Source organism: Metopolophium dirhodum, chromosome 1 (assembly GCF_019925205.1).
Source record: "Metopolophium dirhodum isolate CAU chromosome 1, ASM1992520v1, whole genome shotgun sequence".
Taxonomy (NCBI): domain Eukaryota; kingdom Metazoa; phylum Arthropoda; class Insecta; order Hemiptera; family Aphididae; genus Metopolophium; species Metopolophium dirhodum.
Genome location: NC_083560.1, coordinates 38,558,963 through 38,703,141, shown reverse-complemented (window position 1 = coordinate 38,703,141; position 144,179 = coordinate 38,558,963). Strand labels below are relative to the sequence as shown.

Sequence of the window (144,179 nt, the reverse complement as noted above, 5' to 3'; positions counted from 1 at the left end):
GTACATTAGGGGATCAAAAGTAAAAATTGTCTAGTGGTTTTCAAAAGCGCCGTGAAAAATAAAAGAAAAATTAAAGAAAAACGGGAAATTTACGTAAAATCTGTTTTTGAGAAAATCGTTTTTTGTGCAACTCTTAAACAAATGACCGTAAGTACATTACATTTTGACTGAATGTTTATATTAGCATTTTCTAAACACTAAAACATTTTCCAAAAATTATTTTGCGCTGTTTACGGACATTTTCAGTTTCCATTTTTTTTCTATAATTATCAATAAAATTTTATTTGTAGGTTAAAAAAATTAAAAATTCATGGTCACTATTTTTTTTCATAAGCATTTAAAGTTCAAATATTGACCAAATACGTACAAATGACAAAAATATGCAAAAAATGTTAAGCTAAAAAATTCATAAAAATTTTCTTTTTATATCTAAGATTTTAAAATGTGATACAAGATTCCTCATAAGTTTGTCTACCATTATCAAAAAAAAAAAGGTGGGTAAGTGCATGTCACTCTGCTGTACATTAGGTTACAAGTGGGTCACTGTAATGGATGGTGTTAAATTTTAATTCAATGATATAATATCATTGTATAAGAAAAACGATTCTGAAGTATATTTCTTATTTTCTCGATTTCTCATGTAACGATTTTTATATATATGTTATAAATGTTACCATGTTGGATAATTCTGTAAATGAAAAAGTATTTGAACAAAAACAAGTTTTTAAAGCGCGAATATGTATAGGTATCTACTTAGAACACGTAATTAGAAATACTAAATTAAATCAACCAAAAAAACGAAATCTGTATTAAATACCCAAGGCCAACTACTAAAAAGAATATAAAAACAATTTTAAATCATGACAAGGAAATTCAAAATGTTTGTACGTACCTATGTAGATACGACTTATCACCAGATTCAGTGACATCCATAAACACGTTATGTAAACGACTAACAGATTATATGAAACTTTTATACGATCCGAGAGATTTATTAGATTATGACAGATGGTTTTAAAATATATGCAATAATATAATAATAAATAAGGTAGTTTAGTTCAGTTTAAACATAATTTTATACTTTTAGATCAGTGATGATGACGGGTTGTTTTATCAAATCTAACGAACTAAATTCATCAGAATATTATACACATACACCTTATGAACAAGACAAGGGATTATATTTTGAGAACTTGGGACCCACTGAATATAAACTAGGTATTTTTCGCTAAAAGAATATAACACAAATTATGATTTATTGAAAAAAAAAATGGAAAATATTACAAAGATATGTACCGATCAAAAACACATCGATTTATGCGGAAGTATCAGATATGATAACAAATTGATATGATGAAATAAGTAATCAAAAAAACGTATGTATATGTCATTAGAAAGTGGTATGAATCAAACCAATAATAATCAGCGGAAAAAGAGGGGATGGATAAATATAATAGGTAATGCTATGTATACATTATTTGGCGTGTGCAACGATAAATGCACTAAGAAAACACGGGAAACTATAAAGCAGACTGAATAAAATTAGAGGGCGATATATTATACAACATAAAAGCTCAAACGACAGTAGTGAAATCAATAGTAAAGAAAATAGGAAATACATTAAATCAAACTGAACATTTATATAGAAATATTTCAACTAAGGAACAACAATTATACGTAAGAATGTTACAAATACAAAATAAAACTGACTATGTTTTAGACTTATTAATGGCAGGTGAAGTGCATAATTTATATACAATAATTACCAATCAATATTTTTTACGAGACCGAAACGTTAGGACAAATAGTAACTGCCGCTAGACAGGGAATAATACATCCAAGTCTTATGACACCACAGTAAAAATTAGCATTAATATTAAAATCAGTAGAACAAACGATTAAAAAACAGTATAGTATTCCAATGGGAACAAAAGCTTCAGAACTAAGTGAATTTCAAAAAAAATTACTAATATGAGTATTTATTACGAAAACGACAAATTAGTATTTATTACAAAAAATACCGTTAGTTATTGACATTGAACTTACACTATATCATTTAATACCTATACCAATGATCCATGTTCGAAATAATACTAGACTGGTATCTTCCAACAATCACTTATACTTATATTGTATTAACCAAAGACAGAAAGAGAATTACCACATACACATTAAAACAATTAAACGACTGTACAGAAACCACAATGTATAGAATATATATAACACAAAAAAATAGATGATTACGTGAGAGCATTTGAAGAAATAGCATTCACCTCGCCACCATCACCAAGATAAAAAAATAAATAAAAAAAAAACACACCGGTGTTCGCGAAGTATCTATTAACACTGAAGGCGATAGAATTTCTAGGGAATTAAAGAATGAGTTATTGACCGGACAACCAATTTGTACGTGGGGATAGATTATGTATAGGATATTTTAAGCTTCGTGTCCGGGAGGCAAATCGTAAATGACTATGCCACTTTCGCCGCACGTTTTAAACCAAGTAATTATACCAATTACTGCATTTGTACACGCAGTAATAGATAAGCCGTAAACAACTAGTTCAGCTGTATCGCCTGTATCTAGATGTGGGTACGATTTTGGAACAAATTTTCGATCGACGTATTTTATTAATGGATCATTTATTACGAATGAGGTTCAGACGCTGTGAACTGGTAAGTTGTGCAAACAATCAAAAAAGGTATTCCGAAGTAAACCAAACTTGACCACACCGTTGTTGGAATAATTATACGTCAGGGGGAGTCGAATTTGTCAACGGTATACCTACGGAGATATTTACACATCGATAACAAGGAGCCAATAATAGTATTTTGGAATGGGACAACGAATTTTACGATTATAAAACGATTAAGGTTAAGTGGTATTTTAGCATTTTTAAATATAACAGCATATAAATAGTGTCAAGAATAATAATGAATTTAATTTAATTAAATTTGATTTTGATTAGATCAATTAATTGCTAGACGTATTTTTGCCACTGACCGTTTGAATAATTAGATTCTTGTTTACGGTGTTAAAAATATATAAATAAATAGAAATATGTAAATAGAAAATATATAACAAAAAAAAATACAATAATAAAACAATATTAAAGGAAATTTTAGCATATTTTAATGTAACCACATATATTAATAAATAAATATAATATAATAATTTTATTATGGTGAAGGCAAATTACGTAGATTCAATACAAGTTATGTTATTTTAGACTTTCTAAGGAATAAAAAAAAAATAATAAGCACCCAAGTTACATACTCGATTACCCTAAATAATTCAATAGTATATTGTAATAGAATATAATTGTTACATTGTTATTGGCGCAAGGCTGATGTCAGCTTGGCGCCAGAAAACGAAATTTCATTATTTTTATTCTTAGAGAATTTTCAACCAATTTGTTATAATTTGTAATGCAATCTTTGGCATTTTTATTTTAAAATGTCGACCTTGAATTAACAACCCAGTGTTAAGGGTGGTTGGCTGACGTGGACCAGCGATTGAAAGTAAAATTGTATAATTTTTTCTATTAGAAAAATAGTTACCATTCTGTAATAATTTGATAGGTACGCAATATTTAACATTTTTAATTTCAAGTTTCAACCTTGAACTAACGATCCAATGTGAGCGGTGATGGGTTAACGTCAGTTCAGCGTTTAAAAGTGAAATTTCTCACTTATTTTTAGAAAAATAGAAACCATTTTGTACCAATTTGTACTGAAGAATTTGGAAATTTTAACACTAAACTTCATCCTTTAATTGATGGTTCAGTGTTATTGGCGCTACTGACCGTCAATTCAACAACCGAAAACGAAATTCATTATTTTTATTCTTAGAGAATTTTTAACCGATTTGTTAAAATTTGTAATGCAATCTTTGGCACGCAATATTTGTAATTTTTAATTTAAATTTTCAACCTTGTATTAACTATAAAGAATGAGTCGTAATGGGTTAACGTCAGTTTAGTGCCCGAAAGTGAAAATGTAGAAATGCAATTTTTTTAGAAAAATAGAATCCATTTAGTAATAATTTGTCATGCAAGATTCGGAAATGTTATAGGTTTAATTTACAAGAGCTAAATAATTTTTTCTTATAACTAACTTTTATAAGCTTGAAATATGAACCATAGTTCCTTATATTGGTAGGTATCGCATGCAAAGTATGAATTTAGCAGTTGAAATTCTTTAAGAATTATTTATTAATCGTGATTTAAATAAACTATTTGCAACTTGCAAGATGTTTAGATAAATAGTCAATCTCAATATAGGTTTGTACCTAGAGCATACTTTTAATCTGAGTTAATTACATATTTCCAATATTATTATAACAAGAATCAAGTACCATTAGGTATTACCTAAGCCATCTAATAAAGAATCCAAATTAATGCTATTGTAAGAAAATTATGATAAGAATTTATGATAGGAAAAGTACGAAATAAAATGTAAATGTCCAAAATTAAGAAATATGAAGGGTTATGAATTTCAACTCCTAAATTTATACTTTGCATGCGATATCTACCAATATAAGGATTAAGGAACCTATATGGTTCAAATTTCAAGTTTATCCCACTACGAGAAGAGCACCACAAAACATTACACTTTTTCATTACACAATTTTTTATAACCCTCCCCATATATACCAAAGACACTAATGTCAACAATCGAATACAGTGGCCCCGAACCCCCTTAATAAGTGTTGTTAAAACAATAGCTTAAATGGGGTAGGTGGTCCTAGGGGCCTAGCCCCTAATGGTCATTAGAATCTTAAGGCTCCTCATATAACGTAGGTAGTATCATAAGACATAAAGTAATATAATAGTATAATAATAACATTCACATTTTTAACAACAGATTAGTTTTACAATGGAACTATAATAACCATAGGTTAGTTATAACCTATTATTTATTTATTATTACACTGACAGTTGGTGGTTATCGTAATATCGTCTTATCGATATTTCTGAAAACCAAACTGAAGTTTTGAACCGGATTGTGAGAATTTCTAATTATGATAACACTGATGGCTATAAATACATTTGTATTTACAATTTATACTAGAATAATGTTTCATGTTTTCTATTGGTTCCATTGGTATTGGTGGCATTCCATTTTTATTTCGGCAATTCGTCATCGAGTGGTAACTGGTAGTGTTGTTACTTGTTTCTGTTTATTATTTTGTGACTTAGTGTAATTCATTAGTCTTCTTTTTTATATCGGTTTTTATTAATCCATAATTATACCTACCTACATTTATTCAAAATGAATAAGTGTGTAAATTGTGGACGTATTCGCGACAAAAATTTCAATTTTACAAACTGGAAACGACATACAGATTCATGTACAGAAAAATCATCTAATGTTATTTGATTAAATATTTATTTAGTTTTATTTACTTATAGTTAACTCATATATAAATTCTAATCTGTATCAATTTATTGTTTTGTTTTGAAAATCTATTAAAAGTGAAGTCATTGTATTTGTGTTCTTAAATTTTAACCAATTTATATTGTAAATTACTATATTTTAAATAAACTACAAAGTTTTGATTGTATAGGGGTGTGGGGGCATAGCCCCCACGGGTTTGGTTGGAATAATTTTGGTGGGTGGTACCTTGTGAAAATAAATTTGACAATAGTACTTTTTTTAGAGCTCGGCGCCACTGATCGAATACCATTTACTAATTTACTATTATTACTTAAGACACCAAATAAAGAGTCTATATTTATGATATTTTAAGAAAAGTAACTGTGAAGTAATTAATTATGATTACCTATATTAACAAATTAAAATAATAATATTGATTTTGATGATTATATGTTAAAATAAAAAAACTAACTATGTTTGCCAACAATTTTGTTTATGTTTTCTTTTTTGAGAGAGTGTCATTAGATTACCGATTAAACTACTTAAGTGTATAAAAAGGTAGTTATAAGAAAAAATTATTTAGCTTTTGTAAATTAAACCTATACCAATTATTTCAATTAAAAGTATTAATGCATATTTTACTAAACTTTAGAGAACCATAGTTAATAAACTAGCGAACCAAAATTTATGATTTTACTATCAAAATGTTCAGAAAAAAAAGCTTTACCAGAATCCATTAAAAATATTGTAGTTACCATTTGAAAAAAATATGTTAATTTTGCTATTGGTATATACACCTGCTTGTTTAAAATTTTTGAAATTGTTATGAAAAAATTGCCTGTTAAAAATAAAGAAACGTATTTTTTTCGTTTTAACGAAATTCTATGTCATCGATCCATAATTGTTAAAAAAAACCCCGCGTACACATAAGATACACCCAGTATAATAATATCTGTAAATTTATGCTAGTCGTCGCTGTCTTATTACGTGTTACCTATTATTTTATTGTTCTTTTGAATTGGTCCCATTATATTATTATTGTTCGTCAGCAAACAACCGCGCGGCGTAGGTAACGAAATCATTTTTTTTTTAGCTCCAGTAGTTAATTTTATTGTTTTTATATATTGTGATCCGGCTCGAATGGCCGTATATCATCATTGTTTTTTATAATATTAAATATTGTTAGCGCCGGCTCGAATAGCCGTTGTGTATATTTATTATTTTGTTTATGTATACCACGTCGCTAATCGTCGTGTTATTTCAAATATTTATGTTATTGTAATATTGTCGTTAGTGCGATCGCCATTGAAATCATATTTTGTAAGGAAAATCTTCCTAAATCTTTAGGAATTTTCGTATGTTTGCTGCGGGCAGCTGCACTCCACAACACTGTGAGTTTTATTTATACTATTGTCATTTTACATAATATATATAGTTATAGTTATTATTATTGGTTGTGCTAAAAAGGCAATTTATCCAAAATTTAATTATTTTACATATTTTTTTTACGTGGTGGACCAAGAGGGTCGTACCTATTATTATTTCGAGTGAGTCGATAAGTTAGACGTGCTATTATTGCTCGTATCGAATTAATTTCTATTACCTATTGAATGGATCGCCTATTCTATAATCTATAATTTCATATTTGGTTAATATTACACAATTTTATCCTAATTGAGTTATAATTTATATATAAGAGTTAGGTTAGACCCATTCGTCCATATTAGCATTAAGTGCACACCAACATATTATACAGGTACACAAATACACATTATATACATATCGTAGCTCGTTGGTATTCACACGGCAACCCCGGCCTCAGATCACACCATTGCACACTTAACATAACCATAGGTACACAATTTACACGAGTCAGTCGGTGATTAGTGGTGCACGCGATGTATTATTGGTGTCCGGGTATACTTAATAATATTTTAAATATCCGGTCCGTACAGTATACGTGTTGTGTATAGAAAATAATTAACCAATCTGTAATAATTTATGACTGAATATTTGACATTTTTAATTTAAAATTTCAACCTTGAATAAACGTTCCGGTGTGAGTGGTGCTGGGATGATTTCAGTTCAGCACCTGAAAGTGAAATTTTATATTATTTATTTTAGAAAATATTTTAAAATTTAAAAATGTTATATTATTTTTATAGTAATCAATCTGTAATCATTTGTAGCGTAATATTAGGCATTTATAGTTGACAATTTAACCCATGAATTTCCGTTCCAGTGTGGGTGATGCTGGCCGCTGGACTGATGCCAGTTGATTTTTAAAATAATAATTTAGATGTGTTCAAACTTTAAACCAATGAATATTAAATTTGTTTTTCCTTGTTGCAAAAATGTTATAACTAATACTACTTATTATATACTGTTAATAATATAGTCAGTAGCGGTGCCGGGAATTTTATCTAGGAGGGCCCAGGGGGCCTTAGAAAATTTGGTAGGACCGATGTTAAGTTCAAACAGTGGTCTTTTTCCCAATCATAGGCACAATAAAGGTGGGCCAATACACTACCTATTATAAAGATTGTGTCGCATATATTAAGTTTCCACATAATAACACATATAATAATTGGTTTTAATTTTGATTGATAATAAATTTCATATATAGGTATATTATTTACACACTTAAACATTAGATATCATTTAAACAAACTTACATTAAAAACATGTACTTTAGTATTTATTATATAATTCCTACACAAATGACATTTGTTTTTGAGTTAATACATTTATATTAAAATTTAGTAAGACAATTTTGTGAATTGTGACTTGTGAGTTCATGATCATAACTCAAAGAATAATTCATATTTTATTCGGTCAAAAAAAATTGTTGTTGCCATAATATAGTTATATAGAAGTATAGAATTTCAATTTTATAATCTGTTCTTTTAAAGAAAATTTATTTATGTTTCCTTCTGTAATGAAGCAGCCATGGGGGGCCAAGGGGGGGCTACGACAAATTTAGGGAGGCCATGGTCCGCCCAGGCCCTCCCCTGGTTCTGCCACTGAATATAGTAATATATAAATATTATATTTTGGTAAATAAAGTAAAAATATTTAAATTAAGTGGTGTATAAGCCTACTATAAGGTAGGTATATGCTGTTATCCATACTTAATAGTTTTAATTTTTAATTACTTAACTACTTAAAAAGTAATAGTAGATATGATTTTATTTTTTTTTTTTTAACAAAAACAATAGATGCATCATGCATTCATACATGACTGATTTTATATTATTAATGTTATCTGTTATATATATTTAGTAACATATAATTGTATATACTTATTTATCTATTCATGTTTATCATTTATCAATAATATCGTAATTTTAAGCCAATGAAAATCATATGCAATAAAAAAATGTGTTTCTACTATAACTTAAAAATTATTTTAGTGGAGTACGTACAAATTTCATATAAAAAATGTAAAATTTATTTATTTTTCAGTGTACACAATATAGAATTATCATGTGAACTTTTAAAATCCTGTTTAAGCAATCTAGCCATTGGGTTAAAAAAGTAATGTGTGTATGAGCAAAAAGAGACATAAAAAAACATATTAACCAAAGAATAATTATAAACAAATATGATTTTAATTATTATCCTTCAAGAATTTAAAAAAAAAAATACGTTAGTAATTTTATAATTTTATTTCTATTTAGTATGCACGTATTGTGAGGCAAAAATAATAAGTTGTTTAGGATAAGATACTTATCAAAAGATATATGATACGCTACAAAACTTATAATATTATATAAATAAACATTATGATCAAGTTAATAGTGAAAAAATAGTCTTTCTACCCCATATTGTAAACATATGTATAGTTAATACTAGGAACTTTTTTGTGCATTTACTAAAATTTCATACTTAAAATAATTTAGATAGTCTCCAATCCAAGAAACTAAATCTAAAGTAAGAAATGCTGAGAACATATCAGATCTTTCTACTAGTGTAAATGTTATCTCAATAGGTACATTTTTTTTTGTGGGCTCGAAGTTGGTAGAGTAGATTAGCTGATCTAATGGATTATTTTTTCAATAATAAGTGGCCACTGATCTGTCATTTCCAGATGGAAAAAAATATAAATAGTAATTAATAGGTACCTAATCAGAAAAAATTCCCAAAGTAACTACCTACTTAGTTATTTAATCATAAGTAGGTTAGGTACCTGCATTATAATTACGAATATTTAAACAAAAATATATGAAAATAATAATAGATACCTAATAATTATGATCCAAATTATCCGGGCTCTATTAATAATAATAATATTGTCAGCCAGTATTAGACAAAGTTATTTTTTTAAAATAAATAACCACCTATATAAATAATTATAATATCTTATAGTCAGTTAGTTATAAAAAAGTTACTCGGTTTGCTTTAAGATTTTTAAAAATTTCCGAAAATTATGCAACGCACTTAACTAACATACAGAGCAGGAGGCCTGAAGTTTATTTCTTAGAGAATCCAGATGATTTGAAATAAAAAAAATTTTAAGATTCAGAAAAACTTTCTTTTCTTTGCTATTATTATAAAAAAATATTTTTAAATTATGCACGAGCAAACTGATAAATTTTTTTTGTATTACTATTATTCATTATTTTTTTTGACGGCTGTACCCTACAACTTTCACAAGCGAGCGCTAACTTTGTCTTATACTTACTGAAAATATTAGTATTATTATTATTTTAGATTCTGAGCGAAGCGATGAATGTATTGATTTTACAATGATGTGTGTTTTATTTTTTTTGTGTCTGTCATCACCTTTTAGGACATTAAAAATGCTTGGATTTTCTTCAACAGTTACTTTTCTGATAGGAAAGTGAATCTAGTTGGTACTTTGGGGGGTCAAAAGTAAACATTTCCCAGTAGTTTTTAAAAGCGGCGTGAAAAACAAAAGAAAAATTAAGGAAAACGGGAATTTTTACGCAAATTTTCGAGAAAATCGATTTTGGTTTTTGGTGTAACTCTAAAACAAATGACCGTAGGTACATGAAATTTTGACTGAATGTTTATATTAGTATTTTCTATACACCATAACATTTTCCGAATATTTTGACTTATTTTGAGCTGTTTACAGACATTGTCAGTTTTCAATTTTTTTAGTTTTATTTTCTATAAATATCAATCAAATTTTATTTGTTTGGTAGAAAAGCGTGAAAATTTTATGCAAGGCTCCTGATATGTTGTTACAATAGCAATTGAAAAATATTGAAAATATATAATATGCATTATTTTTTTTTATAAGCATTTAAAGTTCAAATTTTGACAAAATGTATCAAATTTAAAATGTAATAATTATTTTGTAGTTAAAAATTTATAAAATGTTTAACTTTTGTAGCTAAGGATTGAACATTTTGAACAAGGTTTCACGTAAATAAGTAAATATATAAATTACTTTATTCACAATAATATCATCAAATATACTTAGTAATATCATAGGCTGACTGACTGTTTTCGCTCAGAACCGTTTTTCTTATACAATGATATTATATCATTGAATTCAAATTTAACACCATCCATTACAGTGACCCACTTGTAACCTACTGTACAGCAGAGTGAAATCCGCTTACCCACCTTTCTTATATATTTGTTTATCTAAGCATTATAATATTGGTTAGGTATAGCTTTGGGGATTTTTTTTTCCTATATTCAATAAATAATAATCACTTGAAAATCAACAAATCATACTTCATACTTCAAACATATCCATAACTCAGCTAATCTTACCATTTGTTTTGAAACGTGTGAAAAAATGCGCCCTTTAAATTTTTTTTATCCTGGTTTTTGAAAACCCCTGAGACAAAACCGCCACGAAGCGCCGAGTCGTAGTTGCTATGAAACGCACTATAGCTTAAACTTTAAATTAGGTATATAGTGTATAATATTATTTATCTTTGATATTTTGTATATTTTTATTGTTAATCATTCTAAATAACTACTCCAAAACAATTATTAGTTAGATATGATTTTATAATGTCACTCGTAAAACACAACTTTAAACACTAATGTAATAAAATTGTCCAACCAACATTTTTAGACCACCCAAATTATTCTTTTTTGAAACTCAATATTTACACACAATAACAACATCAATTTTTTTTTAGTTACATGGTACTTTAAGAATTCCCTCTTTCAGATGTTACCAGTCACCACATACTACAGATTAAAAATTCATAACCTGCTGAAATTAAATAAATCGTTTTGAAACGTCCATATATACAGTGTATTCTGCTTAATGGGGTCACTCTAGGATTAAATCCATTTGCCCACATAAAGCAATAGCCCTTATAAACAAAAATAAATTCAAAAAAAGTGTGTTTAATGTTGAAGTTAAATTATTTTTAGTATACATAATATGATATGTGCATACATACTACCTATATTAATTATAAGATTATTACAATAAAAATGTTTTGAATATACTTTCCTCTTATTACTGAAATTACCTTCAATTATTTTCTCATAAAACATTTTTTATTTTATTTACTTTTATAATTCAATTTACCTACTCAAGATTTTATTTTTCATTAAAACACAAGCACTTATTTCTGCCTAAATAATTTCACAATTGCTCTTCAAATTATTTTTCTCAATATTTATCGTAAATATTTATATATATATATATATATATATAGGTATGGAACTTATTCCAGCCTATTAAAAATTATTTTATCAATTATTTTTAATTCAATTATTACCTAGAAAAAATTCTTCATAAATTTAAAAACAAAAATTATAATATATTATTCTATAAATTTTTATTTAATTTTTGGGTACAATATTAAAATATATTTACACGTCCACCAAAATATATACAGTGAGCATAAAGTACCAAAAAAATATGTATCAGAGCTTACATAAATATTACACAACAAAAAGAATTACAACTCACAATAAGATGGCTGAAGCTACTCTGGTCTCAATTTTGTTACATATTAATTGACTGATTGCCATTTGGGTGGTTTGCACATCACGTACAGATCTTTTCTCAAAATTGTTGAATTTGACATACTGTCAGATTGTTCTTTTCAACTGACAATTGCCTCCACAAATTTCCATTAAATTAAAAACATTTTAGAAAAGAAATTGAAAGAAAGTTTAAATTCGAAATGTTAAAACATAAAATATTGTTTTGGGTGATTTGAAAGTGCTTTTGCTAAGTTTGGGTTATCACGTTTGAATATATGTTCATTCGGAGTTCATTATAATATACTCATTGTTCTTCTTTGGATAGGTATTCTTTAGTGGTCATTTAGGATTTAATCAGATGCTATACTTTCTCACGCCTAAACCACAATTATATATAGCTATGTTACCTAGTTAATATTATTGTGTTGTTGTTTTGCACCAATCAAAAAAGATGACTTAATTTTTAATGTGGATACATTTCAAGCTTATTTTCTAACACTTCACATTTAAACAAAAATATTTATTAAATCAAATTTAGTTGGATAATTATTTAAGTAATAATTTTTGTTTGAACTAACCTATTGTTAGTATTAAATTTAATAAGATATCTAAAAAATGAATAATTTTCGGTGTTAACCCTCTCTAAAAAAATTTTAGTAAGAGTTTTATTCAGTTAGTTTTATCATCTTAGTTGGTGGGTTTTTTCTTTAAATAATTTTTGTCATGTAATATTTTTCAGATTAATTGGACCGGTGTATAAATAACATTTGCAATGAGTACGTGGCAACAAACACAAGATCCAAATGGAGACCTTGGCTTTAGCGATAAAACTATACGTAAAGACTTCATATGGTAGATATAATTTTTTTGTTAATAGCAAATAATGGTAGATATTATATGACATTAATATATTTTATTTTTATTTTTAATTCTTTCAGTAAAGTTTACAGTATTTTGATGTGTCAGCTAATAATCACATTAATATTTGTGGGTATGGCAACTCTTCATGATGAAACTAGAACTTATGTAAAAACACATCCTTGGCTAACTATCATCGCATTTGTCATTACTTTTGCTATTTTAATTGCGCTCGCATGCTGTGAAAATGTACGTCGCAAGAGTCCTCTCAACTATATTCTTTTGTTTGTATTCACCTTAAGTAAATCATTTTTATTAGCGGTATCTGTATCACTTTACTATCCAGAACAAGTACTGTTGGCTCTTGGCTTAACTATATTGATATGTTTTGCTCTTACAATATTTGCTTTTCAGACTAAAATAGATTTTACGGTAATGGGTGGTTTTTTATTAATAGCTGTGATAGTTTTATTTGTTGGATCTATTGTTGCTTTATTTTTCCCTGGCAAAATGACGATCCTTATAATTGCATCTGCGGGTGCAATCATATTTTCCTTATATCTTATTTATGACACCCAAATGATGGTTGGCGGTGACCATAAGTATTCGATCTCTCCAGAAGAATATATATTTGCAGCATTAACCATCTATGTAGACATAGTAAACATTTTCATATACATATTAGCCATTATTGGAGCTTCAGATGATTAAGCATTTTATGTGTAAATTATAATACATAAAAATAATAATAAAACTGTTGATTGTTTGTTTAAATAAAATATATAGATTATTGTTCCTTTTAGCTTTAATTTTTCTGATTAAATATAGTTCGGTATTCTGTTATTTTGTGTTCATTAAGTCGGTTTTAATAATATTTAGTATTAATTCACTTAATCTCACTAAATATTTATATTTGTAAAAAAATATTATATAGAAGAAAGTATTTTAAAACACTTATTTAATAATATATTATTAAATATTTTGTATTAAGGAGATTCGATACCGTGATTTTCTGTTTTTGTCTAACACACGCGCGACATAGTATTTTAGACGTGTTTTTTGCCAAACATTCCAATTGATCTATTGAAGCGATAAGAATTCTAAAAACAGATTTGAATTTGTTGTCTACTTGAAATCGAATTTCCCACATTTTTGATATTATCCCCAAAATTCCAGAAAACGTCTTATTAAAAAAGAGTATTTATACATTTTTGTATTTCAATTTTTGGAAAAGCTAAAATCAAAAAATCAAAATTGTGGGGAAGTCGATTTTAAGTATACTTAACGATGAATTCAAATCTGTTTTCAGAATTCTCGTCACTTCATTAGATCAATTGATATGTTTGGCAAAGAATCCGTCAAAAATCCTATGTCGCGCGTGTGTTAGACAAAAACAGAAAATCACGGGATGTATAAATCCCCTTAAGCAAATGTATTTCATATTTATAAATTATAAGTTATAATATCTAATATACATCATAAATTATTATATAATTTTTTTTATGATTAGTCAATAATTGTATAACAGACATTTATTATTTTTGACAAATTCCGTTATTAAAAATGTAAAGAATGCCTGTATTTGGAATATAATAAATTAAAGTAACATTTTGATAAATTCTGATATTAATTTACAACATACTATTTTTTTTTATTGAACAGTGCATTTTAATTCGTGTATAAGCAGCAAGACATCGTAGTTATAACTTGAAATTCTTATTTGTTAAATTTAATTTTTCGACTAAAAAATGGATTTTATGAGTAATGTAATCCTGTGCAATTTAATCAATAAATTAATAACATTTTTGTTTTAACCAATAAAAATTAATTTTTTAAAGTATGTATTCTTGTACAAGAGTTTTATTTAGAAATGAAAAATATTGTGTCATTGAGTAATTTTATTGAGAAGAATACAATATGGGAAATAAAATATAATTCATATGATTTATATGAATAACATTTTCATTCATTTAAATAAGCATTACTATTTTACTAAACATATATATTTTGTAGTTTAAACTTTGTACTTTGTAGTATTACGCTGTTTTATTTATAGGTTTTTTTTTAGTAAATTATACTACAACGACGACGCAGCAGTACTGTTGTTGCTATTAAAATCGCATACAACCGTCGCCTACTCACACTTACGAGTTCCAAGACGACAGCGGGACGCATATTAACAAAGTGTAAATGGTCTCGGCACTGTATATAGAATAAGCCATTTTCATACACTGTCCAAATACTTGTACCAAGTTAAACGTCAGAATACCATATTACATTCTTACGTACATTTGACAAAGTATATATAATAAAATTATATATTTATTCCCATATTTTAGTTATTCAAATCCCAGATTAAGTAAAAATGTTAAATTATGCTTTTACAATGCAATTAATTATATACCTTACTAACTGCCAACGAGGCACTTATTTCACTGTAAAAAATTAATATTTAGTTATAAGTTATAACCAAATGCTAAATCACATTAGTTTATTAATAGGTAGTTGTTGCAATGTTGCATATTATATTAATACTTTAATTATTATGTCAAGTATATTTAATAATTTAAATTTAACATATGGTTATGTGGTACACATTATGTTATTAGTTATTACTATAATATCAAAAATAAAATATAAGTAATAAAAACAAACACAGTTTCATCAACTGCTCTTCTATCCTAAATGTATGTCAATAGGACGACCAATAAATAGTTTCATTATTAACCTAAATGGTTTATTTTAAATGAAACATTGACATTAATTTTTCACAAAGTTTATTCCTTTATACCATTTTTTAAACTTTTTTCTGTTGTTAAGCTCAATATCAAACTGCATAGTTAAAAGTCAACTTATAAACATATAAAAAAATAATTTGTATTACTGAACTAATGGCTTAAATATGACTTATAATATGAAATAGTATTATAAAGTGTGAGGTCTATGTAATAATTAATTATATTTATTTATTTAAATTTTGGTGTAATCAATTGTTGTTATCAAAATATCTGCGGCAGAATTATGCGTGGTAAAATGAATCGGTTTTGAATCGGCCAATGAAAATGGGTTATTCTATATGCAGTGCCGAGACCATGTACACTTTTCCAGCGGGACTGCCTCGTGCTCGCACATGTTTAGGCGTGTTAAATGCACAAATGTAATATTATAGTGTCATCTCAGCACATTTTACCTTCACTGGAGTATTGGACTGAGTAATTATTTACTTACTCACTAAATCATACTTCTACATTAATACTATATAATATATGTATATATATTATAATTTGCATTTCTATGATTATCTGAGGTAGAATATATCTACACTTGTATCATTTGATTAGGTATTATATTATGATAGAGCATTATAATGGACATCTAGTGATGTATCCAGTGCGCCATGTTAGTTATCGTAATTACTATGTTAGTTTAGTCAATTTAATAGAATAATGTGTCCGTATATCAGTATGTTATTCATTTGATCAACATTTATTTGAAATTCAGCTACAAAACTACACCACAAATTATTGTTATACCAACAATTAGTACAAATTTGTAAACACAATTTCAAAATTTGTAGCCTCCCCCCTCCCTCACAACTCTTGACTCGTTGAATCAAAAATCACTTTATGAGTGAGAAAGTAATGAGAAGTACTATTTGAAAAGTAAAGTAATTTCATTATAATTTTATTTGAGTAACGAGTAAATTAACTTAATTACTTTCTAAAAGTAACTTACCCAACACTGGTAGAACCTTCAACCAACTATAGGTATTACAAAGTCACCCAATCCGCTCGCGATTTACCTTATTAATTATTTACATCACATTTTGGTACCAACATTCAATATAACTGTATTATATGAGTCATAATCAATTTTTAAGTAAAATGTAAAATTTAATTACAAGCTTTAGCCTTTAGGTGTTAATAATTAATTTTTCTTTTTATTTGTTACATTAAAATTTCAACTAACAAATTTTCCTGAAATATTTAAATAATTTTAAGAAGGGACCATACATATTTAATATTTTATTTTTATACGTATATTTACAAAATATTTATTTTATTTTAGTTTTCAATGACTGATTTCATTTTCACTAGAGATTATAGGTGGTTCTAAATTCTGATCTAATACATAAGTCAACAATAGTACATTATTAAAATTTATATTCTATAATGCCTACATGAAAATAATAGTTAAGAACTAGAACATTAAAATCATTTTTCATTAGTGCAAATGTACTTATCACGTTATCAAAATCAATGGTTTGAGCTATGTTGCTTTTTATGCTCAATATGACCAAATTTGATAGCCGGTCTAAGTCATAGATGAGCAAAGGCATGTTTTGAAAAGATTTAAACGGCGAAAACTTCTTTCTGCAGTTGTACTGCTGACTGGAAGTGTATAGAATATTTTATTCAAAGTATATAAATTTGGATACGAAGAAACCATGTCTCGGGATATCACAAACTTCAATACTTCATTTAATTTTAAAGGTCCAGTTTCAATAGTTTCGTCATACACGCTTGTTGGTAAACTAGACATAATGAACGGTATTCCACTCTTCTATATCAGTTTCATCTATGTCGACTTCATAAAATCTTATATATATCTAACATATTTTTATACTGGTATTTTTTTAATTAGGTACATTATAAGTTGATCAGTTTAAGCGCTTTTTTACTTCAATACTCAGTCTTTACGTCTGTACATACATCATAAATCATAATATACTTATACATTTATAGTTATATTTGTAATTGTATAGAAACATTCTTGAGTCCGTGTACATTTTTCAAGTAAAAAATGTTTATGTAGTTAGCCATTTCAAGGGGCCACATTTAACTGTCAAAAAAACTGTAGGTCAGCTGACCTCCCCCACACTGGGTCCGCCCCTGTATATAGGATTAAGTAAAGATATTACAAATAGCTTTTGTCATATTCATAATAGGAATATGAAAAAAAAGTCTGTAATGGTAAAAAAACAAACAAACTTAGTTTGTTAAAAGACATGGAAAATAATCAAATAGTTGGATGACTAGTTATGCCTTATGCATACAGAAAGTTGATTGTCAAACGTGGACAATAATAAATTATGTGTGAAAAATTCAACAGTATCATAAAAAAACATTTGTGAAAATGAATGCATTTTTATTTTAAAAATCTTAAAATATAAGAATAGAGTAAGTTTGCTTTTGTATTATATATTTAAATAATAATTCAGGTTAAATTATACGCTAATTACACAAAAATGCCGTCAATGAAATTTGTCCTGGTAATGTAGTATAATATATTATGTTATAAATATCAGTAAAATATTATACCAATATGTTATAATGTATAAGAGATGTTGAAATTACATTTTTCCTGAGAAAGGAAAGAAGCTTCACTTAAAAAAAGGAGACGGTTGTTTACTATTAAAAAATTATTTTTGAAAATAATCATTTCAGCAGAAGAAGATTAAGGATTAGCTGAACCTCTGTTAGATGAATACATTCTAAATGAAATTGAAGAAAAAACATATTTACATGATTTTTAGTAGTCCCAAACTAACGTAAAATAAACATTTTAACATCAGTTTTTTTTGTTATTTTATATAAATTAATATATAATACATATTATAATAAAGTAGTAAAAATAAAAGTATAATCATAAAAGAGTTCGGAAGTTATAGGATCTAAAAATGAAAAAATACACAAATATGCATGTAATTATACATGAAAATATTGTAAAATATGCAAGAAAATTTAATAAAAATTCCAAATTAAACTGTTGTTGTTAAATTTATAGTCCACTGCGACGATAAAAATAAAAATAAACTTCCATTAAATAATATTGAGATTTATATTTATTATTAATATTACAGTGTAAGAGAGAATTTTGATCATTTTTTTTTAGAAAAAATTAAATATGCTTTTTATGCATATGAAATTCAAGAAACGTGCACTTTTTTCATACAATTTACAAAATAAGCATTTAAAATTTTATATTTTTATACTCGCAATTGTATAGCTAAGATTTTTAGATTGGTCTTCTATAAACCATGAGCAAATAGAATAATATAATACTCCTAAAACTTCCGAGCTCTAATCATCATATTATAATGTATAGGTTTAGTATCATTATGAATACAATACATTAAATTTAAATTAAAAATTTAAATTTAACATAAAATTAATTATTACAAGTTGATTAAAAAATATATATATTATGATCTTAAAAGTTTTTAAAATGAAATAGTTAATTAAGTAAGTAAACATACTTATAAAACATCAATTATTTTATTTTATTTTTGATGTTTAGGTAACCCAGATGGTCATTTAGCTTTCCGTTGTAGACTGCTATTCAATTGTTCATCCAAACTGCATATATCATCAGAGAATAAACAATCAGATGCACCATCGTTATATTCAACCTGACATGTACACTAACTTTAATTTCATGTTATTCAAGTTAAATGCAATATGATAAATTATACTTACTGAATATATGTGCTTATAATTTAATCCCAGAAATAAACCTTTATCACCAGATTTTAAATGTATTTCTTTGTTAATGGGTGGAAAATTATTTGCATAATTCTAAAAACATAATTCAATAAAAAAAATTATTTATGTATATTAGAGAATGTAAATACAAACAAGAATACCTTAATTTCTTTTAGTTTAATACTGTCTGATATTGTACCATCACTGAATTGCACAATACCCAAAGGAGTTTTATCAATTTTTACAATTTGACATTCAGAGATCCTTTTATGTTGCAAGTGTTTTGCCCATACTTTTTGATTTTTGTGAAGTATCCGGTTCTAAAAATACAAACATCTACCATAAAATAAATAACATATTAAGTAATATGAAGAATAATTTACTTTATCTGGAATATATGAATGATTATTGCAATGGATTAAAGTAATATGCTTCCTCTTTTGGTTAATTTGATAATCATATCCGGCAAATATTCCACAAGAAATATGGAACTGTGCACAGCAACTGCTTTCAGAGCAACGAAAACAAATACCAGATGTTAAATTGCATATTACACACTGTAAAATATTTAATACATTTAAAATGTTGCATAATTTAGGTATAAAAAAATACAACTTAAGAATGAACCCATAATATACCTTTTGGTTAGTTATAAAGTCTGTTGAAAAAGTATTGGTAGTTAATGGACTACTGCCATGCACAAAAAGATGGCATTCAACATGTGACCATCCATTGATTTTAAATTCTTTTAGAGCCCCACCTTTCAATGGACAATATACACAAGCCTATAGGTACATACATTTCAATAAACATTATTATTTTATTGTAAACTATTTTTGAAAAATTAAATATATTTTATGTATACAGATTAATCTATGAAACTATAACAAAACAAAAATAAATAAATTCTTGAGTCAAACGAGTATTCATTTGACTTGAAAATTATTTTTTAAGTTGAGAATTGCGCAACCATACATTATTTATTAATTTATTTTATTTACACTTACAACAATTCTAGGATTTTTCATGCATCGATCACACAACCAATGACTACTTGTGTCTACAGTTATACCATAACACACTTTATGAACGGTCAAATAACATTTTTCACATCTTATGAGTTTTTCCTTAAAAAACTTGTCACTGCCAGAAAGTGCATGCTTAAATAATGCTATGGTGGGTTTCTTCAAGTTGGGTAACACGAAAGATTTTGCTATGATTTGCCAATCCAAGTTGAAAGTTAACTATTTGAACATTCAAAATATATTATGATTTTTAAATATAGTTTTTTCAAAACAAATTATATTGTTAAAACGTATATTGGTGTGAGCAACAATTATATTTTGATCAAAATGCCGAATCTACATTTTTATAAGTAGGTACAAGTGATTTAATGAAAAATGTATTTTCTATTACCTTTTTATGATATAACATCATACATATTGAACAATGTGGGTCATCCATGCTTCTATAAATGTTATACATTTGCTCTACCTCAAATGAGCAATAATTGTTAAACATATCACTTATTTTATTCTGTATACCTGTGAATAAAAATGTCTATTTAAATAGATACTTATATTCTATTCAACATAACAAGTAACCTTGGCAGCCAACTTAAGCACAAACGTGTGGTTTTTAATCACAGCAGGCGTACAAATAATTGACTCGTAGGAGTAACAAACATGTGTTGACCTGACCGTTACCCAAAACAAAACTAGTCGTCACCCAGGTTAGGTTTTATGTTGAATAGTGTATGGTAAAAACATAAAATTAAATTATTTAAATAAAATTAAAATAATGCTATCTTTGTATTAGTATTCATATTGTAACCAATATTACTAGTTACATACATAATATTATATTGTACAGTAGAACTAATTACAATGCTTTAAACAACATCGGAAACTACAATTCTCAGTCATGTACATAGTTGGTTTTATGTCTCACGTGCAGTATGTTTTTGTCATCCGGATATAACAAAGTTTGGATAAAACAATCTGATTCAATGAGTCCCGTTAACATCGTTATAAGCATATTCTACTATATTTTTAATTGTTGATATTAACTTAGACATTAAAAAATTTAAATTTAATATTTGATGATTGTTTCAATATAAGTAGAAAAGAAATTAACTGATACTTACCATCAATTTCATGTTTTTCTTCCTTACTCTGCATAGGTCCAAGAGTTGGTTGAAAAAAATTCCGTGTTGATTCCAAATCTATTTTTTTTTTAGTTTGAGTCATAAATATTGATGTCATATTAGATGGTTGATTTTTTAAAATCATGTGGGTTTTCGAAATAGTGACAGATGAACTACGTGATTTTTCCAATTTACTTGGTGGTAATGATTTAGTCACAACCACATTTAAATGTGTGTTATCATTAACACTGTCACATTTTTTAGATAATAAATGATCATTGTTTAAGGTTTTGTCAAAAACTGTTGAATCTTTAATACTCTTATTAATACATTTATTCATCCGAGACTCTTCTGTAATTCTATTAATATTCATAGAATTGAGACTCTCGACACCTATAGGTGATATAGTCATTACTTTTTCAATACTATGATCGTTCTCTTTGAAGCTAATTATTGTCGAACCTGTACGGTTAATAGTTTGATCAGAAGCAACAACATTTTTCTCAGTTGATTTAGAATTTTTCTTATTCTTAGATTCGGGATTCTTTATTGTTTCTAGTCTTGTATACTTAATTTGCTTGCCACTTATTTTATCTGAACCATTACAATAACCAGGACCACTTGTAAATGTTATTTCTTCCAAGACTGAATGATTTTTATTCAAAAGTCTAGATTTTCCATTATTATATGATACTTCTGTGACATCTAAAAATAACAATTTAATTAAAAATAATCATTGAAGCAACAGCGCATAGGCGGTCCCAGGATTTCACTTCAGGTGCAGCATAGATGGCTAATTTATAAATGTTAGGGGTATCAGGAATGTGTACGAAGTTAGATTAAATGAGTATCAATGAACCATAATTTACTTTTGACTATTATAATTATTATATAATTATTGAAACTAGTAAACTAGTAATTTCTTTTTCTCCGAACTTCGTTTTTTTTCATATGATAATTATAGATGTGAAAGTGACTATATAAATACCACTGTTAGCCTAGGGTCTTCCTCCCCTTAATCCTGGTTTGATCATCAGTACTATGAGCTAAAAACTATCCAGTGTTGGGTAAATTACTTTCGATAAGAAACTCAATTATGTTACCCATTATAATAAATATTTTTACTTAAATTACATTCACGTTACCCGACATAATTTTTATCACATTATGTTACTTTTTCATTCAAAAATTAATGCGTAACGAATAGTTACTTTTTTTTAAATTTAAAGACAAATTCAGTCCATAACAAATATAATAAGTAGTAGGTATACTATTAGTTGTTATATATAAATTGTATAGTAGTATATGTAAGCCATTGGTTATGTAGGTACACTATATTGATAATAAATTAATGTAATACGCATGAATAAAATGCTTAGAATTCCTGCATCTTTCATAATAATATTCATCATTATTACCTAAAACTTTTAAAATAGTAAATACATTTTATAGATTTTTAATTTTTCTCGAATATCCTAACCCTTAGTTTATGTCATGCACTCTACATTCATAACTTATTTTATTAACATGGAAAATAACATGTTACTCCATAGAAATAACTTTTGAAAGAAATTTTGTTACAATTGCATTAAATTAAATAAAATATAACTCCTACTACAATAATTTCGTTACAATAATTTGTAATTTTCGTTATGTTACTACCTAACACTGCAACTAACAACTAAGTTCATGATCAGAACAATAGATTGTGAAAAAACAAAGATATATAAATTATAAAATATCCAACTTATGAGTTATGAATAATTATATGATTTCAACCAATAAAATAAAGCGGTGGTTGAAATGTTAGGTGCAGCACAGGCTGCAGAGGCTGCACCCATAGGACCGCTAAATTTAATATTTGATGATTGTAGAAAAAAAATTTACTGAAACATACCATCAATTTCATGATTTACATTCATGACTGTATGATTTTTATTCAAATGTCTAGATTTTTCATTATTATATGATACTTCAGTGACATCTAAAAATAACAATTTAATTTAAAATAATCATTGAAGCAAAAAGATCAATGTAAATGTTACCAACCCATTTCATCAGCTTTTAGCAATACATTTTCCATTACTTCTCTCTGTTTGTCATTCAGTTGCTCATCTTCATATTCTTTTTTATCTAACCCTTGTACACTTGTTGATGGAGATACATCTATAGCTTTATTTGCATATGTTGTATCATTAGGCAATTCAGAATCTGATTGAAGTGTTCCATGACAACGTTTTCTACCAGCTTTAATATTATGTTTTGGATTACCTGTATTGCTGTAGCATATAAAACCAAATTTAAAAAACTTTTATTTTTTATTATGAAAACTAACTTACTTTTTGTTACATAATATGTTAGATTTACTTATCAGAGGAGCTTCTAAAGTACCATAAGTATCTTTTGGATGAGCACCAACATTATTTTTTTTAAGCCATAATTCATACTTTTCGGGCTGTATACGTTTAACAAATGTATCCATACAAATCTTCACTGAATCTCTACTACAATGACACAGTACAGCTCTTTTCCCATACTCGACCCAACGTGGTAACGCAAAATTAGTGGATTCAGCTATATTGTAGCCGTGGTTAAAGCCCGAATGATATCCAAAGGGGAACGTTATAATAAATTCACCTTGCTTTTGTATGATCTATAACAAACAATAATATTGATTATAAAAAAATCATAATTACCTACTGATAATCAAGTTTAAAATTAGTAATTCTTAATGGTTTACTTTATTATATGGTATAGAATATTGTTTCAAAATATCAGGAGATATAATAGTCATTTTATGTCTGAGAAAAGCAGGGCAGTTTGAAGCTTGAATTGGAAAAAAGCGATTAGCTAATCTTTCAAATCGGTGACCATTTTCTGGAGATATTGCATACCTTAAGTAAAACAATATATATAATATATAATTATAAAGTATAATAATAAAATGTAAGATTAATCTTACCATGTCTTTGGATATCCTTCATGTATATAGTTTATACTATACAAGTCCATGTCTTCAGTGTGCCATGCAAACGAGGATTTCCACATACCAAAATATAAATAAGCTGTATTGACACCTTCAATTCGAACACCATAATCTTCAATTACATAATCTAATATTGTACCCAATGTGTTAATATTCCAAACCTTCATTTAATTTAAAACAATATTTACTTAATTTACATATACATTTGAGATAAAATAAATTATAATTTATAAATGTATAAATGTAATTCTTACACCAACATCTTTATCCATGATAGATCCAGATACATCTGCACCATACAATGGGGGTTTGTACATAATATTTTTCCAATATTTTTTTTCAAGATCGTCATAATCAAAATGGCCAGGTGTCTTGAATTCATCAGATTCTGCTATTGTTTTATAATTGGATACTATCATGCGTTTATTTTCTACATTAAGTAGTTGATAAAGTCCTCGATTACCTCGTGCAATCTAAATCAAAATAATAATTAATTGACTTAATGGATTTGGTTTATTAAAAACTAGGTTTTTGAATGACGTAGTACTTGACTGATTGGAGTTGGAATTTTCAAACTCATAATATCATTTTCATCACAACGCTTTCTTCTTGCTCTCCATTCAGGTGGTGGAATAACCTACAAGATTAATATTACATATTTAATAGAAAAATAAGGTTGAATTGTATCAATAAAATCAGAAATTGATATAAAAATGCAACAATTTTATAGTATAATACTTTCGCTAATCCAGCCCTGTGAGCACCTTGCTTCTCCATCAACTCAATATAGCTACTGAAATTTTGAAATTCTCTCCAAGTTGGTCTGAAAACCATGATTCTATATGTATCTTTATCAGAACACATTTTATCTAAAATTATAAATAAATTGTTATTAATATCAATATGTTTTAAGTAGAACTAAATTTATCATATTATAAATTATAATAACTACATTTTCAATCCAAAAAGTTATAATGATTGCAATGAATATATTGTTGTGTTTTGAATATCTGATGGTAAATACTAATAGTGCTAATGATACTAATAGAACATCTTTTTTATTTCATTTTATAAAAAAAACACTTAAATAATAATTTCTTACCTAATTATATAGTTTGATGACTATATTTATTATCAATTTGTGGAAACCAGCAAATTCAGTGTGGCATCTTTTTAAATCAGTAGAAGATTGAAAAAAGTTAGTATTAAGGTGTCGGGTAGCAGTTTTCCGCAATTCTATAAAATTTTAAAATTAAATTTTATATTTTAGTTGCCACCTTAATTATAATACTAAAAAAAAATGACTTCACGGGAATAATTCTCAGTTCTTTAGGAATTGTCGGATTTTGATAACTATTTTTTTATTTGAAATAAGAAGACTTCCTACATGCCGCATCAACCTCCAATTTTTAATTTTATTTCAAATAATGATACAATATAATTCATAAGAAACGCTTAAATTAGTATTAATTTTGAAGACGTATTCTAAAGTTTGAAGTTAAAAATATTGAAAAACGGAGTTCCGTGTGGTCTGTATTAGTTAAAAAAATTTAACTAATTTGGTTGATTTTAAAGAATTGAATCATTATTCTCGTAGAGCGTATTTTTCTGTACAAAATTACATTATCACCGGTCGCCTTAACTGTTATACTATGATAGCTTTCATTAAGAATACTATACTTTAAAATCAACTAGCTGATCCTGCGCAATTAATTGCCTGTAAAAAATGACAACCCTAAAAAAAATTATGATGGTTCAACGTCGAATATCGGAAAAAGTGCAACTCAGCCACCTTGGTAGGCAATGTGCGAAAATTTGATTTGATGCAAGCTTGTGCCTGATCTGCTCGATTAACCAATGGCAACCAATAAATAATAAATACTAATTATTTCTCCTATAACCAATAATAATCATTTATAAACATAAATTTCAATTGTAAACCCCTGTTTGAGCACCTCCCCGGGTCAGACCTACCGTGTCCAATTGACAATCTAAATCATCCCGGGAACCACTTATACGCACACAAAAATATTCATCAAAATTGGTACGGCTGCTTAAGAATGCATAAAGGACAGACGGACATTCATTCCTTTTTATATAATATATAGATTAGTATTCAATTTCCATTTGTATTTTTATCAAGTAAAACCATATGTAAATATTCCACTATCAGATTTTAATATACGTCAAACACATTAGAAAACTTACAATTTGGCGGAGATATTTTCTTTCAATCCGTTCGACGGACTCACTCATCAGTCAAACGTAATACTTGATAATAGTGTCGTTCGTTTGGTAGATAGGTTAAAAACGCTCGATTATGTAACGATGGATCTATTGCGGTTTCAACAAAACTTAAACTTTTTACGAACGGACTAACGACGATAACACTGAACTCAAAAATCGTTATATTAATTGCCACTTGCGATAATTTCGTATTTAACGTCAAACTTCCAAGTTTTCAAAAACAGAATACAACGAGACGATTGTACCTACATGCCAAAATACGCATCATGAGTCATGACAAAATAGATAGATATGTCAGGCGTCAGCAACTTGTTGATGCGTATTGTGTTCGTCGACCACTGCACAGTACACACCCCGTCTATTACCAGCACAGTTTCGCCACTGTATGGTAATTTATCGGCCAGTAAAATGAGGCAAACTACGACTATGGTTGGGGAGAGTGGGAGGCGCTAACGTCATGAACTTTACGACGTTTGAGAGAAATTTATACGGTATGGTGTGGCCACACTGGCCACTGGCTCCTTTATTTTAGACTGGGTCTAGATACCCGGGTGCCCGTGAGTGATAAGAGAAAATGGTAAGAGTGGTTATACGACGGTTACCAACTTGAGGTGGTATTGCACAACAAGTCGGAGATATTTTAGATTTTTTTGTCCGAGCGCAGTGCAGCGCGGGCATCACTGTAAATGATTTACGATTTCTTGACGTTTGTCGCCCTGTGGGGTCTTTACCGGGTATTGAATATATACACGGATAGGTATCTACGTAGGGTTGTCTACTTTTAATTTGGAAAATACCAGACCAAGTGTACAAAAAAAAAGCTCATAATTTTCAGTGAATTTTTATTTAATATTTATATCATTGAATAATATCAATATATATTATATAATGTTATCAAAATAAATTTAATAACATTAATATTACATTATGTTAAAATAATCAAATAAAGTAAGGTAAATTATAAACTTTTAAATTTCCAATCTGAAAATATTTGATCTTTTAACCATTCATCGTTAAAAACACAATTGCGAATTCTTTTTTTCATTTCATTTTTATTTTCGTTCATTTTAAAAATGTGTATAATTGTACAATTCAATGTAAAATTAATACTACCGAAAGTCCGAACAGAATAACATAACTGAACTCTATCACATAATATTCACATACGACAACGGCATAGTAGGAACAAGGTACATACTAATCATACTACTTATAAAAATGTCTTATAAAGTTGACGATACCCGATAGACGATTAAGATTGTAGGATTTATTAACAGACAGCAATATCTGATAACCAATTTCACAAAAACGATAAAATATTAATATATTTATATCCAAACACTCGATCAGATGGAAATACCAGATTTTTATAATTTTACAATTATTACTTTGAAAATACCGGCTTTTATGGGTTAATACCGGAAAGCGGTTTTTTAAGTCTATGGGCAGTCTACTGGCTGGTTGGAAACCTTAGTACCTAGCCACGGCGTTTATTTTATTACGTCTTTTTCATGGCGTCGGAGCGTCGTGTTTTGTTGTCACTTTTCGTCTGTTCGCGCCTAAATTATGATCGTATAATATATTTTATATCGTTTTTCTCTATCGACGCACATGTTCCCTAGACATGGAAAGAATTATATAAAATGTATAATGTACATAATTAATAAAGCGTACAATATTTTAGCGTTTTTTCCAAGTTTTGAAGAACACCAAAAATATTAACAAATTATTAATAGTCCTAACTGAAATAATGTAAAATTGACAGTGAATGGAATATTGGTAGGGCAATAATTTATTTTTCGATATTAATGACCATTATTTTATATTTAATTGTATTTATATTTAAAATAATCAATGTTTTCAACTTTATAAATATCTAACAAATTAGACAAAGGAGATTAATATACAATAACTGGGACTTTCTTATTATGAACGAATTTATTAGCAAAGTTTATACATTTTACTATTTTAACAAAATTTAGTCACTAGATAACTATCTCGATCAACAGTAGTATCTAACATAAAATTACTAAAATGCAAACGATGATATTGAGGACCTATTATATCCTCTGGTTAAGGACTCTTAAAATGCAATTTTTTAAACATGAAGTTATCTTTATTCAAAATAAGTTTTTTGGTATTTTTTTTTGGAAAATTGCACTGTTCCTCGTACTTATGAATAAACTGCTGTAATGGTTTTTCTTGTTTTCGAAGTGCAGATTTTAATACTTAGATTAATATTTAATAGATCAATACTTACATGTAATTTTCAAAAGGGTAACAGCTGCACTAATCTAATGGGCCAAAATTATGATAAAATTAAGTTATAATATGAAGAAGTCCGTGATACATTGTGTGATACATTGTAATTTCCATAAATCTGATCAAATGTTATGACAAAATATTCAATTGATTGTTGAGCATACTCGGTAAAATCACTTTTGTTTGGACTTCGTAAAATTATCAAGGCCACATTTAAGGATATAAAATTAACATATCAATCATCAGATAAAATATTCTTTAAAACAAAAGGCCCTAGATAAACTAAAAACAATCGAAATTCAGTTGCTTTCCATTGGAGAAAACTTTCGAATCAGAATTTTTATTCCGGGCACCAGTAAAGTTAAGATAAATCTAGAACATCATACACCGAATATTAAATGACACATTGAACAAAGATTGAGTCATAATATACAGTTTGTACATTTAACGGCTAACGAAGTGCACGGGATCAGCTAATAAATATTATATATAAATATAATTGTTGTATGTAGGTCAATTGCCATAAATTCCACTCTAAAATAAATTATAAAACCAATAAATAATTTAAAATAGTTTGCATATATATTAGGCTACATGTAATAAATTCAATTAACTAGTAACTACTATCTACATTGTTTTTACATTATAAAACTATAATGAGATGAATTTATGATATAAGATTCATTATTGTACCTAGCTATGTCTTGGTTGTATACCTAGCTGCATTAAATAATTAAAACAATTTTTCACATTTTGTTTTATTATTAATTATTGTAAACTAACAATAATTAAGAAATAAAATATATTCACATTTCACATAAAAATGCATACCTATTTTACTTACTTTACATCAGGGCCGTAACTGGGGGGATGGGGGGTCCGACAGACCGGCAGAAACATTTTAGCGGTGAATATAATTTATTAACTATAATTTGTATTAAAGAATAATTGTATATTTTCGTTAAAGCAGTAATTTAAAATAAGATAAAATTTATTATTTTATTTTATTTCAACGTCGTAATAAAGATTAGGATAGGTAAGGTTAGCCGGTTAGGAACTAGATATAATAGAAGGTGATTGTCACAGATAACATAAACTTATATGGGCAATTGTAAACTCCGCCAGAATACCGGTCAAGATAAAAAGGTAATAATAGGTCTATGGTAAACTCCGACAGTTTTATTTTCTTACCTATAATGGGTATATGTAAAATCCACCAATTTTATTTTCTTACCTGGTCAGAGCTCACATTGCCACGTGCCTTCTCATATTAAATACGTTGACATCTATTGCGATGATATACGTCAAAATTGATAAAATATTGTCAAGGTTAGATCCGACCAGCAGAGTAATTAAGTTCTCAGATTACCTTGTTGACAATTACATAAGTAATGACACAGCGTTTCCTCCTCTTTTGTGGGCTGATCAAAATGCAAATTTAAATCGAACAACAAATGCCTGTGAGTTCTTTCATAGTCATCTAAGAAATTAATTTTATAAAAGTCAACCGAATGTTCACATTTTTAGTAAAGTTCTTATCGAGTTTCAAACCCAAACTTATATTAAACTAAATGGCATATCCCAAGTAAATAAAATAAGAAATTCGAAATCAAAAAAAAAAAATTAACAGTATCCTATATGGATGCTATGAATAGGTATACTAATAGGGAAATACAAGACTTAGAATATTTGCAAATTGTATCACATCATTTTAGTTTTCATACATGACAATATTTATAACGATTATTTATTTATTATTTATTATTTATTATATTTTATTATATTATGTGAACGATTATCAATTATTATTATGAAAATTATGAATATATATTACCTATATTATATCAATTGTATACTCTTAGCTGTTAGGTTAGTAATTTTAGATTCTGAGCGAAGCGATGAATGTGTTGATTCTACAATGATGTGTGTTTTTTTTTTAATTTTTTTTAATTTTTTTTTTTATTTTTGTGTCTGTCATCACCTTTTAGGACAGTAAAAGTGCTTGGATTTTCTTCAATAGTAACTTTTCTGATAGGAAAGTGAATCTAGTTGGTACTTTGGGGGGTCAGAAGTAAAAATTTCCCAATAGTTTTCACAAGCGACGTGAAAAACAAAAGAAAAATTAAGGAAAAAATGGAATTTTTACGCGAAATCTGTTTTCGAGAAAATAGATTTTGGTTTTTAGTGTAACTCTTAAACAAATGACCGTAGGGACATGACATTTTGACTGAATGTTTATATTAGCATTTTCTATACACCATAAAATTTACAAAATATTTTGACTCTTTTTGAGCTGTTTACGGCCATTGTCAGTTTTCAATTTTTTTAGTTTTTTTTTCTATAAATATCAATAAAATTTTATCTGTTGATTAAAAAAGCTTGAAAATTTAATAGAAGGCTCCTAGGTTATTGTTTCAAAGGCAGATGAAAAAAATTAAAAATCCTTAGTCACAGTTTTTAATTATAAGTATTTAAAGTTCAAATTTTGACAAAATACGGAAAAATCACGAAAAATAGCAAATTATTTTGAATTGAGAATTCATAAAAATTTTTCTTTTTAAATCTAAGATTTGAAAATGTAATATAAGATTACTCATAAGTTTGTCTACCTTTATCAAAAAAAAAATGTCTAGAAGAAACTTAAATTAAATTTTTATGAGCGTCTGAAATTAATATTTTTACAACATTTAATATTTACTCGATTTCTCATGTAACAATTTACTTATCTTATTGTAATTAAAAAACGAATGACTGTAGATACTTGAAAATTTCACTGAATGTTCATATTAGCATTTTCTATACACCATAAAATGTTGAAAATATTTTGACTCTTTTTGAGCTGTTTACGGCCATTGTCAGTTTTCAATTTTTTTATTTTTTTTTTCTATAAATATCAATAAAATTTTATCTGTTGATTAAAAAAGCTTGAAAATTTAATAGAAGGCTCCTAGGTTATTGTTTCAAAGGCAGATGAAAAAAATTAAAAATCCTTAGTCACAGTTTTTAATTATAAGTATTTAAAGTTCAAATTTTGACAAAATACGGAAAAATCACGAAAAATAGCAAATTATTTTGAATTGAGAATTCATAAAAATTTTTCTTTTTAAATCTAAGATTTGAAAATGTAATATAAGATTACTCATAAGTTTGTCTACGTTTATCAAAAAAAAAAATGTCTAGAAGAAACTTAAATTAAATTTTTATGAGCGTCTGAAATTAATATTTTTACAACATTTAATATTTACTCGATTTCTCATGTAACAATTTTCTTATTTTATTGTAATTAAAAAAAGAATGACTGTAGATACTTGAAAATTTCACTGAATGTTTATATTAGCATTTTCTATACACCATAAAATTTACAAAATATTTTGACTCTTTTTGAGCTGTTTACGGCCATTGTCAGTTTTCAATTTTTTTATTTTTTTTTTCTATAAATATCAATAAAATTTTATCTGTTGATTAAAAAAGCTTGAAAATTTAATAGAAGGCTCCTAGGTTATTGTTTCAAAGGCAGATGAAAAAAATTAAAAATCCTTAGTCACAGTTTTTAATTATAAGTATTTAAAGTTCAAATTTTGACAAAATACGGAAAAATCACGAAAAATAGCAAATTATTTTGAATTGAGAATTCATAAAAATTTTTCTTTTTAAATCTAAGATTTGAAAATGTAATATAAGATAACTCATAAGTTTGTCTACGTTTATCAAAAAAAAAAATGTCTAGAAGAAACTTAAATTAAATTTTTATGAGCGTCTGAAATTAATATTTTTACAACATTTAATATTTACTCGATTTCTCATGTAACAATTTTCTTATTTTATTGTAATTAAAAAAAGAATGACTGTAGATACTTGAAAATTTCACTGAATGTTTATATTAGCATTTTCTATACACCATAAAATTTACAAAATATTTTGACTCTTTTTGAGCTGTTTACGGCCATTGTCAGTTTTCAATTTTTTTATTTTTTTTTTCTATAAATATCAATAAAATTTTATCTGTTGATTAAAAAAGCTTGAAAATTTAATAGAAGGCTCCTAGGTTATTGTTTCAAAGGCAGATGAAAAAAATTAAAAATCCTTAGTCACAGTTTTTAATTATAAGTATTTAAAGTTCAAATTTTGACAAAATACGGAAAAATCACGAAAAATAGCAAATTATTTTGAATTGAGAATTCATAAAAATTTTTCTTTTTAAATCTAAGATTTGAAAATGTAATATAAGATTACTCATAAGTTTGTCTACGTTTATCAAAAAAAAAAATGTCTAGAAGAAACTTAAATTAAATTTTTATGAGCGTCTGAAATTAATATTTTTACAACATTTAATATTTACTCGATTTCTCATGTAACAATTTTCTTATTTTATTGTAATTAAAAAAAGAATGACTGTAGATACTTGAAAATTTCACTGAATGTTCATATTAGCATTTTCTATACACCATAAAATGTTGAAAATATTTTGACTTTTTTTGAGCTGTTTACGGCCATTGTCAGTTTTCAATTTTTTTAGTTTTTTTTTCGATAAATATCAATAAATTTTTATTTGTTTGGTAAAAAAGCGTGAAAATTTAATATAAGGCTCCTGATATATCGTTCTAATAGCAGTTGAAAAATATTAAAAATACATAGGCACAATTTGTTTTTATAAGCATTTAAAGTTCAAATTTTGACAACATTTATCAAATTTATAATTTATTAATTATTTTGTGGTTAAAAATGTATAAAATGTTTAACTTTTATGGCTAAAGATTGAAAATTTAAAACAAGGCTCCGAGTAAATAGGTTATATATAAATTACTTTATTCACAATAATATCATGAAATATACTTGGTAAAATCATAGGCTGACTGACCGTTTTCGCTCAGAATCGTTTTTCTTATACAATGATATTATATCATTGAATTCAAATTTAACACCATCCATTACAGTGACCCACTTGTAACCTACTGTACAGCAGAGCGACATCCACTTATCCACCTTTTTATATATATTTTAGCTTGATTTTGACATATTTTATTTATTATGTACCTAACGATTATTTTTTAATGTGAACGATTATTAAAATTATGAATTTTTTTTTAATAATATATTATATTCGTTTTATAGTGCTACTTAATTTTCTTCAATGGCGGAGTTTACATGAACCTAATTTTACCTGTGTTTTTTTTCTGCCGGAGTTTACATGAACCCAATTTTACCTGTGTTTTTTTCTGGCGGAGTTTACACTAAAAAAAGTACTCGTGGCGGAGTTTACATGTGCCCACTTATAAATGAAAATTGATCACTGAATATCGAAATTATTTAAGATTAAGAATATAACAATATTGTGTGTATTGTAAAACATTAATTTTACTGCTTTTCGTGCTGTAAATGAAAAACTGTAAAATAGCAAATACCGGAAAATACAGATCGATATATTTATAATTTGCCGGACTCGTTTCCGTTTGGTGTTTAAGATTTGCCAATTGCACTACTGGTTTATCCAGCCATTGTCGTCCCATTTCAGTTGTAATGAAAAATGAATACACGGCCAATGTTACAACCTAGAAAATAATAAGCATATATGAATAAAATGTAAATTAATAGTAGATACCTATCTAATCATGTATTATTTATTGGTGATTAAATGTCTAGTAAAAATAAAAATTATGTTAGTATAAAAATGTACAATTTTTGGTAAATTTACTAAAATACTAATTTTTTTTCTTATATATTTCGTTAAGTAATTTAATTATTATTTCATGATATATTTTATATGCAGTTATATGAGTTACTTAGAGACCCGGATGAACACTATGAGCTTATAGCCAAGGGCGCAGTATTATTAAATAGAATGTGAAAATATAGGCACTAATCTTTTCAGTTATAACAAAAAATTATTTATTGCAATATAAAACTTTACCAACAGTTATGAAATAATGTTAAAATATTAATTTAGAGTCAAATATATATTGATATTCGAAAATATTTGGGTGCCACTCAAATATAATATTGGGTGGGGGGGTTTCACGATTCCAACATTTTAATATCGATTCCGCCAGCTATGGATTCCATATTTTCATAATAAAATATTAAATAATAAGTTCAATACCTAACTAATTAGTACTGCATAGGTACTCAAATAAATTCTGATTAATAATTGTTATTATTTTACAAAATTAAATATAATTGTAATTTTTTGAAATAATGATCTGAAGGCAATTTAATATAAGTGAATCATCAATATTCAATCTTTCTTAATAGTCAAGAACTAATTTTACATATTTTTATTTAATTTAATTCATTTTGTTTTTACCGATGTCCTCTGATATGAATTAGTTTATATTTTCAAATTCAGTATACATATGAAAACAAAAAATTATTAGGATGCGCATTAATGAATTTTGTGTTAATAGTTTTGAATAAAACAATTTGCAACTGTAAGAACTTGAATACGATGCCCATAATTGTCTGATTAAATTTCATAATTTGTGATAATTGTGATAATCAAATTATCACAGCATTTTTTTGCCTCCTCACCGAATTTCAGTAAAATTGTATACTAGGCCATATATGAGCGGGTGAAATAAACTTAGGTACTTATTATAAAAAGTTTGGCAGAGTCAATAGCCGGCGCAATCGATACGTTTCTTATTGGTAAGAAAGGGATAATTAAGGTGGAATCGATATATTCGATATGCCTGAAAATAGCCCCGGAGTGCCACGTACATGAAGATAGCCCCCCGAATTTGTCCAAACATTTTCAAAATTATTGTAAACAATTGTAAATTAATTGTAAATAATTGTAAATTACATTTGCGAATTTGTAAATCAGCAGATAACTTATAAATCAAAAAACAAGTTCACGTAGCCCCCCGACTTTGGCCGATCGCCTCCGGACTAATTGCAAACAATTGTAAATAATTGTAAATTACATTTGCGAATTTGTAAATCAGCAGATAACTTATAAATCAAAAAACAAAAGTCGGGGGGCCAAGTTCACGTAGCCCCCCGACTTTGGCCGATCGCCTCCGGACAAATTGCAAACAATTGTAAATTAATTGTAATTAATTGTAAATTACATTTGCGAATTTGTAAATCAGCAGATAACTTATAAATCAAAAAAACAAAAGTCGGGGGCCAAGTTCACGTAGCCCCCCGACTTTGGCCGATCGCCTCCGGACAAATTGCAAGCAATTGTAAATTAATTGTAAATAATTGTAAATTACATTTGCGAATTTGTAAATCAGCAGAAAACTTAGAAATCAAAAAACAAAAGGTGGGTAAGTGGATGTCACTCTGTTGTACAGTAGGTTACAAGTGGATCACTGTAATGAATGGTGTTAAATTTGAATTCAATTTCTGTTTTATTTAATACTTAATATATGCTAAATCACCATTATATATCCTGTTGAAACAAAACTTTAATTTTTTTGGGAGATCATTATGAGATTGCGTTATGTAGCATGTTATATTTAAAACTAAACTGTCTGTATAAAAACCAAATGCTTTCAGTAATAACGCATCGTGTGGCCCCAGCATTATATCAAATTATATTGTTTCGACTGTACCTATTGTTATTATTATTGCATGGTGGACGTGTCGTTCCTTGTGTGTTGTATTTTTTCGGGATTTCCTATTTTTGTGTAAAGGCATCGTCTAGATATGCCATTGACGATTTCTGTAGACAACAATAATAATATAGGCTAGAATTTACCGATTGATAACAATATTATTAAATTAAAATTATAGTGATTGTGTTCTCATATGCAATCCAGATGTCCGGTCGCATGCTCTTGCATTTTACCCTGGTTTATATATTTTATAATAATTTGTGTATTGTTATATTTTACTTGAAACTTAATACATCTTGTTTATAATGGTAAGTTTAAAAAAATTTATAATATTAAACGAAAAAAAGGTGGTTAAGTGGATGTCGCTCTGCTGTACAGTAGATTACAATTGGGTCACTGTAATGGATGGTGTTAAGAAAAATGATTCTAAGCGAAAACGGTCAGTCAGCCTATGATATTACCAAGTATATTTGATGATATTATTGTGAATAAAGTAATTTATATATAACCTATTTACGTGGAGCCTTGTTTTAAATTTTCAATCCTTAGCTATAAAAGTTAAGCATTTTATCCATTTTTAACTACAAAATAATTAATAAATCATAAATTTGATAAATGTTGTCAAAATTTGAACTTTAAATGCTTATAAAAAAAAATTGTGCCTAAGTATTTTTAACATTTTTCAACTGCTATTAGAACGATATATCAGGAGCCTTATATTCAATTTTCACGCTTTTTTACCCAACAAAAAATTGTTTATTGATATTTATAGAAAAAAAAAACTAAAAAAATTGAAAACTCACAATGTCCGTAAACCGCTCAAAAAGAGTCAAAATATTTTCAAAATTTTATGGTGTATAGAAAATGCTAATATGAACATTCAGTCAAAATGTCATGTCATGACGTGTGATTAATGAATTTAATATTTCAGTTGTTTGACAAAATTATAATATTAATAATACACACAATATCGTGTCGCCGTCAAGGAACGTTCGACGGTGAGCTACCACCGCATATTCTCCTGGTACAAAATCTGACGGCTAAACGTTTTTCCTTTGTTCGTTCGTTTACATTTTTTTCGGATCGTTCCACGGCGCGATAACGACAGCAACCGACACTGACCGACTGTCATTGTGTTATCATTGAAACTATCATTGAGTATTACATTGTAATATAAACTTTTACAATAATATAATATTTTTACTCAACTAAATTATGAACGACGAGCAGAGAAAATATGTATGAAACACGTCCAAAACCCGTATGAACTAATTGTATTAGTTTATTGATATAAATTATTCTCGCGGTGCACGTTAATAAATTTTATAAATAAATTGAAAAAAAAATTATGCATATATATTTTCAATAGTTTTCAATTGCTATTGTAACAACATATCAGGAGCCTTACATCAAGTTTTCACGCTTTTTTGGCCAACAAATAAAATTTTATTAATATTTATAGCAAAAAAAACTAAAAAAATTGGATAATAAAAATGTCCGTAAACAGCTCAAAATAAGTCAAAATATTTGGAAATTACTATAGTGTATAGAAAATGCTAATATAAACATTCAGTCAAAATTGCATGTACCTACGGTCATTTTTTTAGAGTTGGACCAAAAATCAAAATCGATTTTCTCAAAAACAGATTTTGCGTAAAAATTCCGGGTTTTCCTTAATTTGTCTTTTGTTTTTCACGTCGCTTTTGAAAACCACTGGGATATTTTTACTTTTGACCCCCTAAAGGACCAACTATATTCACTTTTCTATCAGAAAAGTTACTGTTGAAGAAAATCCAAGCATTTTTACTGTCCTAAAAAGTGATGACAGACACAAAAAAAAAAAAATAAAAAAAGTAAATAAAAAATAAATAAAAAAAAAAAACACATATTATTGTAAAATCAATACATTTATCGCTTCGCTCAGAATCTAAAATAAAGTGTACATACAGCAAATCCGTTTAGGTAAGATTACTATAAGTAAATATGCAGCAGTATATGTATACATTGAGGAATTATTTTACTAATGAAATGAGCTATATCCCCATTGAACATATTATACCACTTTATTCTCTAGAATATTATGGTACATACTGTATTTTTTCTTAGTATTTGACAACAATATGAAGGTTGATACGACATTTAAAAAAAATTTCTAGTGGTGTTACGGTGTTTTTCTTAAGGAAAAAAAATGCTGAATTATGCAACTATTTAAATTAATTATTTAGTTATTACTTATTTTAATATAATTAGTAAGAGAAGGCTGCTATTTAGCTTTTAAATACTTACTTTTTAGTTTTTATGAATATTAAGTAGATAGTAGTATTGTCATTAATTTTATAAATTCAGTAGATACCTTTAGTATACTACAATTTTATATATGATCGTATGATAATATAATAACACACATCCGGTAAACATTTCAAGTATTTAAGTATCTATATATGATTATTTGTTTTTAATTACAAAAATATAGTCAATAAAAGAAAATTGTTATTAAATATAATTTGACTTTATATGGCTATAATAAAATTTACAAACTGTATAGGATAATATATAAATATGATTATTTCGGTAGTATTTTTTTTTACGCGTGCTTGATAAATGATAATTAATCATCGTGTGCATCAACGCCACTGCCCATAAAATCTTTAAAATTACAAATTATATCTCCCTAAAATCAATTACAGATTCGACTGAAACATTAGATGACTTTGATGAATTAATTGATATTGCAGCGTTGCCCATGCACTTTGATGACGGATTCGTGATTGAAATTGTCGATCCAGCTCACGATGGTACATCAACGAATAATTCCGAAAGTGAGTCCTATACCAAATCAGGCCAAATAAGAAAACGTAAAAATATAACACGTCTTCAAAAACTCGTATAGAAAAAAAATAAAACTTTTGAAATATAAACATACTGTTTTACTTGGGTGCAAACATTATAAATGTAGAAACAAATGTACACAAAAAATTACGGAAAATCGCAGAATAGAAATAAATAAACAGTATTGGGAAATGAATTGGAAATACCTACATATAATGTATTTCCCAACGTATACGCTTTTATAATATATATTAAAATTAAAACGATACATATAGTATATGTTTGTCGTCCAAATAATACATTATTATAAAAATTAAAATTAAAACAAATTGTGTGTAAAAACAGTATAAGTATAAAATATTTTTGATTATTAACATAATTTTGAATATTTACTGTACTTATTGGTACTATTTTCAACTCGAAAATTACGTGCATGAAGTTGGACCCCCAACTTTGTCCTACCAACTTCGGACTTGTGCCAATATTTAGCAACCTTTTAGCAACTTTTAGCAACCAACGTTAAAAAATTTGCTACCTATTACTTCGTGACCAAAATCAGCATAATAAAAATGGGGGGGAGGCAACTGCACGCCGCCCCCCGACTTTGTCCTACTAACTTCAGACTTGTGCCAATATTTAGCAGCCATTTAGCAACCATTTAGCAACTTTTAGCAACCAACTTGAAAAAATGTGCAACCTTTTTTTTACTTTCCGTTTTTTTTTATCCAATTTAGATTTTTTATTCAACTTGCCTTTTTTATCCAATTTAAATTTTATATTCAACAAGACTTTTATTTGAAATTATTGGATAAAAAAAAAATGGAAAGTTTAATAATCTAAATTGGATAAAAATCCTTTTTGAATAAAAAATCTGAATTAGATAAAAAAAAGTCCATTTTGAATAAAAAAAAACTGATTTGAATAAAAAAAATAGTTAAATAAAAACCATAATTTATTGAAAAAATCTAAATTGAATAAAAGAGCCTTATTGATTAAACAATCTTGATTGGATAAAAAATTAGATTTTTTATTCAATTTGGGTTTTTATTCAACAAGGTTTTTATTCAATTTAAATTTTTTTCTACAAGAATTTTTTATTCAATTTAGATTTTTCAATAAATTATGGTTTTTTATTTAATTATGTTTTTTATTCAAATCAGTTTTTCTATTCAAATTAGTCTTTTTTATTATCTAATTCAGATTTTTTATCCAAAAAGGATTTTTATCCAATTTACATTTTTTATTTAACTTGCCTCTTCTATCCAATTTCAATTTTTTTATTCAACAAGACTTTTATTTAGATTTTTGAAGTGAAAACTTCTTTAGTGGCGTTGTGCATTTTTTTTGTGGTGGGTAAAAAATGTTAAACTCGCGTCAGGACGAATGTGCATTTAGACCAATTTTCTAAAGAAAAATAAACATACTTCTAGAATTAGTCCAATTTCCATTTTGAAAACTAATTTGAATTCAATAACTTTTTTTCTATGTTTTGTAGGAAAAACTTTTTCATTTTTTTTAACTCGATGAACCTTTAAAGTACAAGTTCATTTTGAGAAATTAAGCAAATTAATTTGCAACTGTACTACAAAAACTTTACAAAATATCGAAAATCTATTTCCTTCAAAACATTGAAAAGAAGAACTATTATATCTAATATAATATATTATATTAATTATAAATAAATAACAGATAATAATGAAATACATAATAATATTAAAATATAAATAGTTAAATTACTATTCATTTATTAAATCATAGTCGGGCAAGTGACAAAAACTGAAGGTAATTAAACCGCAACAACAACCCGATATGATTCCTAGATATTGCATAGATTAGGCAAACGTTATGTTACCATAGTATTGACGGATGTATAAGACATATATATAACGTTAAATTACAAATAATTAACTACAAATATAAATATATGTAATATCAAAAATACTCAGAATAGATAAGGGAGATAGGCCACATCCGGAGTCGATAGCCACATTCGGGACAACAGGATACTAAGTCGATAGAAAGGGGGAGCGGGGATAGAACTATAAGAGGGACCCCGAAACGGCCTGAAATCAGACGTGTACGCTCAATCTACTAGCAAGCACCTTCCAGTTAGACTGTGTAACAATTTGGTGAATTGGACTTAGTTATATTTTATTTGAAGAAACATTTTAATACACACTTTAACTTTCAACTGCATACTATTTTGTCAACAAACACCTGCATATCCTATCAACACGGTCTAGCTACCTGCAACAAGTTATCTGATAATCAAACTGATAAAAAGATTACTACTATATTATTATTTTACCAATGTAATGTAGAATAATAAATTATCCATGTAGTATATTTTATGAAAGGTAATGTAGGTATTAATATTCAATGTATTAAAATACTAAATATAGATCAAAGGTGAAAACAATAAGTTGTTTTACCTATTCACAAAATAATGCAATTCAACAATATTGGGGAGGAAAATTAGAATATCATATAATTACGATGACACAGCGGTGCCGCACGTCAAAATAACGCACGTGTGTACCGAGCCTAAATCACGCCACCTTACGTCATAGTTAGAACCCGCATAAATACGGGTAGAGCATCTACCATTACTTAGAAGATAGTAAGCACTCGTCGGTAGTCTAATAAGCTTACGATCAGTGGCGGTTCTGGTAGTATTTTTTTGGTGAGGCAACCTATGTATCACCCCCCCCCCCCCCCTCCCCCCATACAAAATTAGAATTCACAATAAATCTAATTTAAAAACATAAAAAAAATCTTTAAAAAATTATTATTATTATGTATTTCATTGTTATCTGTTATTTATTTATAATTAATATATCTAATATAATATTATGTTATAGGTTGACTTTAATGTTACGTAGTAACTTTGGTTACTACAATATTATAGCTTTGAGTTTATTACACAATACAAATAATATATTAGGTATTTAATAACATGTAGAAAACATTCTCAAATCATATAGTATACTATATTATTATGTAGGTATATGATCTAGGTTCAAATCACACCATTTCGGTTTTATATATCATAATAGATAATTATGTGGTCGGTGCATAGGGAATGTTTCGTTTTGGCCAACATACATTTTATAACTTTTATTTAATGTCAGTTCACCCTTGTAGCCAACTCGTCACCATGTACGGTAATCCATCGATGAATAATTACTATATATTTATGAACTACGCACTCATCCAAAGGCCAATATTATACTTTTGTAATTCACACCGTGATTGTCATATTATTCTGTAGCATAGGTGATTAAATTCCAATGTTTATCAAATCAATAACGTTAATGCCTCTTACAGTAAAAATATATTTTGATAGTATTCCTGTTACAGCGTTATATTGTATTCAGTCATATGTGGTTGGGTATCCAACATACGAACAAATTGTACGTGTACCGTAATTATATAATGTTGCACAGCAAAGACGTTATGCACGCCGCTTTTTTGTGCATTGCGATATTAGCATCAGCGCCTGCAGCGATCGCAAACGATAGATCATCATCGATAGCTGGCCCGATCTTCCGTACTCAGCCAGCGCCACGGCCGGCGCCCAGTCGCTCTAACGGCCACACCACGGTCACAGAGACTGTTTTGGTGCCACAGCCTGCACTATGTCACTCTGACGACCAAACCACGGCAACCAAGACTGCAGACAGCGATGCAATAAAGAACCCACCACGGCAGCATCTTTACAGTACACAGTCACTGGAATTAGCGAACAGCCCGGGAACACGGCCGTCGAGTTTGAACGAGACTGCAGCAGACACTGACTCATACGCCCAGTGAGTTTGTGATTTTCAATAATTATACACAACTGTCCAACAGTTGGTATGAATAGTTTATTATTAGTTTGGTTAATATGAGTATTTATTAAAAACAGAAACAATTATTAGCAATAATATTCTGCAGCTAAGGATATAAAATACTGAATAGATTAAATAACTTACTTGAATGCGATGTATTTTGGTAGGGAACGATTCAGTGAGTTTGCGGAGTCGTGTGGATTTTATGATGATCATTAACATACACGATTCTGTATCAATTTCAATATTATTTTACATACACCGAGTACCTCAGACCACACTCTTCAATATCTATTACTTATGCAGGTATACACTATTTATTTATGGTACAAGCGTTATACATTTTCCTGAATTGATCCTACAGGGTTATACTAAACTTAGAAAAAATATCTGGAGACTGAAGCAGCACCACCCTGAAGATGTTGCCTAATTGCGTCATTGCAACGGGTATACCTTATAACTGATATTAAAGGCCGTTAAGTCATGTTCCACGTGACGTGCATTATCTTTCTTTTAATTAATTTGTTTGTAACGCATTTTCACACAATCGCACCTTGAAAAAATTAAATAAAATATTGATAATTGCAGGTCAAAAAAATTATTTTTAATCCATTTTCACCTAGATACGAGCACAAGATTTTTGGGTACTGTGGTGTGTTATAATTAGGCTAAGGGACTTATAGCTCTAAAAAATATTCAAATATGCATCAAAAAATGGCCAAATATGCTCTAAAATATACACCTAAAAAAAACCGTATATGCACGAAGATATGCCAAAAAAAAAATTCAGTATAACAAATATGTATAATGTGCCTCACCATCATTAAAAACAATATGTTTCGAACAGGATCCGATAAAACGTACGTAGTCCTTTGAAATCCGGTCTATGGATGACAGATGTCCGCTCATCGGGCAGTGTGGGCAAGGTCATTTCTCATATTATCAATGTGTTGCGTTCTCATTTTCTAACGTATCCACTTTAGACATTTTAGACTTTAATGTGGACCGGTCCTTAGTAGTTATATTATATTACCACGAATCATGGTGCCACAGTGGCCTACACTCGCGATTCCTCGTAACCAAATTTAATATTATACTGTGAGTCTATAGGTATGGCATTATGAATCATATCAATACAATATACTAACATATCGACGAAGGACAGGCATATTGTAATCAATATTTTATCTTATTTGTATAATTGCAGTTATTGTGACCAAGACGATGAATATGTTGAAGACGACTATATTCAGTTTTTCTGTTGCATACCAATCATTTTTTTAATAATGTTAGTATTGTTGGGACATTTGAATCTTCATTATTTTTGTACATCAAGAATGAAAAAAGACTCCCTGGAATCAGTTTCTTCACGAACGACCAACTCCTAATATAATAATTTACAAGACTGAAAAAATATTCCGTTGAAACTTTAAACAACGTGTCTAATGTTGTATTTTGACTGTTTACAACAACTGTTCTTTTTTTAAATAGATAATTAAGGATATTTTAATTAAGTTCATTATTTATTCCATACACATAAATACTATGTAGGTATATTTTTGTCTAAAATTGGTTCTAAATTATAATTATAACAAGAAACATAGTAAAAGCTAAGCTGACGCCGCCGGAGAGCCTATCCTTTCAAAGGAATTCACAAAATACATTAAAGGATTTAACACTGTAAAAAAATTCAATGAAGAAATCACAAATCCCAGTTGTATCAGCTAATTTGCGTCGTCGATACCAATATTATAGTATTATTATCATAAAAATTAAAACTAGAAACTGTGTTATTCTAATAAATTATTTGTCAAGTCTTGAAGTCTATCATTATATACGAAAATACTAAATATAAAGAGCAGCAGAACCTTGGTACCTCAAAGTTTAAAAGACGGAAAAAAAATGTTTACTCTTTAAAACCTACATAGCAGGGGTCTCCAACCTTTTCCAACAAGTGAGCCACATTAAACATTTGAAGTATATGGTGATCTACCACTTTTTGTTTAGGTTATTAATTATATTACTACATGTGGCATAATTATAAATTGTATAATACTATTATTCTTTTTCATCAGTAAATTGTATGTTTTTATTCGCTAATAAATAGTATTTGTGCTTAAGTTTTAAACTTTAAGATAACAGACAAGATCAACAGATATTTATATAATTAAGAGCAGGGATGGACTGGGTGAAATTAAATTATATTACATTACATTACATACAATTACACAGTGGGCCAAAGTCATAATATGTCCCCCCAGCTGGTAGAGCTCTGCACGGTCCATTTTCTTATAGACCGGACTGGACTGATAATTTTTAACAGAAACCAGGACTGGACAGGACCGGACCGATAAAATAAAAATGAAGCCAGACTAGACTGGACTGATATATTTTAACAAAGACCAGGACCGGACCGATACATTTTAACAAAGACTAGGACCGGACCAGGCCGATAAAATAAAAATGAAGCCAGACCGAACGATTATTTTATTATGATAATGATTTTTATTTTCAACGTACCTAATATAAATTATATTATTAAATCAACGTTCAAAATGCAGATCACTATAGATCGGACAATATATACCTAGTATAAATTTGAAGGCGGACTGGACTGGACCATTTTTTTAAGGATCGAACCAGACCGGACCATTTTTTTTTTAGATGAAGAGACCGAACCGGACCAAACTACATTAAATTATAATACACAATGACCAAAAAACCGGACCATGGTCCGGTCCGGTCCGGTCCGGACTGGTCTAGACCAGACCATGCAGAGCTCTACCGGCTGGTACAAAATAATACACCTTGTATAATTATATTATTGTTGGTGATTTTTTTATTACCTTTTATATTTAGAACACTTTGGTAGTAGACCAAAATGATCCATTAAGCTCAACTAAACTTTAAATACTTATAACTATAGAGCTGCATTTTAATGCAAAATACCTTATTTTTTAGAAAGCCCCCAGCAATACTTTTCAAGTACTAAATCCGTTTCATTCAACAAAGAATTGAAAATGTTTTTATTTTTGCAAGCAATATACAATTTGTATTATTAGATACGAGAAGAATATAGGCTAAAAGTAACACATTTGACAGGTAAATTTTATTTGATGAAAGCAGTCACCCACTAATGACACTGCCTATACAATGAAAATTTAAACTTTATTTTGCATTTTTACAAGTTTTGGCGTTTTTTGAGCAATGATTATTGTAATAATTTGTAGTGCATATTTATACATGATATACGTTTTTAGACTAAACTTAGTTGGTTCCTAATTCAAAACGTTTTGTTCCGACTATTCATAGTTCGTCCATCGTACTATTTATGATTTCAATACGTTGGTATCTACAGTTTAAATGCATAAATGACTCAGATCAGTATCAAGTAAATGGCCAGTTGGTATTACATCAATATTGTTTAAATATACAATTAATATTAGTAGTCAACCTTGACACGTGTGTACAATTTAGTTTCTAGTTATATGAGTAAGACAGATATTTAAAGGACCATGAAACAAAAAAAATGATTTTTTTTTTATACCTTTATATAATATTAAAAATGTAAACTAAATTGATCGTCTTTTCAAAAAAAATTATCCGATCACTCCTTCTGTGTCAAATAGCAATCGTACGTATACGCGTGACGTCACTGGTGCGCACTGATTTGTGCCGTCGTATTATTTTACGCAGTAGATATTTATATGGTGCATTAAAATATGCAAAATATAAGACTGAATTAATTTCTGTAACGATACAATATCATTATCATTTATTATTATTGACATTAAAAGTTATTTATATCGTATTAAATAATTCCATTTTAATAACATGAATAACAAACTAGGATCTATAGGGCATTATGATTGTAATTTGTCATTCTTCAGCCGTCATTCGCAGATGCTATTAGTTGCTATTAAATTATAATTAAAGGCTAGAGGTAAGTAATTTAAATTAATTATTTTTAGTATAACATAACTCACTATAATAAATAAAATAGTTTTTAATGCTCATTTGTGATTTAAAATACTATAGCATTTAAATAAATATAATTAATAACTACATAAACCTTCGATTAAAAAATAAAAGTACCTATTATAATATAATAAAAATTTAGTATTAGATATTTATTCATTTTATATAAAATTATTTTAGATCTCTAAGGTTAATCTAAGGTTATTACAAAATAATTTAACTAAGTTTTCTTTAAATAAAATGAGATAAGTTTTATATACAGTCAACGAAAAAATGTGCTGTTAGCGAAAAATAATAATAAACATTCCAAGGATACAGAATTAAAATTCGGAAAAATTTGATGGAAAAGCATACAAAAAACATGTAAGGTAAAAGTATACACAGTTGGCGTTGATAATAATTTTTCGTGAGAAACAGGTACACGTAATGAACATGAAAATATCGACACCAATATTATTGTATTAGTAATGGGAGAAAACGAGAGGGACTTGATTATATAACTGATCGTCCCTCTAAGTTAATAAAACTTGAAATAGCTACTAATTTAGTAACAGCGTCGGCTTAAACATGTAAAGACACAAAATTAATAAGAGATATCATTTCTCGTGAACACATACGAAATTTACCGAAGATTCTAAAATCAATTTCTGAAGTACACGAATCTATAAATAATACTAAGCTGAAAACAGTTAAAGACTAACATTTTATTATAACAATAATGACTCACTAGATCATATAATTATAAATTCGTGTGATTCAAATTTAAATTTTATGTGTGATTCTCAGACTTATGGCTTTTATTATGTCTACGGTACATTTAAATACTGTACGAAATTTTTTCACCAGTTATTCAGTATTCATGCTTATCGTAATGGAGTATTTGTACAAGTTGTGTTCTGTTTGCTTCCAAATAAAAATAAAGATTCATATCTAGCCATTTGGGAAATACTTCATGAATAATGCCAATTATTAAACAAATATTTGCAGCCAAGAACACTAGTGATCGATTTCGAAACGCCAATTCATATTCAAATGTGAAAGATATATTTCCTAATATAAATATAATTTGATGCCGTTTTTATCTTAGTCAATTAAGATAATACGTATAGATAATATATTTGTAGGTATAACTTATGAATTATTATTATTATTATTATTATTTTTAAATTTGTTAATAAGTAGAGACGAATACAAGCAGTTGGTCTTATCCAAGAATGTAAAAACAAAGAATCCGACATACGAAAATGGCTTAGACAATTATTTGGGCTTATGTGTCTGGATTGTAATGAAGTTGAACTATGTTTTGAAAATGACTTAAAAAATGACCAACCTAAGGATACAATACAAAAAAACATGCATAACAAACAATACAACATTTCCACCTAACATTTGGGCCAAAAAAGAAGCAACCCTGGAGAGAACAACAAACAACTGTGAAACTTTTCACGCCAAATTTGGTGATTTATTTACATTGGTACATCCAAATATTTCTGTATTCAAGCCTTACTTTGATTATATTGAATAAGCTTAAAATAAAATTTTGGAAACGTTTTGGGGGGACTATGGACATTTTTGGATGCTACGCCCCTTAAGCCCCCCCTATTTTTGGCTATGCTTACACTTTTGTAACGCATGTAATACATAATATTGGTTACCATAATTACAAATAACAACAATCTCACATTGGAAATAATGTTATAATCAAACGGCGTTTGTCGACCATTTCAATCAGATACAAACGAAACGTAAGCCGTCCCTGTATAATATATATAGTATAATATAAGTACACAGAAATAAATCATTGTTTAACAACTAAAATAAGGAATTGCATAGAAAAATTGTTTATTAAAATGAATGGTCATAAAATACTAAGAGAATTCGTCTAAAAGAATTATGAAATATATTTGTTTAAACAAAAATAAAATATTACGCTTTATATTAATTTTTTATTTCGGAAACAATAACTGTCGGGAGAAAGGCATTCGGGAAAAAAAGTTTCGGGTCTTTGGATTTTCGGGCGAAATACCATTTGGGAATTTCGATTCGGGAAATTGGGGGATACCATTATAATAATATAATATACAACTTATAAATACTTTTTACGATTTTAAATTCTGAGTGGTGCTATTGATTTCACATTGATGTGTGTTTTTTTATTTTTGTGTCTGTCGTCACCTTTTGGAGCAGTAAAAATGCTTATTTTTGATATATTTTCTGGTATCAAACTATAAGTTTTATCGATAAGAAAATTTATTGTTCGCTCAGTCAAAAAGCTTAAAAATGTATTAGAATATTTTCAATAATTATTGTCATTTATGGAATTTAAAAAAAATATTTTGCGTGAATCTATATTATCTATATTATATTTTTATGAGCGTACAAATTCAGAACTTTAATAAATTTCTTCAGAAGCGGAAAAATTTGAAAATTATTTTATATTTAAAATTCATAAAATGCCTAATACTCAATACCTAAGATTTTAATATATAATAGAAAGTTTAGTAGAAGGTCCGCACATTTTTTTACAACTGGAATTAAAAAAAATGTAAGCCTTATGTAGTTCATCAATAATTTTCTGATCGTCTGAAGTTTAAATTTTGACTAAATTGGATATTCGAGCGTAAAACATCGAATAATTTTATGTGCATCTATAAATTTACATTCAAACAATACAATATTAATCAAGAAACTATTATGAATGGCCTTATTCTTCGGCAATTATTTTCTTTAACTTTTGTTATGAATTAAATTAGTATTTTACTACCTAAGAATATTAAAACAATTTAATCAAAATATATGAATTTAATTTAATTTCATACTTTAAAAATGTGGTAATTATTTTTATTTGATTTGTTTCTATCGGTTTCTATCGTTTATGTGGTGGAAAATATACCAAATGTGATAAAATTACCATGTTTGTTTTATTACCTATGTTACATATAAAAATGTTACTAAAAAAAAAAAACAATGTAGGTGCAAAATAGTTATTATTTGTCATCATACATTGTAGATATATATTTTCAAGACAATGATTTACCTAAGTCATTTCAGTGAATTACAATACCAGATACTTGATGAAAAATATATATTAATAATTACTAACATTGAAAATTTAGAAAGAACAAAAAAATATATAAAACACTTAGTCATGGCTAACGTGACTTGTGAGTTGTAAACATACAAAATAATTTCGTACAAAATATAATAATATATGTTATACTTATACAGTTGTATTATAACTTTTGGAACTAATAGTAACACCCATATAGTTAGTATAGTTTCATAGCTTGGTTAGTAAATTTAAATTACTTTTAATTAACAAATTTTGGTAGTGCTCTAAAACATAAAGTTTATGATCTATTATGAACTTCAGCATCACTAACTTAGGAAAAAGGTATCAACGCTTTCTATAACAGCAGTACAATTATTAGTATGACAGATAATATTTTCATATTTTTTTGCGAAGGCACGAAATACACACATATCAATTATCTAAGGTTTTAACTTTTTAAGCTTATGCCTCTGTAAAGAATTCGTTAAATTTTAATTCAATAATAAATCATACTATTGCATAAAAACGACTGAGGCAAAGTTGGTGTATCAGTCTAGATTCCTAATCATTTATTCATATAGCTATGAGTAGTTAATTATTTATAATTAAGTAGTAATATGGAGGGCACAACACTTTAATTTATGCCAAAAAAACATCGCAACAATAACAACTGTGCTTCCTGTGTGGGTGTTCTATACAATGGCTACTGACCACCGTTCACCGATTCCCACCGTAAGAGGTACATTTCCCCAGCACATCTCAAATTTCAAAATTTAATTTTTTTTTTTTACCATTCGTTTGTAGCCGGTTTGTATTGTTTTTTTATCTAATTTTTTTCGTTTGTAAAGATTTAGTTTTTTTTAAAACCAAAATTTTGGCGTGGGGGCAGGGGACATGCCCTAAATTGGAATTATGATTTTTTTTTTTACCATTTGTTAGTAGCCGGTTCGTATTGGGTTTTAATCTAATTTTTTTCGTTTGTAGAGATTTAGTTTTTTTTAAAACCTGGAATTTTTATCTAATTTAGATTTTTTATTCAACTAGGTTTTTATTTTATTTAGATTATTTTATTAAAAATACTTTTTAATAAAGATTACAATCTTTATCGAATTAATATTAATAATGAAAATAAATTTATTTTATTAATTCCATAAAAAGTCTTAAATAAAAGTCTTGATGAATATAAAACTTAAATTAGATAAAAAAAAAGGCAATTTAATGAACTAGTCTCTTTTATTTAATTTAAATTTTTTAATAAATTATGGTGTTTTACCTAACTGTTTTTTATTCAAAAAAGATTTTTATCCAATGGCGATGCTTTTGTATATGAGGGTGCTGGGAAAATACCCTAAACTGGAATTTTTAATTTTTTATAAAAATCACCATCATATTTCGTTGGTTACTAATTAGTTAGATTTTAAAGGCTTCCCAACGATGATTTGTGAATATAGTATGTAATACAAATAATTGTTATTTAATTGTAGCTAATTATTAGCCACTTTAACAAACAACATACCAAGAATTTTTCAATAGCTACTACATTGGGACTTTTTAAATGCGGTTCATTTATGATTTATAAATATATGTTATAATAATCAAGATGGTTAATTTTAAATTAGAAATTATATTTATTCTCATCAGTTATTAAAATACGTTTTATTGATTCGTGTTTCCTTATTGAAATTTATCATGTTTATTATCGTAGTATTCTGCCAATCGACTTGATTGGTCGGATTACTGGTTGCGGGTAGCTAGACCGTGTTGATAGGATATGCAGGTGTTTGTTGACAAAATAGTATGCAGTTGAAAGTTAAAGTGTGTATTAAAATGTTTCTTCAAATAAAATATAACTAAGGTGTGAATTACAAAAGTATAATATTGGCCTTTGGATGAGTGCGTAGTTCATAAATATATAGTAATTATTCATCGATGGATTACCGTACATGGTGACGAGTTGGCTACAAGGGTGAACTGACATTAAATAAAAGTTATAAAATGTATGTTGGCCAAAACGAAACATTCCCTATGCACCGACCACATAATTATCTATTATGATATATAAAACCGAAATGGTGTGATTTGAACCTAGATCATATACCTACATAATAATATAGTATACTATATGATTTGAGAATGTTTTCTACATGTTATTAAATACCTAATATATTATTTGTATTGTGTAATAAACTCAAAGCTATAATATTGTAGTAACCAAAGTTACTACGTAACATTAAAGTCAACCTATAACATAATATTATATTAGATATATTAATTATAAATAAATAACAGATAACAATGAAATACATAATAATAATAATTTTTTAAAGATTTTTTTTATGTTTTTAAATTAGATTTATTGTGAATTCTAATTTTGTATGGGGGGAGGGGGGGGGGGGTGATACATAGGTTGCCTCACCAAAAAAATACTACCAGAACCGCCACTGATCGTAAGCTTATTAGACTACCGACGAGTGCTTACTATCTTCTAAGTAATGGTAGATGCTCTACCCGTATTTATGCGGGTTCTAACTATGACGTAAGGTGGCGTGATTTAGGCTCGGTACACACGTGCGTTATTTTGACGTGCGGCACCGCTGTGTCATCGTAATTATATGATATTCTAATTTTCCTCCCCAATATTGTTGAATTGCATTATTTTGTGAATAGGTAAAACAACTTATTGTTTTCACCTTTGATCTATATTTAGTATTTTAATACATTGAATATTAATACCTACATTACCTTTCATAAAATATACTACATGGATAATTTATTATTCTACATTACATTGGTAAAATAATAATATAGTAGTAATCTTTTTATCAGTTTGATTATCAGATAACTTGTTGCAGGTAGCTAGACCGTGTTGATAGGATATGCAGGTGTTTGTTGACAAAATAGTATGCAGTTGAAAGTTAAAGTGTGTATTAAAATGTTTCTTCAAATAAAATATAACTAAGTCCAATTCACCAAATTGTTACACAGTCTAACTGGAAGGTGCTTGCTAGTAGATTGAGCGTACACGTCTGATTTCAGGCCGTTTCGGGGTCCCTCTTATAGTTCTATCCCCGCTCCCCCTTTCTATCGACTTAGTATCCTGTTGTCCCGAATGTGGCTATCGACTCCGGATGTGGCCTATCTCCCTTATCTATTCTGAGTATTTTTGATATTACATATATTTATATTTGTAGTTAATTATTTGTAATTTAACGTTATATATATGTCTTATACATCCGTCAATACTATGGTAACATAACGTTCGCCTAATCTATGCAATATCTAGGAATCATATCGGGTTGTTGTTGCGGTTTAATTACCTTCAGTTTTTGTCACTTGCCCGACTATGATTTAATAAATGAATAGTAATTTAACTATTTATATTTTAATATTATTATGTATTTCATTATTATCTGTTATTTATTTATAATTAATATAATATATTATATTAGATATAATAGTTCTTCTTTTCAATGTTTTGAAGGAAATAGATTTTCGATATTTTGTAAAGTTTTTGTAGTACAGTTGCAAATTAATTTGCTTAATTTCTCAAAATGAACTTGTACTTTAAAGGTTCATCGAGTTAAAAAAAATGAAAAAGTTTTTCCTACAAAACATAGAAAAAAAGTTATTGAATTCAAATTAGTTTTCAAAATGGAAATTGGACTAATTCTAGAAGTATGTTTATTTTTCTTTAGAAAATTGGTCTAAATGCACATTCGTCCTGACGCGAGTTTAACATTTTTTACCCACCACAAAAAAAATGCACAACGCCACTAAAGAAGTTTTCACTTCAAAAATCTAAATAAAAGTCTTGTTGAATAAAAAAATTGAAATTGGATAGAAGAGGCAAGTTAAATAAAAAATGTAAATTGGATAAAAATCCTTTTTGGATAAAAAATCTGAATTAGATAATAAAAAAGACTAATTTGAATAGAAAAACTGATTTGAATAAAAAACATAATTAAATAAAAAACCATAATTTATTGAAAAATCTAAATTGAATAAAAAATTCTTGTAGAAAAAAATTTAAATTGAATAAAAACCTTGTTGAATAAAAACCCAAATTGAATAAAAAATCTAATTTTTTATCCAATCAAGATTGTTTAATCAATAAGGCTGTTTTATTCAATTTAGATTTTTTCAATAAATTATGGTTTTTATTTAACTATTTTTTTTATTCAAATCAGTTTTTTTTTATTCAAAATGGACTTTTTTTTATCTAATTCAGATTTTTTATTCAAAAAGGATTTTTATCCAATTTAGATTATTAAACTTTCCATTTTTTTTTTATCCAATAATTTCAAATAAAAGTCTTGTTGAATATAAAATTTAAATTGGATAAAAAAGGCAAGTTGAATAAAAAATCTAAATTGGATAAAAAAAAAACGGAAAGTAAAAAAAAGGTTGCACATTTTTTCAAGTTGGTTGCTAAAAGTTGCTAAATGGTTGCTAAATGGCTGCTAAATATTGGCACAAGTCTGAAGTTAGTAGGACAAAGTCGGGGGGCGGCGTGCAGTTGCCTCCCCCCTATTTTTATTATGCTGATTTTGGTCACGAAGTAATAGGTAGCAAATTTTTTAACGTTGGTTGCTAAAAGTTGCTAAAAGGTTGCTAAATATTGGCACAAGTCCGAAGTTGGTAGGACAAAGTTGGGGGGCCAACTTCATGCACGTAATTTTCGAGTTGAAAATAGTACCAATAAGTACAGTAAATATTCAAAATTATGTTAATAATCAAAAATATTTTATACTTATACTGTTTTTACACACAATTTGTTTTAATTTTTATTTTTATAATAATGTATTATTTGGACGACAAACATATACTATATGTATCGTTTTAATTTTAATATATATTATAAAAGCGTATACGTTGGGAAATACATTATATGTAGGTATTTCCAATTCATTTCCCAATACTGTTTATTTATTTCTATTCTGCGATTTTCCGTAATTTTTTGTGTACATTTGTTTCTACATTTATAATGTTTGCACCCAAGTAAAACAGTATGTTTATATTTCAAAAGTTTTATTTTTTTTCTATACGAGTTTTTGAAGACGTGTTATATTTTTACGTTTTCTTATTTGGCCTGATTTGGTATAGGACTCACTTTCGGAATTATTCGTTGATGTACCATCGTGAGCTGGATCGACAATTTCAATCACGAATCCGTCATCAAAGTGCATGGGCAACGCTGCAATATCAATTAATTCATCAAAGTCATCTAATGTTTCAGTCGAATCTGTAATTGATTTTAGGGAGATATAATTTGTAATTTTAAAGATTTTATGGGCAGTGGCGTTGATGCACACGATGATTAATTATCATTTATCAAGCACGCGTAAAAAAAAATACTACCGAAATAATCATATTTATATATTATCCTATACAGTTTGTAAATTTTATTATAGCCATATAAAGTCAAATTATATTTAATAACAATTTTCTTTTATTGACTATATTTTTGTAATTAAAAACAAATAATCATATATAGATACTTAAATACTTGAAATGTTTACCGGATGTGTGTTATTATATTATCATACGATCATATACAAAATTGTAGTATACTAAAGGTATCTACTGAATTTATAAAATTAATGACAATACTACTATCTACTTAATATTCATAAAAACTAAAAAGTAAGTATTTAAAAGCTAAATAGCAGCCTTCTCTTACTAATTATATTAAAATAAGTAATAACTAAATAATTAATTTAAATAGTTGCATAATTCAGCATTTTTTTTCCTTAAGAAAAACACCGTAACACCACTAGAAATTTTTTTTAAATGTCGTATCAACCTTCATATTGTTGTCAAATACTAAGAAAAAATACAGTATGTACCATAATATTCTAGAGAATAAAGTGGTATATGTTCAATGGGGATATAGCTCATTTCATTAGTAAAATAATTCCTCAATGTATACATATACTGCTGCATATTTACTTATAGTAATCTTACCTAAACGGATTTGCTGTATGTACACTTTATTTTAGATTCTGAGCGAAGCGATAAATGTATTGATTTTACAATAATATGTGTTTTTTTTTTTATTTATTTTTTATTTACTTTTTTTATTTTTTTTTTTTTGTGTCTGTCATCACTTTTTAGGACAGTAAAAATGCTTGGATTTTCTTCAACAGTAACTTTTCTGATAGAAAAGTGAATATAGTTGGTCCTTTAGGGGGTCAAAAGTAAAAATATCCCAGTGGTTTTCAAAAGCGACGTGAAAAACAAAAGACAAATTAAGGAAAACCCGGAATTTTTACGCAAAATCTGTTTTTGAGAAAATCGATTTTGATTTTTGGTCCAACTCTAAAAAAATGACCGTAGGTACATGCAATTTTGACTGAATGTTTATATTAGCATTTTCTATACACTATAGTAATTTCCAAATATTTTGACTTATTTTGAGCTGTTTACGGACATTTTTATTATCCAATTTTTTTAGTTTTTTTTGCTATAAATATTAATAAAATTTTATTTGTTGGCCAAAAAAGCGTGAAAACTTGATGTAAGGCTCCTGATATGTTGTTACAATAGCAATTGAAAACTATTGAAAATATATATGCATAATTTTTTTTTCAATTTATTTATAAAATTTATTAACGTGCACCGCGAGAATAATTTATATCAATAAACTAATACAATTAGTTCATACGGGTTTTGGACGTGTTTCATACATATTTTCTCTGCTCGTCGTTCATAATTTAGTTGAGTAAAAATATTATATTATTGTAAAAGTTTATATTACAATGTAATACTCAATGATAGTTTCAATGATAACACAATGACAGTCGGTCAGTGTCGGTTGCTGTCGTTATCGCGCCGTGGAACGATCCGAAAAAAATGTAAACGAACGAACAAAGGAAAAACGTTTAGCCGTCAGATTTTGTACCAGGAGAATATGCGGTGGTAGCTCACCGTCGAACGTTCCTTGACGGCGACACGATATTGTGTGTATTATTAATATTATAATTTTGTCAAACAACTGAAATATTAAATTCATTAATCACACGTCATGACATGACATTTTGACTGAATGTTCATATTAGCATTTTCTATACACCATAAAATTTTGAAAATATTTTGACTCTTTTTGAGCGGTTTACGGACATTGTGAGTTTTCAATTTTTTTAGTTTTTTTTTTCTATAAATATCAATAAACAATTTTTTGTTGGGTAAAAAAGCGTGAAAATTGAATATAAGGCTCCTGATATATCGTTCTAATAGCAGTTGAAAAATGTTAAAAATACTTAGGCACAATTTTTTTTTATAAGCATTTAAAGTTCAAATTTTGACAACATTTATCAAATTTATGATTTATTAATTATTTTGTAGTTAAAAATGGATAAAATGCTTAACTTTTATAGCTAAGGATTGAAAATTTAAAACAAGGCTCCACGTAAATAGGTTATATATAAATTACTTTATTCACAATAATATCATCAAATATACTTGGTAATATCATAGGCTGACTGACCGTTTTCGCTTAGAATCATTTTTCTTAACACCATCCATTACAGTGACCCAATTGTAATCTACTGTACAGCAGAGCGACATCCACTTAACCACCTTTTTTTCGTTTAATATTATAAATTTTTTTAAACTTACCATTATAAACAAGATGTATTAAGTTTCAAGTAAAATATAACAATACACAAATTATTATAAAATATATAAACCAGGGTAAAATGCAAGAGCATGCGACCGGACATCTGGACTGCATATGAGAACACAATCACTATAATTTTAATTTAATAATATTGTTATCAATCGGTAAATTCTAGCCTATATTATTATTGTTGTCTACAGAAATCGTCAATGGCATATCTAGACGATGCCTTTACACAAAAATAGGAAATCCCGAAAAAATACAACACACAAGGAACGACACGTCCACCATGCAATAATAATAACAATAGGTACAGTCGAAACAATATAATTTGATATAATGCTGGGGCCACACGATGCGTTATTACTGAAAGCATTTGGTTTTTATACAGACAGTTTAGTTTTAAATATAACATGCTACATAACGCAATCTCATAATGATCTCCCAAAAAAATTAAAGTTTTGTTTCAACAGGATATATAATGGTGATTTAGCATATATTAAGTATTAAATAAAACAGAAATTGAATTCAAATTTAACACCATTCATTACAGTGATCCACTTGTAACCTACTGTACAACAGAGTGACATCCACTTACCCACCTTTTGTTTTTTGATTTCTAAGTTTTCTGCTGATTTACAAATTCGCAAATGTAATTTACAATTATTTACAATTAATTTACAATTGCTTGCAATTTGTCCGGAGGCGATCGGCCAAAGTCGGGGGGCTACGTGAACTTGGCCCCCGACTTTTGTTTTTTTGATTTATAAGTTATCTGCTGATTTACAAATTCGCAAATGTAATTTACAATTAATTACAATTAATTTACAATTGTTTGCAATTTGTCCGGAGGCGATCGGCCAAAGTCGGGGGGCTACGTGAACTTGGCCCCCCGACTTTTGTTTTTTGATTTATAAGTTATCTGCTGATTTACAAATTCGCAAATGTAATTTACAATTATTTACAATTGTTTGCAATTAGTCCGGAGGCGATCGGCCAAAGTCGGGGGGCTACGTGAACTTGTTTTTTGATTTATAAGTTATCTGCTGATTTACAAATTCGCAAATGTAATTTACAATTATTTACAATTAATTTACAATTGTTTACAATAATTTTGAAAATGTTTGGACAAAGTCGGGGGGCTATCTTCATGTACGTGGCACTCCGGGGCTATTTTCAGGCATATCGAATATATCGATTCCACCTTAATTATCCCTTTCTTACCAATAAGAAACGTATCGATTGCGCCGGCTATTGACTCTGCCAAACTTTTTATAATAAGTACCTAAGTTTATTTCACCCGCTCATATATGGCCTAGTATACAATTTTACTGAAATTCGGTGAGGAGGCAAAAAAATGCTGTGATAATTTGATTATCACAATTATCACAAATTATGAAATTTAATCAGACAATTATGGGCATCGTATTCAAGTTCTTACAGTTGCAAATTGTTTTATTCAAAACTATTAACACAAAATTCATTAATGCGCATCCTAATAATTTTTTGTTTTCATATGTATACTGAATTTGAAAATATAAACTAATTCATATCAGAGGACATCGGTAAAAACAAAATGAATTAAATTAAATAAAAATATGTAAAATTAGTTCTTGACTATTAAGAAAGATTGAATATTGATGATTCACTTATATTAAATTGCCTTCAGATCATTATTTCAAAAAATTACAATTATATTTAATTTTGTAAAATAATAACAATTATTAATCAGAATTTATTTGAGTACCTATGCAGTACTAATTAGTTAGGTATTGAACTTATTATTTAATATTTTATTATGAAAATATGGAATCCATAGCTGGCGGAATCGATATTAAAATGTTGGAATCGTGAAACCCCCCCACCCAATATTATATTTGAGTGGCACCCAAATATTTTCAAATATCAATATATATTTGACTCTAAATTAATATTTTAACATTATTTCATAACTGTTGGTAAAGTTTTATATTGCAATAAATAATTTTTTGTTATAACTGAAAAGATTAGTGCCTATATTTTCACATTCTATTTAATAATACTGCGCCCTTGGCTATAAGCTCATAGTGTTCATCCGGGTCTCTAAGTAACTCATATAACTGCATATAAAATATATCATGAAATAATAATTAAATTACTTAACGAAATATATAAGAAAAAAAATTAGTATTTTAGTAAATTTACCAAAAATTGTACATTTTTATACTAACATAATTTTTATTTTTACTAGACATTTAATCACCAATAAATAATACATGATTAGATAGGTATCTACTATTAATTTACATTTTATTCATATATGCTTATTATTTTCTAGGTTGTAACATTGGCCGTGTATTCATTTTTCATTACAACTGAAATGGGACGACAATGGCTGGATAAACCAGTAGTGCAATTGGCAAATCTTAAACACCAAACGGAAACGAGTCCGGCAAATTATAAATATATCGATCTGTATTTTCCGGTATTTGCTATTTTACAGTTTTTCATTTACATGGGGTGGCTGAAGGTGGCCGAATCTTTGATAAATCCATTCGGAGAGGATCGCGATGATGATTTTGAAGCCAATTGGATCATTGATCGTTATGTCCAAGTATATAAAACTATATAAAACGGAATTTTCAACAAAGCATATTATACATTATTAAATTATGTGTTGTTTGCCGTTTTAGGTTTCGTATCTACTATCTAATAGTTAATGAAATGCATCAGGAACATCCACAGTTGATTAGAAATCAGTATTGGGATCCGGTGTTTCCAACAGAATTGCCATATATTTTATCTTCCGGAGAATGTGAACGGCATCCCGAGCCATCGACATCTATTATAGCTATATCAGATGCAGAGGCCAAATACTCACTGCACCCAAGTGCTGCGACGACGGACAAACCATACTAAATATATGATATACCTATTAATTTATATGATACCACAAACCGTTTAAAAAATGCTTACATTTATTATTCGTTTGGAAATTATTATAGAATATAATTATATACTAGTAATATAAGTAGTATTATACGTGTACCATTCCTGGGCCACTCCATTTTATTTCAGTAAAAGATCACAAAGAAAACAATATGCAAAAACATCGGAAAAATGAAACGCATTAATAATTGAAATATTTTTCAAAAAACTTATGTTATTAATAATTAAAAAATTGAAATGTAATATTCCCCAAAATATTTTTCAAAAAATTGAAACGCATTAATAATTAAAATATTTTTCATAATACTTATGTTATTAATAATTAAAAATTGAAATGCAATATTCCCCAAAATATTTTTGAAATGGTTTTAGACATTCAAAATATGAGAAGGACTTAAATTAAATATAACAAAATTAATAACATTTCGATCGCAAAATTTTGCTTTAAATTTAAAAAGTTATAAAATTTTATAAAAACAGAGATTTAAATTCTGTGTTTGTTGAGCTGTCAATTCCTGTTGAGTTGTTGGAAAAATGTTGAGTTGCTGAGCCTATGGTATAGATTTTGTGAGATGATAATTCCTGTTGAGTTGTTTGAAAGTGTTTAAGCTGTAGAAAATATGCCATAGATTTTGTGATTTGATCTTAATATCTCAGAAGTTAGGATTGCTGGAAAACTTGAATATTGCTTGTAAAATATATTAGTGAGAAATAATATTATTTATCAACATGTTCATAAAATATATTACATTACTAGGTGTTATAAAAATATTTCCTACTAAAAAAGAAATTGATTTTTGGAGTATTTATTTTATATTTAAATGAATCTGTAATGAGTTCAATAATTAATAATTTACAAAACGAAATAAATGTTCCTTTAAGAAGTAGTTTAGCTGAAGGTTTTCTAACTAATTTTAATTTTATATTTTCATATGATAATAATGATATAGAAGTAATAGGAACTGTGGAAAACTCTTGGTTCAAAGCCAAGGTTGTATTGAAGATTTTAAGATTAGTGAAAGTAATAAAACTTAAAAAGAATTTACAAGAAGTAATATTCCAGATAAATATAAGAAAGAAGGGACTGTTAAAAACTATCATAAAGACAAGGAAATATTTATAAGCGAAGGAGGTTTATATAGACTTATCATGCGTTCAAATAAACCAATTGCAGAACCTTTTCAAGATTTTGTTCAGGATGTTTTATTACCAAATATTAGAAATCAAATAATTCAAAATTTTAAATCGGAAAATAATTTATTACGCAACGATACACAAATTGTTATTAAAAACTAGAGTCTATGGAAATAAGTCAAGAAGAAACACGATTTCAAAATATTTTATTTCAAAATCAATTAGATGATATACATTCCGAACTTCATGAAACAAATAATAAACTTGACAAAGCTCTTCCTGATAGGAATGTAAAGCCAAAAGAAAAATATTTAAATCATTATTATATTTTGTTTAAAAATAAATTAATAGATAACGAATACATGTTCTTGAGAGGTCAGGATAAATATATAAGAAATATAATCAATTTTTACAAGAACAATTTTGAGATAATTATAAATTCAAGAAGAAATCCTAACCCTATAGATTTAGTGAACAATATTAATATTTGTAATATTTCTACATAAACTTATTTTAATATTATTATACATCTAAATTATGTATAAATCAAAAAAAGAATGCCAAAATATATTTGTTTCAAACATAAATAATATTGTTGTGTAATAATATTAAAATAAATTTATGTAGAAATATCCCAATATAAATTGTAAGATATGTTGATATTGGGGTCGTCGTACACGGACACTATATTATGTAAGAATCTATCATCTCTAATTTGCTTATCTAAAACAGTTAAATGAGCATTAATGTTTTTTATTTTTAATGCATAATATATTTTCTTGGAATCTGGTAAATCTTTGATTATACTCCAAACATAATCTCCTATAACCTAGTAAGTTGAATTTGAATAGCGTATAGGGTCTTGGAAATAAAATAATTTTTTTGAACAATCGTATAGTAAAGTTTTATCCCAAGGATGATAATCTATGTATTCTTTGTCTTTATTTTTAAAATCCATATTTAAATCTTATTTATTTATTATCAAATTTTTAAATACAAACTCAATTTTTGAATGTTTACGTTTTGTTAGTGTAATCAACCCGAATTATTGTGTTTTTTCTATAAACGAAAATATAAGACGTGCTGGTATATAATACAACTAATAACGATTTCAAATTATTGCCACTTTCCTATAAAACGAAAAAGATAAAGGCGTGTTGGAGTGTTACTCAACATATTTAATCTATAGACGAGTATCCGTATATGATAAGGCCGTGCTCCCACTAGGGCGACGCGACGCGACGCGATTTTAAATAAATATCGCGTGATAATCGTTTGTCTTATAAAACACGGATAAATATATCGGGGACTTCTCACTGACGCGACACGATGTGACTACGACGCGACACGACAACAACTAATCGCGCGCGACTAGTGCTGTCAGTCGCTTGATGAATAGTTGCCACTACATCACTTGAATTATACTCGTGTTTATTTCATTATATTTTATTATTTCATTGTAATAGTATTATATAATATAATTATTATATAGATAACTATAATTATAAAATTATGTCGAAAAAAGAGTGTGTGTTAACTATAAACTTAGTTGAGGCTGTGGAAAAATATCCGTGTTTATATAATTACAAATTACCAGAATACGCCAGAAAAGATTTAACAGAAAAGGCATGGTCAAAAGTTGCAGAAGAAGTTAAAGAAACAGGTAATACTATTTATTATTAGTTCATATTATTTATTGTAACATAATATGTTAACAATACCTAACCTAACCATTATGGTATAAAGTCAGGGCCAGATTTAGGAATGTGGGGGCCCTGGGCCCACATTAGAAGTATGTATTATTTTTCGATAACATATATTTAATATTTTAATATATTATTATAACTTTATAAGTGAATTTTCAGTCGAAAACATAGCTCACGATTTCAATAACTACGCCCAATATAATGATCTGATATTAATTTAGAAAACAGATTTGAATTTATCACTAAATTATCTATGGTTATACAATTTTATTTTTCTGATTATTATTTTTTTTTTGCTTAGAAATTTACTAACAAAAATAGTAAGAATAGATCATATTCATATAATTTCAAATTTAAATACATTGATATAGAATATGAATAATGTGTGATAGTTAAAGCATAGAACATTTAGAGGAGAATTCAAATCTGCTTTCAACATTTAAATCGGAACACTCGAAAAGTGGGGCAGGTCAGTGTCGGCGTTGTTGTCATTATTTTACAATAACATAATTATTACATTTTTGGAGACAGGTTGTTCTGCCGGTGTTCTGATGCCGATAGTGACCGGCGCTGACGGCATCGGCAGCCATGGGCAACGGCGTGTGGACACTGGTCCACCAGTTGTTGTGGTCGGGGGATATCTGTTACATAATACTGCGATCATTTACGCATTAGCGCGCGATACTATTTGTTATAAATGACTATTGTATGAGAGTGGGTACACGCAACCGTAGATTGTAACCACTAAGGTACGCTCGGGGACTGTTACCAATAAAATAATGTGTGGGTACATGTACTAGGTGCACATTTTTTTGTCGCACCTAGTACATCTTGTTTATTGTTTATTGCCGAACCAGTGGTGAGCCAATCAGCAACAATAAACAATGATGCGCCCAACAGTAGGACTTTAATTAATTATAATTAAGAAACATCTACACGGACACCCGACCATGATAATATTTCATGTTATTGTAACGAACCCAATAATACGCATGATATAATATTATTGTGATCGTTTCGCCTTCGGCTACATTAGGCAACATAAAGATTAGATAAATATTAGCACATAGAAATTCGACTAAATAAATCTAAGTCATATATCCTGTTAGAAAACCCATGGGAATATAACGAGAGGGCAATGCGCTCATGGCAATGAATACAACCTCACCTGAATCATAAATCATAAATGTATAAATATAATATTTAGATATTGCTTATGAAATATACGTCATATATATATATATATATATAATGCACAGTAGGTATCTAAATATTGACGGATGGCGTATAACATATATTGCAAACAAGATAACAGGACACGATTCTCGGATTAACCAGGCGTGGGAATGTATCGATAATTAATTAATTAATCTGTGAAGTCCACAGATATGTCGATAGACTAGGGGGAAATGGGAGAGCAGGAGGCCCTATAAAACCAGACCCGAAACGGCCTGTAGATTAGACGTGTTACACCATAGTACAGACGAGCGCCTTCACGAGAGACAACCTAACAACTTTGTCAATTTGGACTAATTTAATAAACAACTTAAACTTTTCAACAAGTCTAATTATTTTGTCAAATCTACCTGAGAAATCCTTACCAACGGTCTTGCTACCTGCAACTTATGAACTAAGCAGTTAACTCAATTGCTAGTTTATAACATTATTATTATTTAGAATACAAACACAATGTTATATAACAAAAAACAAGTTATTTCAAAATATTAAAGTGAAGTTTATTTAAGAAATGTGATTAAGATGTATAAATAAATATAATAAATTATTACAAACTACAAATATAATTATTTATTTACAACACTTAAACTAGATTGCTTAAAATACATTATTAAATTTGCTTTAAGTTGAATAATATTCTATCATAGTGCAAAAAACTGAAAATGTGCATTTTCTCATTATTTAATTTAAATCAAAATCCAAATATTAATTCAGGTACCATAAACTTATAAAATACATAATGTAAAATTATAATACAAATATTTTACAATATATTTTGGAATCAATAATTCAACGGTAAAAGTTTTGATTTGAATTGTACTAATATATTTTTTGTTTTACTTACTAAAGAAATCATATAATAAAAGCTATAACCAAGACATGGGATATTTGTATGATATTATGTATGTAAAAATCTATTAGGTTACCATGGTTACATAATTAATAATAATGTTTAAATTAATTATACACTTTGACAAAGACTTTTGGATATTTAGATGAAAATTTAGATGATTTAATATTTTTCTATTTTCAGTTTTAAATTTTTGTTACACATTACATTTAGATTTTCATTTTATAATACATTTTACAACAAGTCAAGCATATTTAAATACATTAAAAAAAATTTTAAAAGTAATATATTTTGCCAGAACTTGGAGAATACTATTCAGTATACTATGTTGACCTTCACATTTTGTTACCTAATAAAATTATTGAATAAGCAAAGATTATAAAAACTATGACAAAGATTCATGCATGTTTTATGCCTCTGAACTTGTCTTCATAAATAATAGAATGAACATTTAAACAACCTTCATGAATACTAATTAATTAATTTAATAACAATAAATATTTACTTAAATATAAAGGATGTAAGAACTATACTAAATACTAACAAATGCATTTTTTTTTGTATCTAATTTTTTATTACTTTATTACCGTACACTAATGTAATTTAATGTAACCTAAAAAAAATATTGATTAAGCGAAGATTATTTTAACTATGACAAATATTCATGCATATTTTATGATTCTGAACTTGTCTTAAAAATAAACAGAACATTATTACATAATTACAAAATATTTATTGGTATATAATATTCACTTTAAGGATATAATAGCTGAAAAAAAATAAGCCAATATCATAAAAGCAAGAACCTTAAACATGTTTGATAAAAATTCTTTTTTATGTAACTTACACATTTAATTGTATAACTTCACTGTACTCAAATCAAGTTATCACAATCATTGATGAAGCTAAGATTATTAAAACTATGACAACGATTCAAGCATATTTAAATGCATTTGAACTAGTCTTAAAAGTAATATATGACAGAACTTAGGGAGTACTATACAGTATACTAAGCTATATTATAATTATATTTATATTTAATTGTTAGCACTTTAGTATAGTACACCAATATAATATAATGTTACCACCAAAATTAATTGATTAAGTTAAGATTATTAAAACTATGACAAAAGCTTATGCATATGTTATGCCTCTGAGCTTGTCTTAATATATAATATAAAGAATATATGCCTTCATAAATACTTATGAAATTTTATGTTACATCTTAAAATTATTTATTAAGCTTAGATTAATATAACTATGACAAAGATTCATGCATATTTTATGCCTCTAAACTTGTCTTAATTAATAATAGATATCATGTATACAACCTTCATGAATGCTAAAGAATTCATTTAATACTAATAAAAACATTTTTTTTTTTTTCTAATTATTTATTTTTAGAAGTTTATAACTGAACGCAAATATAATGAAATCGCGTACAATTGATTTAAATTATGAGATTGATTAATTTAGGGATATTTATATGCGTTTGAAGTATTGTTCAAAGTATTTGTAATCAGAGCAAAAAAATACTTTTCTATGTCATAACTTATGTTATGTATTTTAAATATTTACTTTACAAATGTAATAGCTCATAAACAATGAACAAAGTATACTACCAAGAAAAACTAAATCATAATTGTTTTTTAACTGCATATGATAATATTTACAAATTTAGTTTAAAAACCCAAAATATATTATTAATTAAGATAAGATTATTTAAGCTATGACAAAGATTTGAGCATATTTATATGCCTCTAATCTTGTCTTAAAAGTAATTGCAGTGAACGTGTGAAAAAATAGTCTTCAGTATAGTAACTTATCTTTTACACTTTCTTAAAAGCAATTCAAATATTTCTACTCATAACTATAATATAATTATTAGTATTAATTGAATAATTTTAAATTAAAACTAAAAATAAATAAATAATTACTTTTAAAACTGAGAATTATAGAAAGCTATTATATACTTTTTTATATAACTTTTATTGATTTTATAACTTATAAAATGTAATTTTATTTTATATAAACATTACATTTTTAAAAGATGCAAATTCAGTTGTCTTAATTTGGATTCAACAAAAACTATAAAACCATGACAACAATGAATGCATATTATTTATATATCTGTAAATGGCCATTAATTTGATTTTGACTGGAAATTGAATATTTGTATTACTTAGATTCATGGTTGAAATATATTAGAAGATCATGAATATCAAACAATAAATTACTTTTATATAAGTAGAAACTAACTACTCTTAGCAATTAATTTTAACATTATTGCATTATTTCATTATTTGATTTAAATATTACAATCAGTCATTGTATAATTTAAGTAAGTCATTAAATTGAATTGCTTTTTGTATTCCAAAATCTATCAAACTTTTTTAATCTCGTTTTTAAATGTACTCCTTTTTTTAATAATTTATAAAAAAAAAAAATAGTGGTCTAATTTCTAATATTTTAATAAATAATACGGTCTCCTAATTGATGCTACTTAAAAGTTATTAAAAAAAAAACTTAATGAAAAATTATTTTTAAATTATGAAACTGGAACTTATAAGTATTAAATTGATAACTTACTTTTAAATAAGTTGTATAAATTTTAATCTTTGTTTTGTGTATCCCCACTGTTATTAGGGTTATCGTTATGAATTGCCGCTAACATTGATTCTATGTTCAAATATTCCGTTTTGTTTTCCACATTTGCATTGTCTTCATCAACTTCTATCTCAACACTGTCTGGTGTTTCTCGGTCAGTTACTTCCTGTTCAGGCAAGGCTGTATCTTTTTCAACTGAGTTTTTTTGTGCATGCTCAGGTTTTTTTTTCGATTTGACTACTGTTACAGTCTTATCTTCTTGAGAGATTTCAGTTTCTTCTCCTTTGCCTGCATTTTCTGTTCCTTCTTCTTGTTCAACATTTGCAGATCCTTCAGTGGGGATATTGTCATTCAATATCATATCCGTGTCGACAGTGCCTTTATTGTTATCCTGTTCTGGGTCTACGTCCAGAGGCGCTTCAGCTTGCTGATTATTTTCTTGAGTCTTGGATGGTTCCAGTTTCATAACATTGGTTGTAATCGGACGAAAATCTTCTGTTTCTGTTTCCTAAAATAAAACAAAATAATTAGGTCAAAAATATTTGTTAAAATATTTGATTTTTCATTTACTCCATTTGAGGTTGATGGAGTGGTCTGATTATGGTCTTTCCAAATGTGATCAAGGCAATTATTTCGACTATCAAATGATTTAGAACATACTTGACATCTAAAAATTTGTTTCTTCTGTTGTGGTACCTAAATTAAATATTTCATATAATTAAAATTATATATATTAAGAGATCAAATCAAAATTGTGTCTCATATTATTAACTGCATTTATAATAATAGTAAATGAGTTACATAAAATTTATATTGAAAGAAATTCTTTTACAATTAAGAGGACATCAACACATTTTTTTTCACCCTCACCCACAAGCAACATAACAAATTTTATGTTAACAATAATGATCATTATCATATTAATAACTAAAATTAGAGTGAAATTATCACATACAAAATTTGAAGGTAAGATTATTATTTAGGGTTTTTATTATTATTTACATTTTAGAGTAAGTTATGATTATTTTAAGTTGTACTTAAATTTACTTTTTTAAAATACTCACAGCTAGTTTTAAAATTAAAATTTAATAAAAAACCTATGAAATGCACTTGATAAGAATCTTACCTTCAAATATTATAAGAGGTCATTTTGCTCTAATTTTAGAAATTAATTTGATTATGATAATTATTTTGAACGTAAAATTTGTTATATTGTGGATTGGTCTGGAAGAAAAAAAAAATACGCTGACATACTCTTAAAAGTCAATAAATAAAAACATTAATACTTTAATAATATGTTTTTAAATAATGTTCGTATGGAAAAAAATTGGATATTTATAATGAAAATTTGCCTTTGTAACACGGTAACGTAGTTATGATGCATAATCCAATTTAGTGTAGTTAACAGCATTAACATATATGATAATTGAAAATAGTGAAAAAGTGAAAACGTAGTACTGATAAATGTGTTAACTAAATTAAAACATGTACTACAAAAATATTTATTAATATAGTAAAAGATCATATATTTTTTCTAATTCTTACCGGAGTTAATGCTTTAGCCATTGCTTGATTAAATATAGGTTTTTCAGGCTCCTTTTTGTTCGTATGAGTGCCCATGTGGAATCTAAAATTAAAGTATTAATAATAACTTTAAAATAATATTAAATAATGTACATACTGAACATGACCAAGCACTTTCGATTGGAATGTACAAAAGCCACATTTGTATATTTTCGTTTTTTTAGCGCTTTCTTGTTGTGTTGCTGGTAGTTGTTGTTGATGTTTCTGATGCTGCTGTTGTGTTTTTAACGATTTTAATGGAGTTTGGACTGGAGTAACTACGGCAGCAGTAGTCAGACCACTAGGTACTGTATGCTGATCTTTTTCTATTTGTTTCTCTGCCTTTGAGTATCCATTGTCAATCTAAGTAAAAGTTAATAGTTATTTTTTTATACAACAACCTAATAACATGTACCTTGTTTCTAATGAAGTTCTATCCTTACCTCAACACCCTTAAAAACCTGATCAGGAGGCAATATTCCATATTTCTTTTGTATATATGACAACATTGCATTTTTAACAAGTTTCAGATCATTTTCCAACTTGTCCATATGAGTCAAAAGTGATGTACAATTCTTGCACATGTGATCCGCAGGAGTGACAATAACCACAACTTCATCTCCAATAAGCTGAGCAATTTTTTCTGGGTATGATACATAGCTATGTGGTGTAATGCTTGAACACACCCGTGTACGTTCACCGTACAATTTTCTATCACAAAGAAAACAGACACTCATCGTATCTAGAAAAAAAATTTAATTTTCTAAGTTATATATGATTACTAATTTTACTATAGTTAATAGAATATTAAGAATATTATTAGAAATATAATATACATTAAAAATTTTACTTCATAATACTATAATAGTTATTTACCGACAATGTAATACTATCTAAATCAAATATCATAGTTAAGTACAAACCAATATCAATTAGATACCTACTTGAGTATGAGAAGGTTGTGTTACAAATATAAAATTGAAATCTAAATATTAACCCAAGATAGCACATACCTAAAATATTCACAAGAATACACGGACGCAGTGTTTCTTTAAAACATTTAAAGCAAAATTAAGTTTGATACTACCTATTTAATAATAAAATTTAATTTATATTGTCATATCTTAATAATAGAGCACAAATTTGTATGCACAGAAGAATATCGCAATATGTCTTAGATGCCTAGGTGTAATATGCAATTCATGAAAATATGAGGAAAATTAAACTATACAACTACCTACATTGCTTTTTTTTAAGTATTAATTTATATAAATATACATTATAAATAATAATATTACAAGTGAGGAGGGAAGTAATCAGTTGATGAATTGGTCTATTAAATCAATTAGTTTAGTAGGTCACCTGTTTTAGATTCAGAGTGTTGAGTTGTCAGGTAATGTATATGAATAAAGTAAGAGAATGGTGTGGGATTCTGGAGTGTAGGTAGTGTTATAATTGACTATGGTTAGGTGGTTTAATTTCTATTTTAAAGGCTTTGTGTAAATTCATTTATGATGTACCAGGGAACTTGAGGCTAAAATAATTTATAAATATAAAATTTTTGACATAACATCATATAGAAGGCTAGGATATTTGAAAATAAAATTCAAATTTAATTAGGTATTTTAATTATTATGAATTTTGATTTAAAAAGTTTTAAACGAGGTTATAAATAGGTAATTGATAATTAGTAGTTATTACCTGCTATACCACAAATAGTACATATATTACATCAAGGGTCGGCAGCCCATCGCACGCATGTGGCCCTCATTATAAATATATGTAGCCCACGTATAAATAATTTATAACTTGTATAAGAATCATGAACTGAGGTGGTATGGCCTGAAAACTGCGGATTAAAATGTTGACATTTCAAACACTGACATTTGTTGTCCCTATCTCCCATGTGTTTAATATAACAAATTAAATGCCAGACAGAACACATTTAGCTTAAAAATTAGAGTAAATTTAATTGACCTGTTATAAAATTTAAATTTTATATTATTATCTAGGCAATCTTAACGACTTTTTAATATATTTTAATTTTAAAGCGAGTTATGACTAATTTAAGATGTACAAACAATTTACAAATTTAAAATACTTATAACTTGCTTTAAAATTAAAATTTAATATAAAAAACCCGTACATGTGAAAGATGGAGACAACATATGCGGGCACAATGTCTTCTTAATCAAACATAATTCTAAAAACTTGGTCTTTTAGACCAATGAGCATGTGTTCTAGGGTAAAAATTTATTAGTGATGAATTATTGAAAATTGTCAAATGCCTTAGAATTTTGAGAAATTCCAGTTCAAATTTAGATTGAAATTAATTACTAGGTACTTGAATCTACTACTGATTCAAACATTTAAGGCAAAATTAAGTTTGATACTATTTAAATATAAATTTTAATTTATATTAACATTTCTTATTAATAGATCACAAATTTGGATGTACAGAAGAATATCGCAATATGTTTTAGATGCCTAGGTTTATTAACTTCAATGCTAATATTAAATCAACTTAATATGTTACATAATTTAGGTTAAATAACAGCTGAAAACTGCGGATTAAAATGTTATTTAAATGTAGATACCTTGATAAATTAATTAACCCAATAAACTCTACATAGGTATTATTAAAATAATTTTAAACCATTATCAACATAATATGATAACTAAGAAGTTATAGGTATACTATAATTATTAATGTTGATAAATATATAGGTAGTTCAAAATAACTTCATAAATACCTAAGATAGTTTATTTAGATAGTTAACTTCAGTGCTTATTTTAAATCAACTTAGAATGTTACATAATTAAGGTTGAATTACAGTTGAAATTCTTAAAAAAAAAAAACTATTTGGAATTGAAAGTGATACGCTGTAAATGGCACGTTGTGTATCATTTATATGTTATTTTTCCAGTGGCCCGTTACAGATCCATCCCGCCGGCCTAAAAATTGATAAGCGTTCTATGCGTAAAATTATATTTTTAAATAAACCATCGGATACTTTCGCCCTGTAATAATCAAAAGTTTGAAATTCTCTTGCAAAGACTGTATGTACTTTGTATAGATTATAATAACAGACATTAAGTTATAAACATATAGTCTGTTTGACTGTGTAACATCCAAAATTATTTTACACAATCTTGTTTTTATATTGATTATTATTAAGCTGTCAGCTGTATAACCAATTAAGTATATTCTAATAATGCATTTTATTATTTTAATATATTTTAGTACAGAGGATCTTTACGTTCAACAAATACATACAAATAATTTAACTACTCTGTTGGATTTTAAAATTGATAAAAGTATTTAAGTACCTACAGTTATTAATTTTAATATAAATATTTAATTTAAAATTATAAGACATTTTTCAAATTACTGTGTTAAATGTTAGCTTTTAAAAAAGGTAGGTACAATTTTCTAAGTTTATATGAAAAAAAAGTACCTAACTAATTTTTAACTAATTTTTGTTATGTAGGTACTTTTATTTTTTAATTAACATGTAACTTTTAGAGGTGAAAGAAAAAAATAAAGGTAAATCTTAACATTTAACTTACATTTTTCTATTTTAACTTAACTTAATGAGTTAAAAAAAAATAGTTAACTTGCCACAACTTGAATATTATACATATAGTTATAGAATATTAAACCTTCATAATTATATTAGTGAAAACAAGGTATGTAGGTACTTGTATTACTATTTACCTATTTTAATATTATATTATAAGACATAATATTATAGGATCCCAAACACTTATAAATTTGTCTCGGTAATAAATGTGCATTTTTATCTAATATTAAAAAAATTTTACTTTTATTTAGTAAGTATAAAACAAGACAATATTATAAAATATGTTGAGCGTATAAACGTTGTCCTACATTTATTGATTATTTATTTTTGGGGTTATTTCCACCATTGTACACTAATTAGGTACCGACATACTTTTTATGAGTAGTGATTAGTTATTACAAAATACGTTGTACCTAGTTTCAACACAAGCGACGAGACAATAAATCACAACTATTTACTATTGATTTATTTGTTTTATTTAACATGTAGGTACCTATATAGTTTAATTTTAGTTCATATCCACAGCCACTTAAATCCTAAATAATAAACATCATCACGCGTCATCGAGGTATGTTTTCGATTTTATTTGTCTGAGAGAGTGCGGAGAGCTATTGACCATGCCGTGTGTATATGAAAAAACTATTAACTATACATACTTGTACAAATTGCTTTTCCGTCAGTCTTATAATCGATGATGTTTCAGTATTGGAAGTGAGTTCAGTCTAATCTACCTAGAAGTTCTGCGACTGACCGACATTCATGACACGACACGTCACAGATTATAGCAACATTACAATATAGCCACTCGAACCTCAAAATATATTATACGCCATGAAATCTTAAACAAGGCCATCACACGCCGAAGCGTGCTACCGAGCGAGATGCTAACAGCGTCGAAAAACGTAAAAAAATATAGTTATTCGAGAGGATTAAGTAAGTACTCAGTAATAACTACCTATTACAACAAAATTACAATTTTTATCATGAATAAATTAACATGCATGTTAGCTTGATAACACTATGCATACAATAATTGTGTTAAATGTTCCCCAGACTTGGAATAAACGCTTAAATGTTGTAGGTACGCTTTAATAATAATCTACATTATACGTTTTATATTATTTTTTCCATGTCTTAGAAACATGCGTGACGATAGCGAAAAGCACGAATTAATAAAATATATTAATAATTTTTGTAAATATTTAGGTTATAATACACACTATGTTTTTCTTTTTGTATAATTAAATAATTTCTATAATTGTGTTATTGTAATACATATGTATTTGTAATAATAAAAACATAAAAATCAGTTTTTCTATAAATGTATATGTTTTTTTATTCATTTCAGATTATTGGGAAAAAATAACATGCAACCGATATGTCCCAATAAAGCGGAGTCGACTGTATATGAAAAAAAACTACTTACATTATTATTGAATAAATATTTTAAAAAAATATACTATCCGTGATTCGTCCATCCATCCATATTCATATCGTACTAAATTGAAAAATAAAAAACAAAAAAAATTAACGTAATATTATAATTTATATTTTATAATACTCTTGTCGCACAATAATTATCAACAAGGATGATGTAGTAACCTTGGCGGTAAGACAAGAAGTTACGAACAATTTTAAGGCCATGAAAAATTCTAGACTCATTAACATTGACCGCCCGAGAGTGTCGCTTCTATAATATTCTATGCCAGTGGCCAGTAACGTTCATGGCAAAATAAATAGGTACCTATATCAGCATCAATACGAGACGTAGTAAGGATAGCGCCTCCCACCCTGCTCAAACTAGTCTTAGTTCGCCTCATTTCATTGGCTATTAAATTACCAAACAATGGTGAACCTGTGCTGCTTATAGACAGGGCGTGGAGTGGTCGGCGAAGACGATGTGCATCAACAAGTTGCTGACATAGGTACCTAACTCTTTTGTCGTGATACGTATTATGGTATGTTGGTACCCTAATCGTCTCGTCGTATTCTGTTGGAAACTTGGAAGTTTGACGTTGGACACAAAATTATCACAAGTGGTAAAGACAACGGTCTTCCGAGTTCGTTGTTGGTTCGTTGCCAGTCCGTTGGTAGATGGTTTAAGTTTTCGTTGAAACCGCGATAGATCTATAGTTACCTAATCGTTCGATTTTAATCAATCCACCAAACGACACTACTATCAGGTATTGCGTTTGACTGATGAGTGAGTCCGTGTGATGGATTGAAAGAAAATTGAATACAGTTGATTTATGGCGCTTAAATTGTAAATCTCTATATTGATACCTATATCTCCGGCAAATCAGTAAGTTTTCGAATGTGTTAGATTTTTTTTTTAAATCTGATACTGGGATATTTGTTTATAGCTTTACTTAATAAAAATACAAATGGAAATTGAATACTTGTCTATATATTATATAAAAATGAATGAATGTCCATCCGTCTGTCTGTCCTTTATGTATTCTTGAGCGGCTGGACCGATTTTGATGAAATTTTTTGGGTGCGTTTGAGTGTTTCCCGGGATGATTTAGATTCTCAATTAGACCCGGTAGGTCCAACCCGGGGCGGTGCTCAAACAGGGATTTTGAGATTTACAATGGTAATTTCTGTTTATAAATGGTTATTATGGGTTATAGGAGAAATAATTAGTATTTACTATTTATTGGTTGCCATTGGTTAATCGAGCAGATCAGGCACAAGCTTGCATCAAATCAAATTTTCGCACATTGCCTACTAAGGTGGCTGAATTGCGCTTTTTCCGATATTCAACGTAGTGAGTTACATCCAAAATGAGTTGAACAATCATAATTTTATTGAGTGTTGTCATTTTCACAGTCAATGAATTACGCAGGATCAGCTGGTTAATATAAAGTAAAGTAATCTTAATGAAAGCTATCATAGAATAACTGTTAAGGCGCCCTGTTCTAATGTAATTTTGTACAGAAAAATATGCTCTACGAGAATAATGATCCAGTTCTTTAAAATCAACCAAATTTGATATTTTTTTTTAAAACTAATACAGGGTTATATTCTGCAGACCGCATGAAACTCCGTTTTTCAATATTTTTAACCATATACTTTAGAATACGTCTTCAAAATTAATACTATTTTAAGCGTTTTTTATGAATTATATTGTTCCATTATTTGAAATAAAATTAAAAATTGGAGATTGATGCGGCATGTAGGAAGTTTTCTTATTTCAGATAAAAGAATTGTTATCAAAATCCAACAATTCCACAAGGCTTGAGAACTATTCCCGTGATGTAATTTTTTTCGAGTATTTAATTAAGGTCGCAACTAAAATATAAAATTTAATTTTCAATTTTTATAGAATTGTAGAAAACTGATACCTGGCCCTTAAATACTAATTTTTTTCAAACTTCTACTGATTTAAAAAGATGCCACACTAAATTTGCTGGTTTTCACCAATTGATAGTAAATATAGTCATGTAACTATATAATTAAGAAATTATTTTTTAAGAGTTTTTTTTAAAAAAATGAAATAAAATATGATGTTTTATTAGTATCATTATTACTATTAGTATTTACCATCAGATATTCAAAACACTACAATATATTCATTTCAATCATTATAATATTTTGGATTGAAAATTTAGTTTTTATAATATGATTAATAAATTCAAATTTAGTTGTACTTAAAACATGCTGATATTAATAATAATTTATTTATAATTTTAGAGAAGATGTATTCTGATAAAGATACATATGAAATCATGGTTTTCAGACCAACTTTGACAGAATTTAAAAATTTTAGTAGCTATATTGAGCGGATGGAGAAACATGGTGCTCACAGGGCTGGATTGGCAAAAGTATTATATTATAAAATTGTTACATTTTTATATCAATTTCAGATTTTATTGTTACAATTCTACCTTATTTTTCTTCTAAATATGTAATAATAATCTTGTAGGTTATCCCACCACCTGAATGGAGAGCAAGAAGAATGAGTTATTATGAAGATGATATTATGAGTTTGAAAATTCCAGCTCCAATCAGTCAAGTACTACGTTAATGTACTTAGTTTTTAATAAAACAAGTCCACTAATTATTATTTTGATTTAGGTTGCACAAGGTAATCAAGGACTTTATCAACAACTTTATGTACAAAACAAACCTATGACAGTATCCGATTATAAAATATTAGCAGAATCTGATGAATTTAAGACACCTGACTACTTTAATTATGATGATCTTGAAAGAAAATTTTGGAAAAATATTATTTATAAACCCCCATTGTATGGTGCAGATGTATCTGGATCTATTATGGATAAAGATGTTGGTGTAAGTATTAGATTTATAAATGTAAAAACTATAATTTATTTTATCTCAACTGTATATGTAAATTAAGTAAATATTGTTTTAAATTAAATGAAGGTTTGGAATATTAACACATTGGATACAATATTAGATTATGTAATTGAAGATTATGGTGTTAGAACTGAAGGTGTCAATACAGCTTATTTGTATTTTGGTATGTGGAAATCCTCATTTGCTTGGCAGACTGAAGACATGAACTTGTATAGTATATACTATATACATGAAGGATATCCAAAGACATGGTAAGATTATTCTTACATTTTATTATTATACATTATAATCATATATTATATATTTTATTTCACTTAAGGTATACCATACCTCCAGAACATGGTCACCACTTTGAAAGTTTGGCTACTGACTTTTTTCCAACTGAAGCTTCAAACTGCCCTGCTTTTCTCAAACATAAAACGACTGTAATATCTCCTGATATTTTGAAACAAAATTCTATACCATTTAATAAAGTAAATAATTAATTAGTTATTTTAAGCTTGATTATTAGTAGGTAATTTTGATTTTTTTATGATTAATATTATTGTTTGTTATAGATCACACAAAAGCGAGGTGAATTTATCATAACATTCCCCTTAGGATATCATTTGGGGTTTGACCATGGATTCAATATGGTGGAATGCACTAATTTTGCATCACCACGTTGGGTCGAGTATGGGAAAAGAGCTTCACAATGTGATTGCCGTAAAGAAGTGAAAATTTGTATGGATACATTTGTTAAACGTATACAACCCGAAAAATATGAATTATGGCTTGAAAAAAATAACATTGGTCCTCATCCAAAAGATACTTCTGCTACTCTAGAAGCTCCTTTAACTAGTAAATCTAACATATTATGCAACAAGAAGTAAGTTAGTTTTCATTATCCAAATAAAAGTTTTTAAATTTGGTTTTTTTATGCTACAGCAATACAAGTATTCCAAAACATAATATTAAAGCTGGTAGAAAACGTTGTCATGAAACACTTCCATCAGATTCTGATTTGCCTAAATATACAACATATGCAAATAAAGCTATAGATGTACCAAGTGTACAAAAGTTAGATAAAAAAGAATATGAAGATGAGCCGCTTAATGACAAACAGAAAGAAGTAATGGAAAATATATTGCTAAAAGCTGATGAAATAGGTAGGTAACATATAAATTGCTCTTGTTGCCATAGGCAGTCCTACAGGTGCAGCCTCTGCAGCCTGTGCTGCACTTAACATTTCAACCACCGCTTTATTTTATTGGTTGAAATCATATAATTATTCATAACTCATAAGTTGGATATTTTATAATTTATATATCTTTGTTTTTTCACAATCTATTGTTCTGATCATAAACTTAGTTGTTAGTTGCAGTGTTAGGTAGTAACATAACGAAAATTACAAATTACTGTAACGAAATTATTGTAGTAGGAGTTATATTTTATTTTAATTAATGCAATTGTAACGAAATTTCTTTCAAAAGTTATTTCTATGGAGTAACATGTTATTTTCCATGTTAATAAAATAAGTTATGAATGTAGAGTGCATGACATAAACTAAGGGTTAGGATATTCGAGAAAAATTAAAAATCTATAAAATGTATTTACTATTTTAAAAGTTTTAGGTAATAATGATGAATATTATTATGAAAGATGCAGGAATTCTAAGCATTTTATTCATGCGTATTACATTAATTTATTATCAATATAGTGTACCTACATAATCAATGGCTTACATATACTACTATACAATTTATATATAATAACTAATAGTATACCTACTACTTATTATATTCTTTATGGACTGAATTTAACGTTAAATTTTAAAAAAGTAACTATTCGTTACGCATTAATTTTTGAATGAAAAAGTAACATATAATGTGATAAAAATTATGTCGGGTAACGCGAATGTAATTAAGGTAAAAATATTTATTGTAATGGGTAACATAATTGAGTTTCTTATCGAAAGTAATTTACCCAACACTGGATAGTTTTTAGCTCATAGTACTGATGATCAAACCAGGATTAAGGGGAGGAAGACCCTAGGCTAACAGTGGTATTTATATAGTCACTTTCACATCTATAATTATCATATGAAAAAAAACGAAGTTCGGAGAAAAAGAAATTACTAGTTTACTAGTTTCAATAATTATATAATAATTATAATAGTCAAAAGTAAATTATGGTTCATTGATACTCAGTTAATCTAACTTCGTACACATTCCTGATACCCCTAACATTTAGAAATTAGCCATCTATGCTGCACCTGATGTAAAATCCTGGGACCGCCTATGCGCTGTTGCTTCAATGATTATTTTTAATTAAATTGTTATTTTTAGATGTCACAGAAGTATCATATAATAATGGAAAATCTAGACTTTTGAATAAAAATCATTCAGTCTTGGAAGAAATAACATTTACAAGTGGTCCTGGTTATTGTAATGGTTCAGATAAAAGAAGTGGCAAGCAAATTAAGTATACAAGACTAGAAACAATAAAGAATCCCGAATTTAAGAATAAGAAAAATTCTAAATCAACTGAGAAAAATGTTGTTGCTTCTGATCAAACTATTAACCGTACAGGTTCGACAATAATTAGCTTCAAAGAGAACGATCATAGTATTGAAAAAGTAATGACTATATCACCTATAAGTGTCGAGAGTCTCAATTCTATGAATATTAATAGAATTACAGAAGAGTCTCGGATGAATAAATGTATTAATAAGAGTATTAAAGATTCAACAGTTTTTGACAAAACCTTAAACAATGATCATTTATTATCTAAAAAATGTGACAGTGTTAATGATAACACACATTTAAATGTGGTTGTGACTAAATCATTACCACCAAGTAAATTGGAAAAATCACGTAGTTCATCTGTCACTATTTCGAAAACCCACATGATTTTAAAAAATCAACCATCTAATATGACATCAATATTTATGACTCAAACTAAAAAAAAAATAGATTTGGAATCAACACGGAATTTTTTTCAACCAACTCTTGGACCTATGCAGAGTAAGGAAGAAAAACATGAAATTGATGGTAAGTATCAGTTAATTTCTTTTCTACTTATATTGAAACAATCATCAAATATTAAATTTAAATTTTTTAATGTGTAAGTTAATATCAACATTTAAAAATATAGTAGAATATGCTTATAACGATGTTAACGGGACTCATTGAATCAGATTGTTTTATCCAAACTTTGTTATATCCGGATGACAAAAACATACTGCACGTGAGACATAAAACCAACCATATACATGACTGAGAATTGTAGTATCTGATGTTGTATAAAGCATTGTAATAAGTTCTACTGTACAATATAATATTATGTATGATACTAGTAATATTGGTTAAAATATGAATACTAATACTATGATAGCATTATTTTAATTTTATTTAAATAATTTAATTTTATGTTTTTACCATACTCTATTCAACATAAAACCTAACCTTGGAGACGAAAAGTTTAGTTTTGGGTAACGGTCAGGTCAACACTTGTTTGTCACTCCTACGAGTCAAACATCTGTACGCCTGCTGTGATTAAAAACCACACGTTTGTGCATAAGTTGGCCGCCAAGGTTACTTGTTATGTTGAATAGAATATAAGTATCTATTTAAATAGAAATTTTTATTCACAGGTATACAAAATAATATAAGTGATATGGTTAACTGCTCATTTGAGGTTGAGCGACTGTATAACATTTATAGAAGTATGGATGGCCCACATTGTTCAATATGTATGATGTTAAATCATAAAAAGGTAATAGAAAATACATATGTTTCCAATAAATCACTTGTACCTACTTATAAAAATGTAGATTCAGCATTATTATCAAAATATGATTGTTGCTCACACCAATATACGTTTTAAGAATATAATTTATTTTGTAAAAACAATATTTAAAAATCATAATATATTTTTAATGTTTGAATAGTTAACTTTCAACTTGGATTGGCAAATCATGGCAAAATCTTTCGTGTTACCCACCTTGAATAAGCCCACCATAGTATTATTTTTACAAGCACTTTCTGGCAGTGATGAGATTTTAAAGGAAAAACTCATAAGATGTGAAAAATGTTTTTTGACCGTTCATGAAGTGTGTTATGGCATAACTATAGACACAAGTAGTCATTGGTTGTGTGATCGATGCATGAAAAATCCTAGGCTTGTAGTAAGTGTATTATAAATTAATAAATAATCTATGGTTGCAAAAGTCTCAACTTAAATAATAATTTTCAAGTCAAATGAATACTCGTTTGACTCAAGAATTTATTTATTTTTGTTTTGTTATAGTTTCATAGATTAATCTGTATACATAAAATATATTTAATTTTTCAAAAATAGTTTATAATAAAATATTAATGTGTATTCAAATGTATGTACCTATAGGCTTGTGTATACTGTCCATTGAAAGGTGGTGCTCTAAAAGAATTTAAAATCAATGAATGGTCACATGTTGAATGTCATCTTTTTGTACACGGCAGTAGTCCATTAACTACCAACACTTTTTCCACATACTTTTTAACTAACCAAAAGGTATATTATGGGTTCATTCTTAAGTTGTATTTTTTATACCTAAAATTTGCAACATTTTAAATGCATTAAATATTTTACAGTGTGTAATATGCAATTTAACATCTGGTAATTGTTTTCGTTGCTCCGGAAGCAGTTGCTGTGCACAGTTCCATATTTCTTGTGGAATATTTGCTGGATATGCTTATCAAATTCACCAAAAGAGGAACCATATTACTTTAATCCATTGCAATAATCATTCATATATTCCAGATAAAGTAAGTTATTCTTCATATTGCTTAATATGTTAGTTATTTTATGGTGGATGTTTGTATTTTTAGAACAAGATAGTTCACATAAATCAAAAAGTATGGGCAAGACACTTGCAACATAAAAGGATCTCTGTATGTCGAATAGTAAAAATTGATAAAACTCCTTTAGGTATTGTGAAATTCAGTGATGGTACAATATCAGACAATATTAAACTAAAAGATATTAAGGTAGTCTTGTTTGTTTTACTTTTTGTATATTATTATCTTTAGGTAGTAGCCTCTTATATTATATCCAAAATTTACAGATACCTAAAAAATAAAATGTTGTGCCATCAAAATCCAACTTATACTTTTTTTTAGAATAAGAACACACCAGATTTACGTAGCAAAATCGGTTTTGCCTGTGGCCGCCTGGTGAGTTCTTGTTCTAAAAAGCGTGTAGATGTATGCAAAATCATATGTTGTATTTTGATGACACAACATTTTATTTTTTAAATTCTCTAAATAATCATTCAATCTATTAACTTAAACCTGAAACTAACTGAATAACATAATTTTTTTTTAGACATAATATACATTTTAATTTTTTTAATTTATTTAATTACTGATATTGCTTATATGTTTCTTATGTTATTCAATTATTTGGAAATATTCCAGAATCATAACAAAAGTACCATTGATATAAATAACAGAAATCACTAGTTGTACTAACAAATATGTTATTAAATTGATTTTGTATTTTATGGTAAAGATTGAATTAAAAGAAAAAATATTAAAATGCTAATATTCTAATACCAAATTAATCAACCTGATTCTTTGGAGCTTATTTCTTTTAAAATGCATTTTATGTCTGTCTTTTTAATGTTTGCCTTTTTTTATTAACTTCAGTTAAGAAAATTATAACACTTGATGTAAATAATATACTCCTTACAACATAATTAATATACTCTAATATTCATAAATAAATATAATTTTTTTTTATTGTAATTATTTTTTTAGAACTATGCAAATAATTTTCCACCCATTGACAAAATAATACATTTAAAATCTGGCGACAAAGGTTTATTCCTGGGTTTAAATTATAAGCACATATATTCAGTAAGTATAATTTATCATATTACATTTAACTTGAATAACTTTAAATTAATGTTAGTGTATATATCAGGTGGAATATAAAGATGGTGCATTTGGTTTTCTACTTCCTCATGATATATACATTTTTGATAAACAAATTTATAGCAGTCTACAATGGTAAGCTAAATGGGTTAGCTACATATCAAAAATAAAATAAAATAATTGATGTTTTATAAGTATGTTTACTTACTTCATTAACTATTTCATTATTAGAAATTTTAAGAATATAATATATATATATTTTTTAATCAATTTGTAACCTATAATTATTCATGCTATAAATTGTACGCATAATGATAGTAAAACATAATATTATATTATAATACATTATAATATGATGATTATAGTTCGGGAGTTATTGGAGTTGCATATTATTCTATAATATGCTCTTGGTTTATAGATGACTATTAATTTAACGACAATAGTTTGATTTGGAATTTGGAATTTTTATAAATATTTATTAAATTTTCTTGCATATTTTACAATATTTTTCGTACATAATTACATGCATATTTGTATACTTTTTCATTTTTAGCTCCTATTACTTCCGAACCCTAATTATACTTTTATTTTTACTATTTTATTATAATTGTATAATATATTAATTTATATAAAATAATAAAAAAAACTGATTTAAAACGTTTATTTTATAATAGGTACAATCATTGGTTATAAACTTATAAATACTAGTGTTATTATAATTTATATTTTACTAACTGATCCCGTGCACTTCGTTACCCGTCAAATATACAAACTGTATATGACTCAAACTTTGTTCAATGCGTTATTTAATATTCGGTGTATGATGTTCTAGATTTATCTTAACTTTTCCGTTACCCAAAATAAAAATTCTATTTCGCAGCAGTAGGTATATATTATCAGGTAAGCAATTGACCTGTGGTAGATCGCGGACCCCGTGCTGTTTGTAGATACGTAAGCTTATGATTTAACTCTTGAGTATCAAACTTATACTTTGTTTGTCATTTTTACTTAATTCCACCTACGGTGGATTAATATTATCAAAAATTACAAAATCCTAACCTAACCTAACCGTACTAAAATCCGATGAATAAAAAAAAACCAAATTTAATTCTTTTTAAATTAAAAGTATACCAATTTTTCTGAAAAATGGTATACTTTTTTCTGAGTGTACGTTATTATAATACGTGTTCGATTACTTTGAGAATATTATTTTCAATACTTGTATTTTAATTTTAAATATTAATACCTCATCTTCATAATTATATTTCATGTATAATATACACTCATTACACAGATCCTTTTATACATTTATAATTTAGTAATAATTTGTTAAACTATTATCGGATATTCGGATTATTTGTGTTTATAGGTTACTAAATTTTATGTTGTAATCAATAATGACCATTAAATATTGATTGCGTAGGTCACTGTATTACTGTAATACTATTATGATAAATGTATAATATGGATTTGTTCAATTTGATTAGGTAGGTACCTACAATCATTGCACACGAAAAACAATATGAGATAGACCATCAGACTATATATATATTACTAAGCATATTTTATCATATATTATATAGGTAGGTATACTTACCTATTATAATATTTATATTAGGTAGGTATTGCTTAATTATTATAAAATAAGTTATTTTACTATTAATTATTAGTTATTACTTATTAAGATGACTCTATACCCGCTGCGTTGTCTCCGTCTTACAAATGTACAACATAGCAAAAACTGTTTTGCGCGAGATAGAACCACTCCCTCGATATTGATAGTAGAATTACCAAAATTCCACAATGCATAGGGAACAACATTATCTGTGTCGTAGCGTTTTAATTTTTTTTTATATTATTTTTATTACTAACCAATAATTTTTAATAATTAAATGAAAAAAACAAAAAAATTCCTATTGTTCTGAAACTGATAACTTTAATTTTATTTATGTTATCCAAATAATAAAAACGTTACGACACAGATAAAGTTGTTCCCTATGCGTTGTGGAATTTTGGTAATTCTACTATAAATACCGAGAGAGTGGTTCTATCACGCGCAAAACAGTTTTTTACTATGTTGTACATTTGTAAGACGGAGACAACGCATGCGGGTATAGCGTCCTCTTAAGCTATATTTGGTACCTATACTTATAAATTATAATAAACAATAATACAATATAGCTTAAAATTAATCTAAATATATTTTTAAAATATCATTGAGTAGATACCTATAGTAAGATAAAATAATATACGTTAACATTTCAAGTCCCGTGAGTATTTTTAAATTACAACAAGATAACTAAAACCGTTTGATGACATATCGTAATTTTACGCGAGCATATTCATGTAGGTACTCATGTTTCTTTACTCATATTTGTCGACATTTACCTTCAGATGCTCATAAATAAATATTGGTGGAATCAGACTCAATTTTTTAATAATTATATGAGCAGGTACAACATATTATATAAGTAACCATGTATTACAATTTAAACCTTAGGTGTGAATATTAAAAAATGTTTATGAATTTTCAATTACAAATCAATTTGCAAAATTTCACGATTTTTACCTACTTTGAGCGCTCATAAGAAGTTAATGTAGATTTCCAATCAACTTTACTTTTCAATTCCAGTATAAACAATACTTCGTATAGGTAGAGTCACCGTAAATCAACTCAATTTTCAAATAATGAAATTATCATTTTGAATAGTTAGTTTTATTTTATATTTTTATGTATTTACTTCTTTTTTTTTGTAAGTACCTAATATGTTTTTTTATAAATATACAATTTTTTAAACCAAGTTCTGGAAGTTAATTTAATTTAAATTTTATTTGTGAAATAAGATAAATTATTTATCTTGTTTATAATTAACATGTTTAAAAAAAAAGGTGGATAAGTGGATGTCGCTCTGCTGTACAGTAGGTTACAAGTGGGTCACTGTAATGGATGGTGTTAAATTTGAATTCAATGATATAATATCATTGTATAAGAAAAACGATTCTGAGCGAAAACGGTCAGTAAGCCTATGATATTACCAAGTATATTTGATGATATTATTGTGAATAAAGTAATTTATATATAACCTATTTACGTGGAGCCTTGTTTTAAATTTTCAATCCTTAGCCATAAAAGTTAAACATTTTATACATTTTTAACTACAAAATAATTAATAAATTATAAATTTGATAAATGTTGTCAAAATTTGAACTTTAAATGCTTATAAAAAAAAATTGTGCCCATGTATTTTTAATATTTTTCAACTGCTATTAGAACGATATATCAGGAGCCTTATATTAAATACTCACGCTTTTTTACCCAACAAATAGATTTTTATTGATATTTAAAGAAAAAAAAAACTAAAAAATTTGAAAACTCACAATGTCCGTAAACCGCTCAAAAAGAGTCAAAATATTTTCAAAATTTTATGGTGTATAGAATATGCTAATATAAACATTCAGTGAAATTTTCAAGTATCTACAGTAATTTGTTTTTTAATTACAATAAAATAAGAAAATTGTTACATGAGAAATCGAGTGAATATCAAATGTTGTAAAAATATAAATTTCAGACGCTCATAAAAATTTAATTTAAGTTTCTTGTAGACATTTTTTTTTTGATAAAGGTAGACAAACTTATGAGTAATCTTATATTACATTTTCAAATCTTAGAATTAAAAAGAAAAATTTTTATGAATTCTCAACTCAAAATAATTTGCTTATTTTCGTGATTTTTCCGTATTTTGTCAAAATTTGAACTTTAAATGCTTATAAATAAAAACTGTGACTAAGGATTTTTAATTTTTTTCATCTGCCTTTGAAACAATAACCTAGGAGCCTTCTATTAAATTTCCAAGCTTTTTTACTCAACAGATAAAATTTTATTGATATTTATAGAAAAAAAAACTAAAAAAAATGGAAATTGACAATGTCCGTAAACAGCTAAAAAAATAAGTCAAAATATTTGGAAAATGTTATGGTATATAGGAAATGCAGTTATAAACAATCAGTCAAAATTTCATGTCCCTACAGTCATTTGTCTTAGAGTTACACCAAAAACCAAAATCGATTTTCTCAAAAACAGATTTTGCGTAAAAATTCCCGTTTTTCCTTAATTTTTCTTTTGTTTTTCACGTCGCTTTTGAAAACTACTGGGAAATTTTTACTTTTGCCCCCCCCCCCCCCTCAAAAAAAAGTACCAATTTGAATCACTTTCCTATCAGAAAAGTTACTGTTGAAGAAAATCCGAGCAATTTTACTGTCCTAAAAGGTGATGACAGACACAAAAATCAAAAAAAAAAACACACATCATTGTAAAATTAATACATTCATCGTTCCACTCAGAATCTAAAATAAAAAAAAATCAAAAATCGATGTTGTTTTACTAAATGTATATGACGTATATTATGTAGGTATAGGAATTCTTTTTATCTGCCTACCCAGATAAATATCCTAGCTAGGCCCTTGTTTAACAAGTATTTTTTTCAAAAAATAATATATCGTTTTTACGTAGTTTGTATTTATTTAATCGTCATTATTTTCCCGTGAACACCACGAGAGTCGTAAATCGTAATAATTATTTGTGTCCTATGGTGTGGCGGCGATGGCAAGACGACTGTCGACTCGTACGATTTAGATAATTTAGTATACCTTTTGACAATATTATACTATATAGATGCTGTTTTACATTAATTTCCTATCTTGGTTTTTCTAAAATTTGTTTTGGTTTTGTCGGGTAACTGATGTCTGCGATGGTCTACGTTACGAGCTTTAACAGAATATTAATTTATCCCATAAAATAATACGTCGTACATTTTTCTTGTAGTTTCCGTTTTAGATTATAATAGGTGGAGTGAGCTATCCAGTTTGGGAACCGCTGGAATAAAGTTTTGCGTAACGAACGCATATAATAATTAATTGATTTTGGTGAGCGAAGGGCCGAGTGAGAGATTTTTGTATATTTTATGGGATCATTAACTATGTATGATATAATAAGTAAATGTACCGAAGGACACCGAAAAGGCGAAAACCATTAAAACCAGTGAACTCTGGGATGTATTTATTACATTGATTATAAGTCCTACACTTATCTTCACGGTTATTATAAATAATTGTTAGTCGTAAGTATTTTCAAATATTATCAAAGAGTTCAACGGTTAAACCTTGAACGATGTAAGTAACCCAACTGACCCGATATCGTATCGCTAGTTTAAAAAAAATAGTATTATGACCGATATCTCATGATAGAGCCTGCAGCACACAACACAAAATAATTGTTCTTCAAATGATTATTAAATGTTAAATCACTGTGTAATCATAACTATTAAATATTATTTGGTCAAAGTCCAATGTAAAAATAATACGTTTTGTTGGTTTGACTTCAGCGAGATTAAACACGTGTGCAGAATATTTCGAGTAATATGGTAGGTACGTCTATACGACTGTACGTTTGTGTTGAGTCTTAACTTTTATGTATACGAAATATTGAAAAGCGTACAGTAACTACAGCTGAGTATCAGCTGTACCACGGGAATTGGACGATTTGTATAATTAAATCACGTACAAATATTAAGGCTATTACTGATTAAAATAAAGTCTCTTTTCTAGGTTTCGTGGGAATTGATTTTTGATATTTTAATTAGAATGCTAAAATACCCAGTGCATTTAAAAAACGCCTGGAAAAACAAAAAAGAAAATTAAAATGTGTTGACAATTAAAATATTTCTTATTTAATTTTTAAAAAATATGTATCTGTTTTTTATAATATGAATGATGTATATCTTAAATAGTGGGTGATTATGAGTAGGTAAATTAAAGTATGTAACATTTTAAATGTTTCTTCCATCGGAGTTCAGGTTTCTTAATCTTTATTGACTTAGCCCACCCTGCCAGCGTATTTTGCAAATGTGGGTACACTCAGAACCGGGTTGCTCTGATTGGTCCAATTTGAATTCCCGCTATTTTCTTATAACTTCATTTAAAATATGTTTATATATCATAATATTATATCCTATAATTTCGTTATCATATCAAAATATTTAATTATTTAAATCAATTAATTTAATTTAATTAATTATATTCTTACTATGTTAAACAATATAAACTCAACATAAAGATTATACTCAACTTAACAATATATAAAATCTCATTGCTTACTAATTAATATGGTAAATATATATTATTATTTTTTATTTGTATTGGCTACAGCTGACTATTTGTATTTATATTGCATTAATAATATTTTTATAAATTATTAAATAGGAGGTTTTTTTAAAATCACTATTAAGTACTTCAAAGACTTAAATAGCGGGTTGATTTTAGATAAATTAACAGAACATGTTTTAACACTTCGAATTGCTATGAAAAGTCAAGACAATATATAAAATCTCAAAAATCATAGTATAGATAGCTCTATAATATACAAAAGCGACATTTTTAAAAATCAGTAGGAATGATAATATTACCTAAACCTAATGTGAAAAAAACAATAATATTCTAATGTAATTATTTACACATAGGACTATGGGAGGCGAGAGGAGGACCAGAAAAATCTTCAATATAACAATTATTTAATAATTTTTAAAGGGTGGTATTTTACATCTATCCCTGCATAATATATTGTATTCATCAATTATTATTTGGGATGTTTTTTTAAAATCTCTACTAAAATACTACGAGGATTTAAAATATGAGTTAATAATTTTTATTTATATACCTAACACTACTATTAGGTAAAGATAATTATTAATATTATTTATTATAATAAATGATACACTTTTAAACATAAGGTATGAACATTTTGAATTTGAAATACTTACATTTTAAGGTTTTAGAACATTTAAAATTTATTTTGATAGTTATAACTATATAAATAATATACAAAATAAATTAAAACTATTAGTTGAATATTATATAACTCTGAATGACATTTATTACCTTCGTTATCATTTTTATAGAGATAAATATACTTTAAGTGACTACAGTATTTTTTTATTACAAAAAAAACATTTTCGAGCAGTGAGTACTGAGATTATTATACTATTTACTTAGATGAATATTTAAATGTTTTTTTACATTTAGAAGTGAATTGATGATATAAATATATAAGACAGTAAAATCGAAACTTTATAATAATCCACCTTTATTATTATTATTATTATTATATTATATTCTAAATCTGAACAAAGTTAGGTAACGTTATAAATATTAAATACTATTAATATTTGTATAAAGAGAGCAAATATTGTAAATAGAAAGAATTCTTAAAATATATACCTGCAGTTTAGTGCAGAATAGTAGTATACTAAAAAAAAAAATAGTGGATGATTTTATAATTGTTTTATTAGTGAGATTATACATTATTTATATTTAAATTTAAACATTGCGTTAAATTATGAAGACGCTTAGGCTGCTTGATTTTTTTTTTTGTAATTGTGTGTTTACCAGCTGTGCAGTAATTTTCTGTTGGAGGTCTTCTTGCATTAATTTGATGCGTACCCTTGTAGTTTTCCCGTCTCCTAGCCACTGAAGTAGGTTGAACACGAATACGTCTTCCTCGTTTAGAACTAAAGTAATAAATATAAAACAATTATAAATGAAGCAGCATAATACTATTGCATATTTTTTAACACAGTTATGAAATACCTAGTAATACTAATTAAACATTTACCTAGAAGCACTATTAATAACAAAGTCTACAGCTTGAGTTGGAGTAATTTTTTTTTGTATATTTTTTGTTAAAATAGTTAAATATTTTATTGATGTTTCTGAAACATCTTTTTGTAAAACAAGTCCAAGGTTATTTATTGCATTTGAAAATTCTGCCCACTTTTTTGAAAATTGTTTGTTTAATAATTGCTCTTGCTTCATTTTTAGATGAAGTATCATGTGAGTGTAATTGTTGATCTTTTGATTCACTACAATTATTTTGATCACTTTCTGACACAACTGTTATAGTTTGTTCAACTAAGGTATTTTTATCCATCAGAGATGTTTGAGGAGTTGATAGTTCAAAGACATCATGTAATAAGTTCTCTATTATGTTCCAAATTGATAACTTTGGTTTCCAAAAAAATAATAAAAGGTAAAATAGGTCATATGACATGCAAGTAAACTACACTAATAAGAGTTTTGGGAAAAAATTCGTGGACTATCTAGGTCCAACAAATTTCAATTCATTGCCGCTGTACCTAAAAAAAATTATTTCTAGTAATGTAAATAAGTATAATTTTATAACTAATAAAAAAGCTATTGTTAATTACTTATTACTTGAACTTTAATTATATATTATGTAGAATTTAAGTATTTAATATTGTTGCTAATCACAAATTTTGTTCTTCTTTGTTAATCTTATCATATTTATTTTCTTTGTTTTTAATTTAAATATTATATTATATTGTACACTATCAACTCATCTACCTCGCCACAAGCATTGCTTAATGAGGTAGATAAATTAATAATTTATTGTTATTATTAATTAAATAAAAAAAAAAAAAAAAATAAAGAGTTAGTACATAGTTCACTTCTTAATTAATCTAATAATTGAGTCAATTTCGTTTTGTAGTATACATTACAAAAAATGGTTTTGGTGGATACTCATCACCAAGAGCAAGCAAAGCTAGAATATAGCGATCATTACAATTAACTACTGGACAATTTGGAAATTCTTTTGAGTTTGGTAAATGTTTTTTAGAAAAGCTTGGTGTTTTCAAAATCCCCCCTGTTGACCACTATAGCAGCTACACCAAACCAACTATAGTATTAACCTCGTACATTTTTTTAGTGTCTTTAGTACTAGGCACTTTATATACATAATCATCTATTTGCACCACAGTGCATATATTTACTGTTGACATTCGAGTAAGCTGCATTTCAAAATGGCTTTTTGATCTTCTGTTATAAGCAAAATCTAACAAGCGGTTAATAAAATATTTATCCCAAATAATAGCAATAAATTCAATAGATGCAACTTATAAGCTTTTGTGTGTTCCAAAACAATTTCTTTTAAAATACGAATAGATGCCTCAGAATAATTATTCGTTTGACTATTTCGTGTTATGAGACTATTACTGTTTCAATAAAGCATTGACCACTGATTGCTTCTTTTTAAATTTTCATGTAAACGATCTTTAAATTTTTGATTATTTTCTAATTGATTTATGTTATTTATAGAATCTTGAAACTCATCATCAGTTTTAGAATATACTACCTGAAAAATACAATACCTAGTATTTATTTGTATAATAAGTTCAGCATAATTAATTTATCGTTGATACCTGTTTAAAAAGCTCCATCAAATGTTGCCTCTGTGTAGGCAATACATTACTTCCAGTTGACATTAGCCATCTCCATTCTGCTTGCATGGAATGAAATAGACAAAGTAATTGAGTTGTTAAGGGCCAAACTTCTTTAATAGCATTTTTTTCGGTTACAGAATCATCAGTCATAATATTATCTTTGGGTACTAAATGCAAATTATAATTACAAAGGGTTTATTAAGAGCAATGTAGTTAATGCTCATGCTTTAAAGACTTAAAAATAATCAAAACCAAGATTGGTGCTATAAAGCTTTGATACTTTGTTAAGAAAAAATATTGAATATCTATAAATCATAATTATTATATCAACTTCTTAAAATTAGAAGAAATTTATAAATTATGTGTTTACTTTTAAATTCATATTTTAAATAATAAAAACTATTCATATTATTATTGTTATTATTATTATTTTAAAAGTATAAACTAATAACTATCAATCTATTAATAAGGAAATAGGGAAATATTTTTTTTGTATTTGTATTTTTATTTTTATTTAAAAACAAATATACAATTATACATTTGAATTATCTATCTTCTGTAAGCTATGCTTGTGGCGAAGATAGAGAGTTACAATTAAATACATTACTTAAAAACTAAAATTAGATACAATTATTGCATAATAATCTATAGTATAGAAAGAAAGAAGAAAAGAAAAAAAAGTGACATTTCCAAAAACAAAAGTTAATCTAAGTTATGTTTAATGATACAAATAACCATTCAACAATTATTTGTTTAGCATTATTATGTTTGAAATAAATATTAATATTCTTCTTTATAGAGAAAGGCATAGTATTGTAACATATAGGACCAAGATAATCAACAAATTTATAATTTAAATTTAGGTATGAAATTAAAAATTATTAATTATTAAAGATTAAAGCTTGTAACACAAATATAGTCTACTAATAATATGTTACTGTTGTTAAAGTACAAATTATTATATTATGCTATGTTTGTAAGTATTAAATATTTGTATAAAATAATTGTATTTTTGAGTATCTAATAAAGAATCTTAAATATAATAATCATTTGGCATTGGTCATGAATTAATTATTATTGATTTTTAAAATTTTTCTTGTATTAAAAAAAATTGCTGTAAGTAGGTAGGTATAATTATAAAAATTTAAAATTAATTAAAAAAGGTTTATTAAAAATAATAATAAAATATTGTTTTTAATTTATTGGTTAAGAATTAATTTCAAAATTAAATAATTCACAAAATTTAAAGTAACAACTTATTGTATGACACTAATTGTATGTTACATCGGTATACATTGCACTTTTTACAGCTATAGATATGATACAGATTAATTTATTATCTGATCTATAGGCCATGGTGTCATGAAAACATATGTAATTACTTAATAGATAATGTTTTAACTTATAATTTAAACCATATTTTGTTTTATTGTTTTATAAGCTATTAAGCTTTACAATATTAACATTAGCTATCCTACAATTATTATAACTTATAAGACATAATTAGTTAATTTAACAAAAAAATATGAATTATAAAACATTTTTAAACATAATTTATCTTTGTTCACACTATTACATTAAAAATTAAATTTATGAATTAAAACAAAAATAATAATAACTAAAAATAATTTTGATATAATTTTAAAACCATTATCAGTTCATTGTTCATTATTTTTATCATTACCTCTAATCCTCCAAAGCAATTAGGAAAATGATCTACTTGTTTGATAATACTAGTTTGTTGCCTGTGCACCAAAATACCAATTGGTACAGCACCACCTTTAGTTGAAGTTAAGATTACAGTAACTGAGGCCATCGAAACATCACAGCTTGAGCTTGAATCGAGAAAAATTATTTCAGAGCTGCTCTGTAATTTTTGGGCTCTTTGGTTTAAATATGTAACAATTAGAACTACCCAAGGAGTGGTTTTCGTTTATTTTAACAATTACACCTGCAAATACAATTTAAAATTATATAATCTAAATATGTAAACTCTGTGGTAATACTAAATAGGGTGACATGTATGTAGATGTACATATAAAAATATCATATACAAATAATTAAAAACCTTGTTTAAGATATTCTGGGATTTTTTCTTCCAGTCTATCAAAGGGATCTTTTATAGTACCATAATTTTCTGTTAAATAATTATGCCACAGCCTATACACTGTCCAAGGTCTGGGATTTAGTGCACCATTTGCTAATTTAACAATGTAATTTGGTAGTGTTTGAAGTCTTGATATATTTTGTTTTATTGCTTGGCAAGGGGAAAGTCCATCAGCAAAGTACTGCCAAAAAATAGCTTTCACTTCTGGGTCAATAAATAAACGTTTTAGTGCATCGGCACTGGCACAGTTATTCTTATGGAAAGGATTTATTTTGATGATAGTATTAAGCAGGGTCTCTTTTTAAATATTCATCATTTTTTTTTTTTGAACCCTTTGTAACCATTTTTATTAAGATATCAATAAATCCTTCACAGTTCTGATTTTTTTTGCTGTTTGAGGTTTTTCTGTGTGAGCTATAACTGCATAGCCATTTTTTTGTGCATTATAAACCTTAAACAGAACAAATAACAAATAACTTTAAATGTATCTAAGTTATTATACAATAAGATGTATGAGTATAATGTATAAATATTTTAAATTCATGTGAAATAAAATTAATAAATAAAATTAATTTAATATCAATGCAGGTCTACTTTAATTATTTTAATAGGTACCTGCTATTTGTATAAATGTTTTTATGTATAGTATTTTTTAAGAAACCTATGGCAACTATACTACCTATATATTTTGAGAGTTTAAATTATTATTTTGTCTAAGTCAAAGTGTGATTGTAAATTATGATTTGTTCTTAAGAATTAGGTAGTAATATGGTGGTGTGTAATATAAAATGTAAATGTAAAAAATTAATACAAATTATTAATATTTAAACATATTTAAATTACAAGATTTTAGTTTGTTTACAATAGCATGCTCTAGACTTTAAGTATTAATCGATTAACAAAAATATACTGACCGACAATTATTTCCCTTATTGATCCTATTACCAATTATCCAGTTGCTATCATCAAAATTTCCAAATTGTTTAATAAATAGTTGAGAATCATCTTAACTTTCCATAGCAGTTCAAAGTGTTAAAACATGTTCGGTTAATTTATCTAAAATCAAACCGCTATTTAAGTCTTCGAAGTACTTAATTAGTGATTTTAAAAAAACCTCCTATTTAATAATTTATAAAGATATTATTAATGCAATATAAATACAAATAGTCAGTTGTAGCCAATACAAATAAAAAATAATAATATATATTTACCATATTAATTAGTAAGCAATGAGATTTTTATATATTGTTAAGTTGAGTATAATCTGTATGCTGAGTTTATATTGTTTAACATATTAAGCATTAGTAAATAATGAAAATAATGTATGCCAAATATATGTAAAGAATATAATTAACTAAATTAAATTAATTGATTTAAATAATTAAATATTTAATATTATTTTGATATGATAACGAAATGATAGGATATAATATTATGATAAATAAACATATTTTAAATGAAGTGATAAGAAAATAGCGGGAATTCAAATTGGACCAATCAGAGCAACCCGGTTCTGAGTGTACCCACATTTGCAAAATACGCACCCTGCCACAAATGTCTGCGCACGCCTATGGTCAGCAACTTGTTGATGCGCATCGTCTTCGCCGACCACTCCACACCTCGTCAATTAGCAGCACAGGTTCGCCATTGTTTGATAATAAATTTAACAGCCAATGAAATGAGGCAAACTACGACTATTGTTGAGAAGGGTGAGAGGCGCTAACCTTACTACGTCTCGTATTGTTGCTGACATACCTATCTATTTTGCCATGAACGTTACGACGTTTGAGAAAATTTATACGGTATGGTGTGGCCCACAAACTGTTAGCTACTTTATTTTATTACGGCTTATTCATGGCTTCCGATCGTCGTGTTTTGTTGTCACTTTTCGTTTGTTAGCGCCTAAATTGTGATCGTACCTATAATACATATTTTTAAATCTATTTCGATTGGTACACATAATATGGGCCACCCGATAAGACTGAACTAACTGCCAATACTGAAACATCATCGATTATAAGACTGACGGAAAAGCAATTTGTACAAGTATGTATAGTTAATTGTTTGTTTATATACACACGGCATGGTCAATGGCTCTCCGCCAAAACTAAACTATATAGGCAGGTACTTACATGTTAAATAAAACAAATAAATCAATAGTAAATAGTTGTGATTTATTGTCTCGTCGCTTGTGTTGAAACTAGGTACAACGTATTTTGTAATAACTAATCACTACTCATAAAAAGTATGTCGGTACCTAATTAGTGTACAATGGTGGAAATAACCCCAAAAATAAATAATCAATAAATGTAGGACAACGTTTATACGCTCAACATATTTTATAATATTGTCTTGTTTTATACTTACTAAATAAAAGTAAAATTTTTTTAATATTAGATAAAAATGCACATTTATTACCGAGACAAATTTATAAGTGTTTGGGATCCTATAATATTATGTCTTATAATATAATATTAAAATAGGTAAATAGTAATACAAGTACCTACATACCTTGTTTTCACTAATATAATTATGAAGGTTTAATATTCTATAACTATATGTATAATATTCAAGTTGTGGCAAGTTAACTATTTTTTTTTAACTCATTAAGTTAAGTTAAAATAGAAAAATGTAAGTTAAATGTTAAGATTTACCTTTATTTTTTTCTTTCACCTCTAAAAGTTACATGTTAATTAAAAAATAAAAGTACCTACATAACAAAAATTAGTTAAAAATTAGTTAGGTACTTTTTTTTTCATATAAACTTAGAAAATTGTACCTACCTTTTTTAAAAGCTAACATTTAACACAGTAATTTGAAAAATGTCTTATAATTTTAAATTAAATATTTATATTAAAATTAATAACTGTAGGTACTTAAATACTTTTATCAATTTTAAAATCCAACAGAGTAGTTAAATTATTTGTATGTATTTGTTGAACGTAAAGATCCTCTGTACTAAAATATATTAAAATAATAAAATGCATTATTAGAATATACTTAATTGGTTATACAGCTGACAGCTTAATAATAATCAATATAAAAACAAGATTGTGTAAAATAATTTTGGATGTTACACAGTCAAACAGACTATATGTTTATAACTTAATGTCTGTTATTATAATCTATACAAAGTACATACAGTCTTTGCAAGAGAATTTCAAACTTTTGATTATTACAGGGCGAAAGTATCCGATGGTTTATTTAAAAATATAATTTTACGCATAGAACGCTTATCAATTTTTAGGCCGGCGGGATGGATCTGTAACGGGCCACTGGAAAAATAACATATAAATGATACACAACGTGCCATTTACAGCGTATCACTTTCAATTCCAAATAGTTTTTTTTTTTTTAAGAATTTCAACTGTAATTCAACCTTAATTATGTAACATTCTAAGTTGATTTAAAATAAGCACTGAAGTTAACTATCTAAATAAACTATCTTAGGTATTTATGAAGTTATTTTGAACTACCTATATATTTATCAACATTAATAATTATAGTATACCTATAACTTCTTAGTTATCATATTATGTTGATAATGGTTTAAAATTATTTTAATAATACCTATGTAGAGTTTATTGGGTTAATTAATTTATCAAGGTATCTACATTTAAATAACATTTTAATCCGCAGTTTTCAGCTGTTATTTAACCTAAATTATGTAACATATTAAGTTGATTTAATATTAGCATTGAAGTTAATAAACCTAGGCATCTAAAACATATTGCGATATTCTTCTGTACATCCAAATTTGTGATCTATTAATAAGAAATGTTAATATAAATTAAAATTTATATTTAAATAGTATCAAACTTAATTTTGCCTTAAATGTTTGAATCAGTAGTAGATTCAAGTACCTAGTAATTAATTTCAATCTAAATTTGAACTGGAATTTCTCAAAATTCTAAGGCATTTGACAATTTTCAATAATTCATCACTAATAAATTTTTACCCTAGAACACATGCTCATTGGTCTAAAAGACCAAGTTTTTAGAATTATGTTTGATTAAGAAGACATTGTGCCCGCATATGTTGTCTCCATCTTTCACATGTACGGGTTTTTTATATTAAATTTTAATTTTAAAGCAAGTTATAAGTATTTTAAATTTGTAAATTGTTTGTACATCTTAAATTAGTCATAACTCGCTTTAAAATTAAAATATATTAAAAAGTCGTTAAGATTGCCTAGATAATAATATAAAATTTAAATTTTATAACAGGTCAATTAAATTTACTCTAATTTTTAAGCTAAATGTGTTCTGTCTGGCATTTAATTTGTTATATTAAACACATGGGAGATAGGGACAACAAATGTCAGTGTTTGAAATGTCAACATTTTAATCCGCAGTTTTCAGGCCATACCACCTCAGTTCATGATTCTTATACAAGTTATAAATTATTTATACGTGGGCTACATATATTTATAATGAGGGCCACATGCGTGCGATGGGCTGCCGACCCTTGATGTAATATATGTACTATTTGTGGTATAGCAGGTAATAACTACTAATTATCAATTACCTATTTATAACCTCGTTTAAAACTTTTTAAATCAAAATTCATAATAATTAAAATACCTAATTAAATTTGAATTTTATTTTCAAATATCCTAGCCTTCTATATGATGTTATGTCAAAAATTTTATATTTATAAATTATTTTAGCCTCAAGTTCCCTGGTACATCATAAATGAATTTACACAAAGCCTTTAAAATAGAAATTAAACCACCTAACCATAGTCAATTATAACACTACCTACACTCCAGAATCCCACACCATTCTCTTACTTTATTCATATACATTACCTGACAACTCAACACTCTGAATCTAAAACAGGTGACCTACTAAACTAATTGATTTAATAGACCAATTCATCAACTGATTACTTCCCTCCTCACTTGTAATATTATTATTTATAATGTATATTTATATAAATTAATACTTAAAAAAAAGCAATGTAGGTAGTTGTATAGTTTAATTTTCCTCATATTTTCATGAATTGCATATTACACCTAGGCATCTAAGACATATTGCGATATTCTTCTGTGCATACAAATTTGTGCTCTATTATTAAGATATGACAATATAAATTAAATTTTATTATTAAATAGGTAGTATCAAACTTAATTTTGCTTTAAATGTTTTAAAGAAACACTGCGTCCGTGTATTCTTGTGAATATTTTAGGTATGTGCTATCTTGGGTTAATATTTAGATTTCAATTTTATATTTGTAACACAACCTTCTCATACTCAAGTAGGTATCTAATTGATATTGGTTTGTACTTAACTATGATATTTGATTTAGATAGTATTACATTGTCGGTAAATAACTATTATAGTATTATGAAGTAAAATTTTTAATGTATATTATATTTCTAATAATATTCTTAATATTCTATTAACTATAGTAAAATTAGTAATCATATATAACTTAGAAAATTAAATTTTTTTTCTAGATACGATGAGTGTCTGTTTTCTTTGTGATAGAAAATTGTACGGTGAACGTACACGGGTGTGTTCAAGCATTACACCACATAGCTATGTATCATACCCAGAAAAAATTGCTCAGCTTATTGGAGATGAAGTTGTGGTTATTGTCACTCCTGCGGATCACATGTGCAAGAATTGTACATCACTTTTGACTCATATGGACAAGTTGGAAAATGATCTGAAACTTGTTAAAAATGCAATGTTGTCATATATACAAAAGAAATATGGAATATTGCCTCCTGATCAGGTTTTTAAGGGTGTTGAGGTAAGGATAGAACTTCATTAGAAACAAGGTACATGTTATTAGGTTGTTGTATAAAAAAATAACTATTAACTTTTACTTAGATTGACAATGGATACTCAAAGGCAGAGAAACAAATAGAAAAAGATCAGCATACAGTACCTAGTGGTCTGACTACTGCTGCCGTAGTTACTCCAGTCCAAACTCCATTAAAATCGTTAAAAACACAACAGCAGCATCAGAAACATCAACAACAACTACCAGCAACACAACAAGAAAGCGCTAAAAAAACGAAAATATACAAATGTGGCTTTTGTACATTCCAATCGAAAGTGCTTGGTCATGTTCAGTATGTACATTATTTAATATTATTTTAAAGTTATTATTAATACTTTAATTTTAGATTCCACATGGGCACTCATACGAACAAAAAGGAGCCTGAAAAACCTATATTTAATCAAGCAATGGCTAAAGCATTAACTCCGGTAAGAATTAGAAAAAATATATGATCTTTTACTATATTAATAAATATTTTTGTAGTACATGTTTTAATTTAGTTAACACATTTATCAGTACTACGTTTTCACTTTTTCACTATTTTCAATTATCATATATGTTAATGCTGTTAACTACACTAAATTGGATTATGCATCATAACTACGTTACCGTGTTACAAAGGCAAATTTTCATTATAAATATCCAATTTTTTTCCATACGAACATTATTTAAAAACATATTATTAAAGTATTAATGTTTTTATTTATTGACTTTTAAGAGTATGTCAGCGTATTTTTTTTTTCTTCCAGACCAATCCACAATATAACAAATTTTACGTTCAAAATAATTATCATAATCAAATTAATTTCTAAAATTAGAGCAAAATGACCTCTTATAATATTTGAAGGTAAGATTCTTATCAAGTGCATTTCATAGGTTTTTTATTAAATTTTAATTTTAAAACTAGCTGTGAGTATTTTAAAAAAGTAAATTTAAGTACAACTTAAAATAATCATAACTTACTCTAAAATGTAAATAATAATAAAAACCCTAAATAATAATCTTACCTTCAAATTTTGTATGTGATAATTTCACTCTAATTTTAGTTATTAATATGATAATGATCATTATTGTTAACATAAAATTTGTTATGTTGCTTGTGGGTGAGGGTGAAAAAAAATGTGTTGATGTCCTCTTAATTGTAAAAGAATTTCTTTCAATATAAATTTTATGTAACTCATTTACTATTATTATAAATGCAGTTAATAATATGAGACACAATTTTGATTTGATCTCTTAATATATATAATTTTAATTATATGAAATATTTAATTTAGGTACCACAACAGAAGAAACAAATTTTTAGATGTCAAGTATGTTCTAAATCATTTGATAGTCGAAATAATTGCCTTGATCACATTTGGAAAGACCATAATCAGACCACTCCATCAACCTCAAATGGAGTAAATGAAAAATCAAATATTTTAACAAATATTTTTGACCTAATTATTTTGTTTTATTTTAGGAAACAGAAACAGAAGATTTTCGTCCGATTACAACCAATGTTATGAAACTGGAACCATCCAAGACTCAAGAAAATAATCAGCAAGCTGAAGCGCCTCTGGACGTAGACCCAGAACAGGATAACAATAAAGGCACTGTCGACACGGATATGATATTGAATGACAATATCCCCACTGAAGGATCTGCAAATGTTGAACAAGAAGAAGGAACAGAAAATGCAGGCAAAGGAGAAGAAACTGAAATCTCTCAAGAAGATAAGACTGTAACAGTAGTCAAATCGAAAAAAAAACCTGAGCATGCACAAAAAAACTCAGTTGAAAAAGATACAGCCTTGCCTGAACAGGAAGTAACTGACCGAGAAACACCAGACAGTGTTGAGATAGAAGTTGATGAAGACAATGCAAATGTGGAAAACAAAACGGAATATTTGAACATAGAATCAATGTTAGCGGCAATTCATAACGATAACCCTAATAACAGTGGGGATACACAAAACAAAGATTAAAATTTATACAACTTATTTAAAAGTAAGTTATCAATTTAATACTTATAAGTTCCAGTTTCATAATTTAAAAATAATTTTTCATTAAGTTTTTTTTTTAATAACTTTTAAGTAGCATCAATTAGGAGACCGTATTATTTATTAAAATATTAGAAATTAGACCACTATTTTTTTTTTTTATAAATTATTAAAAAAAGGAGTACATTTAAAAACGAGATTAAAAAAGTTTGATAGATTTTGGAATACAAAAAGCAATTCAATTTAATGACTTACTTAAATTATACAATGACTGATTGTAATATTTAAATCAAATAATGAAATAATGCAATAATGTTAAAATTAATTGCTAAGAGTAGTTAGTTTCTACTTATATAAAAGTAATTTATTGTTTGATATTCATGATCTTCTAATATATTTCAACCATGAATCTAAGTAATACAAATATTCAATTTCCAGTCAAAATCAAATTAATGGCCATTTACAGATATATAAATAATATGCATTCATTGTTGTCATGGTTTTATAGTTTTTGTTGAATCCAAATTAAGACAACTGAATTTGCATCTTTTAAAAATGTAATGTTTATATAAAATAAAATTACATTTTATAAGTTATAAAATCAATAAAAGTTATATAAAAAAGTATATAATAGCTGTCTATAATTCTCAGTTTTAAAAGTAATTATTTATTTATTTTTAGTTTTAATTTAAAATTATTCAATTAATACTAATAATTATATTATAGTTATGAGTAGAAATATTTGAATTGCTTTTAAGAAAGTGTAAAAGATAAGTTACTATACTGAAGACTATTTTTTCACACGTTCACTGCAATTACTTTTAAGACAAGATTAGAGGCATATAAATATGCTCAAATCTTTGTCATAGCTTAAATAATCTTATCTTAATTAATAATATATTTTGTTATTTTAAACTAAATTTGTAAATATTATCATATGCAGTTAAAAAACAATTATGATTTAGTTTTTCTTGGTAGTATACTTTGTTCATTATTTGTAAGCTATTATATTCGTAAAGTAAATATTTAATACTAACAATTAGTTCACGATGATGAGCTAATATTCGGATTAATTTTAAGACAAGTTCAAGGTTTTATAAATATGCCTGAATCATTGCCATAGTCTCATCATCTAAGCTTAATAAATAACTGCAGGAGGTAACATTAAAACATGTTTTCGTACAGAGGTAAAAGTAGTAAACTTTAAATTTGTAGTAATATATAAAATATTATATAATATGTCTTGTAGTCCTTAATTTTCGTTTATTATTTCCTTTATGGTTAGCTTATCTTATGACATAGAAAAGTATTCTTCTGCTCTGATTACAAATACTTTGAACAATACTTCAAACGCATATAAATATCCCTAAATTAATCAATGTCATAATTTAAATCAATTATTGTACGCGATATCATTATGTTTGCGTTCAGTTGTAAACTACTAAAATTAAATAATTAGTAAAAATAATAAAAAAAAAATTTTAGTAGTATTAAATGAATTCATTAGTATTCATGAAGGTTGTACACATGATATCTATTATTAATTAAGACAAGTTTAGAGGCATAAAATATGCATGAATCTTTGTCATAGTTATATTAATCTAAGCTTAATAAATAATTTTAAGATGTACCATAAGATTTCATTAGTGTACAGTAGTATAGTACTAAAAAGTTAATTTATAGTAATATAAAAATTAAAATAAAAAAAAAAACTATATTTATTAGTATCTAGTAATAGATTAATAATAATAATTATTATTAATAATCTTATTTTAGTGCTTACATACTTGATATTTAAATAAATATTTATTATTATTTTTAAATTAATTCATTAGTTTTCATGAAGGTTGTATACATGATATCTATTATTAATTAAGACAAGTTTAGAGGCATAAAATATGCATGAATCTTTGTCATAGTTATATTAATCTAAGCTTAATAAATAATTTTAAGATGTACCATAAGATTTCATTAGTGTACAGTAGTATAGTACTAAAAAGTTAATTTATAGTAATATAAAAATTAAAATAAAAAAAAAAACTATATTTATTAGTATCTGGTAATAGATTAATAATAATAATTATTATTAATAATCTTATTATAGTTCTTACATACTTGATATTTAAATAAATATTTATTATTATTTTTAAATTAATTCATTAGTTTTCATGAAGGTTGTATACATGATATCTATTATTAATTAAGACAAGTTTAGAGGCATAAAATATGCATGAATCTTTGTCATAGTTATATTAATCTAAGCTTAATAAATAATTTTAAGATGTAACATAAAATTTCATTAGTATTCATGAAGGCATATATTTTTTATATTATATATTCAGACAAGCTCAAAGGCATAACATATGCATAAGCTTTTGTCATTGTTTTAATAATCTTAAGTTAATCAATTAATTTTGGAGGTAACATTATATTATATTGGTGAACAATACTAAAGTGCTAACAATTAAATATAAATATAATTATAATATAGCTTAGTATACTGAATAGTACTCACTAAGTTCTGTCATATATTACTTTTAAGACTAGTTCAAATGCATTTAAATATGCTTGAATCGTTGTCATAGTTTTAATAATCATAGCATCATCAATGATTGTGGTAACATAACTAGATTTGAGTACAGTGAAGTAATACAATTAAATGTGTAGATTACATAAAAAAATTTTTTATAAAACATGTTTAAGGTTTTTGCTTTTATGATATTGGCTCATTTTTGTCAGCTATTATATCCTTAAAGTGAATATTTTATACCAATACATATTTTGTAATTATGTAATAATGTTCTGTTTATTTTTAAGGCAAGTTCAGAATCATAAAATATGCATGAATCTTTGTCATAGTTATAATAATCTTCGCTTAATCAATAATTTTTTTAGGTTACATTAAATTACATAAGTGTACAGTACTAAAGTAATAAAAAATTAGATACAAAAAAAATTTTAAAATCAAAACCAAAAAAAAAAATGTATTTGTTAGTATATAGTATAGTCCTTACATCCTTCATATTTAAGTAAATATTTATTATTATTAAATCAATTAATTAGTATTAATGAAGGTTGTATAAATGTTCATTCTATTATTTATTGAGGCAAGTTCAGAGGCATAAAATATTCATGAATCTTTGTCAGAGTTTTTATAATCATTGCTTGATCAATAATTTTATTAGGTAACAAAATGTGAATGTCAACATAGTATACTGATTAGTATTCTCCTAGTTCTGGCATAATATATTACTTTTAAGAATTTTTCTAACGCATTTAAATATGCTTGACTTGTTGTAAAATGTATTGTAAAATTAAAATCTAAATATAATGTGTAACATAAACTTAAAACTTAAAATAAGAAAATATTAAATTTATTTGTTAGTTATTAATTATTTTTGTTCATTATTTTTAATTTATTATATCCAAATTATTTAAGTTAATATTTTATAATAATATTATATTCATAATTATTTTGATTTAAATACTGTTAATATTTTTGAAATTTGTGTATTTTCATCTAAATATCCATAAGTCTTGGTGAAAGTGTAGAATTATTTTAACCATTATTAGTTATTATGTAACCATGGTAACTTAATAGGTTTTTACATATATCTTGGTCATAGCTTTTATAATATGATTTCTTTAGTAAGTAAAATAAAAAATATATTAGTACAATTTATTTAAATCATAACTTTTACCGTTGAATTATTAATTCCAAAATATATTGTAAAATCTTACATTTTGTATTTTATAAGTTTATGGTACCTGATTCAATTAATATTTGGAATTTAATTTCAATAAAATAAAAATAATTTGAAAATGCACATTTTCAGTTGTTTGCACTATGAGAAAACATTAATCAACATAAAGCAAATTTAAAAATATATTTTAAGCAATCTAGTTGTAAGTGTTGTAAACAAATAATATTTTAGAAATCACATTTCTTAAATAAACTTCAATTTTGTTATATTACATTATTTTTGTAATCTAAATAAAAACAACATAATCAATAAAATAATGTTCATCATGGTTGGGTGTCCGTCTAGATGTTTCTTAATTATAAATAATTGAAGAAGTCCTACTGTTTGTTATTTCATCGTTAATAGTTACTGATTGGCTCACCACTGGTTCGACAATAAACAGTAAACTAGATGTACTAGGTGTGTGGTGGTTACTACTGTCACTATCACTGCGTATCAATGTATCTTACTGTTTTCATCATTATAGCTGAAATTGTCGTTAGTTGATAACACTTCTGTATATGTGATGTTTCATTAACTCGATGATTCAGAGTCATTAGGCAATTGCGGTGGTGGTGGGAAAACTGTGCACTCGTTTGGTTTCTCACTGCGTCTCTTTAACTGCGCTTCTGTTGTAATTGTCGTTTTTCATCTAATTCCTCAATTACCTAATAAAAACGATAAAATATTTTAAACTATTGTATCAATAATTGTTATTGTTTTTTTCATGATTTGGCAATACCAACACTAATAAATTGATGTTGTTTTACTTTACTACTGCTACTCTGTAAACTATCTTGGCTTTGCCAGCTACTGCCTGGCAATCCATTGTTGCTTAATACGCTCGATAACAGTCCTGTACAAAACAAGTTAAATACATTATTAAAATATCACAATATATTTTTATAAATGTTTATAAAAGTAGGACATTTTGTCAAAATCACAAAAATGTGCAACATTTTTTGTAATATAAATTCATAAAAAAAGTGTACCTATCCAATCTAACCTATCTAAATTAAAATACCTGCTTTAGTAAGTACATTTTCAGTTTTGTTTAATCTGTAACAATTACAATAAAATTAATTTCATAAATTATATTGTGATGATACATCAAAATACAAGAGTCATATGGCATATTTAAAGTACAGTGGTTTATTAAATTAACGCTTTAAATATGTACCTATTACAATGATAGGTGATTTTTAGTGATTATCATCACCTTTTGTAGCAGTAAAAATGCTTTAATCTTCAACTTTTAGGGTGGTTTCTGTTTTATTTTATAATAAATTATGTTGAACATTATTTTTATATAAGTACCTACCCAATCAGTTTGCTGAAAATGAAAAGTAAAATAATTAAATAAATTAAAAATATAGGGTTAATAACATCGATAATATTTAATATTTAAAAGACGTGTATTATTAGATCTATGATTCATGTCTCGTTATTCATTTCCGTATAATTGATGTTTAACACCGAATTATTTAAAACTGCATAGGTACTTCAAAATTGTATGAATATAAAATATGTTGTGCAATTGTAATTATTCAATAGGAAAACCTTTGTGAATATAATAACACAAATCATCAAATAAAATTATTTAGTAAGACTAAAATTTAAAAAAATGTATCGAACAATGTATTAAAAATCAGTTTGTATTGTATTTCGATAAAATTTTTCATTTAGCAAACTATAGGTTCCTAATATTATACTGAATTTGTATGCAATATAATTAGTGTCAATTATAAATTAAACTTAATATCTAATATATACGTGAATTATAAGTCACATAAAATAACAAAAATATTATAATTATCATAGATTTTTAGTAAAATTGTAAACTAGGTAATATATGGGCGGGCGGAGTCAACTTATTTATTATAAAAAAGTTCGGTGGAGTCAATAGTCGGTGTCATAGGATTCTATTACTCTCAGGGGTAATTTTTACAGGCAGACTTTACAGTGCAGTCAAGGTGACCAATGTACCCCCCCCCCTGCCGAAAATTGTTAAATAATAACAACATTTTCATTGATAAATTATTTTCAGATAAAATTCGTCAGAAATTAATTTTACTCCCCCCCCCCTCCCACCGGGCCGAATAATTTCTGGATACGCCATTCGGGGTGACCGTATTATTATTATTATGTTTTTGTCTGACAGTCTTTAAACGGTGACAACTGTATGTTTTCTCAGGGGTCATTTTACCTCGATCAAAGAACAGTTTTCGCGTCGCCATGTTAAGTGTTGTGCGACGACATTCCGGCAAAATGAGAATTGTATAATATTATATAGTTGTAACGTGTATTGCGATCCTCATCACTTATGGTCCGACGAAACGCATCATCCTTTCCTCATGGATTACCCGAGGGGGACATGTACCAGTTGCCCCCAAAAGTACCTTTTTTTATACCAATTCCCCCCAAACTACCTAGAGCAAAAATTTAACAAAAGTAACCATTTCTAAAACGGAAAGCTGTGGATGATATTTCTAAACGCCTATTAAAATTAATACGAGAAGAAGTTCAATCAAATGTCGTGGATGTAATATTAATCGATGTAAACTCCATTCGCAGAAGCATTTATCGTGCGAGAAGAAAAACACTTCCACCACTACCAAAATCTATTTCTGAAGTTCATTCAGCATTAACACTATTACAATTAAATACTTACGAAGGTGAGAACTTTCTATTATATAATAACGAGACGGAAAATATTGTATGTTTTACTACAGAATCAAATTTAAAATTTTTAAGTTCCCGAGATAACATTTTTGTAGATGGAACATTTGAATACTATGCGAAATTTTTTTTACGACTTTTTACAATACACTGTGTCAAAAATGGACATTATATTCCGTTAGTGTTTTCATTACTACCTAACAAATCATCAAAAACGTACGAATTATTATTTAATATGTTAAAAAAATGCTCTAGTTTTAAACTTAAATTCAATTCGTAAATTATTGTATCCGATTTCGAACAAACTATCCATGTAGCTTCCAAACTTGTTTGGCCATTAATTACAGCCGTGGGATGCAGATTTTATCTAACTCAGTCATGGTGAAAACGCATACAACAATTAGGATTAAAGCCGGACTATATAGACCCAAATTCAGAAATTGGAAAATGGCTTCACTTAATTTTCGGTCTCTCATTACGACCCTCTAGTGTTTTTTTGAAGATCTGATGTCAATTAAGCCTTTATCAGAAAAATTAGTTGAATTTTCTGACTATTTAGTTGACCCATATTTCCTCAAGTTCAATTTTTCCACCTTCACTGTGGGCTATGCATTCAATTGATTCAGAAAGAACTACAAATGCATATGAATCATTTCATTCATCATCTTCGAGGAACTTTAGTAGTGCATATCCAAATATTTTTATTTTTGTAAATGTTATAAAAGAAGTACAAACAAATACATACATTGATATAAGCAGTGTAAACGAAATTAAAAATATAACTAATCACACATACATGAACAAAAAAGCCAGAATTGAAGATTTTATAAATATAAAAACAAGAATATTAGTAGATTAGATTTTGTAAAATCTGTTAGTAATTATTATAAGTTATAACAAAACATAATACATAATTATTATATCTAATTTTTTTTTTTTTGACAAATTATAACATTGAATGTTACATAATTATAATATTTATTATTTCATTGACTTTTTCATATTATTTTGTTAGTAACTATTACTAACTATTACTAAAAATAATAAGCAAACAAAACTTACTGATTATTTCTTTTAAATTAAATTTAAGGTTAAAAATTAAATTAAACTGGAATATGATGTTTGATGTTGTTTTTACATATATACAATATACATAATAAAAAAATAATAAAAAAAAAGTTGAAAAAAATACGTAATTCTATTTAACGAATTCCTCTATATAACAAATTTTTTTTGCTGCTTATTCGACTTCGTTATATGGATGTTTCACTGTATAAGCATATGAATTTTTTCTATCATTTTATACTATTTTTTTGTTAACAAATTATCACATCGATTGTCACATAATTATAATATTTATTATTTTAGTGACCACTGTATTCATATTATTTTGTTAGTAATTATTACAAAATACAATATTAAGTAGGTATATATAATTCCAAGCATATGAATTTTTTTCTTTAATTTTATACTATTTTACTATATTTTTGTAAATAATTTTATTTATTATTTGTATACTTACCTCCCCTATTTTACAGGCTATATATTGTAATTGTGTATATATTAACATGTGAGGTACATTCGGTTGGGGGCAACTGGTATATTTTTAAAATCCCGATAACAGCTGTGGGGGCAACTGGTCAACACCCCCCGAGGGCGGCACGACAAGTTAAGACTCACCACATCAGTCACATACTATCACATATAGGGCCTTAATGATTTATGTTTATTATTCATAAGTTCTTCGTACTACCTATAAGACACCTCTAAGGCCGTAATTTAGAATAAACTCATTGTAGCAGCTCATAATGTAATGACAACAGTGGCGGAGCTGGAGGAAGCTGCTACTCTCTGGAATTTCAGAATTTTGTGCAAACATATTAAAATTGTAATTTATATGAATGTTGATGCAAAAGTCTAAAATGTTATATACATACCAATATGACATCAACATATCAAACCTGTATGAAAAATCTTATATAATCATGTAATTTCCCTACGACAAATTGTGAACACCTCCACGAAGCGGAGTGAAAAAATGATATTCCAGACTTTTTGTTCAATTTTGTTCAAAACAGACGTTTAATTTGTCTGCGATTACCCTCGAAAATATTTACCGTTTACACGAATTTTTTTTATTTCTTTTTTTGTGTACAGTCTTTACATTTCAAAACACAATATTTTCAAGTTTCAGTCCATGATCTCTATCCATTCTCTTTACCGTTTTACACTACTAACTACTTCTGTAACTGGTCAATTTATAGGATATTGTGCATCACTAACAAGAATAAATCTTCTTTTTTTTTTTTTTAATTCATTTTTCATTAACCTGTACATTTTTGATTTGTATACTTGTTATACCTACTTATAATATAAACTTATCTGTACATAGGCCCGCGACGTTTCTTCAAAATATTTATTTAAATTACTCAATTTTGAATAAGATTTTATGAGATGAAATAGCTAAATTAATAGTTAATAGTTATCCATATTTTTATTCAAAATTTCAAACAATAGGTACGATACAATATTGTAAGAAAGTAATATTAAGAGTAACCCTTATAACATTTCCGTCTTTAATAAAGTATATAATATTTTCTGTGAATATGCAATATAATAACTATTATTATAAATTATTATTTAATAATTAATATATTTAATATTTCTGATTCTTTTTTTATAAAATTAAATTTTACAAAATTGAATTTATTTAAGCCCGTGGCTTAGTAAAAAAATGTACTTAACGAGGCAATAAAATTAATTAACTCGTAAGTTACTGAATAACATAATAAAAACTCGTTAATTAACTTAGTTAAATGTAATGCCTATGGAATTTTAATATTTTCAAATATCATTGTAACAATTTATTAAGAGCCTTGTATTAAATTTTCAAGCTTTTTTACAGAACAAATAAAATTTTATTGACATTCATAGCAAAAAAAATAAACAAAATTGGAAACCGAAAATGTCCGTAAACAGATTGGTTGTAATAATCTTTTCAAATTATTATTATTTTGTTGTATCAAGTATAATTAATATTGTATTGCTATACTGCCCACAACAGCTATTGTACCTAGCCCAACATGTATCATTTAAATTTGTCTAAACACTAAAGAGTTACAGACATTTTCTAATGAGAATTACGTATTTTTATAAATTGATACACTTATTTTGTGACTATACTGTGGTATGTGTCTCTTAATTAATAAAATATGAATACCTCTAAATATGTGGCATTCCTACACGTTTGAACACACTATATACTAATGATTTAAATATTGAACCCGTCAATTGTAGTAATAATTTCCGTTATACATCAACCGCAAACATTTTACACGGTTTTTAACACAAATCCAGAAAAGCGCTAAAATTGTTCACCGATTTCAAACTTGAAATATTTTAACACAATTTGATTCCTTGGTGGTACCAACACCCAATTTCGATTTAACATGAATATAATTAGTTTTGTAAATTTAATAATTTAATAATCAGAAATATAAAATATTATTTTGAAATTTTAAGAGCTGGACGAGTTGTAGAAAACTTTTTACTAAAATAATCTCAAGTATATTATAGACCATTAGAAATATCTATTGGTTTCTTACAATATTTTTATTTTTAAGTGGATTGTGAGCAATTTCTGAATTTCTACTATTCTCACAAATTGGCTCTACAGGACCAGTTTCTTCATTTTCCAAATCGCTAACAACATCATTAGTATCTTTAATACTCTCTGAATAAACTTATTGTACATTCATAGACCATAAATATATTAGTCCTGGTGCTGACCACTTTCTTTTGGAAAACGTTAACCCCTCCACAAAAAAATAACATTCAAACAAATATGCACCTATACTTTAGGTAATAGCAAAAAAATCTTAAAGGCTAAGATCCAAATTTCATGTTCAAAGCTGATTCCAAAACAGATGGATTGTAATGCGTTGGTTTATTTTACTATCTATATTTTAGGTGCCTACCTATAATGCATAAAATATTTATAATAAAAATATAATCATATTATTATTACACAAAATATAACCCGTTCAGTTCTTCTTGACCATTGGAGACCGTCAATTACTATCGTAATAATATGTTAAGTAATACCAACTGCGTTGGTAACAGTGACATCAGTCGATGGCCTGGAAGGGTTATATAACGATTATAAACTATAATAATAGTTATGGCTCATATATACTATAGGTACTTTTAGTAATATCTTAAATGATAAATTATTTTTTTGTCGCTATTTGCTTGAAAAACTGTTAGTACTAAAATAGAAACATAATTTTATTCACTAGGAAATAGAAAACATGACATTACTTAAAGAAAAGGATGTTCAAATTAAACAAATAAATACAATTTTACAATAAATTTTGAAATGTATTTGTTAATTATCATCAATAACAGATTACTTAATAATATTTTACAAATATTAAATTTACCGAGCACACTTTAATGGTTTCTTTCATATAAATAAAGCCCCTACATTATTTAATATAATTCATAGACTATAATATAATTATAATATAATTAAAAATAACAAAACAATCATTCATGACGAAAAACCATATTTGACTATCAAAAAAAAAACATTACTAACTATTTGGAATTTAAGAAAATATAAATAGTATTCTTGTGATATTTAGAGTACTTAATATATATTTTTAATTTTGTGTTAAACAATTTTTAAAATATTATAATTGCAGAAAAATAAAAATAGTTTGAATAGTACTGATTGAACTATTTTTTTCAATTAATACTGTAGTTGGCAAATTCATAATAAATAATTTATATTTACATGATAATGAGTATATTTATATCTTTAAATAATGATTAATTGAAACAAAAATTATCTTATAAAATTCACATGGTACGATTGATTATTGTCGAATTAAAATTGAATTATAAAATAATAGTACACTTATTGTGAAAGAAATCTACAAGAAAGGAATGACGAATAAAATGAAATAATAATATAAAAAATGTTGATGGTGACACACATAAACAACAAGCTTAAAAACAAAAAAAATCTTACATCTGCAGTTTCGTTCTATGATGTGTGCTTAAGCTTTACTTAAGCTGGAGTAAACAACAACAATTTATTATAATAGGTATATTTATTTTTTACAAACTTTTGTTTTATTTTTGAATAACAATGTATTAACGTGAAAAATACTTTTAATCCTCCAGATTCCTAAAAGCTTGCTGGATATCATCATATAACTGACCAAAGTCAGCACGGATTTTAGCTTCGCCGTCTTTAACTGGGTCCTATTATACATATTTAATAAAAACGTCAAGTAATAAAAAAAATATGTATTTTACCTTAAACTTCATGAACACAGACCCAGTTATCTTGTTTTCAGATTGGGCTGTTGACTCAACGGCATGACGTTCCATGTCATAAAAGGCAATAGTATTTCGTAACATTTCAAAAGTTTTGTAAAATGGACAATAACAATCATATGAAGAATAACTAAAAGGATATTAAAAATTATATGAGAATATTAAAATATGTGAATACTCTCAACCAAACCAAATAAATGACCTACCTGTTTTGTTGTAAAAAATCATCTTTTAATAATCTAGCAACTTCCTTTTATTAGATTCAGCTAGTGATGCTTTACCAACTGTACTATTTATGATAAATCTTCTTGTTATAAGATCTCCTAAGATTTGGTTCTTAAAGGCACAAATTCAATTCAGGGAAGGTTTTTGTCATAGACGTCGTCTAAAGTTCTTGTATATTTACTAAAACTACAAATTATTGTTCAAAAATATTCTTAACATAATTTATTAACAGTAATTTTCATTAATACCTGTATGAAATAAATTAATTCAATAAAAGTGTTTGCGTCGAGTTCATTTCTTATCCATACCACAAAACACTTGTACAATACCTAAGGTAGCTGATGTAACTGGATCAGAGAAATCACAACACTTGGAGGACTGACCGCTCCAACAATACTAACTGGACCTTCCCGTTCTGGATTACCTAGGCATTTTACTCGGCCAGATCTGATGCCAAACGAGCACCCAAGTATGCAGGATAACCACTAATACATAACACACATATTTAATTCAAATAAATAAATACATTTTTATATTTCTTTAATATACCTATCAGCAGGCATTTCAGCAAGGCGACTAGAAATTTCACGCAAAGCTTCTGTCCAACGAGAAGTTGAATCAGCCATCACAGATACATTATATCCCATATCTCTGAAGTACTCAGATAAAGTAATACCTAAATATTATTATTTATTAAATATTTAAATAATCATTAAGCTGTTTATATAAACACTGACATAATATTTATTGTTAGTTATTACCAGTATAAATTCAATATCTCGGGCAACTACAGACATGTGAGAAGTGTTAGCAATTAATGCAGTTCTCTTCATGATAGATTCATTTACACCATCAACTCCAATAGACAATTCTGGGAAATCTCCCAGTACCTAATTAATAATTATAAAATACCTATATACAATTAGTGATAAAAATGCAAGGCCTAACATTAATGATTTGAATTGTATATATTAATTAAATTTAATAAATATAACATTTAAATATTTTTTATAAATTTACAGACCATTTTACCTCAGCCATTTCATTACCACGTTCTCCATAGCCAACATACACAATATCAGAATTTGAATATTAAGGTAAAGCTTGAAATATTACAGTTTTACAACCAAAAGCTCCAGGAATGGCTGTTGTTACACCTTGTACACAACTAAACAGATATAATATATGAGTTAATTAGAACTTATTAACTTAAGACTTAAAATTTTTTTAACTTACAGAAATAGAGAGTCAAGTATTTGTTGTCCATAAGTGGATAATTGGCAGGCAATTTTTCAGTGACAGGACGTGGCTGACGTATGGGCCAAACTTGTAACATAGTAAATAATGATTTTTCGCCATCGAATTCTGTTTCCAATATTATGTCCTAAGAAACAAAATAATAACTGAATTGTTGTTCAACAATAATAACATTTTTAATTATATTTACATAAACTTTATAGTATCCCGGTGAAGCTTGGAATACAATGGTTCCCCTAGCAACATTAACTTATGTTTAACAAGAGTATTTTTGTGGAAAAGACCAAAGAGGTCTACTCCAGTTATATGGCTTCTGATTTTTATATTGGACGTGTTGTAATCCCATGAAACATTACGACCTAAAGCTGGTATATTAACACCCATGGGAACATAGATATTTTGGATGAGCTTAATAATGTATTTTAACAGTCGTAGAATGCCATTATATATACTTCCCAATATGCCAGGGCCTAATTCTACAGAAAGTGGTTTTCCAGTGCTTGAAATCGGGTCACCAACAATAACACCAGACGTATCTTTGTAAACCTAGAATAATAAATACATTACATAATTTGGTATTGAAATAGTATATTCGATAAAACAATCATTTTAATCTTATTAACCTGGATGGTAGCCATGTCACCTTCTAAATGATTGATTTCACCAACCAGTTGAAAGTATCCAACAGGAACCAGTGTGTACATAGCTGAACCAGACATCTTATCAGCTGTTACAACTAAAATCATAAAACAATGTTCAAGATATATAAAGCACAAAATAATGTACACAAAATGATATATTTAACAAAAGTAGTACTAACCTGATCCAGACACAACAAACACAAACCCATATGAACTTTCTTGTTCTTCGTCCTCAAAAGTGTTTAACGAAGTCATTTTCGAACGATTTTTGTCTGAATTGTAAAGAAAAATTTTAGTATTTATTTATAATACTTGAAAAAAATCATTAACTTAATAATACAAATATATTTTTAATATTATAATACAATCTGTGTTATTACTGCTGGCATTTAATATAGTTCACGCAATCATTTATATTCTAAGAAATATAATAATTTAGAAGAAATTTAATTAAACTTACAAATTAAAGTTTAAAATACAAATATTAATAAAAAAATAATAGAAAGTACACACAATTACAAATAGTAGAAAATATAGGTAATAATTAAGTATATTAAATACCCAATCATATAGTATTCTTCATTAAATTACCAATTGTTTAGGTGAAATCAATAATACTCATAAATAAATAAAATATTTTACCTAATGATTCCCAACAAGATATAATATAATTCCACATACTTTATAACATATACTAATTAAAATATAGGCAAATTTTGTCAACTAAGTGTGTAATTCAAATTATTAGAAAATATAATTAAAGAAGTGGTACTGGTATAACGGAATAGTTTGAACTAAAAATATTGTAGTTTAGCTTAGAAAATGTTGTATAAATTAACTAGAGTAACAAACTTACAAGAATCAACAGATATTAAGATGTAAGCCATTAATCACAGTAAATATTTTACCATGAATCCATTATCTGGTATCTTGTATTTACATAAAAAATATATTTTTAATAAATTACATAGTTGTAAGTGAGTACCGATATTAGAGACAGAGTCAATTTAATTCACAATTATAAAAGTAGCACAGATCAGAGGTGATTTGGTGATAAGAATTTCTGATAAGGTTCTTGGGCGGTCTCGTTTCGAAGGTGGGAAAGTTTAAAAGTCGAGTAATACAAGAAATACAAGAAGCTGAGGCGCGCGCGTACGCGGTGTGAAGAGTACTCATCGCGTGCAATAGTACTGTCTCGACCAATCACAGACATTATACCGGTTATTAGTGGCCTGCGGAGTGTCGACGGAATGAATCATATTTCCATCTATACGCCACCGTTCTTGACTGGAACGCTACAATATATTTTTCGCCATCAGTTCGCTATCACAGTATTAATAACACACACTCTAGTGTAAAATTAGTTTATCACACACATATCTCGACGTTATTATTAATTTTCACAGTTCTCGTTTCAAACGTGCGTATTTTTTTTCCAGTGGAATATATTTTTTTGATAATAATTACACTATGGTAAAATTAAACGGTTCACCGTCTCTAGGACACCATTCATTTATCAATCTTATCGATTCTCCGCCACGCAAACAATCCAAAACAAATAAACAATTACCAGTGGCTAAAAAAATTATAAGTAATTTGGGAAAAAAATCGACGATTTGCTCAAACTTGAAGAGTCAAAGTATGAGGAGGACATAGCAAATTATAACAATATAAAAAAACGTATAGACGAAGAACGAAAAAAAAATCAAGTCAGCTGACACTTGGATCATGAAATCAATTAAAAGAACTAAAAAAATACAAGAACGACAAGCAAAATTAACATTGGAACTGTCTAAAGAAAAACTTGCAATGGTTGATAAGACATTGAAACGACAACAACACGAATCAAATTACTCGAATCTTAAAGTTGACTTGAATAAAATGGAAGAATGTATACAAAATTACAAAACTCAATTGAATTACTACACATTTTGCCGCAACTTAAGCGCTCAAAAACCGGAGGAATGTACCCTTTGGTTTGTAAGATCCGAGGCGTGTGTTATTTGCACAGACGGCGATAATAAAGCAGGCAAATTAAATGATTGTCAACATCTAATGTGTGAACCGTGCATAAGAAATTTGTTAAAAATTAATATTCATGCGAAATGCCTGTTGTGCCGTGAAACTATTAAGAGCTACGATGCGTTCGATATAAATGAACTGCGATATGAATTCAATTCCAACACCGCTCAAGTAAATTTGGCAAATGTCTCCCCAGTCGATTCAACGGACCACCCATTAATCATCATGAGTGACGATGAATTCGATTCCAACTACCAAGACTCTGAAGATAATGCGTCTACAAACGAAGACTATATCGAAAATCCCTTAATTCGAACCAGTAATGCAAGTCGACCGTTTTCATTTCACACTTGGTTAGATGAAGGGTTCTCCAAAAAAAAATGTAGTATAATTGTTTTATAATAATTATTGGTAATGATTAAAATGTTATTTGAACGGCATGATATATTTATCGCAATATCATTATCATATTATAAACAGATTGATAAAATTATATTGTTCATTAGTATTATTACTCATAGTAAATATAACAAAAATATAATTTAACATTTTACCATCACAAACGTTGAATATTTTAATCGTATTTATCTATTAATCATTTATCATTATTTTATATATATTTTTATCGGGATTGGATTGAATAAATAACATTTATAATGATATCGTATTTATATTGGTTTTATTATAATCGTATTTATTTTTATTAATTGTCGACTGGCAGTCAACATAAACATCGATAAATGGAAGTCTAATCATAATATTATATTAACATACTTACTATAAATATACATTTTTTAATGGGCGAGTATAATGAGTTTATTAAATCAACAGCATAAAACTTGTGTCCAAGTTAGTATAATTATTTAAAAACATTGTACTTAAGGTATTTCTCATATTCATTACTGAATTTAATTATTTAAGCACCTATATTTTTATAAAATGTATAATGAATGGTTACCTCTTCTAAATTTTTTTCCTGGATATTCTCACATTGGCAATTAAGCTTTAAAAGTTTGTTGTAGAACTTGGATCCAAGCCCTATCATAGGGACTAATTTCTTTAACATATCCTCAGTTAATCTCAAGAATGCAGATTTGTCAGTTCCTTCTTCTAAAATAAAACCGATTCAATTTATGTTGTAAAAAATGTCAATAATATACCAGTGCAACTCAACGGAATAACATAAAAATGGCAATAATTTTGAAGTTCTTTTATATTTTTCAAATAGTCAAATGTACCTAAGGTAAAAGTAGGTACCTAATTTGATATTATTGTTGCTTAAACTATATTAAAAAAAAAAAGAACTACAACTTGTATTAATAAAAAATCACTTTTAAGAGAATGTCGCACACACGACACACATGTAAAATATTAAAATTTAAAAATTCTCATATAACTTATATTTTGTAAATCGCTTCCAATAAATAGAATAAGTTAACTTAAAAGTGTGTCATTAGACAAAATAACGCTTCTAATACAAAATCATTAACTAAATAAATTAATATTAAAATATATGAATTCATAACGAAGGAACATTTATGAAAATAACGTTTACATTTGGGATTATTTTACAAAAGTGGTTCACATTGTTTAGTATTTATAATGACACACACGGTATATACTATGACAGTAACCATCAACATGTGTGAACTCACCTGTACACTTATTAACAGCCATCTTCTAAGGCAGTAAAGTACAATTTTCATATAGGTTATAATTATTTAAGTTTTTAAAACCAAACTAGTCTCATTATTGATAAAAACCTCATGCACAGAGCTCTATCTATGAAAAAGTCATGAATATGGAATACTATATTAGTACAACTGCATGTTAAAAAATTTTGAAAATGTTATAAAAAATTGCCAGTTAACAATAAAGAAACACGTCTTTTTTTGTTTTAACGAAATTCCCTATCATCAATCCATAATTGTTAAAAAAAACCTGCGTACAATGACATAAGATACATTCTGTATATTTTTTGTATAGAAAAAAAAATAATAAGTGAGGTATTTCTAAGTTTCAACTCCAAATTTAGCTCAAACTAAAAATTGAAACATAAGGTAGTAAAGAAATTATAAATTTATAGCATGTAACTAAAAATAACTTAATAGTTAACAACAATGTAGAATTTCAAATTCTAGTCGGCAACTTTGAAGATTACACCCCCCCCCCCCATGATTTTTTTTTGAGATTGTCCCTGCATGGACTTTGAGCCAAATTAATAACTTAGAATATCTACCTTCAATATGTTGAACCTAATACCTATACGTTAAGTAAACAAAATATGAATACATAATTTTTATTTATTTTTGACTGAACGCTAAACAGTTAACAGTAATTATAATATAATGTATTTAAGTTTACTAATCATTATTAACTTATCATTATCAGAAACTTATAGAATGTGTTTTTAAAACTAAGACATTTGAGTAAGTAACAAAAAAAAATAAGTGTATATATTGTAGGGGTTCACTTATTAGTTATTATAATGTCTAATGATAAGTTTAAGAATATAGTTAAATTTTTAATAAAATAATCCCAATACTATAATAGTTTAGAGATTACCTAATAGGTTAAAATATAGTATATTAAAAACGAATTGTACAAATTGTTTTCCGATATTTTATCATAATTAACAATATTGATTTAGTTTATGATAGGAAGATTACAAATTTCATTCAACATAGTTTGAACTAAATGTCAAACTTAGACATTAAATACTAAAATTAAAAATTAAATTACAAAAATATTTTACATTATACCTAGTATATGGTATATTTATATAGATTGTCAAATTTTACTTCTCGGAACAAAAGAAGAAGGACAGGATGCAGGTAGCTTGAAACCCAACGGTCGCCGTTCCATATATAGGTATACAATTTACACGTTTATTAAATTATTCATAGTAACTAATTATTTATTCACTTTATCGGACTAAATGTATGCCTATGACACTCACAAACAAGGCCGTAGCTGGAATTTTTTTTTCGGGGGGTGGGGGGGGGGGTTAAATCAAATAATATTTTTGTTGTAGGTAATAGTTATCAGTTTTATGTTTGTTTATAGATACAACTATATTTCTATGTCGTAAGTACTTATAATATTTATATTATCATTTGTAACAAATATTTTTCAATTAACTTTCAAAAAATAATCTATAGTCGACAGTCGTTTACAATATTACAAATCATAAATATGTAATTATCGTTCAAGAGATTAATAATATTTGCAATTTTGATAGTAAAGTAAATGTAAATGTTATATAAAATCATAAATTCTAACACTAAGTCTTATACAGTTTTACACAATTGCATCTGGCCATTTTCGTATAACCTAAATCCTCTTTTGATCGAATTTAACAATGTTTTGTTGGTTATTAATTTTAATATAATATAATATAATATATTTATACATATGTAATATGGGTTTTTTCAATAAAAATGGAATGAAAATAATTATTAACTAAACATTTAGCTATACATTATAATATTATAAATAATAAACATAAAATCGTTATAAGTCATTACTTAACTAAAATATTTTACTTATATAATAGTGATGATGATAAAGGTGTTTTACTATAATAATATTATCCATATAATTTTGAAACGTGTCATATCCACTGGATTACCTGTATGAATTGTCTCAGTGCACTCGTTATTAAATAGCATAACAAAGCATATTGTATTAAGTAATTGAAAATAATATGATCCTTAATAGTATACTTAATAATTCCAAAAATCAGGTTATTAAAAGACGCATTTCAGAAGAAGACGTCACACTTACATGTGTTGTATCTGTCTTACACACATTTGATATATACAAAATGCATTTAAGCAGTCTTAGTATAAATTGCTCAATTTGTGTTCTAGAGTAAAAATACCTTTAACTTTAAAAATTAAAATTTTTTATAAAAACTCACCGTCTTGACTTCCAAAATATTATCATATTTTCATCATTTAATAAGTGTTTTTATTCTAACACCAAAATTCAGAGAGTTTTATTCAAACAACACAAATGTGTTTTGTCTATGTCAAACAGTGAAAGACAGAAACAACGCATTCAGGTGTGCCGTCATCTTAAGGAAGGTATAAGCAACTACTCTCATCCTTATACTAATCGGTGCTAAAATGATAAATTTTACCATTTTAATCTTTGTAAAATAAGGAATTGACAACTTTCAATTGTTTTAACTACATCTTTAATATGTTAGGTATGATGATTGATCACACCAACTTGGTATTAATGCTAATTTTGACTAAACAAAATTAGGTAATGCTTAGTAGCATGAACGGTAATTTTGATGTAATACATTTTTAAGTGAAACATGGATGAATGTTGAGTTAAATTATGTATTAAATGAATACTTTACAATAAATTCTTTGGGAGTGATATCATCCAATTTTTATTAAAAATAGTTATGTACCTATATAGGGTGATTTCATATTCCAAAGCAGAATATTTATTTAAGTAATTTTAAACATAAATATCAATTTTAGGGCGAGTAGTTTATGAGTTATAAGTATTTAAAAGTGTTCAACTCTATAAATAAAAAAAGCGGGTAAGTGGATGTCGATCTGCTGTACAGTAGGTTACAATTGGGTCAATGTATAATGGATTGTATTAAACTTGAATTCAATGATATAATATCAATGTATAAGAAAAACGATTCTGAGCGGAGACGGTTTATCAGTCTGGATTTTTTATATCGTTATTATTTATTATATCCTGTAAGTTGAATTCATATTATAATACTACTATTTCTTATTCGTTTGTATGGTGATAAACAAAGCATCAGAAACTAAAATCCCATTTTTAGCGGTTTTTTGTAATTTATTGGTGGTTTTTCCAGTGGCACTTAATAACTATTAAGAAAATTGAAAAATGAAGTACCATTTTGGTCCAATTTACTAAAAGATAAGGCACTCTATTTTGAAATCGAAGCACTCTTTCTGGTAGAAATTTTGTATGCAAGATAAAAAAATAAGCACCACTGTAAAACCACTAGCTACCTCATTCCGCTCAGAATCTAAAATTATTTTAAAAAATAATATAATGTAGATTGTAATAGGAAAGTTTGATAATTAAGTATAATTTTTGTTATTTAAGCATATTTATATTAAATTGAATCATGTGTTAGACAATATATTAAATTAGTTCAGTGCATAGCTTTTAAAATTATCTTTGTAATACTATAGCAAACAATATTTCAGTAAATATTGATCACATAAAATTATAATAATGACAAAGTTCTTTAGTTTAAGTTGAATGACATAAACATTAGATTTATTATTAGTGGACAGATAAAGGATTAAAAATAAAATTATATTGAATCAAATTAAATATCTGTATATTTTATTAAAAAAGATAAAAATCAATTATTCAAAATCTTAGTGGTTACTGGACCATTGGACAAAATGAAACTGTTTTTCATATTAAAATGTGATAAGTGGAAAAATTAATTAAGTAAACAATGCTTTCACTAATCAACCTTAGATGCATAAATAATATAGGACAATATATACCGATGATTATGAGTTAAGAGTGGATCATTAGGTTTTTACATATTTTTATTGGCTTTATTCAATTTGAGTAAGATCTTAGCAATTAAAGGCTTCTATTTTTATTATATTTTCTGTCAAATTAATTGTTAAGTATATTTGTTTATCAGTTAGTTTAGTGTAAATAAATTTCATATTCTTACCCCGTTTGTAATAATTGATTCTCATCTTTATGGTCTGTATTATCAATAAGTTCTTTTCATAACTCTATTGAACACTGGATCATCACATCTAATTAGTAGAATAGTCAGAACTCTAGAACTGTGTAATATATTGTGCATTATCCTTTGCTCATCATCACATCTAATAAGTGAAACAGTCAGCATTTTAGAACTTTGTATGATACTGTCATACCTAAAATAAATTGCAAAAAAATTAATATAATATATTATTTAGTACTCAAGCAAGTTCTGTTTAAATCAGATACAATGTAGGTATTAATTAAATAAATTAAAAAATATCTAATTTTATCAAACTAAATAATTTAAAAATGTAAGTTAAAATTTCAAATTTTTGTAATTTTTCGTTTATTTGCTTACTTGAAATTTACTTCAGATTTTCTTAATGGTTTCATACTGATTTATGTCTTCCTTAGGGTATCTCAATATTACTGTGAACAAAAACCATTAAAATTATGTATATTTTAAGTCAAATTAGTCAAATTGGTCATTTGGTGGGGAAGGGATTGCACGTAAAAGTTATTTTTAAGGGAACAAAAATGTTGGCACTAACAATTAAAAAACTGAAATTAAGCGCCTGTTTTAGGAACACATTATTTAAAGTACTTAAACAAATTAAATGTGGCACACTAAATATTTTTGGAAAATAATGTCATATAGTCATTAACAGTGGTCTCTGTCACATGTTTACACTGCTCGTCACCACTATTTTCAACTCAAATCAAAAGTAATTTTAAATTTAAAATTTTCAAGATAAATTCTAATTATTATTTAGTTATAATATCAAATCGTAGGTATATGATGTATCAATGGAAAACACAGAAATATGTAATTTTATAATAATATAAAAGAGAGATATGAAGAACTAGGTAAGCTGTGTTCTGATAAAGTTATATTACCTAGTGTACATAAATGTTTTTAACTGAGTAATGATCATTTTTAATTTACATTTATTTATACACACATAACTCACTTAAAAACTGAATTATCGTAAAAACTTCCAACAAAACACAGATAATGTTCTTACCATCAAGTTTTATTATTGGTCGATTCACCCTAATGTTTAAGCTGTAACGTTTTACAGCATAAAACGTGAATTTCTGAGCGTAAATTTGGTACGTTATGCGTTTGTAAAATGGAGACAACACATGCAGGTGTAGAGTCTTCTGAACAGTGATACCTAGTTATATGAGACTGTGTTTTTTTTTTATGACTGGTTTATAATAATAATTATACCTAAGTTTGCAGAATATAGAAAATATTATCAGAAAAAAAAATATGATATACCTAGGTATTTACAAAGAACTTATATATTCTATTAATTAGGTACTTATAAATATTAATATAGGGGTAACATTAGTCACCCATATGAAGACATCTATAGCCCATGATGCCCTGAATTAAATTCATAAATCATAATACCTATTCATTACTCAATTATTAATTATTTTGTATTAGTACAATAATGATTATCATACATTGTTTGCAAAGTAATATACAAATGAATGATGATTACTATTCAAGTGAACTTAATTTATTAAGAAATAGGTTCCTTTATAAGTGCATTTTTTTTTTTTTATTGTTATTAACTTAACTTAAAAATGAAAGTTAATGATGTAACTTAATTGATGTACCTATTAAAAATGTCTATTAACTTAATTTTAAATTAAGGTAATTGAAAAAAATAATAATTAACTTGACTTAGGTAACTGAGTTAAAAAATAATATTAACTTGCTCAGCCTTGCAATTTTTACATAGATAGCATACGACGTGGACATATTTAACTCAAAATAAATTGCAAATGTTTGTGATTTTGTCAAAATTCTTACTTCGTCCAATCGTCCAGAGTCTGGGTGCCGGATGGTAAGCGGTATATTATGGAGGCAGCGGTGATGTCGGTGAAGGAGCAGTGATTCTCGGCGTAGCGTCAATGGCGGATTCACTAGTGCGAGTGGGTATATCGTGTGTACGGCGAGTGACAGCAGACAACAGTACCTGCAACACTTCAACAGATGTGACCACGACTACGAATGGTGAGTGCGCATATTAAGGTGTTTATATTCACGTTATATATGCTTCGACAGTTCACGTGCAGAATATTAAGTGAAATTTCACCTGTTTCGTGGTTCGAGTGTACGACGGAGTTGCTGTATCTATTATTAAGATAATAAAAACAAAATTACAATTATATCGAAACAAATTATAGGTATAATAAATTATTAAACGAAAACGCATGTGTGTGGGTGTGTGTGTAAAATAATGATACGCGACAAAGGGCAAAAGCACCGTGGACTGGGGTGTAGGAAATTGACCTGGCACTATTACACTTACACAAATACGATCCTGACTTCTCGTCAGAAGGATACACGAGTTAGTGGGTTTGAACAACAGAACAAACGTAATTCGGGTCGGACGCGTTAGCGTCGATAACAATTTATTTAAACGATAAAAATGGTGAATAATTAAAACAGTGAGTAACATAACGCGTCGATCGAGTCGCAGACTTGGTAGAGGCGGTACAGTAACGATGCGTTGTGTACGAGCGCGGTCAATAAAGATAGCGATGTCTCGGGCCGTCGTAAGCCGTAGCCGTCGTGGCGCGAGCCATTGCCGACGCGAGAAGCAGGGATGAGATGATCCGTTACATAAATATAAAATTGACAGAGGTCGTACAAAAACGAATAGCGTGCGCACAGTCGAAATCGCCCACCATAAGTGGTGATAAGCCGCGTTATCACCACACGTGTGAAGCATAGACCTTATACTTATTATAAGGTCTATAGTTTGAAGCCCCCTTAGATTAAATACAATACGGTATAAGGAAGCCAAACATCCGCCATTACTATTACTACCAAAAAATAGTGGGCCATTGTATCTTATCATGTTATAATTTTGATAACACAATTTCTCACTGATTTCTCTTAGACAATAATAAATAAATGTTTTAAAATTTAGAATGTGCCTTCGCAACAAATTAATTTTTTTATTTGACGTTTGTTAAATAGTTTATAAATTATTGTTGTTCTTAATGTATTTATTATTTTGATGTTGAACTATTGAATAATTTCATGTTGTGTTTATATTTTATTTATAATTTAATAATTTATTGCAGCACATCGCTAGTCACCACATCACTACGTCAGTCACTGCATCGTATAAACTATAGAGCAAATAGCAGTATATTGTAGACGTACACTTACGACATTGTATTTCGTTGACCACTGTCTGGTGAGTATTGTTAATTTTAATATTTTACCAACGGCATGACAAAATAGATTCTAATGAAAATAACTGTATGTACATATATGTGCATAATATACTTCAGATACAGTTTTCCTTAGACTAGCAAACTATTTGAGTATGCAGTCTATAAGTGTACCAATTATTAGTAGTTTTTTCAGTCATCAATCATCCAATCTCTCCACTGTTCGTGTGCATCAACATCAACAACATATCACTCGATAAATCCATGAAGGTTACAATTATTTAAATTGTGTGCTGAGTTATGTTATCTATATGTACCTACAGAATTTTTGATTTTAATTTTATACAATTTATTTAAAAACATAAATACATTTAATGTAATTTTATTTTATTACATTGAAATTAATTACCCACTAAAAATTAAAAAATGAATTAAAATAAATATAGGTACAATACTACAATACATAATAATTATTATTTCTAACAATAAAAATATAGTTTTAATGAGTAATAACCAATAACTAATAACTTAAAAATGAATTATAAGTGACTAACTCTTGGCTAACTGTTTACTAATGGAAAACTGATTAATTAAATTTATCACAATGTGTTTGTATTAATACTAGTAAAACTTTAATTAAAATATAAAATTAAAAACAAATGTTGAATAGAATTTTTAATCTAATTGACAAAGCTCTTAAAACATTTGTGGCTATTATAAATATATGTTTGATAATAATTATATTTTTACCTACTTTATACTTATAAATTATAATCATAAGTATTCATTGAATATATAATTCAATATTTTTTAGTTGATAATGTTGTTACAAAATACCTTTAGGTAGTTATCAACATTTATTAACACAGTCTTGACTTAGAAAAATATTTATTTTTGTAGAATGAAAAAGTTGTTGTTTGGCTGGTAATGCAGCTCTTGGCTTGAACATTTTGGCTTTAATATTAAGTGTTCATTTCATTTTTTCGGCTTATTGGATAGTCAGCAATGAATGAATTACAGGTATTTATTTTTTTTAACCTATTTTTTTAATGTTTTGTTTTGTCATATTTTTTAAACTTTAATTTAGGTGCAAATTAGAAAGACTCATTGTTTTTGCTCACTATCTGATCCTTATGACCCGACAGAGTGAAGATTTTTTGTTGGATGTCGCTTGGTTTTTGACCCTTTCATGAGGGGATATGATGAAATCCAAGGATTTTTGTTACCACATAATTAAATTAATATTGTACAGTTTCTCAACATTTTAAATTCTTCAATTTGTATTTTTTTAGCTTTCATAGTGGCAACTCCGATCTTGTACACAATTGCATTCCCAGGAACATTTGCATCAGCTGTTGGTTCATCAATAATTTTTCTATGTTGTACACCTGAAAAAAAATATAATTTTTATCAAATAACTCAAGCATTGGGAGTTACATTGATTGCATCTGGTGGTATTTTCAATGTTTATATATTGATATAAATATTCATATTTTATTACTATACAAACATATTTGTATTTTAATATTTTATTATAGGTCTATTTGCTTTGTTTACCAACCGTCATGGCTGGATGCCTGGCCACGACTTATTTGGTTGAACATTTGGCTATTGAAAGTTTCTTTGCTTTACTTGGATCTGGATCATTTTATTTGGTAGAAACAAATACACAATTGAAGAAAAGAAAATATTTGAAAGAATCTCAAACTCAATTTGACATTGTTAATGAATAATGTTCCAGACTTTAAAATTCAGATTTTAGAATCTTCATAGTTTTTACTTTTTTTGAACACAGGCCAAATTGTAATTTGTAAGTATATCGTCAGAGGTCTAATCTACACACAAACATTAATTTATATATATATATTGACAAAAAATAATAATACAAATCAACAAACATGCCCGACTAACCAAAAGCAACCTTATTGGATACATAATATAAACCATAAGCAAATAAAATATTCAGACCGATGAACCGTCCCCGCTCAGAATCGTTTTTTGTATACAATGATATGATATCATTGAATGATTCAAATTTAATACATTTCATTATATAGAGACCCACTTTTAATCTACTGTACAGTAAAGCGACATCCACTTACTCGCTTTTTTGTATTTCAATTTTGTTTTAAATTTTGTAGTAAATACAAATAGTGATGATCAAAAAAAAAAAAAAAAAAAATGAATCTTTCAAAGAAACAAAAAAATGGTAACAGCTTTGATTCTTTAAGAATTAAATAAATAAATAGCATTGGTAATAATTAATTTTTATCTTCTTAAATTATGTTTTATAGTTCAACTATTGTATAAATAGAAATGTCTGTAAAAATGATCAGTGACACATCAGTCACATCAGTTGAATGATCAGTCAAAGGAGACTAGTTCTTTTCTGGAATATCATAATGGTAATTATTAAAACTTAAACATTAAATATAAAATATAATCTATAATGTATAATCTATCATACTATATAAAATTGTAAGCGGTTTTCTATGACCGCGCTAACCGAGAAAACTACTGAACCGATTTGGCTGATTCTTTCTTTATTGTGTTTGTAACTGTCAGGACAAGGTTCTCATAAAACATCATTTTAGGAAAATGAACTAGAAAAGTAGGAACTCTGAATGTCAAAAATACAACAGTTGCGCCATAATAAAACAAACTAAATAATAAATAATTTAATTTATTGTTACAGATTAAAATTATAATAGTGTATTAAATAGTGGTTGCTTTTGGTTAATCGGGTTTGTTGATTTGTATTATTATTTTTTGTCAATATATATATATATATATAGATTAATGTTTGTGTATAGATTAGACCTCTGGGAAGAAGATAGAAAGGAGATTTAAAAAGGGTGTAATTTGGTTTTTTTTTATTCATTAGATTTTAGTATGGTTAGGTTAGGATTTTGTATTAATTGATTATATTGATCTACCAAAGGTGGAATTAAGTAAAAACGACAAGCTTGGTATAAATTTCATACTATAGAGCTAAATCATACACTTCCGTACAAATAGCGCGAGGTCTGCTGTCTACAGCAGGTAGATTGCCTACCTGATAATATACTTCTGCGAACCAGAATTTTATTCTGGGAAACGGAAAAGTTAAGATAAGTTTTGAACACCATATACTGAATATTAAATAACAAATTGAACAAATATAGAGATATATTGAGTCATATAAAATTGGTATATTTAACAGGCAACAAAGTGCACGGGATCAGCTTTTTTTAATAAAAATATATTTATCATTAATACCGCTAGAAACACTTCAATACGTTTTCACTAACCATTTTTTTATATTTACTTCATTAAACGATAAAATTTGAATAAAAAATTATACATATCATCGTCCGAAAGCAAAATAAACAACACATCACGGGCAAAGCTATGACAGGTCGGTTTGTAATATATATACATTTAATTACATATATTTTATTTGTATTTGATTTTCTATTATAATATTGATATATTTACAGACTCAAAAACTAAAACTGATTATTTCAATATGAATATAGTTAATGATACTGAATCTTTTACCAAAACTGCTACTGAATTATTGTCAAGTCCTTTATTTAGTATTTTGTTTTATAAAATTGTATTCTTGTCTTATGTGGTTTACTGTCTACCACATGTTGTTTATATTTAATTCAAATGTCAATAAATAAAAATAACAATAATAAAAAATATATAATATTATATACAATTACATATATTCTAATAGAACCAAATAAAACCATCATTCAATAATATATAAAAATATGAATCACACGCTGTTATCTAATTATCTATATCTAAATACTATGATTTATTTTTATTAATTGTTTACATTATTAACATTAGGTGTACTTACTTATAAATATAATTATTTGCATGAGTAATTATCAAAAAATATTTTGTATTTCAACAAAATTTGACTTCTCTAAGAAAACATTTAAATGGGTTATATTATTTATAATTTTTCAGATGCCACCATTGTTATTTTGCTAAATATAAGTATCAATTTTAATAAGATAATTTTTTATAAAATTTCGTTATCTTGTGAAAAATGTATTGAGATTATTTCCTGTAGTGACTTTGCTGTTCTATTTGAGGAAATAGCTAACTAACATTGAAAATTTTTGTTTAGGTAGGTACTTGTATTTTAATATATATATATAATTAATATTTATATATTATATTTATTTTATTGGATAATCAACTTACCTAAAATTTACATTTAATATAATATAATCTTATATGTACACACTTACAGTAGCAACTTAAAGTGATTATACTGAAATCACATGTCTTATTAAATAACATAAATAAGCGGATGGGTGTAATGGGGATCATTATAGATATTACACAGTTGTAAAAAACAAGGCTTTACAGCTATAGCCATGTCAGTTTATGTTTTTCTTTAACTCTTAAGTAATACATCTGTTATTGATTACAAAACCACCACGGTGTACCGTTCACCTATAAACTATTAATATTTTTAACAATCAATCACAATAAACAATGGTGTGTAGATATAAATAACAAATAGTAAGTTAAATATAATTCAACTATTGTTAACCAGTCTAAAACAATTATAATTATGAATTAATATTAATGCTACTAGTACAGTATATTATCAAAACATTGAAACTAAAAAATTTGAAATCAAATTTAATACCGTACAAAAACAATAAATATTTATTTGCTTGCTATAAAAAGAGAGAACCCTACATATATTAATGTTATGATAGAACCGCCACTGATTTTATGTAATTGAATCAGTTTTTTGAGAAACCCAATGAGTTCCAAAACCCAAAGTTTCAAAAAAATTACAATAACTTTTCTTACTAGTAGAGTTCCTAGAAAAGCATTAAATATTAAACAATGTGAACGACTTTTAAAATATAATCCCAAATGTAAATGTTATTTTCATAAATGTTCCTTTATTATGAATTCATATATTTTAATAATAATTATTATAATTTATTTAGTTAATGATTTTGTATTAGAAGCATTACAATTTCATTTACAGAAGTCAGTTCGGCATTTTGGCATTCCAAATACGATTCGGTGCAGAGTTTTTTGATGTCAGTGTTCAAAAACGAAATATGCTTACTGATATGACTATTGACTACTAACAAAGTGATATGTGTGTGGGTATACTCAATAATTGTTTATTGGTGAGCAAATATTGAACTTTTTTTATTTTAATTTGATAAATATTTTATTTCATTTAATTGTGTAGATGGAAGTTTTTGAGTGTTCAAAACATTTGAAGCTTGTTGAATGTTATGATCCCACACATGAACTACCTAGTTTAGAACTATCTGTATGTTACAAAGGAGTTAGTATAGAAGTTTAGGATGGCGTTATGTATGCTATCAGTGGTAGTGACGGATCAACATTTCTTAACGGAATTGAGACCTGTAGACCAATGATGGAGTGTATGGTATTTTATTGCTAATATCAATTTTTCTCAATACATGCCTAGTGAACATAAAAATTATAATTTATCTTAATTAATTAAATTTTAATTAGTCTTTAAAAAAATATTGAATTGAAATAACAATTTTATTTAGGAGTTGTTGCATTGGATGATTTATTGTTTGTGAATGGTGGAGAAACAGATAAATCTGTAGAATATGTTAATACTATAGAAGTGTACAACTCAACACCAATACTTCGTCAATGGAAACTTTGTTAAGAAGTAACATTGACCTCTGTGTTTTTAGTAGAATAGTTGTTAATAGACTACTACATTTTATATCTAATTAGCATTGATAATAGTCTCATTGTTGGTAGTTATGATAAAACATATTACAGTAGAAACTCGATTAATCATCACTGTCGGGACAGGGACTATGATGGTTAACGGAATAGACGTATTTTTCAATGAGTGTACATATTTTCATACAAAAATAAGACAAACATACACACTGTATAAAATGATCTGTCATCTTATTTTGTTTCTTCCAGGCTTGAGCTTTTTGAGCGGCAATGTTCCGTATTTTACAGAGAAGTAATAACATTTTTATATAGGAGTAGTTGAATCAGATGGTTTATTGTATGTGATTGACGGAAAAACAAAAAAATCGGAAGAATTTGTTTTTACTATAGAAGTGTACAATTCATTACCAATACCTGGTCCATGGGAACATTGTCAAGAACTTCTGTGTTTTTAGTAAAGTAGTTGTTAATAGGCTACCATATTTTATATCTAATTAGCATTAATAATAGTCTTGTTATTGGTTGTAATAATACACACATATGGACTATCTTATGATAAAACATATATTTATTATATCTTTTTTTGTTAATGTTCAGTATAAAGACTTTTGTATAATTTAGATCAACTATTGCATTCAAGTTTAATAAATACAGTTTATATTCAGTAGGTTTATTCATAACAGTAAATAATAGTTTTTTTCTTAACAATACTTTGTTTTATACTTCAATACATATTCCTAAGTAGTAGTGTACAATAAAATGGAGAAGAGTCAGTAAGCTGTATATCAAGAAAAAAACTATGGTCTACGTCATCACAACAAAAACAACTTCATTTAAAATCGCAGGCATTAAGTTTAAATTTTCTCGTGAATAAAATATTCATTACAGGTATATAGATATTATAAAATAAAATAATAATAACAAACTTTAATTACAAAATAACCTTGTATTGCATATTATCTATATTATGTATTTATGTTGGATAAAATAAAATATTTTAACTACCTATGGCCTAAGGTGTTAGGGGCTGTAAACCCCCCTTTTATCTACATCTGTTAATATTATAATATATAACAAAATTACTATTTATAACCAACGAATAAATAATAGAATTTTTATTATACACATACCTACAATTATTTACCAACGTTTTTTTTTGTAATATCCCAACAAATAGTAGCAAGATTGTCATTGCTTATATAACAGTTACATTTAACTCAAGTACTTATTTACTTTCTATTTACCTTTATTTATCACTTGCCAAGTCACCTATAGGGATGGTCACCGTTCAGCCACCGATAAATTAAATAAAATAAAATATAAATAATGATATTGTGATTTCCGAAAAATTGGTAAATATAGCCACGAATTACGATATTCATTACTAAATTATAAGAATACCGATTGGGAAGTTCGTTGGCGACTATATATAGGTACTAGCCGACCCGTCACAGCTTCGCCCGTGATTGGTTGTTTATTTTGTTTTTGGACAATGATATGTATAATTTTTTATTTAAATTTTATCGTTTAATGTGATCGGCAAGTGAATATAAAAAACGGTTAATGTAAACGTATTGAAATGTTTCTAACGGTATTAATGGTATTAATTTTTATAGCACTTCATTACCCGTAAAAAAACGCAAATCTTAAAAAAATGATGATTGTTAATCTACTTTTGGGTGTAACATGCTGCAGCCTGCAGTAAGTGCAACTCAACCACCCCGGTAGGCAATCCGAGTACGTCGGATCGCGGACAAAGGCAACTCTTTCACCAATCACCTTGGTAGACAATTTTCAATAATTTGAATTGATCCAAGCTTGTACTTGATCTGCCCAAAAAACCAATGGCAACCGATAATAAACAAACACAAATAATTTCTACTGTTGACTGTAACCAATGGGAACTATTAATAAATAAAAATAAAATTTCCAATGTTAACTTCAATGTCCCTGTTTGAGCACCTCTTTAAAATGCGAATTTTGGCAAATCCTTTCTTATTGCACGGTGAAAACATGAAAAGAACCCCTATTCCAAATTTCAAGTCTGTACGTTGAGTAGTTTTTGAGATACAGTGATCAGTGAGTGAGTGGTATTTGGATTTTCTAAGTATAGATTAATACTTATTAGTTATTACTGTTATTAGTATTTGGTATTTTGGTCACGACTGTCAAGACAGTGTCAATACGTTTTTTATTTTGTTGAGACCATGTCTATATTTTATATTGCTATTGGCCATATTTTGTTTTATTGTATATGCTAATAAAGCAGTAAATTATATTTATCTATATAAATATTAGGTATAAGAAATAATTTAGTATTTGTGGATTTGGTTTAATTAGAAACAATTAATGATTTTATTGGATTTTATTTTCAAGAAAATTATTATTGAATTTACCTATGAGTGATTGTAAAATTATCCCTGTTAATTTATTATTACTATCATAAATCAACTAACTTAAGAATTTAACTCAACACATGAAGTACATACAAAATTATATTATATCACATGAAAATTGTATAATACAAAATTATTCGGGTTTTGGTCAATTCGGGTGTTTTGGAAACAGAATTAATCAGGTTATATCGGTTTCGTGTGTAATTAGGGTTTTTAGGGGTTCCGGTTAATTCGGGTGCAAGGCCCTGGTATCAAGTCTCCTTTATGTCCACGGTAATGGTATTGCACACTACTGAGGTGTGTGTGATGTTCGGTTGAGACGGCCAAGTGTATCCCACTACCAGAGGGCGCTGCCGTCTCCGCGGCTATAGACAGTATATCGGTGGCTGGCTCTAACCAGCTATTACCAGGATCGATGTGCGATGTATATATACAACCGAATTCGTATCGAATACCGTGAGGCGCTCGTAGTAGGCGGCGTCAGACCAGCCGTACGGCAGACCTCTGGCTACTAGCTAGATTCGTGTTCACACCTTGCCTTCACTGGCAGTATGTTAAACTTGGAAAGATAAAACTAATTGCTCCACTGTGCACTACGTGGTCGGTCACCGGCCGCGCACCGGAGCAGTCTTAACGTCCGCCTAACCACAAATCCGCCTCACACCAAATTTTTTTTTGATTTTCAAAGCATTTTTTTTTTTTATTTTGTTTCGTCATTATTTATGATCTACGACCAGTCTTGTAAAAGAAACTTTAAAAAAGTATTCAAGTACAGATACGGATACTTATTTTCAAAAGTATTTAAAATACGTATTTGAATTCTTGGAAAATGTATTTAAGTACAAATACATATACTTTTAAAAAGTATTTACAGATACTTTTATAAATACTTTATTTTTTTTTTTTAATGTGTTTTACCTTTTTACTTTGGCCTAATGACTTAATAGATAAATTGAATCATTAGTTAACTGATTTAATTTTTTATTTTGGCACAATCTAGTTTTAAATATTAAAAAAATATAATAAAACCAGCACGATACAAATGACGTATTGATACTTCATGCTTTTAAGTTTTAACTAGTACACACTCCATAGTTTAGTCTAAGGGCCGTTCTTACAATGTCCGTTTAAAGTTAACCGGCCGATCTGATGAATTCTGATAGTAATACAATCTGTTATCAGTCGGTTAGTGTTACCTGACACTTTACCGGACATTGTAAGAACGGCCCTAACGCGGTTACAAATGTAAAATGTTATTCAATCATATTCTGCGATAATGCAAGGACGGATGCGGGTTGAGTGTATATTAGTATATTGGTATAGATATAATATATTAACGTAAGCATATTTAGCTATAAACAATGAAACACAAAAAATAATAGTTTAGTTGTGTTCAAATATAATTAATTATTTTTATTAAATAGATGGTAAATAGCACGAAAAAAAATGAATTTCTTATGAGGCAGTTACAAATACTATTTCATAACTATAGATGTAGAATTAAAAAAATTAAAATTTCCGCAGAAATAACTCAATTAAAATTGCCTGAAAGATGATACCCACTATGTGCCCTCTATATAATATAGTTAATAGACTATTTAAACTGAAATTTAAAATTATCGGTAATTCTATTATATTTTCATTGAATAAATTATTTTGAACCTGGAAATATTTGTTTCAAAACGATTAATTTATAAGTTGCTTTTATGATATTTTATACAAACAAAATGTATTATTACCTAAGTATGTACTATAGTAGACATATAAGTTTGTATTATTTAGGTGTTAACTCGTGTTATGATTTGGAGCGAATAATCTTAAATGCAATCAATCATTATCTCCTAAAGTATTGAATGTTTTTTTATTACCTACTATGACAACGACTGTGTTATTAAGTGTAGACTATATAGTTTTCAATAATTATAAACATATAATTATTGTAACTCTAATAAAAATGTATTTATATACCTAATAACTAATAAGTTAGTAATACCTAATTACTAATCATACGAAAATACTTACACTTTATAAAAATATAATTATTGTAAAAGGTGATAGGTACATTTCAATTTAAAGTGTCTTAACTCAATATTTTGAAAAGTTTTAAATTATTAAACATATTAAAACATATAAATTATGTAAAAACAATCTTTTCAAAAAATATACAGCTTTTGGAAATAATATAGGTGTTTATGGATCATCTTGTTCCTATACAAGATTTAATTCCATAAATGGCAAAGAAAGTTTGTAAGAATATTGAATACCTAGTATCGGCCTGTACATACCTACCGTTCTACCTAATAATATCATAATATATCGAATTGTCGTTATGATTTATAATGGCTGCAACATTATTTTTTGTAAAAATCAAAACAGTAACACAGTAATATGAAAATTACATTGTGGTTATATATTTTTAGATTTATTGGTGACAATATAAACTATTACTTAAGAGATATCTTGTTTAAAAAATAGAGGTTCTTAAAAAAAAAATTTAAAACAAGCGAAAATTACGGTAAAAAATAATAAAATATTTTCATTAAAATGTACCTACTGTTTAAAATATTTCATAGGTAGCATTATAATATTACAAACGTTTTGTTTTTCAAAATCAAAAAAACTTACTCAGAAAACGGGTGTAGCCATTTTTTAGTTAGATATAGAAATATGTTTTGCATACAAGATAAAATTTTCAAAATATTTTGACATTTCGAAACTATATGAAATTTAAAATTTTTTTTATAAATGTCGAAAGAACTATTTTGTTCTATCAAAAACCTGAAAGTTTAATAAAACGTTCCTATAGTAACTTTTAATTGGTGGAAATTAAAAGAAAAACGAGCGTTTAATTTAAAATAATTTCTTATGTAAGTCTGTAAAGTTAAACTTTTGTTCATTTCGTAAAAATCGTAAAAATTTGCAATTTACTTTGTAGTTAGACATTTTTAAAAATTTCCTTTTCATAACTAACATTTGACAATATCATACAAGATTCCTAAGTTGTCGTACCTTTAACAAAAAAAAAAATTTAACGGAAAATCAAATTAATTGTTAAATATTGTTTGTTATTCAAATCTATTCAACATTCACCCGTATTAGTTAACAATTTCTCATCGAACTATTTTTCTTATTTTGTTTTAATTAAAAGCCGAATAAACGCAGATACTTGAATTTTTAACCATATATGTGTAGGTATTGTATCATTTTATATAGATAAAATTACTGATGTTGTTATAACAGCAGTTGAGAAATATTAAAGGCACGATATGCACGTTTCTTTTTGATAAGCATCTGAAGTTCAATTTTGACAACATTTTTTAAAATCTCGAAAATGACAAAAATATTAATAAAATAGTGCTTACACGTTTTAAGCTTACTATTGGTTCATAAAATATTAAAACGTTGCAAAAATGAACTAAAAAAGAAAATCAATTTTATTGTTCAATAATATTTTTATAATGTTATATCCATACAATAACAATAATAGAACAATAATTATTATTACTATGGTATATAATGAATAATTGAACAACGAGAAACTAGGAAAAATTTTTAAAAGTAGGTACCAGAAAAAATGTAAATAATAAATAATTAACTGATAAATACAGAATTTACAAAATTTTATAGTAAATTTCAATAAATCAATGTAAAAGTCTTTTTATATTGATAGAATTTAATAAACGGCTTATGAAATCAGAAAAACTCATATTTGTAATGTAGGTATAAATACTTTTTAAAACCATTTAAAGTTAACATTTTTAAAAACTTATCAATCGAAATTCGCAAATAATTTTGTAGTTATATAAGTTGTAATAGTTTATACAATATTCAAACTTTATAAGTAGGTAAGCATTGGAAATTTTGAAACATTAAATAATGCAATTTAAATTAACCGTTAACTTGCTACCGCCTACTTTTACATTATAACTTTTTAACCACGAAATCGTAGCTCAGTTAACTTTATAAATTTTAATATTTTATAACATAATAAACTATGTAGATTTTGCGATGATATGTGGATGAGCGTATGGTTTTCTTTTTTAGAATATTTTTCATTTACAGGTTTATGTTGTTGCCATAAACCAGAATTAATCGAGAAAAAATTTATAATATAAATTTATAAAATAATATTATTATAACATTGTGATAACGAATAAATTTAGTATAACGTTATAATAATACTATTATAATATTATCATTACAAAATGCTGTCTGGGTTGATTTTCAACTTCAGTAACTTGTTCGAATGTTCGATGGGAACATGAATACAGTTCATTCGGGAGGTTAAAATTAAATAGTTTTCAAAAGCGCCGGGAAAAACTATAAAAATTATAGAGAAAACGGGAAATTTTTCGACAGAATCGATTTTGGTTTTTAGTGTTTCACTGGTTGTTTATATTTGAATTTTCTATACAAGATAAAATATTCAAAATATTTTGATTTGTTTTGAACTGTTTACGGACATTTTCAGTTTCCAATTTTATTATTTTTTTTTCCTATGAATGTCAATATAACTTTATTTATTTGTTAAAAAACTTGAAAATTTAATACAAGGCACCTACTATGATGTTGCAGAGATATTTTAAATATATTAAAAATCTTCAGTCACAGTTTTTTTTATAAGAATATAAAGTTCAAATCTTGACAAAATACGGACAAATTGCGAAAATTAGCAAATTATTTTGAGTTAAGATTCATAAAATTTTTTCTTTCTAAATCTGAGATTTGAAAATTTAATATAAAATTCCTAATCAAATTAAATTTTTATGAGCGTTTGGAGTTCATATTTTTACAAGATTTGATATTTATTCGATTTCTCATGTAGCGATCTTGTTATTTTGTTGTAGTTCAAAAACGAATATCTGTAGATACATGAAAATGTCACAAATGTTTATATTATCATTTTCTATGCACAATAAAATTCAGAGTTGTTAAGTAACGATTCCTGGAATTGATTCCTTTTTAGAGGAATGAAAGGAGGTCAAAATTCCATTATTTTTTAAAGGAATAGGAATGTGAATCAATTCCTTACTTTTAGGAATAGGAACGTAAGTATTATAATTCTTTTGTTTTTCTCGGAAAAGTTTAAAAAGACATTTGGGGAGAAAAATGTTGTATTTTTTTTACTTATCATGTTTTTAATCTATAAAAAACAATAATAGACGAGACTACCAATTTTTTATAGTGATTATGATAATAACTGATAACTCATGAACCATGAGGAACGAGGAAAATAATGAGTTCTCTTTTCATATAGGAACTAGGAATTCAACGAGTTCCTTTTAACATTAAATGAACGAGGAACTGAACGAATTCTTATTTATACTAAAGGAACGAGAAATTGAACGGATTCCTTTATAAAAGGTTATGTTAAAATAGGTTAGGTTAGATTAGGTTAGGAAACCCACTATCCCACCTTTTTATTTTTCATTAAATATTATATAATTATTATAAATAAATGATAATTAAAAAAAAAAAAAAAAATAAATAATTTGTTGGTTTCGTTATTATTAACGGAAACGCTAACGTTACGACGTTTGAGAGAAACTCATACGGTATGTTGTGAATCTATTATCTTCTATTATCTATGTTTCGGTGTGTTCTGGCTTCGTATGTGATTACGTTGCGGTTAATACATTTTGAGGTTTGAGTGGTTCGAATCTAATGCTGCTTTAATCTGTGACGTGTAGTACACGGTCAGTTCTGTCGGTCAGTCGCAGAACATCTGGGTAGTTGTCCTAAGAACGTTTCTTAGACTCCTCGTAAATACGACTGACGACTGTTTCCGACAGCTGCCTAGTTCAATATTGGTGCACATAATAGGTGCCAGCCTATAGACAGCAATCACTACTAATTCTGAAACATCATCGATTATACGACTGACGGAACAGCAATTTGTACAATTATGTGTTTATAATTTAGGATTTAAGAGACTGTGGATATGAAATAAAATAAAATTATGTAGGCAAGTACTTACATGTTAAATAAAATATGAGACGGAGACAATAAATGTCATTGTAACGTCTGCTTAAATATCAAAATATAGTAAAAATTAACGAGAGTTACCTATCTAACAGGTAGGAACATTTCCTACCTAAACATTTGATAATATGTCTATTCTCTCTAATATTAAAACAAACAGCACACAATTTAAATTAGTGAACGAAAATGTGCTATCGTACGTCTGTAAAACGGACACACACATGTGAGTTCGACGTCCTCTTAAGTTTCACAAATTCGAAATATTAACTATGATAAATTAGTATCTTCTATATAAGTAATAAACTAAAATTAGATGCAACTCCCAACTGTATAGGATCAGATGTCTTTATCTTAGAAATGCTCAAAGTGTATTCGCATTAAAATGCAGTTTAAAAGACTGTCAAGTTAACTGTGACATTTATAAAATATTTAATATTATGATATCTCGATTATAAATTATTTTTTAACTTATCATTGTGAGTGGTGACTGTCGAGATTGTTGCTTTGACACTGGTGATCCGTACGGTTCAATAGACGGTCAGGAACACTGTGTGCATGTATTCTTGTGAATATTTTTAGTGCATGCTATCTTGGGTTAATATTTTGATCATTGTTAGATTTTGATTTTCTATTTGTAACACAACCTTTTTTATACTAAAGTAGGTATATAATGGTTTTTAGTTAGGCTATATCATTTTGGTTTGCACTTTACTATGATGATGATTGATGATAAAATTGTATAATTAAACATTGTACGTAAATAGCCAGGGGCTAAAATATCGTATCCCCTGATACACTTTGTGTCCCCTGAAAATCAAAGTGTGTCCTTTGAATGACAAATGTGTGTCCCAAGTTTAAAACGTGTTTTTAGTATTTTTAAAAATAACAAACATTATAGTCGGGGACACGAAAAGTGGCGTGTGACCGCGTCGGTCCAAGCGGTTAAATCGTCTAATGGGTTATTAAACGGCCAATACTAATTGCCGCACTTTTTTAAAAATATTTTCATATTATTTATAATAATAAAAACCAAAACAACAAAATCGTACTATTAATATAAAAAATTTAATTTAAAATCATCTTATCATTTTATATACATTTTACAACATTATATATACAATTTTAATTTACCTAATTAAAGTCGAAATTAGTTACCAAATATGTCTTCATCATTATCTGTGTCTTCATCATCACTTGAATCACTATCACCTGGTAATATGGTCAATATAATAGGTTCTAATATGGCATCCCTGTGAACTTCTTTTTCATAGTCTTGCGATTGAATAGTTTCTGCATGTCGTACACATTTCTCCCAGTCTTGTACAGTCACTGAATTTAACGCTTCATGAGTCTAACGTTCAATGTCCACCATCTTGAAAGTGTTATTTTTTTTGGCAACTTCATTTTTAATTTGAGCCCAAATCAACTCAATAGCGTTATACTGGCAGTGATAGGGAGGAAGTCGTATCACCTCATGACCTCTTTCTAATGCCAACTGATCAAGGAGATACGATTTTTCACGTGGCATTATATTTTTCACCTTCATTTTGAGTTCGGCTAATGTTTCTAGATTACTGTAGGGAATATTTTTATCTTTAAGCCATTTTTGTACATCCGATTTTCTAGAATTACTCTTAGAATAATTTTCAGCCAAGGTCGAATGATATGAAGCGTTATCCATAACAATAATAGAGGGCTCTTCAAGATGATTGAGTAATTCAAGAAACCACTCTTTATACACCTCAGCATTCATTTGGTTATGGTAGTCTGTAGTATTACCAGTGTTACTACGAAAAACTAATTTTGAATCCTTAATAAAACCGTAGCGGGCGCATCCTGCGTGACATACAATCAGTCGACCACCCTTGCAAATTGGAACCTTTAATCCTTCCGTACCTTCATTGTTCTGCCAAATAATGGATCGTGAGTGATTTTGATTAACCCAAGTCTCATCAACATAAACAACAGGGCGACTATCGTTATTTTTACGCAGTGTGCACATTTTTCTGAGGAATGTGCACCGTTTAATATTTTAATTTACTAGTTACCTATTCTGTTCACTT

General features: G+C 27.2%; 5 protein-coding genes and 4 pseudogenes across 5 annotated transcripts; 5 read left to right on the top strand and 4 right to left on the bottom strand.

Moving 5' to 3' along the window:
- Nucleotides 1-13,084: 13,084 nt before the first annotated feature.
- Nucleotides 13,085-13,881, top strand: LOC132935278 (protein lifeguard 1). Its single transcript, XM_061001770.1, has 2 exons — nt 13,085-13,164; nt 13,251-13,881. The coding sequence occupies exons 1-2, from the start codon at nt 13,085-13,087 to the stop codon at nt 13,879-13,881; spliced, it is 711 nt and encodes a 236-aa protein (XP_060857753.1).
- A 5,593-nt stretch (nt 13,882-19,474) lies between these two features.
- On the bottom strand, nt 19,475-25,651 carry LOC132935277 (lysine-specific demethylase 4A-like). The gene is made up of 15 exons (XM_061001769.1): nt 25,526-25,651; nt 25,335-25,424; nt 25,042-25,260; nt 24,764-24,948; nt 24,542-24,695; nt 24,141-24,454; nt 23,851-24,080; nt 21,802-22,506; nt 21,072-21,199; nt 20,663-20,899; nt 20,294-20,440; nt 20,039-20,212; nt 19,817-19,975; nt 19,650-19,748; nt 19,475-19,582 (listed from the first exon to the last, which is right to left on the bottom strand). Exons 1-15 carry the CDS (start codon nt 25,649-25,651, stop codon nt 19,484-19,486), a joined length of 3,066 nt encoding a protein of 1,021 aa, XP_060857752.1. The 3' UTR covers nt 19,475-19,483.
- A 4,939-nt stretch (nt 25,652-30,590) lies between these two features.
- LOC132938017 (uncharacterized) lies at nt 30,591-44,902 on the top strand. The gene is made up of 4 exons (XM_061004670.1): nt 30,591-30,756; nt 39,543-39,674; nt 43,031-43,493; nt 44,722-44,902. Exons 1-4 carry the CDS (start codon nt 30,591-30,593, stop codon nt 44,900-44,902), a joined length of 942 nt encoding a protein of 313 aa, XP_060860653.1.
- A 23,623-nt stretch (nt 44,903-68,525) lies between these two features.
- On the bottom strand, nt 68,526-74,689 carry LOC132937081 (uncharacterized). Its single transcript, XM_061003909.1, has 6 exons — nt 74,427-74,689; nt 70,630-70,928; nt 70,305-70,549; nt 70,169-70,250; nt 69,194-69,319; nt 68,526-69,131 (listed from the first exon to the last, which is right to left on the bottom strand). The coding sequence occupies exons 2-6, from the start codon at nt 70,921-70,923 to the stop codon at nt 68,628-68,630; spliced, it is 1,251 nt and encodes a 416-aa protein (XP_060859892.1). The 5' UTR covers nt 70,924-70,928; nt 74,427-74,689; the 3' UTR covers nt 68,526-68,627.
- Nucleotides 74,690-77,471: 2,782 nt separating this feature from the next.
- LOC132938004 (lysine-specific demethylase 4A-like) lies at nt 77,472-84,132 on the top strand. The gene is made up of 15 exons (XM_061004660.1): nt 77,472-77,597; nt 77,699-77,788; nt 77,851-78,069; nt 78,163-78,347; nt 78,416-78,569; nt 78,654-78,964; nt 79,024-79,244; nt 80,424-81,128; nt 81,731-81,852; nt 82,028-82,264; nt 82,483-82,629; nt 82,710-82,883; nt 82,947-83,105; nt 83,877-83,975; nt 84,043-84,132. Exons 1-15 carry the CDS (start codon nt 77,472-77,474, stop codon nt 84,130-84,132), a joined length of 3,039 nt encoding a protein of 1,012 aa, XP_060860643.1.
- Nucleotides 84,133-91,353: 7,221 nt separating this feature from the next.
- Nucleotides 91,354-93,075, bottom strand: LOC132933945 (uncharacterized; annotated as a pseudogene).
- A 4,281-nt stretch (nt 93,076-97,356) lies between these two features.
- LOC132937104 (uncharacterized) lies at nt 97,357-103,257 on the top strand (annotated as a pseudogene).
- Nucleotides 103,258-114,206: 10,949 nt separating this feature from the next.
- LOC132934194 (V-type proton ATPase catalytic subunit A-like) lies at nt 114,207-127,524 on the bottom strand (annotated as a pseudogene).
- On the top strand, nt 126,626-133,082 carry LOC132937996 (uncharacterized; annotated as a pseudogene).
- Nucleotides 133,083-144,179: the final 11,097 nt, after the last annotated feature.

Bases quoted from the DNA above. Each gene is read 5' to 3' on its own strand.
- LOC132935278 (XM_061001770.1), top strand. From the start codon at position 13,085: ATGAGTACGTGGCAACAAACACAAGATCCAAATGGAGACCTTGGCTTT. The intron at 13,165-13,250 runs GTAGATATAATT...TAATTCTTTCAG, and splicing joins ATACGTAAAGACTTCATATG to TAAAGTTTACAGTATTTTGA.
- LOC132935277 (XM_061001769.1), bottom strand. From the start codon at position 25,651: ATGTGTTCTGATAAAGATACATATAGAATCATGGTTTTCAGACCAACT. The intron at 24,081-24,140 runs GTAAGTTAGTTT...TATATGCTACAG, and splicing joins AACATATTATGTAACAAAAA to CAATACAGGTAATCCAAAAC. The intron at 20,441-20,662 runs GTAAGTGTAAAT...ATGTACCTATAG, and splicing joins TGAAAAATCCTAGAATTGTT to GCTTGTGTATATTGTCCATT.
- LOC132937081 (XM_061003909.1), bottom strand. From the start codon at position 70,923: ATGAGTGTCTGTTTTCTTTGTGATAGAAAATTGTACGGTGAACGTACA. The intron at 70,550-70,629 runs GTAAGGATAGAA...ACTTTTACTTAG, and splicing joins AGGTTTTTAAGGGTGTTGAG to ATTGACAATGGATACTCAAA. The intron at 69,132-69,193 runs GTAAATGAAAAA...GTTTTATTTTAG, and splicing joins CTCCATCAACCTCAAATGGA to GAAACAGAAACAGAAGATTT.
- LOC132938017 (XM_061004670.1), top strand. From the start codon at position 30,591: ATGATATACGTCAAAATTGATAAAATATTGTCAAGGTTAGATCCGACC. The intron at 39,675-43,030 runs GTGAGTCCTATA...ATATTTTGATAG, and splicing joins ATCAACGAATAATTCCGAAA to TATTCCTGTTACAGCGTTAT. The intron at 43,494-44,721 runs GTGAGTTTGTGA...GTATAATTGCAG, and splicing joins GACACTGACTCATACGCCCA to TTATTGTGACCAAGACGATG.
- LOC132938004 (XM_061004660.1), top strand. From the start codon at position 77,472: ATGTATTCTGATAAAGATACATATGAAATCATGGTTTTCAGACCAACT. The intron at 77,598-77,698 runs GTATTATATTAT...ATAATCTTGTAG, and splicing joins ACAGGGCTGGATTGGCAAAA to GTTATCCCACCACCTGAATG. The intron at 82,630-82,709 runs GTATATTATGGG...AATATTTTACAG, and splicing joins ACTTTTTAACTAACCAAAAG to TGTGTAATATGCAATTTAAC.